Source organism: Lepisosteus oculatus, chromosome 27 (assembly GCF_040954835.1).
Source record: "Lepisosteus oculatus isolate fLepOcu1 chromosome 27, fLepOcu1.hap2, whole genome shotgun sequence".
In the NCBI taxonomy this organism is placed as follows: domain Eukaryota; kingdom Metazoa; phylum Chordata; class Actinopteri; order Semionotiformes; family Lepisosteidae; genus Lepisosteus; species Lepisosteus oculatus.
This window is the reverse complement of record NC_090722.1, coordinates 2734246-2875410: the sequence shown is the minus strand read 5'-3', so window position 1 is coordinate 2875410 and position 141165 is coordinate 2734246. Positions and strand designations below refer to the sequence as shown.

The 141165-nt window shown below is 43.3% G+C and overlaps 8 protein-coding genes, 1 long non-coding RNA gene and 2 pseudogenes across 16 annotated transcripts; 4 read left to right on the top strand and 7 right to left on the bottom strand.

The window, feature by feature from the left end:
• Positions 1–19590: 19590 nt before the first annotated feature.
• LOC107075447 (protein rapunzel-like) lies at positions 19591–25716 on the bottom strand. Its single transcript, XM_015336606.2, has 2 exons — positions 25663–25716; positions 19591–22786 (listed from the first exon to the last, which is right to left on the bottom strand). The coding sequence occupies exon 2, from the start codon at positions 22742–22744 to the stop codon at positions 21998–22000; it is 747 nt and encodes a 248-aa protein (XP_015192092.2). The 5' UTR covers positions 22745–22786; positions 25663–25716; the 3' UTR covers positions 19591–21997.
• Positions 25717–32766: 7050 nt separating this feature from the next.
• Positions 32767–38628, bottom strand: LOC138225333 (uncharacterized). Of its 3 annotated transcripts, none has more exons than XM_069185231.1 (2): positions 34561–38628; positions 32767–33700 (listed from the first exon to the last, which is right to left on the bottom strand). In XM_069185231.1, exon 1 carries the CDS (start codon positions 38438–38440, stop codon positions 36605–36607), a length of 1836 nt encoding a protein of 611 aa, XP_069041332.1. In that variant the 5' UTR covers positions 38441–38628; the 3' UTR covers positions 32767–33700; positions 34561–36604. The 3 variants fall into 3 exon arrangements, with proteins under 3 accessions (XP_069041332.1, XP_069041333.1, XP_069041334.1); XM_069185232.1 differs by having other exon boundaries at positions 34683–38628; XM_069185233.1 differs by having other exon boundaries at positions 34777–38628.
• Positions 38629–42233: 3605 nt separating this feature from the next.
• Positions 42234–60449, bottom strand: LOC102697128 (protein rapunzel-like). 4 transcript variants are annotated; one of them, XM_015336699.2, is made up of 4 exons: positions 60020–60447; positions 55007–55109; positions 51665–51759; positions 49171–50255 (listed from the first exon to the last, which is right to left on the bottom strand). In XM_015336699.2, exon 4 carries the CDS (start codon positions 50211–50213, stop codon positions 49539–49541), a length of 675 nt encoding a protein of 224 aa, XP_015192185.1. In that variant the 5' UTR covers positions 50214–50255; positions 51665–51759; positions 55007–55109; positions 60020–60447; the 3' UTR covers positions 49171–49538. The 4 variants fall into 4 exon arrangements, with proteins under 4 accessions (XP_015192184.1, XP_015192185.1, XP_015192186.1 ...); XM_015336700.2 differs by having other exon boundaries at positions 51665–51735; XM_015336698.2 differs by lacking the exons at positions 49171–50255; positions 51665–51759 and adding an exon at positions 42234–46772 and having other exon boundaries at positions 60020–60433.
• On the top strand, positions 55037–62317 carry LOC138225335 (uncharacterized). The gene is made up of 2 exons (XR_011183852.1): positions 55037–55128; positions 59616–62317. It is a non-coding gene; the product is annotated as an uncharacterized lncRNA (long non-coding RNA).
• A 5138-nt stretch (positions 62318–67455) lies between these two features.
• Positions 67456–69519, top strand: LOC102697331 (1-phosphatidylinositol phosphodiesterase-like; annotated as a pseudogene).
• Positions 69520–69591: 72 nt separating this feature from the next.
• LOC102697523 (protein rapunzel-like) lies at positions 69592–72298 on the bottom strand. The gene has a single exon (XM_006641847.3). The coding sequence runs from the start codon at positions 72296–72298 to the stop codon at positions 71123–71125; it is 1176 nt and encodes a 391-aa protein (XP_006641910.2). The 3' UTR covers positions 69592–71122.
• A 2821-nt stretch (positions 72299–75119) lies between these two features.
• On the bottom strand, positions 75120–81921 carry LOC107075473 (uncharacterized). Its single transcript, XM_069185234.1, has 5 exons — positions 81616–81921; positions 80542–81015; positions 78984–79433; positions 77827–77932; positions 75120–76745 (listed from the first exon to the last, which is right to left on the bottom strand). Exons 2-5 carry the CDS (start codon positions 80981–80983, stop codon positions 76526–76528), a joined length of 1218 nt encoding a protein of 405 aa, XP_069041335.1. The 5' UTR covers positions 80984–81015; positions 81616–81921; the 3' UTR covers positions 75120–76525.
• A 4879-nt stretch (positions 81922–86800) lies between these two features.
• LOC102697717 (tubulin alpha-3 chain-like) lies at positions 86801–90551 on the top strand (annotated as a pseudogene).
• Positions 90552–94283: 3732 nt separating this feature from the next.
• LOC107075485 (membrane-spanning 4-domains subfamily A member 4A-like) lies at positions 94284–105071 on the top strand. Of its 2 annotated transcripts, none has more exons than XM_015336746.2 (7): positions 94284–94555; positions 97661–97863; positions 98664–98774; positions 99478–99534; positions 100812–100970; positions 102258–102371; positions 103758–105071. In XM_015336746.2, the coding sequence occupies exons 2-7, from the start codon at positions 97684–97686 to the stop codon at positions 103866–103868; spliced, it is 732 nt and encodes a 243-aa protein (XP_015192232.1). In that variant the 5' UTR covers positions 94284–94555; positions 97661–97683; the 3' UTR covers positions 103869–105071. The 2 variants fall into 2 exon arrangements, with proteins under 2 accessions (XP_015192232.1, XP_069040967.1); XM_069184866.1 differs by lacking the exon at positions 94284–94555 and adding an exon at positions 94609–94725.
• Positions 105072–114378: 9307 nt separating this feature from the next.
• LOC107075480 (membrane-spanning 4-domains subfamily A member 4A-like) lies at positions 114379–123795 on the bottom strand. 2 transcript variants are annotated; one of them, XM_015336732.2, is made up of 7 exons: positions 123385–123785; positions 120172–120375; positions 119820–119927; positions 117487–117543; positions 117145–117249; positions 116200–116316; positions 114379–115036 (listed from the first exon to the last, which is right to left on the bottom strand). In XM_015336732.2, exons 2-7 carry the CDS (start codon positions 120349–120351, stop codon positions 114902–114904), a joined length of 702 nt encoding a protein of 233 aa, XP_015192218.1. In that variant the 5' UTR covers positions 120352–120375; positions 123385–123785; the 3' UTR covers positions 114379–114901. The 2 variants fall into 2 exon arrangements, with proteins under 2 accessions (XP_015192218.1, XP_015192219.1); XM_015336733.2 differs by lacking the exon at positions 116200–116316 and having other exon boundaries at positions 123385–123795.
• Positions 123796–128691: 4896 nt separating this feature from the next.
• LOC107075481 (membrane-spanning 4-domains subfamily A member 4D-like) lies at positions 128692–139623 on the bottom strand. The gene is made up of 6 exons (XM_069184828.1): positions 139289–139623; positions 138153–138260; positions 137498–137551; positions 137049–137150; positions 134644–134760; positions 128692–129014 (listed from the first exon to the last, which is right to left on the bottom strand). Exons 1-6 carry the CDS (start codon positions 139466–139468, stop codon positions 128955–128957), a joined length of 621 nt encoding a protein of 206 aa, XP_069040929.1. The 5' UTR covers positions 139469–139623; the 3' UTR covers positions 128692–128954.
• Positions 139624–141165: the final 1542 nt, after the last annotated feature.

Genomic DNA, 141165 nt, shown 5'->3' with positions numbered 1-141165 from the left:
ACTTTATTAGCCCTATACAATTTCTTGCATTAGGAAGTTGTCTTTTCACATACCCCAGCTTGCTCTCCATGAGACACACAGACAGGGAGAGAGCCTGGGGTCAGAGCGCAGGGTCTGCCATTGTACAGAACCCCTGGAGCAGTTGGGGTTCAGGGCCTTGCTCAGGGGCCCAATAGAGTAGAATTCCTCTGCCGGCCACGGGATTTGAACTGGTAACCTTCCAGCCACAGGTGCAGATCCTGAGCCACAGAGCCACCACTACACCCCATAGCTTTTAGCTGTTTTAAAGCTATGATCAGCATACTGGTGTGTGGGATTGCGCTGCATGTTCCTGTTCTATTGGTTTTGATTCAGATTGCGATCTGGGAATTGCTCTGGTCAGAGAAGCCGAGCAGGGAGTGTCACATGCTCCTCAAAACCATTTACTGGGGTAGCCTAAAATTGTGGCCAGGGCCATGCTGTACAGAATAGCGAGACAGTCCATAACTGAGATCGGCATTGTGATGCACGACGCGGTTTTCCTTTGCATGAGGTCTGTTTTTGCAGTATGCGTTTATTTCCCAAGTAGAACAATTCATTTTTCTTTACATGAACACTTCTCGTGTGTGCTCATTAACCTGCAGCCTGCTGGTTTCGCTTGAGCCCTAGTATGTTTTGCAAGTTTGTTTTCTACTCGGAAGTTGATCTTACATTAATGCACAAGACAGTAGGGAAACGCAAATACTGGAGTATTTCCCAGTTCCTCCGCAAAATTCCAACATGTTTAAGGACTGTAAGCAATTAAAGACTCCAGCTTAGTTTGTTCATTTTAAAGGTTCAATATCTCAACCCTCGAGGCCAATAGTGTCACAGTATCGGGAGTTCAGCTGAAAGGAAAACCAGTAAATTTGCGCGTCCTCAAGAGCCGAGTCCGGAATCCTTGGTTAACATAGAAGAGCCGGCGCGCCAGGTCTTTAGTGGAGTGCAGTCACATGCTGCCCTCTAGCGGGGACTACCGCGTACGTCAGCGTTACACATCACAAGCTCCGTTAAACCTGGAGAGCAAGGTCACACTATATCCTGGTCTGAACCCCAGTCCGTCATGGGGTTCACAGACAGAGGGGCAGTTTAAAGGTCTAGTCAACCTAGTCACTGTGTCTTTTGAAACTGGGAGAACTTCCGAGTACCCAGAAAAGCACCGAGATTTGTCAGTACATTGAGTGGAAATTTCAGGTTACATCGATATAGATTTAGCGCTGTGTGATGTGTGAACTATAGACATTTGTCATTTTTATTTTTTCAGTTTTGATGGTGTTTTACTATGATTGAATTGAATTGATTTCTGCCTACTTTTGTCCTAAAAAAAAAGTACAGCAGATGGATATTCCGCTGTTTTGACACAGCGGCGGGTTGACCCATTGAACTGCTTCCTGTGAGGATTTGCAGTCGAACACGGAAAGCGGTCCTCGCTCTTTAACACCGCACCCCTGGGGCTGCAAAGAGATCAGACATAAATGGTGCTGACAGGGTTGATCCGTTAAGGACGCCAAGCTCAGATCAATGAACTATGAAAATGCAGCGCTAATGGCTTTTAGTTTGGGTCCGCTGAAATCTGGAATGGTGTTGAATTTCTAGCGTTTCATCGATTTGTCTAGAAATCGAGCTGTCCTGGAGCAGGATCAGTTAATCAGCTGGCTGTAGTGTTTGCCGATCCGTTTGAAACTCACGTTTTCATTCCTCAAAATACTTCATAGCAGACCAGAGTGATCTACTGTACTGTAGCGCCGCCTGCAGGTGAGAAGAGGAAGAGCACCTTTATTGTCGCGTTTTATTTCATATTTTGTTTATGCTATCATATCACATCGCGTATTAACAAACGTACGTGTACAGTATATGTTACCTACTCTCTGAGAACTAAGCTCTATGTCTGGTGTTAATTCTGTAAAATTTATTTTTTTGGATAAGTTGACCTAGCACATATCCCTGAAAGTAGCATGGATTCTGGTGCCACACTGATCAGCATTGCAGCCGCACAGTGCTGGAACCCTGGGTTTAATTCCAGACCTGGGGTGCTGTCTGTGTGGAGTTTGCATGTTCTCCCTATGTTCACGTGGGGTTTCTTGCAGGTGCTCCAGTCTCCAAAGATGTACTGGTGGGTTAATTGGCTACTGGCAAAATTGGCCCTGGTGAGACTGTGTGTGTCTGTGTGTGCCATGTGATGGACTGGTGTCCCATCCAGGGTGTGTCCCACATTGCACATGTTGCATGCTGGGATAGACTCTGGATCGCCCATGACCCAGAATTGGGAGAATTGTTTTCATATAGTAATGGGGGGAAAAAAAGGTATTTTGTGTTTATATTTGCCCCTTTAGCAATCTTTCCACAGTCCTCCATGTCTTCTTTCTCTGTGCCTGCAGATTAGTGAGCTCGTCACGTCTGATTTGGTTGTCTGTGTAGTCTATGAATCCCCACTTCCTCCTACTGAAATGTAATGTAACCGGTTCTGTGTAGGCAAGGCTTTTTGAAGGACAAGGACAGTCTTGTCACATCCTCCAGGGGTGCCTGTATTTAGAGCCCACTTTGGGAATATGATGCTCATTCTGGCAGGATGCAGAAGCCTGTTCCATAGGGTCCAAGTCCTGATGTCCTTAAAAAGCCTGCTTTGCCAGACACCCCTGTCTCTGCTGCTCGCTGACCCTTCCTACATCCCCAGGGCTCAGAGATCCTAACCCTGTTTTTTGCTACTGCCTTCCCAATGACAAACACGAGCTCTAGATGTCAAACAGGAATCATAATATCAAGCTGACATCAATCTGAACTCGAATTCGGAGCCATCAGTGACAGGACACACAGACGGGCCTCGGTCACGCTAAGGAACATTTCCCTCTGTGCTGGATGATGTTTCTGAGCGCCGGGCTGGCATTGAAACTGTGTGTACCAGGCTGAGAACTGACCCATCGCACTAAGGAGGGGGCATTTCTGTGGCTAATGCCTTCCTGCCATCCCTGCCATTAACTGTCTCTTCATTTGGAAGAGGTGTTAGTGGGGCCAGCAGGGGGCGCTCACCCTGCGGTCCATGTGGGTCCTAATGCCCCAGTATAGTGATGGGGACACTATACTGTAAACAGGCGCCGTCCTTCGGATGAGACGTAAAACTGAGATCCTGACTCTCTGTGGTCATTAAAAATCCCAGGGTGTTTCTCGAAAAGAGTAGGGGTGTAACCCCGGCGTCCTGGCCAAATTTCCCATTGGCCCTTATCAATCATGGTCTCCTAACAATCCCCCTCTATGAATTGGCTTCATCACTCTGCTCTCCTCCCCACTGAGAGCTGGTGTGTGGGGAGCGTTCTGGCGCACTATGGCTGCTGTCGCATCATCCAGGTGGGGCTGCACACTGCTGGTGGTGGAGGGGATCCCCATTACCTGTAAAGCGCTTTGAGTGGAGTGTCCAGAAAAGCACTATATAAGTGTAAGCAATTATTATTATTTTATTATTATTATTTGTTGAGCTGCTGCACAGATTAGTTTAACATTTAGAGAGATCAAAAAGACTGTAGGGGCAGTGAATAGGAAATGCATGAATGGTAATTACAGTTATTCAATATATTTTATTCTCATCACAACTCAGGAGATGAAAGGAATCATTACTGTGCCATATTGGTACAAGCATATACATCTCTGTTGTGTCTAAAGGCAAAAGAGTATCCCTAGAAGTTTGCTTCAGAGCAGCTGTGTTCCTGCGGAGGTCAGGGTGAGACTCATTGCCTGATATTTGCCAGTTTGAATCCAGCTACATCACTGACCGACTGTGACACACTGGTCAGGCTGGAAAGCATGAGCAGGTAGGATTCAACCCAGTCATTCCAAGTGAGCATACTCATACAAAGTCAGTTTTAGAGTGTAAAATGTACTGTTTCATATCAGAGCCCTTTGAGGCAAGAAGGGGGTTTGGTGTTTGGTGACTTCATTGGACCACAGACTGCAGTTATTGCCTCGATGGGATATTGATTGAAACAGAGGCAGACTTTACTCCAGCTAGGCGCCTGCTAAGCTGCCTTCAGCCTGTAACACATGTGGTGGCTAATGAAGTCCAGGGCTCTATTATCAGGACTGTAATTACAAAAATGACTGACACAACATATAACTACAGATGTTCAAGTAGGGGGCTGCGTCAGCATGCGTAGGCTGCAAAGGAACAAGTAAAGGTTTATTCTCTGCTGAAAGGAAGAGAAAAGAGACAACATTATGGCCGTGGAGTTTTCTTCAGGGGTGAAGTGGACTCCACGATTTATAACAGAAAATCTCTGTTGAAAATACACGTTTAATTATTCATTTAACTCTGGTTACCAAATAATATGCACAAAATGAACCAACTTTCCATCTTGTATCTCTGAACTTGTTTGCTCACTTTAATCAGGACTATACCTCAGACGTTTGCCGGTTGTACTTCTTCTGTTGCTGCTCCAGTGTTATGGAATGCCCTTCCTCCAACTCTTTGAGAGCAAATTCTTTGACGGTTTTTGAAATCGAAACTTAAAACTCCCATTTTTACTGGGGCTCATGTCTGATTTCCTTACAGTTTATCCTGTATGTTCTCCCCACCCCCTCACTTTATTTACTTTTTATTGTATTCTTGTTCCATTTGTCTTATCACTATGTGCAGTACAGTGTCCTCATGTTTGGAAAGGTGCTCTGTTCAGCTGAGGCTGGTCGTTTGCTCACTATACCCAGGACTAAATTGTGGATTTTTGGTGACTTGACTTTTTTGTTGCTGCTCCAGTGTTATGGAATGCCCTTCCTCTGACTCTTAGAGAGAGATTTTTTGACTCTTCAAATCTAAACTCAAATCTCACCCTTTTACTAGCGTCTGCTGTATGTCTGGTTGCCCTACATTCGATCTCGTATGTTCTTGTTGGATTTTTGTGTGAACTTTTTATTGAACATTTTTGTTATTTTTCTCTAGCGTTATGTACAGCATCCTTGGGTTTGGAAAGGCACTTTATAAATAAATAAGTTACTTTAATTATGTTGCTGCATTTTGAAGAAAGCTAACGTTTAAGACATCGTTCAGAAAGGGCAATAACTTTCCACATAAAAAAAATCAAAATACATTTTTCAACTTTTTTTATTCTGTTTCTACTGGCAACACATTATAAAGAGAATCTAAAGGAAGCTTGATATTTACTGTGAACGGCAGAAATACAAAAACTCAGATGTACAATAATCAGATCATGTACAGATTCTCAACCATTTTGGGAAATGTTTCTAAGTAGTTCTCAGTAAAGACCCCTCCAAAGCTAGACAAAAAAGCTTATATCAAGGCATTCTAAAATTAGCTAAATTTCTGATACTTATCTAATGCTAGATGTGCTAATACATGCAACATAAAATATTTGATTTATTTGTTGAAAGGTAAGCCTTGCTTCAAATACTTACTGGCTTAAATGTCATGGAAGATCTAGTCTGAAGATACGCGATGTGGACAGTGACTATTCTGAATGAATGCAGATATAAGCCACGTTGTGCTTTTTGAAATAGTAACAGTCATCCTTAAAGTTGTTTGCTTCCTTAACATTCTTTACGGTGCTGACCACATGAGCAAGGTACCGTGGGAAACGGCAGTGGAGGGTCTTGACCACGCCAGCCGTGTTCCGTCTCCATCCCATTGTCTCAACTAGTTTTTCAATGTCATCCTTCGGGATGGGCTTGGGGTGCTGGCAGTAGGACACGACCAGTTGTATGTTTTGAAGCTCCACAGAAAAATGGTTGCAGCCGCTGATGCTGGTGTACTGGTTGCCTGCCAGCAGCTTCCAGATCCCACTTTCTGAAGGGTTAAACATTCGCACTGACCACGAGACCCAGTCATACTTCTTCTCCAGGAAGGACAGGAGCTGCTTGGGAAGCTCCTCATCGTCCTTGTCGGCCCCCCCCCCTTGCAGCAGCCCCTCCATGTCACTCCTGGCCTGCACGGCGAAGTTGTCAGTGCAGTCATCTATGACTTCCTTTATCTTTCTGTTCACGTCCTTGAGCTTCTCTCCCCACTCTTCCATCAGCTCCTCCTCTTTCCCGTTCCCCTTCAGCTTGGAATGGGTGCACAAGACGACCAGCTCCATGACAAACAGTTTCTTCAGATGAATGCAGAACTGCTCCACACTCTGGAGGCTTCTCTTCCTGTTATCTCTAATTATGTCCAGAATAGGCCTCTGGTTGTTGCTGCCCATCACGCCTTCGTACAGCTCCATGATCGTCACATCCGTGCCATCCACGTGGTCGAAGAAGCGGATCTTGTCAGATTCGTCTTTTTTATCAGCGGTGTAGGTCTTCATTAATTTCAAAAATAGATCGTAGTGGTGTAAAATTGTAATTTCGTCGTTGTAATATTGCCGATTCATAAAACTTTTTTCTATTTCACTCTGAAGGTCTTTGAAATCAGTTTGAATGCTTCCTATTTTTTCATTCAGCTTGCTCAGCTGCCCTATGAAGTACTGGGCTTCGGTGCTTTCCGGGCAGTCAAGGATTTGTCTTGAAATGAATGTTAAAAGCTTCAGTGCAGGATGCAGCTCAGCAGCTTTACGAGCCAGAATATCAAGCACATCTGTTCCAACATCAACACATTTCCTGTTTTGTAGGAGAAATTCCATCTTTATTAGACTGAAAGAAGTGATATTTTCTTGTGTTTTGCAGAGCAGGTTGGTTTTTTTAGGTCCTAAAAAAAAGCAAACAAGAGACCCACAGCTTGATAACTGGACTCATCTAGTGCCTTGTGACATACAGTACCCTTTCAGACACAGTGTCAGCAGAAGGATGCTTGCTTTTTACAAGTATCGTGGATTTCTAATGTCAAACCAGAGCTTCGACAGACTTCTATTTTTTTTTTGCTCAGTCCTCTATACTTTTTAATATTTGTTTTTGTATTTCTAATATTATCCAGGAAATCTGAGCAGGAATAAAGAAGTGAAAATTATAGGAGATGTAATGGTGTAGCATTGAAAAGTTGGTAATGCTAGTATCAAATGAAGAGGCTAACATGGTCTTAAGTTATGTGGCACAATTTAGGTTAAATAAAAACAATAATAAAAGTTATTATTATCATAATCATCCCCTGGGGGATATTTGTTATATGAATAATGTCCAACACAACAATACAACAAAAAGACAGTTCTCAAGACAAACATCACCAAAGATCGCAGAGGTCATATCGGGGCAAATAGAGGCATTTCCCAGATTAGGAGTTTATTAGGTTTTAGAAAACACCAGCAGCGACTAGAGGGGAAAAAAACTGAAATGTGTTGAATGAATAAGAATTCAGACCCATGAACCCAACAGTTGGCAGATTGACAGCTGCAGGATTTAAGAGGGTCAGTTAGTGCTGCTGTTGCACATGGATGTGGTTCATTCTTCTTCAGTCAAACTCTCGCAGTGTACTTAGGGATTGAGCAGCGACTGCAGTTTTTCAAATCTTTCCTAGAGAGAGAACTACTTCTCTCTCTTCTCAGATCTCAGTGAGAGTCACCCATGTACAATTGGGATTCCCTAATGAGGTGTAGCCTTTTTTAAATTCTCACTTTTGATTCCTGGAAAGTATATAAACTTGAGTTTTGAACGCCATCTCCTGGCTGTGTGTGGAACTACTTGTCACTTTTGCTGCATATCTGCTGTGTGAAGTTCCTGCCTGCGATTCAGGGGTATCGGATGTACTCCAGGTTTTAAGGCGATCAGAAAATAATAATACTTCCCTCCACACCTTTTTATCTGATGTGACAGCAATGCTCCTGTTATTGCAAACTCATTTACAGTAACTCCTCTCTTCAGCTACGGCTGCCTGTTCTTTAAATGGAAACACAAAACAAAAGAGAAATGGATAAAATAGTCTGCATAAACACCTGCACAGAATTTCAGTTCATGGGGAATCTTCAGTATCTAAGTTCTTGAACACAAAAAACAGCCACAAAAATAATCAAAACTGGAGGCGTTGCAAGATCCTGAAACTTGAGTTGAAAGTGACCGCAAACTGTATCGGGAATATTGTGAATATGATAAAAAAAGACAAGTTTACAAATCCAGAATAAGACTGGAAAGTTGATTGTAATGAAAAACAAGAGTGAAAAAGCTTAAAATAAAAAAAACAGTTTTTTATCTGAACCAGTAATTACAGACCAGTAAAAGCACTGAAATGATTGTTTTAGATTTACTCCATAAATTAAAACTAATAGTAGGAATGTTAAAGATGAACATGTATTAAATGATGTGCACCAGATATATAGTAAATCTACGTTATTAAAAACTGCTGTCATGTTAAATAATTTCTGAATAATTCCTTGCTTACCAACAATACAGAAAAAAAATGCAACTGCATATGAACACACGATAATACTGAATGTCGTGAACATACTATAGGCATATTAGTATAAGACATATTTTTGGTTTGTGTGCTAACATTAGCACTTTGTAAATTTGTATTCAAGTCACAAATTCCTATGATAATGAAGCATTTCAATACTTCTAGTTCTCCCTAGACCTGCCTGCTAAAGCAGTCTTAAGTGAATATTTCTTTCACATTAATTTGTTTAATATGAGACACTTACAATGGTTAATGCCATAACCATTTCTTTGCAGTTTATTAAACAATTTCCCACTATTTAAATCAATGTAGCATAGAACAGAACCATAAAGATCAGCATTTGAAAGCAATATTGATCTGCATTGCAATGAGTTAAAGTGAAATGACACAAGTCTTACCTATATTCCTAAGATATGTGCTGAAGTGTTCTTTGGTTTGTAGCAGAGATCATCTGTGTCTCTGGAGCTGATGACCACCCTTATATATACACAGAGGTTTCTGAAAGGGCAGGCTTCTTGGCTTTATATCAATTTTTCCGAATTCCAAAGTAACATCCAATAACTGTTCTGACAAGCATATTCTGACAATAGAAATTGCTAGGTACATTGTGGTGGTGCAGGGGAGTCCCCATTACCTGTAAAGCGCTTTGAGTGGAGTGTCCAGAAAAGCGCTATATAAGTGTAAGCAATTATTATTATTATTATTATTATTATTATTATTGTACGGTAAGTTATGGAACTAACTTGAACTATTACATTAGAACATGGCAAATGCTTTGTAAGTGACAAGTGAAACAAAATTTCATTCAAGGAACAGAAGAAATTAATGCAACCCTCACACCAAACCAACACAACCTCATCTGATACTGTAATTAGACAATATAGAAAACAATTCTAAATGTTTTGTGTTGAATTCATACTTTGTCTGTTTCATATTTACAGTATATATAAATGAACGTCTATGACAGTTAAATTTAAGATCTGTATTTATGCTAAAATATTCCAGATATTGGATGTGCGACGTGTAACCACTAATGCAATACTCAACTGTAGTTAGTTATGGAACACATGAGTACACCAGCTGCAGTTTAGGTTTATGGCGCCTTTTATTTCCACTGATAAATGATATAGATTCATATGGAGATCCTTCAGATGACTAAGCAAACCTATTGCTCTTTTGCTCTTAAAGTTTGTATAGGCTATATTTGTGTCTGCAGTACTATAAATGTATGTCTTGTGCATTTTCTGGGACTACATTTGTTGTGCTTCATCTAAGAGTTTGTGGATCTTTTCCATTTGAGGTAGTATGTTAGATAAGTTACTGTAAGTTTACAGGTTTGTTGAACAATGACTGATGAAGGCAAGTATTGCATATTAAAGCAGCGTTAGTAAATTGTTACAGAAAGCACCGGTTAAATAGCATAGCAATTTTGTTTTTATACAGAAATAGCATTAATACAAGGTGCTGGCATATGGGAGTGGATTTCATCTGCAAGAAAAAAAAAGTAAGCTTAGCAGACTTCTGTAACAGATCATGGAGATTTCAGTTTATCACTGCGCCTGACTGTGTGAGCCTTTCTTAAAGCATTTTGCTTGCCTCTCACTTGGTGTGCATAAGAGCCAGTACTGTCACAGTGCCACATGCAGTCCTACACAACCTTATCGACTGGGTGAGCCTGCTGTTCCGTCTCCAAAACATTTGGCACACTCCTCCTGTTTCAACACTGTTGATATTGGACCACAGCCAATCTACCTGAGAACCACAAGTGTACAGTCCCATCACAATAAAAAACAACATATCCACTCAATCGACACCCAGATGTACAGTAACTGGACACATATGAGACGTACACTTCATTTAAATACTATACTATAAACACTCCCTTAATTTCACTAAAAATTCACTGTCATATTAAAGGTGCAGATACAGCTACTAATAAAGTTAAACTTCATTATTAATAGATTATACTTCTATTAATTAACATATGTATTAATATATTTCATTATAATAATCGCATAATAAATGTGGTCAAAAATAGATATTACAATAATTTTCAAGTGTCAGATGCTTAAATTCATTTCGTAGTGATGATATTATTTCCACTACATTCCGGAATGTTCTAATGATTGAATATTCTAACAGGGCGAGAAAGTTATGTGTTGTTGATTTCCTTTCAGGACTGACTTCTTCCTTATTTGAGAAGATATTGATATCATGGATAAGGCAGCGCTTGAACAGGTGATAGAAAAAAAGATTCTGACAGCTCTGAAATACGCAGGTGTGATTTTGGAAGCTGCAGCATCCGCCATCCCTGGTCTCCAGCAAGCCATTCCCCTGTTCGAAGCTATCCAAAATGTCAAAGATAGGGAAGCTGTGGAGAAAGAAGTCCAAGGCACAATGAGAAGACTGGAAGAGCTTTCAAAAGCCATTCGGAGCTGCAGACAACAGCTTGAAATGGGTGAAGTCAACATTAAGTTAAGCGATTTACAGAAGAAACTACAATATCATCTAAATGCCTTGGAAACCCTGATTAAGGCTGATCCAAAGGATGAGGAAGCCGTGCAGAAATTTAAGACTACATTTATGCAATATGATGGTGAAAGAAACCTGTTTGCACTGCAACAGATAATGAAAGGTAATAACATCTTTGGCAATTCTGTGCTGAAGGTGTACAAAACACATTGCAATCCTGAAGAAAAGAAGCAGGGGTGCCTCCGCTTGATATGCATGTTCTATAATTTAATGATAATTGACCTAGTGTATCAAAGAATCTTCAGTAAGAAGAGTTGGGAGGCCATACAGGATGCATGTAATAAGCAAGCAGCTGAGTTTAATGAGAAAATCAAGAAGGAAATGGCTGAGGATACATCCCCTCAGAGTTCAGAATAGGTTAAAAAGGATGATGTGACAAATGGAAAACTGCTTTTTGAAAGAAATGATTGATGTAAACAATGGTAAAACCTGAAGAGATAAGGGAGACACCTGGGAAGTGATTTAATAATATCATTTTTGTAAACTATGCAGTCCAGTGTCTTAAAGCTTTGCGCTCAAATGTATATAAAGATGCTGCCTGTCCTTGGTCAGTAAGATAAAGGGCATGTTCCGCCCTGCCGCTATACCGGGGCTATTAGCACCCCACACAGACTGCAGGGTGGGCGCCCCCCACTGGCCCACTAACTCCACTTCCAGCAGCAGCCTTAGCTTTCCCAGGAGTCTCCCCTCCAGGGACTGGCCAGGCTCACACCTGCTGAGCTCCAGTGGGCTGCCAGCTGGGAGCTGCAGGGTGAGATGGCTGTTGCCCAGACTCCTCTGCTCTATAGAAGGACAACAGTGTGCAGAGGCTCCGCCTCCTCACAGGTCAGGGGTTCTGGAACCGTGGGCTCTGTCTGTGTGGAGTCTGCATGGTTCCCCCCAGGTGACACCCATTTTCAACACTGGTTTCGTTTTGGACCATATCAGTTTTTTGGGGTTGTTTCAGAGAATCTGGTGCAACTATGTTGTGTTGCCCTCTGATGGACTGACGGCCTGTCCAGGGTGTACCCTGGGATAGGCTCTGGCTCCACTGTGCCCCTGTAGTGGATAAGCTGATTAGACAACGGATGCATGGAAGTACAAGTTAATTAATGAAAATAAACTTGCAAAAAAGCTTAAAGCTTTCATCTCTGTCTACAAGCAGTTATTATATTAGAGTTGTAGTGTGCTCTCACGAGGCACCAGTTCTGCACGGTTTGGGCATTTACTGGAACAATTATTAATTGTAGCAGTAAATCACTAAATTGATTCTTTTGATGGCTTTAGAATCCAACCATGCGATATAACTCAAACAACGCACACACACAGGTAATAATACACAAGAATACATTTATTAATACATAAAATATGCATATAAACCTAACAGATCTTATCGAGAGGGTTATCAGAATACAAAAGGTATACAGTGCCTTGCGAAAGTATTCGGCCCCCTTGAACTTTTCAACCTTTTGCCACATTTCAGGCTTCAAACATAAAGATATAAATTTTTTATTTTATGTGAAGAATCACCAACAAGTGGGACACAATTGTGAAGTGGAACGAAATCTATTGGATTTTTGAAACTTTTTTAACTAATAAAAAAATGAAAAGTGGGGCGTGCAAAATTATTCGGCCCCCTTGCGTTAATACTTTGTAGAGCCACCTTTTGCTGCGATTACAGCTGCAAGTCGCTTGGGGTATGTCTCTATCAGTTTTGCACATCGAGAGACTGAAATTCTTGCCCATTCTTCCTTGCAAAACAGCTCGAGCTCAGTGAGGTTGGATGGAGAGCGTTTGTGAACAGCAGTTTTCAGCTCTTTCCACAGATTCTCGATTGGATTCAGGTCTGGACTTTGACTTGGCCATTCAAACACCTGGATACGTTTATTTGTGAACCATTCCTTTGTAGATTTTGCTGTACGTTTGGGATCATTGTCTTGTTGGAAGATAAATCTCCGTCCCAGTTTCAGGTCTTTTGCAGACTCCAACAGGTTTTCATCCAGAATGGTCCTGTATTTGGCTGCATCCATCTTCCCCTCAATTTTAACCATCTTCCCTGTCCCTGCTGAAGAAAAGCAGGCCCAAACCATGATGCTGCCACCACCATGTTTGACAGTGGGGATGGTGTGTTGAGGGTGATGAGCTGTGTTGCTTTTACGCCAAACATATCGTTTTGCATTGTGGCCAAAAAGTTCGATTTTGGTTTCATCTGACCAGAGCACCTTCTTCCACATGTTTGGGGTGTCTCCCAGGTGGCTTGTGGCAAACCTTAGACGAGACTTTTTATGGATATCTTTGAGAAATGGCTTTCTTCTTGCCACTCTTCCATAAAGGCCAGATTTGTGCAGTGTAAGACTGATTGTTGTCCTATGGACAGACTCTCCCACCTCAGCTGTAGTTCTCTGCAGTTCATCCAGAGTGATCATGGGCCTCTTGGCTGCATCTCTGATCAGTCTTCTCCTTGTCTGAGCTGAAAGTTTAGAGGGACGGCCAGGTCTTGGTAGATTTGCAGTGGTCTGATACTCCTTCCATTTCAAGATGATCGCTTGCACAGTGCTCCTTGGGATGTTTGAAGCTTGGGAAATCTTTTTGTATCCAAATCCGGCTTTAAACTTCTCCACAACAGTATTACGGACCTGCCTGGTGTGTTCCTTGGTCTTCATGATGCTCTCTGCGCTTTCAACAGAACCTTGAGACTATCACAGAGCAGGTGCATTTATACAGAGACTTGATTACACACAGGTGGATTCTATTTATCACCATCAGTCATTTAGGACAACATTGGATCATTCAGAGATCCTCGCTGAACTTCTGGAGTGAGTTTGCTGCACTGAAAGTAAAGGGGCCGAATAATTTTGCACGCCCCACTTTTCATTTTTTTATTAGTTAAAAAAGTTTCAAAAATCCAATAGATTTCGTTCCACTTCACAATTGTGTCCCACTTGTTGGTGATTCTTCACATAAAATAAAAAATTTATATCTTTATGTTTGAAGCCTGAAATGTGGCAAAAGGTTGAAAAGTTCAAGGGGGCCGAATACTTTCGCAAGGCACTGTATATTCAGTCAGTTACAAAGTGTTACATATATCAAGAGGACATACGTTCGGTATATCATTCATTTAGACCGTTCCGTAAATGAACTTGGTTATAACTTCTACATTAGATACTCAAAACAAGTACATAACTCTTAGGAATTAAATTGATATCAACTGGTTGGGTTAACAATTGAATTCTCGAGCAGCAATGCAGTGAAGTTGAATACTCATCCAATCTTTGGGGATTCAGATCTCCTGCGGGCACAAAGAAACAGTTGCAAGCTTGTTGCTGTCCAATCCGCGCTCTCTGGCTCGGTGCCAAGCTGTGCTGTTGCGGCTTGTGACAGTTTGCTGCTGATGCTCTCTGAAGACCGGCTAGTTAGTTTTGGCTGAAACTAGCAAGAGTTTGTGCACAGGAGAAAAGATGACTGTGGGTCCCAGCAGGTCAGGAAGAAGATCAGTTTGTTCCTGATGAAGTGCTAGTTCAGAATAGTGATTCAGCTGTCCACAGTTCGGACCTGTTCACGAGGCTTGCTGCTGGTGCTAACCTCGGGTGGATCCTCTGGTTACTCTCTGGCAACCTCCGCTCTAGACTCTTAGAACAAAGGAAAGTTCTGGCACTCGGACACACTGGCCATTCCGTGGTTTTCCGGGCGGAGTCTCAGGATAGTCAGGAGGCGCGCTGCGAGAATGTCCTGCCCTTGGGAGCCTTTCTGCTCCTGGGCCGTCCTGCCCTGGAATTGTCTCGCACCCCTGGAATCCTCCTTAGAATTTTCCTTAGAATTTCTCCTTAGAAAAGTCCACCGAATAGTTCTCCTGTGTTGCCTGTTTTTACCTGGAGGAACTTCAGCTCGTTCATTGGCTGAAAGTTCCATGGGCATCAGAGTCCCACGTGGGTTACTCGGCCCTACCAGTCCCAGATTGGTTGATCAAGGTGAGATATGAGTCACTTACTCCTGACACCTAGGAATGCAGTCCAGATGTCCATCTGGCACTCCCTAGACAGATAGGTGCCAATGGATGACCATTGATCATGATAGCCAGGCTTAGCTAAGTGCATCCCCATTTGGGAGCTGTCCCTTATCAAAGGAAACCTTAAATCAGCCTGCATGAATAGTTTCTCTGTGGCTGCATCACAGAGATGAAGAGAGAGATGGGGCCTCATTTGGGAAAGCACAGCAACACTTAATTCTGTCTTATTAACAAGCATTGCCACTACAAAGTGCAGGAAAAAAGTTGCTTATAGTATTCTGGCAATTACTGTTAACGTCAATATGACCTCTGAATTATGATTATTTGCTCATAAATATGAATGGAACTAAATAAATTGCATATTTTGCACACTAAGCTGATCACAACACAGTGGAAGTATTCTTAACAGTAATCAAAGGGCATTTATGGTAATAATTATGAACTGTATGCTAAGTTGTGAATGAATCAAACTGTATATTACCATACAAGGATTCTGGATGGGGTGAATTGTCCGAGTACTGAAGATCTCCGTATACAGTAACTCATGGAGTAGACTGTCAAATACTCAAGTGAGTCAATTTTTCAGGACTTTGTATAGTTGTCAGGTCTTCTCATGATCTCCTCAATCTGATTAGAAAATCTTCTAAGCTATACAAATCACATTCCCCGGAGTCTATATTATTATTATTATTATTATTAATAATAATAGTATTACTAAAGATGGATGTAGGTTCCTGAATCAGGCTTTAACAGTCATTTATCAACCAGTTCAATTAATTCATTTGTTTATTTAGTGACATAGTTTAGAGCTATGCCTTATTCATTCCAAGAGGTCGGATCATAATCAGGTACTGTATACTACTGTATGAGCGCTGGGTTTTCTCTTGATAATTCAATATTGAGTTAACCCGTTAGTGGCAGCATACTACTGTATATTTCAGGCACTGCTTTAAATAAGTCCCTGGCAAATTTTTATATCACTCGCTCCTTATCCAGAAAGAGATTTCCATAGGTTAATGAATACATTTGCATTGCCGTTTTTATAGCTCAGGTGACTGTCATGCATATTCAAGATCTTTTAAGAGCATATTTTGATAAGATTTTAGCTTTTAAAATTACATTTGCTTGAATGTGATATACACACATATATTTGAACTCAATAGCTATAAATCTAAGATTAACAAGTTAGTAAATGCACAGTTGTGCTTTAGTGATGCATCGTGTTAGACTGCTGACACCTAGTGGCTGGTGTACAAATGAAGCTCTAAGAGGTTTTGTATGCCCTTTTCCATAAATCTTTACCAATAAGATACCTTTATTAGCCCTATATTGCATTAGGAATTGTCTTTTCGCATACCCCAGCTTGCTCTCCATGAGACACACAGACAGGGAGAGAAACTTGGGGTCAGAGCACATGGTCAGCCATTTATACAGCACCCCTGGAGCAGCTGGGGTGAAGGGCCTTGCTCAGGGGCCCAATGGAGTAGGATTCCTCTGCCGTCTGCGGGATACGAACTGGCAACCTTCCAGTCACAGGCACAGATCCTGAGCCACAGAGCCACCGCTCCACCCAAGGACTTCTGATTAACTGGAGCAATATTAAGCAAACACTTTTTTAGTCAGGCCCCCGATCTAGTTTAATTTAGTTAATTAACACATTAATTAGACGCCTTATTTAGTCACCTTGAACTGCTGTATCATTGCCCTGTCATTTGAGCCTCTATTTACGTGCGAGAGTAAACTCGTCTCACCAGTGAAAGCTACTATGTTCAATTCCTTGCTTCACCATGCAACAATACAGCGGATTCCCCTCTGTATTATGAGTCTTATTTTTTCTTAGGCATTTTTTGTTTCCCTTTCTGTACTTTTTTGTACTTTTTATTCTTTTTTTTCAGCGCCGACTCTCCACCTTTTTATTTTTCAGCTGGGGGCCTCATTTAGAGTCTGTAAGACCCGTCTACAAAAAAAAATATTTGTGCCTGCGTCAGATCTCCGTGATACTTTCTGATACTGCCATACGACGCTTATACTGTATTTGAACATCTTACTGAGACCTGCTGCAGCTCCTGCACAGCTGGGTCTCCTCCACAGTGGGATCCTGCCCCTCCAGTGACTCCCCAAGTGGCCACAGCCTTGGGGACACTGGAGATCCTGTCCCAGTGTCTGGGGTTTCTTTTCTCACTCACAGCCCAATCTGATCATTGAACTAGAGAGTTAATTCACTCTTATTCTGATGATTAATGGAGTTCAACTTAATCTCTTTCTGCTTTCAGTTTATGTTTAGAATCTAAATTTGGAAAGAAAAAACTTCTAATATTCAGAAATGTATCTTTGGAAGGCTCCTGTACATATGTGTTATACATACTGTACATTAATTTTCTAACTGCTTTGTGTAATTCAGAGGGACCTATCCCAGCAAGCAATGGGCACAAGGCAGGGTACACCCTGGACAGGACACCATTGCAGGGCAGACAAACAGACATGTGCATACTATGTACTGTATTGTACATTTTATTACAATTATAATTCTTAAACCATTATTAAATAAGCAATGCCCTTTTTACGGTCATGTATACAACTTTGATTGGGTGCCCTTAATAAAACATTAGACTAGTTCAAAGGGATTTTATGCTACAGTGCTTTTTTGGAGCTACTGTAATTTACTCTTTATTATTGTATTGTAACATAGACACACCCATTTCTACAATTACTGACTTAAGATGCCTTGATGCAAACAAGCTAAAGACCTCTATATGTCTGAAAAAATATTTGTGTATGTTCTTTAATACCAATTCCAGTGTAATGTAAATGTGGTGCCTATTTCTCTACAAATGGCCAATGATGCCAGTGGACCATTTTATTAGACAGAGGCTCTTCCTGGCTTCTGATTAAGACTGGTACTTTAATCCAGGCAGTCGAGCAGGGTAAGTTAAGCTCCCTTAGTTCTTGAGTGCTGGGTTCTTTCAGGTCTTTAAGGGACCTTTTAATTAACTCCTGATTAAGACAATGGACTCCTTATCCACTTACTTGGTTCATGTAAGTCATTGAGTCATAAACCGGACAAAAACATTAAGAATCAAAGACCAGGTTTGCCTGCCTCTACAGTACCTTACACATACAGTGTATAACAGCCAAAGAAAGGAACTGAATGAGCTCATCTCAGATTGGTCATGCTGATCTCTGAGTTAACCATTGAACCAGTCACCCATTACGCTCACAAGTTCAAGCAGCAATTCTGAAACATCCTTCTGGAGAAGGACTGCTCTTGAGTCAGATCAATCAGTTACTGTATGTGTGAATGTTTTTTTCTTCTGGAAAGGGTGCTGGTACATTACTACTGCGTCTTCATCACCGTGAGTGGATTCATGATAGACTCCAGATCCTCACAGCGTTCAGATCCTGTTTCCCCAACAGCTTTTGTAATGGTAATGGTTAGAGAATGAATCACGATCAGAATTTGTTTTCCCTCTAGATCCATGTCAATTGGCAAAGTGTGGTCCACAATAAACACAGCAGAATGAGAAGCTAAAGCATAAACTAACTGACACAGAACTGTCCACACTGATGTTGGAGCAGGAGGGTGTTTATAGTCTCTCATTTACAAGGAAAGGGGAGCTGTTTGTGGTGCTGAATGACAGCTCACTTAGATTGTAAGATTAGGGCTGCTAGGGCAATAGGATCCTATGCAGGACTCAAGACTAAGAGAAAGACACCAAGCAGATACGCTAGGCAAAAACGAAAACCAGGAGGCAGGTGAGTAGGTCGGAACACGGAGAGACAAGGAGGAAGCAACAATCCAAAAACACAAGGCGAAATCGAATCCAGGAAGCAGGCGAGTAGGTCAGAACACGGAAGTACAAACGAGGAAGCAGCAATCCAAATCACAAGGCGAAATCGAAAACGAGAAGCAGGCAAGGAGATCAAAAACCGGAGAGAAGCAAGAGATAGCCGCGCACTAGGGAGCTCGAAGAGAATCCGCAATAGTGAGCGGGGAAGTGAGGAAAAAGGGGAACTAAAATAGAGACGGGAGAGAAAGGTGATTGGCGTTTACTTGCGGCGTGAGCTTGTTCTACAGGGTGTGCGCGTGGGAATGCGTAACATAGATACAGTACTCACATTTTCCTTGACATTCATCAGCTAAGGAGTACTTTAATTCCTGTTTACCTGCTGAAAGTTCCTGACTTTTAGACAGTTTTCTTTTTCAGTTGAGATAACATTACAGTATATGGAGTAGGTGTGCTTTCGTACTATTTCATACATTTTTTATGTGACTCACACTCACCTCTTTGTACTTTTTCCTTTCTAGAGTACGTAGAGAATTATTACCATAGACTATCGGTCATGGGCTCTCGTAATCAAGGACAAGCCTCTATCAATTACAGAAGGCATAGACATCATACCTGATGATTCAGTCAGCCTTCTTAATCGCTGCCACGGCTCACAGCTGTAGACTACTTAAGAACCAGTTTTGGGTTTTCCCTCTTGAGTCTCTCGGGTGAAAATAGCCCTGAGTCAATATTTCTGGTTATTTAAGATTTTAAAGAAGATGCATTTCCATAAAATATTTACTGTTCAAAAAAGTAGTTGGGGGTAGTCCACAGCTATCATGAGATACTGTCTTTTTGCATATATTTTTATATATAATTTTAGGAGGGCTTTGTAAATGACGGTGTGTGTACTTTTTGAAGATGCCAGTCAAAGAATCATATAATTACATGAAAACGTATAATGAGACACACAAAATAATGATCTCTGTTTTCTCCCTATTTTTTATTGATAATATTGTCTCATGGTTGCAGTCAGACATAATGAATTAAAAAAAAGGAAAAGCAAATTGAAACAGTATTGGAAGAAAATAACTTAATCATACATCAGTGGTTCTGTGAATTCTGTGAATAAGTGCTTTCAAGGCAGCTGCTATTTTTGAAAGTTCATTCTAGTTGGAACCAAAAGACAAGCACAATATCTGGTTACAACATATACCTGCATGACACGCATATCACTGAGTATGATAACTGATTATAGAGGGATACAGAGCCCAGTGACCAACATGATTTAAAAAAATAACATGCAAGTTCTTCAATACATTTCTTATGTAGTGTTCCAGAGCTGGTATAGGACAGAGACTATTCTGAAGCTTAAAGCAGAATGTTACATGAGTAATTTTACATAAAGAAGAAGCACTATTGGCAGGTTCCAGTCATCCAGGCTGAGCTTGGGTGGACACAGGAGAGCACAGGGCTTCAGGGATACAAACAACACTAACAGCTCATTTAGTGTACGTACTGTATGGTTCTTTTCAAATTAAAAACCATCAAGAGTAAAAACAACAGCAGGCTGATACAGAAAATAATCAGAATTACATGTGAGACGTTAACCTGTTTCTTAGAAGACAGAACAATAAAAATCAGAATTCAGTCTTTCCTTGTCATTACAAAATTTTACATTGTGCAAATCAGAAAAAACAAACATGATTACAGCCTGCATGGAACCCAGTTTTGGATATTGAATTAATTACTGTATTTTTTGGATTTTAGGTGGGATGCTCAAGATTTGTAAAGCTTGCTGGGCACTAAAGCTTTTTAAGACCTTTTTCACTTTGGATTGGAATTAATTGAAGAACCTTAAGATTTGCAAAAGTGGCAACACTTTCATTCGCCTAGAAAGTTAGGCTTTACAATTCTTTATGCTCAGCATACATTTTTAATTTGAAGCTTTTTGTTTTGGTTTTGTCTGTTTCAGTTTTGAAACTGTACTAACCACAGCTATCACTGGCGATTGTTTTGGGTTATACAGTAAGTCGGAATTTGACCAAACGGACAAACAGAACGAATAAGCGCCTATTTTTCAAATCTGCTGTTGAAATGATTACGAGCTGACGGCTCTTCTTGATATTGCAGTAGTTATGGGAGATAAGGACACCATGGCGAGCAGGGCTAGCTGTGTTTTTGAGGGGGTGCAGTCAATACACAATTGATCTGTACATCTTATATCTCGTCTGTTCTTCCCCTTTGTCCACCTCCAACTGCACTTGCAGAAGCCTCTCTCTCCCTGCCTTGGCTTTGCACACTGGCTTCACAGAGTCCTGCAGGGTTTCCACATTATCATCTACCAATACCCCTCCCATGCCGAATGTCCACAAGACATATTGTGTCTACAAATAACGGCTGCATTCTTTTTTTTCCTTAGGGTTGAGTTTCTGCCTCCATTCTGCCTGAGACCTGACTGTTCCATTAGGATCCCCACGCCTTTTTCCCTTTCTACACTTAAGATCTTATTGACCTAAACAACTCCAGTGCTTTACATGAAATCCGTTGGACATCCCAGTTTTGACCTGCGGTTTACATCATCAAGACGTTCCAAGATGTAAAAATGTAAGGTAAACAGGCTTTGTCCATATGTGAAGTCAGAAACATGGCTTGAGAGGCTGACTCACAACTACGGATTGTCATAAAACTCATCAGGATACAGTGTCACCAAGACTCCCATTTAAGGTTGACCCTGTACATATGCAAAATACTTTATGTACTCTTGCATTGATTTTGCTAAAAATACCTTTGTTACCCTTGACTGAACTTGAAATTTATTTATGACCTGATATGTATATATACACTGAGGGTATGACCAAAGTTTAAGCAAAGTGTGACTCCTGATTGTGTCTGGCATGTTTGCACAGCAGTGTATGGTGATAGACAAGTCGGTTAAAACACAAAACAACTGCCCAATTAAAAGGTGTTGAAGGTATATTAAATAAGTAAAGGTAGAAAGCAGAAGCTTAACTTAGGAACACAAGAACTGGAACTTACATGCACAGTTACACCCTAGAATAACCTACAGTATCTCCAGCCTAAGTCTGCTTCAGTTTTCATTGACGAATATTGTCAGACGCTAGACTACCATTCAAGCTCTACAGAAGCCTTATTAGTACAGACCCCAGGGGACAGGACTATTCAGAATGTGCGACACCACGAGGCTGATGTTGTTTGTAGTTGAGACGTCAAAAATGTTTTGCCCTGCTTTTCCCTCATAATTTTTGCCTGCTAACCAGTTCCAGAACCACATTCCAGAGATCCTGTATGCTCTGACCGACCAGGACACCCAGTTGCACTTCTTCCCCAAGAAGTCCAGGAGTGGTTGATAAACTCCTGGATGAGTTTAGTCTATTTCTCCTGCAGCTGGTTCTCCATGTCCGTTCTGGCCTGGGCAGCGAAGTTGTTGGTGCAGTCGTCCACGGCCGCCTTCATGCGCCTCTCCACCTCCTCCATCTTCTCACCCCACTCCTTCAGGAGCAGTTTGCCTGCTGCCTGGTCCTCCAGGGAGGCATGACCAATCACAGCGATGAGGCCCATGAAGAAGAGCTTCTTCAGGTGGGCGCAGAACTCCTCCACCGCTCTGCGGCTCCTCTCCTCTGTGACCAGCACGGTCTCCAGCACCGACTCCCCAGATGGGTTGTCCCCGATCACCATGTTGTACAGAGTGAGGAGGCTCAGGTCCCCTTTCGTGGCCTGAAAGTGTCTTATGAATGTCCTTTTGCTGCTCTCCTTGAACTTGGTGCTAGCGTTCACAAATTCCAGGTATATCTTGTACTGGCTGAGAATACGCGCCTCCGCCTCAAAATATTTTTTGTTAATTGAGGATTTTTCCATCTCTCGGTAGATGCTGTCAATCTCATTCTTAACAGCTTCTAATTTCTGGTTGACCTTCTCAAACAGCTCGGTCAAATACTTCACATCTTTGCTCTCTGGGTTGCTGAGAATCTCTTTGGAAAAAATTAAAACAGCCTCCAGGACGGGGTTCAGTTTTCCAGCTGTAGTGGCAAAAAAGTCATATCCTTTCCCCATGATTTCCAATTCCAACTCGATCTTCTCCTTGTTTTCCATCACCCATTCTTCCACGCACTCCATCATTGGTCCTTTTATCTTCTGGCCTTCAGGTGATCTTCACAAGTGCTGAAAGAGAAGCAGGAAATTAGTTTTTCCTCTTATAGATGTGTGAGGAAATGAAAATGTGTCATTTGTGCCCTTCTCAAGTTCAAGTTTGTCATTCCAGCCATATACAAGTATACAGTGGAACGAAATATTGTTCCTCCTAGTCCATGGTGCAAATATAGACAAGACTCTGACATAGACAATGTAGACCAGACTAATAATACTAATATTAATTCACTAGGAATGACAACACCCAAGATTAAAGCGTCATGAAAGGATTATGGAGCGAAACTTTGGCTTAAGCAGCTTGGCTAAGGGAGTATTTGTTTAGCTGGAGGAGCACTTTCATCATGACTAGCCTCTCGAAGCACTTCATGATAATTGGTGTGAGTGCCAGGCGCCGATAGTCATTGAGGCAGGACACAACTATCTTCTTTGGCACTGGTGTAATAGTGGTTTTGTAGCATACAAGGGCGTCCGCTAGCTGATCTGCACATTCCTTGAGCATGCAGCATGGTGCCTGCATCTTTAACTAGAATAAATATATACTAGAAATAACTTCTTATATATATACTCTTCTGAAAGTACTCCCACATGTTTCCATATTCTCCATATTTAAAATTCAGAGATGAAACAAACATTCACTGAATTCTTAATCTCTTCATTTGCCTTGACTTAAATGGTCTTTAATAGACAGAAACTAAGCTAAGCAAGGCTGGGGCTGGTGCCGAAAGGCTGATACTGTAGGTGGCGCTCTTGCCTCAAACCCCAGATTCCAGCTAAACAAGTTGACAGGAGAAAGTGGTTGAATGTCCACAAAGGAAAATAAAACTAGGCTGATTTGCTAGGGCAAATTTGAATTGGTTCAGTTGCACAACATTACTTGAGCAAGTCACAGAATTGGCTGCTTGACCTCTGTTTGCTGTAATACAGGTTCACAACTTTCCTTCCGTCAGGTAGACGAGAGAATTTCAAGCAAATAGTCAACCATGATAACCAAAGAGCTTTCAAAGGAATTCGGGATAAATGTGTATTAAGGTGCATGCATTAGGAGAAGAGTATAAAAATTCCAAAGACACTAAATATCCCTAAATAGTCTAAATTGTCACATTTACCATTAAGAGGTGGAAGAGCAGATAGACTAGGAGGAAACTGGTTAGGTACTGTGTGCCCATGAGACCAACCGAGACTATGAAAGAAATTTAGACAAAATTGGACTCTTTTGGTCTAAATACAAAGAGTTATGTCAACACAGCACATCCCCCAGTCAAGACCATCCTTAATGTCAAGCAAGTCACTGGTGGTGGAGGCAGCATTATGTGAGGGGTCAATAGGGACGCTTGTTAAAATAAAGACATACAGACGCAGCCGTTCAAAATGAGCAGGGTACACTACGGTAAAATGCGATGGGCGTGTCGCATCACAGCGCGTCATATCACATCATACCTTGTAATACCGCAGTTATGATAATAGTATCCGGAATCACCACCAGGTGGAGCTAATAACTTAACTTCTCATGTACAGCGTTTGAGCTGTTGCCAGAAAACGCCTGGTTTCAAATCCCGGTCACTACTGAAGGACAATCTTTTTCCAATTAAGAATTTAAGTTGTATACTCTTTAGACTTTTAATAATTTTAAACTGTGTATTACAGCATGTTAATCATTAAACTTTAAAAAGTCGGTATGTTTTATAAAAGCAAGATTGCTGAGTTGGACAAAAGTACACAGTACAGTCTTTATGGAAGATATTACTAATAGTATGAATAATGAATGACCTTGGACAGGCTGTAAGCTCAAAGTATTACCGTGGTTCACTTTCTTTGTAACCCTCTTTGTAAATGTTTCATTGACAAAAATGAACACCATGATACATCACCGTAAACAATATTAATTTAGGAACATAAACATATTATGTAAACTGTATATTGCTGGTATTGGTAGCTTAAAGAAAAAATACACACCAGTATTCCACTTTCTTCCTAAACATTTTAAGCATCAAAGTCTTACATGTGGTTATTTTGGAAACATTTTTACTTGCTCCTTCTGACCATATTAAGTTTATATACTTTGTGAAAAGTTATAATGTTTTAACCATTTCTGCAAATACGCCTGTTATCGTATCATTTTTGTAAAGATTTGTGCCTGCCACATGTATCTCAAGGGTTATCACTAGTTTTACAATATTTTGCATTTAAGCAGCTGATTATGTGTTATTTTAGATGTAGAGCATTTTGGTATGTAGGTGTTGCACATTTTTTAGTAAAACCTGGTGTTACACTGAGGCAAGACCCATGAGATTCACAAGCTCCTGCTTAACTTTATCACACAACTTATCACACAACTTTGTCTTTATTTTCTGGTACATGGCAAATTTCTGGTACACGCTGACTGTTTTGAATGAAATGTGATTTGTCCTCTTGTTTTTACAAGTTGCAAGAAGGCTGAATGGAGTCGTCTCCTAAATATTCTAGAATCAAGTTGGGATTTTATATTAAAATGACATGGGTTTATTTATTTTTTTAGACCCATGAATGTATTTATGTTGGCATCATCTTAATATGAATAAAAATGTAAAAAAATCATATAACTATAGTTATATTATAGCATAGTGATTATTATATATAATAGTCATTCTTATTTACAGTAAAATAAGTTATATATAATAATAATTTATATAATATTATTCTCTCTAATGTAATGCAGATTAAGAGTTTACAGCTTTATTCTGCCATCAGTACCAAATACCTGATCTATCTATATTCTTCTACTAATCCCAAGGACGTTTTACCTCCTAGTATTTGTTTGATGAAACACGTTTGTTGTAGCAAGATACTTTCTTCAGCAAGAACATTTCATTTCAGAAAGTCTGTGTAGAAATTTGGGAGATATATCTTACCTACAGCCCAACAAAGTGCTTCACACTCACTCAGGTCTCCAGCCAAGATCAGCTGTCTCTCTGTAGCAGGGGTCTGCTCTTCGGTGTATATAGAGTTTTCTGTCCATGGACACACCTCCTGGCTCCACCCAAGTCCTCCTTGACTTCCAAAGAACTCACAGTGGAGAATGTGAAGGATACTGTCCAGCAAATATTTGTATAGACTTTTTATCTATGTTTTATGGTATGGAGTAATGTTTAAAGTCAAGAACTCATTTTGGCTGCTATTTTACAAAAACCAAGACCCTTAACGTTCTACCTCTGACACTTTAAATGTGGGAAAGATTTAAAAACCAAGAAAGACGCAAATGTTTGCAGGAGCCAGTGATTCACTGAGAGATTAGGTTTGAGGACAGATTTTTTATGCTTCTTCCTAACTCTAAGCCTTTTATTATTCACTGGCTTATTCTGTGCCTGAACAGATATCCATCTGAGCAACACACACTGCAGGAACCGATAAAGAAACTCTCTCACAACTGTCACACCAACCCAATGTGTCCTACTGTCACAAAGAAAGCTGTTTAACAAAGGTACAGTATGTACGTTGATAAGTCCTGTGCTCTGATTCTCCATATAAATAACCTTGAGTATCACCTGTTTCCTGGGCAGTAGTTTTATTCCTGAGCACAAGTGCAGCCCTCTTCATTGCTGGTCAGGTTTTGATTCATCCAGTTAGCATGTTTTGAGTGAATTTATTTTTCTAAAGTTGGAAAATGACTGCTTGCATGCTCTATAGAGTAGAGACAGATTTTTTCTAAGAAGGCAAATCTAGCATTCTGCATTGTGCTCGACGTGTGAAAGTTTTATTACACAGTTGTGAACCCTCTCCAACTTCGGCTACATTTACTTGTTTTTTGCATTTTCCCATTTTGTCATGTTACTGTGCAATGCTTTTCAGCTTTAATTTAAACTCTATTGCCCACATGGCTGTATCTGTGAAGTCAGTAATGACCCGCTCCAAATCTCTGAAGGAGATGTCTGGAATCCCCATCCATTCCACTTCTTCAGTGTCGTCATGCTAGTTGCAATGCATGAATGTTTTCAACAGACTAGTGCTACCAGAAACATCCTCTGTGGATTGTTTTGACTTTGTATCTGAAGCACCTGACAATGAGTGAGTCTGACAATCCAGTTTTGATTGTAATGTACTGTAAATACTGTCTGCTGAAGACAGTGAGTCAGGATTTGCACATTATACTTACAGTACGTTGTCAGAGCAAATATTAAGAAGGAAGTCACAGACTGAAGGTCCTGGAAATGTTGTTCCAAGAAAAATATTTATTCAGTCAAACTCAGCTGCAGGGTAACCAGGTGTACTGCTGTGCAGTACAGTACATCATAATCCCTGAATACTGTGATCCCAACAGGGAGGTGGACTGAGTGGGCAAAAATGGGATGTCATTGTAAGTCTGATTCTCTTCGTGTCCAGTCAGCTCTGTTCATTGCAAATGAAGCACAAAATAAATCTGCAATGATCTAAAACACAGGGCAGAAGGTGTAAATCTAGGCAGAGATGAAAGCATAAAACGATGGCTTGTCCAGTCAACCATCAGCCTGTAGCTAACTGGGCCCTGCTTGGCCCTCACCCAGTAATGATGCATAATGACCATTTGACCACATTGGGGCTTATTTTCATTTTATAAATGGAAATCATTTCCAGTCAAATACTGACATCACTATCATGTGAGTGAAAATGGATCTAATGTACATCTGTTGCATCAAGTTGCAGAAGAGGTTGACGCAGACAAAACATTTGATTGCCGACAACACCGCTGTATGCTGTACTGTTCGTGCATTGATAAATAAACCTTGATTGATTGATTGATGTGATTTCTGCTGATTACAACAATGGGAGTGTGTGCTAGGCATGGTGCTTGTGGATTAATGTGCTGGGTGCTGATTAATAACCACTCAGCATTATTTTCTCATATTCATTGTGTTGTACTGTATATAGAACCTTGCAAAATTATTCACCCCCTTCCAGGGATGTCCCATTACGGATTGATAGTTACACCTTTGAAAGGAGTTCAATCAAAAGAAGCCAAATGTCAGCACAAACTCCAAGGGAAAATAAAAAAAATAAAATATGTAGCTTCATGCATAAGTACTCATCCCCTTGAGGCAATAAGAGAATTAGAGAATGGATAAAGTATTTCACCTGCACCTGATACTCCTTGGAAAACACACAAAATGTGCAAAACCTGGTGATCTCCTACTCCTGCTAGTCTGGATTCAGTAAGAGATACAACGGTGAAAGATACAGTCACCAATGTTGTTCAATGGTCTTTTTTTTGTGTTGTTTTGCCATTTTAAATTAAACCTCTCCCCACCCAAACTTTCCTAATATCATAAAGAAAGAATAGGACAGTGATTAAGAAGGCTATAGCAGTTTTAAAGAAAGAAGGTTACTTACCTGATGGGGAACAGACACTGGCATCCCTGACTGGCAGCAGCTGCCCTCACTACATTAGTTGTTGGTACCCACAGTATAAAGATACTGAGCTCTAAGGAATGACTGGCACAGTAATGTTTATGAAGACACCTGATATGATTTTCCTTGAGGCAGATCTTGCCTCACCCAACCTTTTAAACTCCAAATTTGCCTCCGGAAAATAGTGTTTTGTTTTCTTCAAATGCGATTTGTAACCCAGCATGCCCATACAGACAACCTGGCACTTCCAGGGAAGTGAGAGAGAGTTCCCATTGCTGTGTGAGCACACCCCACACCGACGGATTGTACATTTCATTTGCTCCTTGTGTTCTTATATTGTATAAAAGCAGCTCTCATCAGTTTGTGTACTCGAAATAGCTGTATTTATGATAATCATGGTGCTTGTAACTGTTGTATAGGATCATAGTGAGATACTTTCCTGGTCATCCTTCCAGTTCTCAATTAGGACACCCTGCTGGGCTCGTCTCTTACATGTCCAGAACACAATGTTGGATATCAAACCTTTATTAATTTCAAAATGTATTGGAAAGCAGAAACTTCCTGAAAGGGTTGGAGAATTACACAAAACAAGGAGTTAACAGGAAGAAAGGAGTCTTAGATTGGTTATTTAGGACAAGGACAGATCATCACTTACATCTCAAAACATGGGAATTCAGATGATTCTATCGAAAACTTCTTAAACATTACAGAAGATGCATAATGACAGGAACAAGGCTATCAAATAAAAGACAAGTTAAGACCTCTAGAATTATGCCAAGAGTTTTGTAGATCTAGAATAAGCTATATATCTAGACCCAAAGGGCACTCCAATACTCTAAAAAGGTAATAACATTCTCTCTGCAAACAAGAATCTTTCTGAATATAAATGCAATAAAATATCAGTTCGTATTTAACTTTCCTAGTATTATAAACGTTATGTGGGTGGCATGGTGGGGAAGGGTTATCATTGCTGCCTTGCAGTTCTGGGGCCCTGGTTTAAATCTCAGCCCTGTGGTGCTCTCTGTGTGGAGTTTGCGTGTTCCTCTTGTGTTCTTGTGGGTTTGGGTTTGTGTCTGTTTGCCCTGCGATAGTCTGGTGTCCCATCCAGGGTGCACCCAGCGCTGCGCCTGGGCACCAGACACCAGACACCAGCATCACTGCAGACCTGAATTGGAGGAAGTGATTAGAAAATGGATGGATATATGTTTTGAATTATATTGATAAAATACAGCAAAACCACCTTTCAGAATGTGACTAACTCTCCTCTCAAAAGTATTCCAGCAGAACTAGAATGTTTTTTGTACAAACACACTGAGTACACAATCCAAACTGTAAAAAACTCCCCGCAGAGCTGCACTCCACCCATTAACATTATCACATTGATGCCAACCTGCGATGCATGAGCCTGAGAATTCAGACAGGGAACAAACAAGATCATAGCGTGACAAGAAATGTGCCGTAGTTACTTTATTGATACACGAACTTGATGGAATACATTTTTTTATTTGACTGGCCATACCTGAGCGCCTGATTGACAATGGCACCTCCCCAGGGTGGTGCGATGCACAGTTCGGAATCACTGTGGTAAAGCGCTCGTGCGCCTTCTAACTGCATGAATAATGAAATGTAAGAAAAAACAGCAGCAAACAAAGTGGAATATGGGGAATATTGAGTTATTTATTTTTTTATCTCAAGGGCCGGTTCAAACTGGCTGGCGGGCTACGGAATTACTGAGAGCCACAGCATCACTCCACGAACTCCTTCCCGCCCAGAACCAGCCCTGGAACACTCTCCCTCTGGATCTGCAAATCAGAGGAAACTTCAGGGCTCTCTCACGAGCCTCTAAACCAGGGGAGTCGCTGCTGGAATCAGAGACCCACACTGCAGCAGCACTTAATATCAGAATAACAGGAATAAGAAGATCAATCGATTTCCCCATTTATGGTCAACGGTTTCTAAAGACATGGATCTATATCATATCTGACACTTGAGCAGGTTATTTGCTCACTGGAGGAATTCTGCTTTGGGATGAAACATGATGGGCACCACAGTGGCACAGTGATCAGTACTGCTGCTTCAGCGCTGGGGCCCTGGGTTCGATTCCAGCGGAGCTGTCTGTGTGGAGTTTGCATGTTCTCCCCATGCTCACTGAGGTTTCCTCTGGGTGCACCCGTTTCCTTCCGCAGTTCAAAAACATACTGGTGGGTTGATTAGCATCCGGGAGAACTGGCGCTGGTGCGAGTGTGTCTGTGTTTGTGTCAGTTTGCCCTGTGATGAACTGGTGTCCTGTCCATGGTGTACCCTGCCTTGTGCCCGTTGCTTGCCGGGGTCGAGGCCTGCTTAGCGCGACCTGAATTGGACGAAGGGGGACGGTGTTACGTTCCGTTTTATTTTACTCCCCTCCCAAGCTGGAATCCAGTTTGGGAAGTGGGCGTATCCCTTAATTAAGTCTCTCTCTGGATTGGTTGAAGAGAGCGGTCCGGTTTTAAATGGCGGTTCGGGACTTCCTGAGGGGTGAGTCCGAAGAGAGATGGAAGAAGAAGAAACGGCGAAAACGTGAAAGGTGTCGGATTTGTTAGCTTAGCTGTGGTGTAGAGTTGGAATTGTTGTGGCGCCCATGTTTTTTTTTAGCTTTCCGTTATACTGTAGCTTAGTTAAGTACAGAGTAGGAAGATAGCTTGTGAAGATTTTTCTTTAGCTTTTTTACCCTTGTCGTGGAAGTTTATCGAAGAAGAGCCAGGAGAGGTGTCCTCATTCACTCAGTAAGGTCTTTATTCATATTGCAATCTGGGAAAAAGCCAGCACCCGTCTGTGCAGAAAAGTAAAGGCTGATTCAAAAGCAAGCAGGGAGAGCCCTTGTTTTATATCTTTTTTTTAAGCTGATGCAACACTTCGAGGACAGGCAAAGCAGTAATTTTCCATTACTTATAGGTTTTTTCTTTTAGCAAAGAAGAGCAGTTATTCAAATAGTTTCTCATACTCCGCAGCAGAGATAAACATTATTAAAACATCCCGTGCCCTTGGCGAGCTGGGTGCTATCACACTTTGTTCTAAGTGTCCAGCTGCTTCTGCAGAACAGCTCTGTCCGTAAACAACATTTTTAGGATAAAACACTTTTTCTCATTAGCTTTCCATTACATTCCCTCCTTTTTATCCTTAAATATGTTCACACCACAGAGTCCTCATAGGGGTCACCTGGTGGGTCCCAGGGCTCCTCGGAGTCTGTTCTGAGCAGTGCATATTGATACGTAAACATTTTCATTACCATAGATGGAAGCATAGGAATAATACAAGTCATACAACAGCACAACAGCAAAAACATTATAACAACAGGCATGAATAGCTTTAAGAAAAACAGTCCCCATGACCCAAATAATGATTTTAACCATGAAAAGAAGGGGAACTCACTGCCAATGCCCCGTTCTTGATTTACCCTGTCTTTAAGTTCTTTCAGCTGGTGTATTGCGAGGGTGAGGTTACCATGGTCATTGTCATTAGCAGGGATATAGGCACAGCACGAATCGCCTATCAGAGCACACACCCCTCCAGAGGCTGCATTCTGGAGGTCTAACACAAACCTATTTTGCAACGCCATTAACCTGACTCCTTAATTCTTGTTTAATTGTGTTAAGGCCATCCAGCATTATATTAATAAAGGAGTACATTTCATAGCGGGTTATTTGCAGCCAGCGAGCATTAGCTACGGATTGGATACTCAGACCCGATGAGGAAACCATTTCTGCTGCTGAGAATAGTCTATAATCATCTGGGATCCCTACCATACTTGGGGAATACCTTTCTGCCCAGGTTAAGGCCCTCTTGGCTAGGGTTCCCTTCTGGGTGATTAAAGGTTGGGTGGAGTCTAGCAAGTGGGAGTCTACCGGAACTACTAGGATTGGGTGATGCAGGGTTACGAATGCACAAACACCCTTCCACTGAGGAGGAAGGCTATCGTACACCTTTGCACCACATTGCCAATACCAGTCCATTAACACCATGGTTCCATCAGACATGGTATGATCAGTAGTAGTAAGATTACAACCTAGGGTTCGTCCTGACCCTGACGAACCCTGACCCTTGTTTTCATAGCAATGTGAGTGGTAGATCATGGATGGGAGGTGAACTACTATTTTGACTGGGGAGTCAGCCCAAGGAATGTGTTTCATCATGTGATTCCAAATCGGGGGGCACTCAGGTTTTTTGTCGCCGGTGTAAGGCATGTGAAGACTGAAGCTCAACCCTCGTGTAGTAGTGTCAGATGTGTTGAAGCTTAGTTCAATGGAGCCTGGGACATGTCCCCTGTACCCATTTATTGTACTGTAGTTGTACCCCTCGGAGTAGGCCAATGAGGTTAGGACAAATCCTCCGGGGTCAGGCCTCTGAAATCCCGCAACTAAACTTATACACTCAGAGAAAATACTTGCAACCGGCTGAGGGATGAGGCTCCCTGGTGAGGCTGTGGAATGAGGCATTAGAGAACACGCATAATAATAATAATAATAATAATAATAATAATAATAATAATAATAATAATAATAATAATAATTGCTTACACTTATATAGCGCTTTGAGTGGAGTGTCCAGAAAAGCGCTATATAAGTGTAAGCAATTATTATTATTATTATTATGCGTGTTCTCTAATTTACAGGTAATGGGGTCTCCCCTCCACCACCACCAATGTGCAGCCCCACCTGGATGATGCGACGGCAGCCATAGTGCACCAGAACGCTCACCACACATCAGCTATTAGTGGGGAGGAGAGCAGAGAGTAATGAAGCCAATTCATAGAGGGGGATTATTAGCAGGCCATGATTGGTAAGGGCCAATGGGAAATTTGGCCAGGACGCTGGGGTTACACCCCTACTCTTTTTGAGAAACGCCCTGGGATTTTTAATGACCACAGAGTCAGGACCTCAGTTTTACGTCTCATCCGAAGGACGGCACCTGTTTACAGTATGGTGTCCCCCTCACTATAGTGGGGCATTAGGACCCACATGGACCACAGGGTGAGCACCCCCTGCTGGCCCCACTAACATAACAGGACATATTTGGTCGAGTACTTTTTGCAGTATAGTTCATGTAACGGCACCACAAATTGTCCTGGAAATCAGTATGATCGGTCTCATTCAGTCAATCCAGTGGGGAAACAACCTCTCTCTTCTGTCTGCTTTTTGGAACTGGAGTAGTGCCGTTTTGGCCTCCAGTAGTCACAGAGTCAGTTGTCAACAGAATGGGGACGATGATGAACAGACTGAGGGAGACGAGTCCAGGCAGGCTTCTACCGAGTGAGCACCCCAAGCGTCGGAATGGGTGCCAAAGGCACTGAGACGTCATCATTGCTCTGATAGATCGTCTACTTGTAGATCGCCGGTCACCTTCTTGCAGTGGGACGTATGGATCCAGGGCACTCTTTCTGCAACCTTCACAGCGGTGGTTGTGGTCAGTAGCACCTGGTGTGGGCCTGGGCGAACACCACTTTTTCCTCCTGAAGTCTTTCACCGGGATCCAGTCTCCTGGCTGGAGGGCGTGGCAGTAGTCTCGGTCTGGAGCCGGTAGGGCAGCTTTTACCTGTTTGTGAATATCACTGACAAGTTTAGACATTTTTCAGCAGTATGCCACCAGACACTCATCCAGTTGCGTGAGGTCTGTGGGCGTTCCCTGGGGATTTGGAAGACCCATTGGCATATGTCTGCCCGTGAGGACCTCGTGGGGGACAGGCCAGTAGTTGCATGGGGCCGTGCCCTGATATACATCAACACTAAGGGAAGGCAGGTCACCCAATCCATTCCTGTGTCAGCCATCATTTTTGTTAATTTGTTTTTAATGGTCCCATTCGCTCGTTCTACTGCCACACCACTTTGTGGGTGGTAGGAGCAGTGCTGCTTTAAGTCGATGCCTAGGTGATCAGTTAAGTAGGTACTGTAATAACATTGTTCACAAAATGGGTACCATTGTCTGAGCTGAGTTTTCCCGGGATTCCCCACCTTGGGAGGACATCCTGCAGTGAGTGTTTGGCCACACTTTTAGCGTCTGCATGTTTGCAGGGAAAAACTACCCACCTCGAGAACATGTCCGCTATAACTAGACAGTATTTGTATCCTCTGCAGGGTGTCAATTCTATGAAGTCCATCATGAGGTGATCAAAGGGCCCCTGAGGAGTGGGATGGGCCGAGGACTGTGCCTTAGTGAACCCTGCCGACATTGTTTTGGGCACAGAAGACATTTTTCACAAAATTTTTCAGCAAAGGTGGTGAACCCCCTTGTATCCCACTGTGTACTTACCATACTCACCATCCCTCCTTTTGACACATGGTCCTTTCCATGTGTCAATTTTGCTATGTAGGGAAAACAATGGTGGGGTAAGCAAGGTTTACCTGTGGGCCCCAGCCACACCCCGTTGGAGAACGATCCAGATTTTTTCCACTTACCTCTTTCCGACGCGGGAGCAAGGGCTTGCATGTCAGGTAGAGAAGCTACCTGGGGCTCCGGCTGGGCGGGGATGGAGGGGAGGGTAAGAGGAGAAGAAGGAGAAGCTCAGCCCGAGCATTACCTTTCGAGACGTCGTCGGTGGCACTGGTGTGGGCTGCACACTTACACACTGCAATGGCCTGAGGTAAGAGGATAGCCTCGAGCAGATTACTGACCAGAAGAGAGTGCTGAATGGGCGTCCCTTGGGAGGTGAGAAAACCTCTGTTCTTCCATAGAGTGCCAAAGTCCTGGACGACTATCCAGTCAGTGCCAATCGAACGAGAATCAGCGGAGATGTCATGGCCTAAGTAACGTACACATTCTTTAACAAGCTGTACTTTAGAAAGTGAGGCCTTGTTACCGGTTTCAGCTAAAAAAAATTAAGAGATCTCTGGTGTCTAGATTGCAGGCTTCCTCGGTAGAGGAGCAAACGAACAGGTCGTCCACATATTGGATGAGGGTGCTACCCTGCTTAAAAGAGAATCCTGAGAGACACTCTTGCAGTGCCGAGGAAAAAACAGTAGGTGCCTCGGTATACCCCTGGGGCATCCGAGTCCATGTGTACTTTTTCCCTTTAAAAGTAAAAGCAAACCAAAACTGAGACTCAGGATGAACCGGAACACTAAAAAAAGCATTTGCCAACTCAATGACAGATAAAAACTTTGAGTCCCCGGGGATAGAAGACAAAATGGTGGACGGGGTGGGGACCACTGGAGCTCGAGCATGGATGGCGGCATTTACTGCCCGCAGGTCCTGGACCGGACGCCAAGATTCCCCATCGGCCTTTTTCACGGGGAAAATTGGAGTGTTACATGGAGACGTTGGGCAGGGGATGAGAATCTTTTCAGCCACCAGCTTGTCCACAACAGGTTCCAATCCAGCCTCAGCGTCAGGTCTCAATGGATACTGCGGCCTGCAGGGGGCCTGCTACCACCTCTAGAGGGACAGCACCCTTTATCAGGCCCACGTCGTAGTTGTGGGCAGCCCAGAGGGAATCCGGGACTCCCTCCAGTGCAGGGCGTAAAGTGTCAACTGGGACTGAGGCAAACAATCGGCCCATCCCGTCGTCAGGTGCACTGTCCTCCAGGTGTTAAAAACAGGTGAGCAGGGATGCCAGCTGGCCTGGAGAGCAGAGTTATGCCTAATGCCTTCAGCACCTGGGGCTGTCCATGCCTGGCTAGTAACGCACTGTTGGACAAAGACACCCACATCTTGCCAGCGGAAGCCTGCAGCTTTCGCCAGAGACACGTGTGGGTGCGTCCCTGCCCGATACAGAGACTGCTGCTCGGTAGTCAGGGTCACTGCAAGGGTAGCAAAATCCCTTGAGACCAGATAACCATTCCCTTTTAGTCCATCGCTGCACTGTCCATCTCTAAACCAGACTTCCTCAAACCCTTCATCTGGGCCCCCGAAACTAACCGAGGCCGTGCAATGCAACTTATCAATATCTTGAAAATCACCCTGGCCGGGCCACAGTCTGGCTGCGTCATTCAGAATCGTTTGGGAAACCTGACCCACATCTTTTCCTAATAGGTCCCAGCTGTAGTAATAATCCGGGACCATGGGGGAGTGTTGGACAAGCATGGTTCGGGGCAAGCAGTCTTCATTGCAGGTTAGTTCGAGACCCCGTTCTGGACAGACGATGGCGAGGCCCATTTTACAGAGCAAATCTCTGCAACACAAATTAACAGGGCATTCTTTTGAAAGTAAGAATGAGTGGTTGGTGGGCCCAAACCCATGCTTCTGGCATTCCACAGTGAGCGGTGTGGTGAAATGAGCCTCTGTCGGAGTGCCTGTTACTCCTATTGTCAGGATAGATTTCGATGAGAGCTTGAAACGGTGTGCGTCGTCTCTAAGCAGGGAATGGGTCGCCCCTGTGACAACTAAAAAGTCATAAGGATCGCCATTAATATGCAAAGTGACTGTGGGCAGCTGGGAAGGGGAGGAGACAGCAGGTAATATGGAAGTGGTGCCCTCAGGCCCTACCTCTCCTGGGGGGGATAGTCAGTCTTTCTTTTCCCGTTGCCATGGTGTGCTGACTGTTACTCCAGCCGGGGGCGCCGAGTCCCAGTTCCCATCGTCTTCCTCTCCCCCCTCATTTTTGGGGCATTCTCTTGCCCAATGTCCTGTTTTTCCGCAGCGAAAACACGCGTCGCGGTCTCCTTTTCCTCGGTGGCCTCCTCGGCGGCCACGGCCTCCTGGTCCCCTTCCTCTTCCTCCTTGATAGAACTGGAGCTGGGCCCTCTGGAGCTGGTGTAGCCGATTCCTGTCTTTTTGTGCCTTTTTCTCATTCTTTGATGCTAATTGTCTCTCAGCATGGTAAGCATGGCTGCACACCTCGGTCAACCGGGCGGTGTCCCAGCCGATGCATGAGATTTTCACCATGCTCCCTATTTCGGGGAGCAGGCCGTCCACGAAAAGATGCGTAAGTTGAGTTTCATATACTGAGCCGTCGTGGTTAGGGGCAGGTGGGGGCAGGCCACTGAGGTTACTGAAGCGGGGGGTCAGTCTCTCCAAGAAATCAGTACACGTTTCTCCGGGCTTTTGCTTGGTTTGTCTCAAGGTGAACCAGTCCATTTTGGGGGGATACTTTGCTTCTATTCTCTGGCAAATGGCGTCTAGCTGGTTCTGATAGCCACTGCCGATGACAGCGTCATACACCACGTCTGGGTTGAACGTGTCGCGCACATCGCCGTAGTCAAGCTTCAGGGTCTTTTGAAAAACGGTCTCTAGTTCGCTGCTCGTGGGCTCGTATTGAGCGACTAGACGCCGCAAGGCGGTGGTGTATTTTTGCCCGTTTGTCTTGGAGTTTGGTGGTTCGCCGATTACGGCTATCAGCTCTGCTAATTTCCATGGGCGGAAAACTAAAACAGGGTTACCGCCCTGGGGGTTTGGACATTCAATCATAGGGAACTGAAGACCCAGATTTGGGTCATCCTCCTCTTCTCCATCAGAAAAAGGCAAAGGGACCAGTGACGGGTCCAGGTGGGAACCATATTGGGCTCCCAGCCTCGTAGAGGGCGGGGAGAGGCCATCCCACACTGGTTGGGGTCCCTTTTTTGGCATAAACTCAGAAGCTGTCGGGCGGAGCTTAACACTCTTTTCCCCTGGCGCTGGTATAAATTCCAGGGCCTGTTGTTTAGGGTTCTCCCCCACAGGGGTCCCATGGCCTCCTGTGCCCCAGTTATATGGGGGTGGTGCCGCTGGTAAAAGTGGAGCTGGGGCTGAAGCAAGACAGTCGAGGTCTGGATACAATTTAGATGTGCTCAGCATCATCTGTTCAGGGTTAGTAAGCAAGGGGGGGAATCTTCTTCCAGACGCATCCCAGACTGACACACATTTTCTCATATACTCATAATCCCAATTAGGATCCCCTCCTGGATTTGGAGGGTCAGTCATTTCATGCAGCAGCCTAATGGCCCATGGCTGAAAACTCCCGTCTCGAGGCCACTGCTCATTCGTCCATCCTGACATGCAATCAGTGAAAGGTTGGCAATAAACCAATCCATATTCTCTCCCTACTATACTCATGGGAGTTCCCTCAGATTTCCCATTTCTCTCTTTCTTATGTGCTTCTTTACTTTTCCTTTCTCTAGCCTGCACCTCATTTTTCCACAGCTCAAAACATTTCCAGTCTACTTTCTTGTTTCCTTTTTTCTCCCTTTCCTGCAACTTCTCCTGAAGCTGCTCAACCTGTCGTGGACTAAAGCTGCCATTCTCTGGGAAACCCAACTTGCTCCAAAGGGGAAGACACTTTATTCCCACATCGCCAAACTTATCGTACATGTACCTGGCTGGGCCACTCGGCCCAGCTTTGCCTTTAGAGCTCTCGTTACCCATTGTCGACAATGCCTTACTGTTTCTAGAACACTATCACAATAACTACTCCGCAGAGCAAAAACCCCACGTCTGTGTTAAGATATGTTCGTTTCACGAGTCCCTGACTCGCCGGGTCCCAAACCCGTTATAAGTGCCTGACTTATCGAAGAGAACACCCTTGTGGCTCACTATTCAAACTATTAGTTCTCTTAAGGATCACTTACTGATGTCAGACGGCCGTGGATTTCTCCAGACGCTTCTCCGAAAGGATAAGTATTTATCCCCCGAGGTTCGTCCAATTCACAAAAATTGTCCGGGTCCGGATGGAGTTCCAATAGCCGTCCGCAATCAGGTTTGTGATCCCATCCTCGTCGCCGAAGATTGTCGTGGAATTTTATCGAAGAAGAGCCAGGAGAGGTGTCCTCATTCACTCAGTAAGGTCTTTATTCATATTGCAATCTGGGAAAAAGCCATCACCCGTCTGTGCAGAAACGTGAAAGCTGATTCAAAAGCAAGCAGGGAGAGCCCTTGTTTTATATCTTTTTTTAAGCTGAGGCAACACCTCAAGGACAGGCAAAGCAGTAATTTTCCATTCCTTATAGGTTTTTGCTTTTAGCAAAGAAGAGCAGTTATTCAAATAGTTTCTCATACTCCCTTCTTCAAGCAGCAGAGATAAACATTATTAAAACATCCCGTGCCCTTGACGAGCTGGGTGCTATCACACTTTTCTCTAAGTATCCAGCTGCTTCTGCAGCACAGCTCTGTCCATAAACAACATTTTTAGGATAAAACACTTTTTCTCATTAACTTTCCATTACACCCTTTCCTCTGGAGACAGGTTTAGCGTGTAATTGTGTTGTAGAATAGTGTAGTTAGCTGTTTTTTTTGTTCACTTACCCGTGTGTTTTTTTTTACTTCCTAGGGTACATCCTACACGTAGTTGTGTGTTTTTCTGTCTGTTAAACCCTGGCTCGTATCTTAGTCCCCATTCGCCCCTGGACTGAGCCATATTGGGGACGTAACAGTAGAAAATGGTTGGATGGTGAAAACATGAATAGTCCTTCCAAATAAAAGTGCTGGTCTCTGCAACCCTGCAGGTGCTTCCTAAACCAGCAGATTAACCAGGCCAAACAGAAAGATACATTTGTAATAATGGAAACACTGATGGTTGAGTATGATGTTTAAAAACCTGCTGAATACAGTATAGTTTTTATTTGAAATGTGGGCCGTCTCTAACCAATCTTTATTGCATGAGTTACAATTGATAGAATAGGGGTTGGGGCTGAGAGAGCTTAGTTCTTATCTGTCTAAGCTCAACAGCCCTGAAGGAACTCCAGCTCCTCTTACTAGATTCCAGGATGATCTGATGACATTCATGGCCACATTAGTTTATCTCTTGGCTCCAAGACTCCTATCCTGGGAGGCATGAAGTGTTCTTTCTTTCTCGCTTAACTACCTAATTGAACGTATCGTGTGTTTAAGCAAGAAGCTGAAGTCTTTCCTTGCTCTTTGGAAGATGGAGGTTTATAGAGACCTGTATACCCTGCTGGACAGCGCCCCCTTGGGGACAGGAGCTGAGCTCTGCTGGTGTAGCTTCTGCAATATTCAGCTCAGAAATTGGCCCTGGTGTGAGTGTGTGTGTCTGGGTCGGTGTGTGTCCTGTGATGGACTGGCCTTGATCCCATTGCTTGCCAGGTTAGGCTCTGGCTTCTCTGCAACCTTGTACTGGTTAAGGTGCTTAGGAAATGGATCCTTAGAAGTACAAATTAAATAATGAAAATAAACATTAAGGTTTGTTGATGTAATGCTGACTACAAAAACGCTTGAAGTTTTCACCTTTGTTATTGTTTTAGATAGTTACAAAATATAAAAGTGTTGGAAAATGCTTACAGTATTCTGGCAATTACTGTAAATACGTCAACATGACCTCTGCATTATGGTTATTGTCTCCAAAAATGGAGAACTTGGCGGAACTAAGTTGATATTTATCTAAGATGATGCCAGTTCAGAGGAAATATTCTTAACAACAGTCGTGGGACATATATGGTCAAACTTAATTGTCATGCTAAGTTTCGTAATATAACTCAAACACTATATTACCATAAAAAGGTACTGGATGGGGGTGAATTGACCGAGTGGCAAAGAACTCTATGTTGTATGACTCGTGGTGTTCAGTTTTTACAGCCGTCATTATAATTTAGGTTTTGAAGTATAGCACATGATTAAATGCACAAATGAAATAGTCAACCGAGTTGAGTATTGACTTTTCAGGACTTTGAATACCTGCCATGATCACCTCAATCTCAGATTCAAGAATGCTCTAAGCTATACAAATCACATTCCTCAGATTATGATTAGTGTTCTTGCTGTTAAGGATGGATTTAGTTTTGTACTTTATATCTGACTTTAAGAGTAATTTAACCAGCATTTTTACATTGCATTTTCCAGTTTACATTATTCATTATTTTATTCAGTAACATATTGTACGATCATTCTAAGAGGCTGGATCATGATCAGGTATTGTAGGAGCGCTGGGTTTTCTCTTGGTAGAGTAATTTGAGATGGAGATAGCGAGTCCATTATACAGAAGGATATTTATGAAAGTAATATATTTGCATATTGCTTATACATAGCTTAAGTTACAGTCATAATTATTCATGAACTTTTAAGTGCATATTTGAATAGATTCATCTTGTAAAATTACATTCAAAATCTCAATTCCAAGGTGCAGTCGTGCTTTAGTGATGCACTGTGTTAGACTGCTGACACCTTGTGGCTGGACTAAAAATGAAGCAACTCAGATTAATTGTAGCACTACACTTCAAATCCTAGGATATGACGCATAAAAACATTGACAAAAATCAACCCATTTAAAATTTTAAAATAGTATTGTCTTTGCGTGCCCTTTCTGGTCAGATAATTCTTTTCCCAGGGAGACAAGCTATTCCAGTACAAATAATTTCCAACCAGGCTCGTTAAAGCACTCTCCTTGATGCAGCCCTCCAGGCTGGGTTAGTCACAAGCCTGGGCCTGCTGTCAGAGCTTCCTGCAGTGAGCACAGATTCCGGTCACACAGAACAATGTCAGTTCTCCTTGATCTCCTCCCTCCTGCACTGCTTGTTCTCTGGCTTGACGTCCACCAGCTGCAGGAACCCGCAGAGCTGGGTCTCCTCCACAGTGGGATCCGGCCCCTCCAGTGACTCCCCAAGCGCTCGCAGCCTTGGGGACACTGGAGATCCTGTCCCAGTGTCTGGGGTTTCTTTTCTCACTCACAGCTCAAGCTGATTATTGAACTAGAGAGTTAATTCACTCTTATTCTTCCAGTTACTGATTAACGGAGTTCAACTTTATTTTAGTCTGTTTCCAATTTAGGTTTCGAATCTAAATTCTGAATAAAAGAAAACTTTTTTTTACATTCAGCCATTAACCTTGAAAGACAAATGTAAATACGTATTACGGTATCCATCTGTTTTTTAATACAGTAGAAATCAAACTGACAATTGTAGACCCAGAACTGTGCACACTGGTGTTGGAGCAGGAGGGTGTTTAGCACCCTGGGGAGAGGATGCTTAACCCTAACACCTGATGCAGAATAATGAATCATTACTTTCAGTGACTGGAACGCAGACGGGGAAAAAAACATCTAAAGTTTCTGCATTTCTCTTCTTAGAAATATATGGCCATTCTTATGAATTGGTATCTAAGAGTTTAGAAAGATATTTTTAGGGAGGACTTCAAATTTACTGTACAAAAAAGGTGCCAGTGATGGAATCAAATAATTATGTGAAAACATAAAATTAGACATAAAATAATGTTTTGTTTTCCCCATATATTTTTATTGATATTATTGTCTCATGGTTGCAGTCAGACATAATGAATTAAAAAAAGAAGAACAAATTGAAACAGTATTGGAAGAAAAGAACTTAATCATACATCAGGTTCTGTGAATTCTGTGAATAAGTGCTTTCAAGGCAGCTGCTATTTTTGAAAGTTCATTCTAGTTGAAACCAAAAGACAAGCACAATATCTGGTTACAACATATACCTGCATGACACGCATATCACTGAGTATGATAACTGATTATAGAGGAATACAACATATAGACCAACATGATTTTAAAAAATAACATACATTTCTTATGTACTGTAGTGTTCCAGACCTGGTATAGGAGAGAGACTATTCTGAAGCTTAAAGCAGAATTTCACATGAGTAATTTTACATAAAGAAGAGGCACTATTGGCAGGTTCCAGTCATCCAGGCTGAGCTTGGGTGGACACAGGAGAGCACAGGGCTTCAAGGATACAAACAACACTAACAGCTCATTTAGTGTACGAATGGCTCTTTCGAAATTAAAAACCATCAAGAGTAAAAACAACAGCAGGCTGATACAGAAAATAATCGGAATTACATGTGACATGTTAACCTGTTTCTTAGCGGACATAGAACAATAAAAACAGAATTCAGTCTTTCCTTGTCATTATACAATTTTACATTCGGCAAGAAAGACAAACCACAAACATGGTTACAGCCTGCATAGAAACTAGATTTGGATATTGAATTAATTATGTATGGATTTTGTTTGGGGTATTAGACCACATGTGCAGGATTTTAAAATCTTGCTGGACACTAATGAACTTGCTCACCTTAGACTGAAATTAATTGAACCAGAACCTTAAGACTGAAAAAATTAGCAATACTTTATTTCACAAACAAAGTTGAGCTTTGTTATTCTTTAATTTTAGTATCGTCATTCAATTTGAAACATTTCTGTACTGCTATCCTAACCAAGGCCATCATTTTGGGTTAAAAGTCCGAAATTGATTAATTGAACAAACAAGACGAGACCAATACCTAATTTTCAGATTTGTCCTTCTGCTTCCTGTGAATAAGATAAGGAGCTGACACCTCTTCTTGATATTGAATTAGTTATGGTAGGCAGGGACACAATGGAAAGTCAGGCCAGCTTTTGGGGGTGGAGTCAATACATCATTTCAAACTTTATTCGGCGATCTCTTGAGGGGTCTGCCTGAAAGACTTTATTCTTCCCCCTCATTGATTTTTCGTCCTGGCAGTTTGGGGGTGGTAGTTCAGGCATAAGAGCTGGTGCCATTATTTATAAAGTCAAAAATGAGTTCCATTTGTGTTCCATTTCAGAGGAACCTGACTGCACCCTCAGGGCTAATAAAGACTCTCTCTTTCTAAGGAATTTTGACGCTGTTGGCTGTAAACAACAAAATATCTCATCTCAAAATGGAGTTGTAATCCAAGGTGGCTCTTCTTTATTTGACAGGGCATGTAGTTACATTTCACTCAGCTGAATCCACTCCGCTTGATAGTACATTCTAGGTCATCACACCTGCATCAGTGGAGATGCATGTTGTACATGGTTACAGCACATGGTAGGTACATGGTACCTTGATTAGGATAGGATGAGTGGAGACACTGGTTGTACATTTTCACTCCTCCATATTGTGAACATAGAAGATGCTATTTGGACTCTCAGGCTGTGGATGTCAGCAGAAGGGAAACAAGACTGACATTCACCAGTCATCTTGCATCGAGTGGTATAAGCTAAGACAGTATGTATACTGTAAAAACGAACCCCACTGCATATCTGTGCTTACATTCAAATGCATCATGAATGCAACAGCAAGGATGCATGACTTGAGCTATATATAATGACATTCATACAATCAGAAGTGAGATTTTATTCTGTATGACAGCATGACATTTTCAGTCCTGCAGATATACTGTAGAGCGCAGTAACAAAAGACAGAAATAAATTGAGATGGTGCAAAAATATACATCCAGTCAACCTAACCTACCAGGTATTAATTTATAAACATTTAATTTCAGTATTGAACACAATTCCGGTATGGCCTCCTGCAGAGCAGACATGAGAAACCTCTTACAAACCATGTCGCGTTTAGAAGATCACAATAGTCTAGTAAATCATAAAAATAGATTTCTAACATGTTTTTAAAAGAATATTGACATTCAGAATGAAATTTTAAAAAATAAATGAATTTTGTCATCTACATTGTGAAGAACAAAATATTTTGATGTAATTAGTGAATTAGTAAATAGTAAAACTATTAGTGTTTCACCTACTGTACTGCTAGTTGTAAAGGAATTATCACAATTACACTGTACTGCATTAGTCCGTCCAACTGCTAGCTCAAAGGTTTGGATGTTTCCATTTGATTGTGAAAAACTGGAAAAATGTTTGCTTTAGCTTAAAATGCTTTAAAATGTTTAAAGAATAAGGTGCTTGATTTATTTAAATTTTGCAAGACACAAATAAGCAGACATTTGGAACAAAATAATTTGTTAATTTTCTCTCATATATATTAAATGTAGTGTTTCTCAATTCTCCCTAGACAGACACAAGGAACTTTAATTCAGGGTTTATGCTGTGAAGAGATTTGCCTGTATTAGGTGAGGATGAAACAAGAGATTAAAAAGTGTCAGTTGTTATTTCAACTTATAACAGTATTTGGAGATGAGTCTAAACTGGAGTTGTCTTCTGTATTTCACAGCTGGAAAGAACATTTGCTTTTTATAATTCTCAAGAAGTTCTTTATAAATCAGATACTAGGTGTTATAATATTTAAGGACCTGTTTTGTGTGGCAGTTAAATGGAATTAGTGTTTGTGCAGCAGCAGTGAAGAGCCTGGTTTACTGTAGAGTAGATGCTAGTGGACAAAGCCAACCAAACCTAGATGAGGATGTGATGTTCCCCTGGTCTAGAGTGTCTGCGCTGTGTTTTGTGGTTTCACAAGGAGATAAAAGCTCTTTCATAACATATATAGTGCAGTGTGATGTGTTCATATTGGCTGGTAGTAATATGGTCTGTTAAATGTAGAGTATTTATGCATTATTTCTGTATCAGATTAAAGCACATAAACATATAAAAATAATGATGTAGTGCAGGAATAGTGTACGAATAGCTCGTGTCACTGGCTGCTTCTTTTATTTTGGTTCCTCACTGTGAGGATGCTATATACTGTATGTGTCCAGCTTGACTCTGCTGTTCTTTCTGATTAGATGACTGTGGACCAGGGTATTTAACTATTCCAGCAGCAATGGCTTCTGAAATACTAATCAAAAGCTTAACTACAGGCAGTATAGTGCTATAGAGAAGATTTGCAAAATGAAGGCCCAACACCTGATTTTTTTCACTAGGGTATTTCGGCATGTAATTAAGCCTGATTAATTCGGTTCATGGTAACATTGAAGAAAATAATTCAAAGGCAGCCACAGTCCACAGCTGGACATGCTGGATCATAGACAACTATAATCCGCCTGCCAGGCAAGAAAACATCTCAAGACAGTCCTCCAACTTGCCATGCTGAAATAGGTAGCATGCAAAATAATCTAAGCAGAAAAAATGCTATGTCAATCTAGATGCACATAGAAAGCAGCCATTTAGAAAGATGTTGATAGTACTAATCGGTATATAAATTGGCCATCATCTATTACCCGTTTCAAAGGAAAGATGAAAGTATGTCATCATTTTTCTGTCAGCCCCAACTCTAGCTGCTACCTTCTTTTGCAGTGCTTTCATGCCGCTTTCCTTTGGAACAGGGAGGGTGGGGTGTCGATCATCAGTTCGGGGAAGGGGCGCGTGTTCTGGGGCAGAGGATTCACTTGCACCTCCTCAGCACCTCCTGCATTCGCTCCTGCACGTTCTCCATCTTCTCGGCCCACTCCTCGCTCAGCTCCTCCTCGTCATCGCCGATGACGGCCGCGTAGCCCATGAGCGCGATCAGCCCGATGCAGAAGAGGTAGGTCAGGCGGGTGCAGAGGCGCTCCATCACCTTGCGGTCCCCATGGGAGTGCTTCATGTACACCTCCAGGATGGGCTTGCTGAAGAGCTTGGGTTTACCCATCACGCCATCGTACAGGGTGTGCAGATTCTGGTCGCCCAGGTCGTTGGCGAAATGCTCCTCGAAATCCTCTCTCTTCCTGCTCTGGTGCTCCGGCTTGGCTTCCACCAGCTCCATGAACTTGCGGAACTGGTTCTTGATGTTCTCCTCCACCTTGGAGTACTGGCCGTCCAGCGTCTCCTTCTTGATCTGCAGCAGGGCGTTGCGGTTCTGCTGGGAGATGTCGTCCAGGGCCTTGTGGACGCTGTTGAACTCCTTCTTCAGGGTCTTGATGTCCTCGTCGTCGATCTGGTGCAGCACCACCCTGATCAGGGACCCCGCGATGCCGAAGATGGGGTTCACCACGGCGGCGGCCGAGGAGATGGTGGCCACGCACTGCAGCACCTTCACCAGCCCCTTCTTCAGCTTCTCTCGGTCCTCCAGGATTTCAGACATGGCTTCTTCTGGAAGGCAGGCAGTAGTGCCTGTGAGGAGAGCAGGAAACAGCTGTAGTTGAAGTATTCTAACAATGCAGAAGTGCAGAGTGCTTATTTTGAATAATCAATGTAATTTTTTCCACAATTTTAGAAGTGCCTCTGTGTTACATATATTTTTCCTTTACTTCTGATACTGAATACTTCCTCTCCCCCCGCTGGCCTGCCACTAGAGGGAGTTAAGGCCTTAATGCTCTGTATATACAGTACAGTAGGTTCACATGAGGCACACTGTTTCTTAATTAATTTGCGGATAGCTATGATTCACATTTTCAGGTGGGGATAATTTAGATTGTTTGGGATATATGGTGGGAGTTAGGTTGCTTTAGAACACGTGGCAGAAAATGTGGCGGATTAATTACTCTTTTTCACCATTACTATAGGATTCAGCAGGTGGCCTTGTCGTGTAGCTGATCTGGAGCGGTGCAAATGGCAGCATCTTATTTTGAAGGCTTATAAATAAATGATTTTACCATAAATGATTTTAATACAACGGGCATCTGAGACTAATAATGTTGTAAACAATTATTATAATTCTGTCCTATTCAATTCAATTCAACTTTATTTGTCATTATACCGTACTTACACAGGTGCATAGTAATAATGAAAAGTGTTTCTCATTAGTCTCTCAGGTGCAGTATATACACAACAGCAGACAATAGACAGTAAACACAATAACAATGTAAACAATGAGTATGGTACCGGTATGACAGTACCCATATCTGTCAAAAACTGTGCAAAAGTACACAACCAGAGCAAACAGTGCAAAATAATACAGCGACTTATCAAATAGTACAACTCAATCAAGTACAGTTTTATGTTCAAGTTCGGCTTACATTCGATTGTTGGAGGTATGTTGCATGTAGTGGTGTAGGTGTACAGTCGTTGTGTGGTACAGGAAGAAGTGAGGAGAGATCACAGTTTGGTGAGTGGTTGTGGGGGGGTCACCAGATTGACGGCTCTGGGGAAGAAGCTATTTCAGAGTCTTGTTGTGTGTGACTGGATCGTCCGGAACCCAGAACCACAACGAACAAGTTGTGACTGGGGTGAGTGGAGTCAGTCATGATTTCAGGGGCTTTTTTCAGGCACATGGTGTTGTAGATTTCCTGGATGGATGGTAAGGAACTGCCGATGATGTGATGGGCAGTTTTGGCCACCCGCTGCAGGGCCTTGCGGTCGGATGCGGTGCAGTTGCCGTACCAGACTGTGATGCAGCTGGTCAGTATGCTCTCCACCGTCCATCTGTAGAAGTTGGTGAGGATCCGTGGATGCAGGCATATTTCCTTCAGCCTTCTCAGGAAGTCCAGCCGCTGTTGTGCCTTCTTGATGAGACTGGAGGTGTTGAGTGCCCATGTGAGGTCCTCAGTGATGTGAACACCTAGAAATTTGAAGTTATTCACCATCTCCACCACAGATCCTTCGATGTAAATGGGGGAGTGGACTTTTCCCTGTCTCCTGAAGTTTTGCTGATGTTGAGACATTGGTTGTTGGTTCGGCACCAGTCTGCAAGTTGTTTTATCTCCTCCCTGTAGGCAGTTGTCGTTGTTGTCAGGCCCAGGACTGTGGTATCGTCAGCACACTTAATGATGGTGTTTGTGCTGAACTTGGCAGTACAGTCATGGGTGAATAGGGAGTAAAGCAGTGGGCTGAGCACACAGCCTTGAGGGGCACTGGTGTTAAGGGTGAGCATGTTGGAGGTGAGGTTGCCAATCCTGACAGTCTGGGGTCTGCTGGTGAGGAAGTCCATGATCCAGCTACAGAGGGTGGTATCTAGACCCAGAGCCCAGAGCTTGGTAACAAGTTTTATGGGTATGATGTTGTTAAATGCTGAACTAAAGATAATAAACAGAATTCCTGCATAGGTATTCTTTTTATCCAGGTGGGTCAGTGTGGTGTGTAAAGCTGTAGAGATTGCATCCTCCTATATAAAATGTATAACAATCTGTGGTCTCCATGGTGGTGCAGCTGTACTTGGAAGGAAACCAGAGTATCCGCTTCAGTCACGTGACTGGGTTGTATAGTAAACAGTAATTTTGGGGTCATAAAGAATAAACGAATCCAACATTATATCTGTCCTTCAAACCATTTTTTGCAAGGGTCTCCCAAAACGTGATTCCCCATATGCTTAGAGATGCTAATTCTCACAAGATGAAGTGGTGAAAGATTTAACTTGGAAAATGGATGAGCACTGAACCAGCAAATCTTCTGGTTTCACTTTTCTTCAATACAGTTTAACAGAAAAAAAAGTTGCGGAATTACTTTATGCGTGCCCCTCAACCCACTTGAGTATTACAATTTTAGTCTATTTTTGTTTGAAGTACAGTATATTGCTGTGCTCATTTTATGACATTATATAATTCCGTCTCATGAAATCACAAAGAAGGCTAGAGAGATTTAGAATTATTTCTGTTTATTTAAGGCATTCATTAATGACACATTCCACATGAGACAAGATTTAAAAATAAAGAAAATAGTACAAAGTGGCTGTGGTGCAAAGTTTTCAGTGAGCTGCTTTGGGTTTCCTGTTGAATTCTTCTTTAGTTTTTTTTTATAATAGATAATGAAGACAGTTGCCACAAGAGATCAGACTGTCACCCGCTGAGGGTTACAAACGGTATCGGAAGATGAATCAATGAATTTCCTGGAGTTTATCCAAGTCCCATCTGGATATTGCCTCCCAAGATCATTTTGAATCAAGGAATGATTAGTTTTTGGGTTTTGGTCTTCCTTGGGTGCCCTTGGGCACGTGCCCTGAGGCTATTTGCACTGGCTCAGCACTTCCTGCATCTTCGCTTGAATTTCGGTCACTCGCTTGGCCCACTTGTCTCTGACCTCCTCCTCGTCGTCCTCGATGACGGCGGTGTACCCCATGAGGGCCACCAGCCCCACGTGGAAGAGGTTGGTCAGATGGGAGCACCGGTGCTCCATGATCTTAAGGTCCCCATCGCAATGTTCCATGTAGACAGGGAGCAGCGGGCGGCCAAAAGTTCTCCGTGTGCCCATCACCCCATGGTAGAACACGTCCAGGCTCAGATCCCCCTTGTCCCTCTCATAGGTCTCCTGGAAGTCTGCCATGTGGCTCTCTTTGTGCTCGGGGTCTCTCTTGACCAGCTCCACCATGGTGTTGAAGGCCTTGTACTGGTGTTTGATGTACTCCTCGTACTTAGTGAAGGTCTCATGGATCTCGTCGATGCGCATCTGCTTCAGGGTCTGCTTGTTCTTCTGCGAGATGCTCTCCAGCGTGCTGTAGATGGCCTGGAAGTCCTTCTCCAGCTCGTTCGTCTCCTCGTCGTAGATGCCCTTCCGCACGATGGAGACCAAGGAGGTGACGATCCCAAACAGGGGGTCGATGGAAGAGGCAAAGGAGGAGACCTTCTCCACATAGGAAAGCACCTTGGCTGTGCTCTTCCGGATGTTCTCCGTGTCGCCCATGGCTGGGGGAAGCAGAGGGGGGCGGCCGTTCCGAAGTCACACCTGGAAGGAGTGGAAAAGGAGAAACCAGCTGGTCAGGATGTCTTCTCTATATCATCCTGTAACAATGCTCACTGCATGTTCACCTGCCTACAGAAGATCTACAGGGCTAACTGAAATTATAAATATTATTTCCTATTATACCAATACAGCTATTTAAAAACAACAAAAACATACACTTTATATTTAGGAGCCATCTAGAAACAGCTGCTGAATAGTTTGTATTATTTTATGGGAAGGATAAAATAGGTCACAGTCCCATCCTGTACCAGAGCAAATATTAATTGATTGTATATTAAAAGACCAGGATCAGCCATTAACAGTGAAATAGGAACAAGTAGACAGTGGCCTACTTGCGTATGTGACTTCAACATTCCTCTGGTAATTGCACAGTAAAGTCAAGTAAATGCTTCTTTACAAAGCTGTCACTGTTGAAGAATTATCTAGGATTTGCTGTGACAGGCAGGGAAAAAAGCATGAGGGTTTCAGGTACTGAAAATAAGCACTTTGCTGTGTTTTAAATTCTTTTCTTTACAAAGCTCCTCACAAAAGGGAAACATGACCAGGGGTGTAACTGGGTGTTCTTTAAAGAACTTCTGAAGAAGCAAACGAAAAAATGCTCCAAAGCTTCAGAAATTTGTTTTTTTTTCTTTAATTTTTGCCATGAAAATATAATAATTCAATTCTGGCTGCAGTATTGTGTCAGTGTGCTGTGTTTACAGTTTATGTGCCAAGTATAAGATGCACTGAACAGTGATTAGGTTGTAAAAAAGCAGAAAAAAAAGATTTTATGGGCCTTTTTAAAGAGGAATATATTGCTGGGCAGAAATTAAGAACAAGACTTCCTTGTCATATGTAGCTTTTTTAGCTTCTTTAAGAAAAACCCTCAATCTGCCTCCTGTTACACACTAACACTGCCACACCCCTTTCTCCTCTTCCCTGGCTTCTCTGCAGTCTTTTGCTCGCTCTCTCCTGTGAATCTTTCTTATATTAGCATAGTCCGTCAGTCTCTGTTACAGGGACAAAGCAGCTCAGTTTTTTCACAGCGTTTCAGTTTCCAGACACTCAGAACACCGCAGGAAGCCAGGTTTTGTGCAGCAGTGAAAAGAGGTTTGATGTGATGACGTTTCAAGCGTTTCTTCGGGGAAAAGGCGGAAAAGATGAGCTGACTCACTGTTACAAAGGGGTACGGTTTTTCACTGCCTGTCACAGCGGTAATTTTCAACAGCCAGGGCACTCACTTCCCCTCAGCCTGGCTATTACAAGGTTGAATTCACTGTTTACTGCAGCTCCGTTCTGCTGAGATGCTGTTAAATATCTAAAGGCACTGCTATTGATTCCTCATTTCCAACAAAACACACAATTAAACAGTCACAATGCAAAAGCTCTATTGCTCGGTTCTGGGAACTTACCTCTATATGTACTGTTGTTCTTCACTTCCTACAAGCTCCTGCTGTTCGTGTTATCAGCCACCATTTCAGTCCTGAATGGGTAAGACAGGCCTCGCCTATATGATACCATATTTAGCTTCAGGAAGAGGAAGTGACTCACGCACACGAGCAGTTTCGATTGGGTGGGAAGAATGCTGCCTCTCAGCAGTTCCTAGTTCCAGGGACTGCCGTTGAACTGAACCATGGGAGAAAGGCAGTGGAGCAGGGGTGGTGCTTACAGTATATAGTCTGATAAGGCCTGTGTATTTGTTTTTAAAAAGACAACAGAATAGCTGCCTATTAGCTGTCTGAAAAAACGAAACCCATTTTGTTCTGGAATAGTTTAAAATGGATTTAAGCAATTAAAAGACACAGAAATTCACAGGAGTCAGTGTATTCACAAGCAGCATGACAGGACACCTGCTGGAAGACATTTATCACACGGGGGGGGTTGGGGGGACAGGTGAAGGAACAGCCAAGCTGAATATACTGAATACTCAAATAAAGAAAAGAGGATGATGAGCACAGCAGATGGAGGGGGTGTCTGAGAAACAAGGTTTTTAATGTACAAACACACTCAAAGTTGTTTAAAATGCCGAATCCACAGCGGTAGATATCATGTGCAACCACATAGAAACAAATCTGAGAAAGGGAACCTTTAGAAATTTGCTCTCATGCAAATGCAGTTTGGGAGCAGTTCCCTGCTGTGGACCTCCTTCCTGTTCATAACTCTGTGGCCTCGTTAGCTAGTGCCTGCCCTGCACTTGTAGTTCAGACACGTCCATGAAAACTGTGAAATATGCATCTTTATTGACTGAGCGCCTCAAGAGCTCAAATTTATGCGCTGTTGCTATCACTGGAGAGGTGTTGCATCCGAGTTACTTCAGTTTACCTCAAGGAAAACTCATTCAGCTGGTACATAAAAGAAAGGTTTCTGCTTCTGTAACTGAAAAAATAATATTTGCCATTGTGTTGTCATCTGTCATTCGTGTTGACATGAATGCAGGTTCTCCTAGCAGCTGAGGAAGCAGATTTCTCCAAACCCGGACGTGATGGAAGCACAGAGCCAGGTGGCAGTGACCTCACACAGACAGCAGCCCCTTCACCAACACAGGCTGACGTCCTGAAGCCCCGTGCAATCAGCTTTCTCCATCTGGCATGTTTAACAAAGGTTTTACAAACGGATGAACACCTGTCTTCTTGCAAAGTAATTCTGTCATCTGTAAGCGAAGTGATGGACTCTTTCAACCAATCCCAATTCCCCCAGAAAGTGGCAGATTTCAGTTTGTCTCAGAAAGCAGAAGTGCTTTCTCCAGGCACGCAGAGATGACATCGTCCCCTGGAGCCTGGTATCTCTGTTATCAGTCCAATCTGATTCCCCAAACAGCAGGTGTCCTTGTCTGGCAATGCGAGAGTTATCTCGCGGTCTTGCCAGGGCATCTGGGAGCTCACACTGCTATAGTAAGAGACGCTTCTTTCCTCCAGCTGGTGCTGGCTCTCCGGTAACTACTGCAATTGTCTTTGATCCTACAGTATAATCTTACTGACTCGAGACGTCAGCTTGTATCTGTCCAAGAGCTGGGTCTACCAATCTGCTGTGTATCTGATGTTTTTTAAACAGCTGGCGGAAGCAGACTTTTCCAGGTAATGACTTCAGCTCCCTTAGCATGGTGGTCAGCAAGTCAGACAGACAGCGGTCTTGAGGAAGCACTCCCCTACACAAACCCAGGCTGGCATGTAGTTTTCAAGTTTAGGTGTCCCGATTCCATTATAGAGAAGCTTCTAGTTCATTAATTCTTTAATGGAAATAATTGATTAGCCACTTTGGTCACACCTTTAGAATACAAGGCTACAAATGCCATTTCTAAATGTCTTATAAATGGTAAAAACACACATTAACAAAACAAAATGCATTTATAAAGTATCATAAATGAAAAACAAACAACCACTACTGTATACTAGTTGCATGTTAGTAAGAAAACCCTAATCCTGAGAATGATCTAAACAATACCCTAACCTTTGTAGAACATAGCTTTTAATACTTTAAATGGTGTAACAGTGCCTATCATCCATTTACAGTGTAGTTAAGCAAACCCAAAACCTAAATACTTTTTAAATTGATGTGAGCTTTTAAAGACTTATAGTTCCATCTATCTATTCAAGTATTGGTTACTGTTCTAAGTACACTCAGAATTGACATGGAAAATAAAAAAGAGTCATTCCAAATGAGAAAAGTAAGCTCCTGATTGGTTAGAACAGGACATTGGTGTTCTTAGGACCAGGAATTCATTCACACAAATCAGAGGAATCCGAATGTCGGCTGCCTGCCACTTGTTTAGCAGAGCACATGACAATCAAATATTACGGAAGATAAATATTTTAGTTCTGAAGCAAGTCTACTCAGGCCTGTTCTATTTATAAGTAGCATTTGAAATTAGTTTTCTACTTCTTTAAGCAATTAATACCTTAAAACATAGAAAATTCCATATCCCTTCTGCAGCTGCTCTGCAGCTCTTTTCTACCAAAAACAGGTCTTGTATCAATCTGTTTCACCCCACGTTGTAGACCATACGTTATGGATTAATTAAGGCCATCAAACACATTTTTGCCAAATTCAGATATTGGATAAATTGACAGACCTGTGAAAGCAGTGGAAGAAAAATGAAATGCAAGCCCAGCAAATCGCTACATGCTCATCCCACACTCACTTTGTCTGTCCTGATAGGCCAAAGGACTGAGCCCTTTTTTTACCCCGAACACAGAAAAACACAAGGTGACCTGGAGGTGTAGGCCAACGTCAGTGGACTTCTGCAGAATCCCAGAAGAAAAGCAGGGGTACTTCTTTACACAAAAGGTTGTCGGAGTATGGAACAGGTCACCCAGTTATACTGTTGAAGCTGATACCCTGGCTTCTTTAATGAAATGGCTGGATGAGATCCCTGCATCAGTTAGCTATTATTAAACGGGCCAAAAGGTATCCTGTTTGTAACCTAATGTTCTTATGAGTTTCAGCTACAATCCACCAGATCTTCAACATTTTCGTCACACCAAATTGAATAAAGCACATTTATGTTGGCATGCAGAACTGTAAATGTTCGACTTCGCCTTTTGAACTCAAGAACAAAATTCATTTGATGGGTGTTTTTGTTCACTGTAAGAACAATGTTGAGAGTGCTTGTCAATCCAGATGTACATGCAGTCCCCTCTCAGACAATGAGGGTCAGACAATGAGGGTGGGAGTTTCGGACACAGTAAATTTACATTAGTAAGTACATTCCTAAGAGTTTATTCCAAATGAAGGGAAATGGAAATATAATTCCTTACGTTAAAGATGTCCTTGTTGTTGTCAGTTTCCCTCTTGAACGGAAAGACAGCAGTGATGAAGGAGATGTGACCAGGAATGTCTCTTGTCTGGGAGAAATTTCACCTGGCAAAGAAACAAGCAGGTAAGCAATAGGCTGTTGTACTTGAACTGTGACAAGAACCTAACTAGGACACCAATGGAAATGTGTTTGTACACAGTCAATCATGTTTGTGAAAAAACAGCTTTACCTGGCTGTGGAGGAAATTAGACACTTTTATTTTAGCAGGTTTTTGACAGATTTGGCAAAGTAACTCACACTCTATACTAACACACAAAGGCTTTTAAAAAGAAATAGCTCCTTTTATTAAGATAATGCCAGCAGCCATATCACCCTGCAGCTCTCAGCAGCTGTGAGCCTGGTCAGTACCTGGATGGGAGACTCCTGGGAAAGCTGAGGCTGGTGCTGGGAGAGGTGTTAGTGGGGTCAGCAGGGGGCGCTCACCCTGCGGTCTATGTGGCTCCTAATATAGTGTCCCCGTCACTATACTGTAAAAAGTCTCTTCGGATGAGACGTAAAACCAAGGTCCTGACTCTCTGTGGTCATTAAAAATCCCAGGGCGTTTCTTGAAAAAGAGTAGGGGTGTTACCCCGGCGTCCTGCCCAAGTTTCCCTCTGGCCTTTACCAATCATGGCCTCCTAATAACCCCCGTCTCTGAACTGGCTTCATCACTCTGCTCTCCTCCCCACTGAGAGCTGGTGTGTGGGGAGCGGACTGGTGCATCATCCAGGTGGGGGATACACACTGGTGGGGGTGGAGGGGATCCCCATTACCTGTAAAGTGCGTTGAGTGAAGTGTCCAGAAAAGCGCTATAGAAGTGTTAGCAATTATTATTATAAGAGCACATCAGTTGCCAAAATTTAAAACTACAGTTCTGATGGGCTGGCATGTTGACAAGGGTGCAGAATGCTTTTGTATAAGTAGCTGAGAAATATGGATTACAAACTCCTCTGTTTTCAATGTCTGTCATATCTGCTGTTTGTTGATTGAATCTCATATTTCACTTTAACAGTTTATTCCGTCTGTGTGTGCATACAGTAGTCTATATGACCACTAGTCAATATCACCAGTAGACCCATCTAGCTCGTAGTTTGGATCATGCTCCCTTCACAGTAACAGTGAACAAATATAAACCCACAAACATCAGGAGTGATATTGAATTATACTCGTATTATACATAGTAGATAATGTCTGCTTTTGGGCTTTCTTTATTCTTGGCTTATTTTAAAGAGAAATACAGTACACGCCACACAGAGATTCTGTATAACAAGATTCTGTAAAACAAAACACAATGGCTTTTTAGACTTAGAAGAAGTAATATTTAATGCATGACCTTGATTTAAATATATACAGTATGTAAATCTAGTTATTTCAAAAGGATCGGTAAATTGGGTGCATTACTGAGAAAACCCTTAGCGCATTTCAAAATGTACCAAATTATTACACTTTTCACCACAAGACAAGCAAAAGAAAATATTTCTATAGGAGCTTATGATTTAACCACTGAGGAATGAGGAAGCTCTGAAGGCTTTTATTTTAATCTTTCTGTTACTGGCCATAGCACAAACAGAAAAAAGAACAAACATTTAGCATTTTGTGTTTTGTGTTTCTGCTAAGCTATGTTACAATTATTATTTGCAACAATTATTAGAAATTGCAACAGAATAGAGTTTCCTATCAAACCAAGGCAGTCTGGTTACTTTGCAATAGTAAATTGGACAAACGCATGGCAGTTTCCAAAATGCATCCAAAGTTTGAACATGTGCTGAAGAACATGTTTGCTTTCTCCTGTTTGTTCAGCACAGTCACTGTATTTGCACAAGGAGCATCAGGAGTCATTTTCACCTGGGCTTTACAGGTAGAAACCAGCAAGCTGAGCTAAGAAACATAACCAGTGTCTGCTGGGCCCATCCTGCCCCACAGCAGACTGAGAAAGGAAGAGGAGGGGCAAGTGCTAAAAAGAAAAAAAAATAACTCAGTCCTTCCTGGATCTTCGCTTCTTCAGGCATCTATGGTGAATTCCAGTGCCCAAACGCAGAGGCTCATGGGAGTTCAGCCAAAGGATTGCCGCGCTGAGGTCTGTCCCAGCCGTTTGAAGCAGGACCGCGGGATTCTACCTTAAACCCTCGACACAAGGGTTTTAAAAAAGCTGCAGTTATGGGTCTAAAAGAGCCTGTGCTCCACACTCCCTTTTCTTTAGGAAAGAAACGTGACTGCAGGGAACGAAAAACAAAGCTGTTTTTTTTTTTACATGAGGCTGAGTTGACTCAAGTTTTCCCCAACTAGAGAACGCAATGATTAAGCGCGGGCTCTTTGTAGCGATTCTAGCCCAGGGACGTCTCGGTTGCTTGTCAGCCTGGGCGCGCAGACATGCTCAGGGAGGACACTCAGGCGAGGCAAACCAGAAAGGTACGTGTCCTGTGATGGCTTAATCTGTACAACCACCATTACAGCTGGGCTGTGCTCAAGCCGAGAGCTTGTACCAGTCCTGTCTTACATTAATAGGCATCAGAATATGGGGAAACCAGTACCATGTGCAGTACTTATCTTATTTTCTGTTCTTTAAATCTGTGTATGCAACAAATCCTATAGCGGTTTTGTGCATGATTCTGTGTTTTAAATTCTTCTCAGATTATGCCCATTGAGAACAAGCTGCAAGTTACTCATCGGCATTAAAAGCGAATGGCGAATTAATAAGACAGTAGTAAATCCTTCGGAGGCAGTTAAAACAAGGTTTAAAACTTACTTTCGTTGGTATAGCTCCCGTGCCAGGTTAAACAGACCACTGGCAGGATAAACTGACAGCACACGTAGGACAAGGCTTTCAAGGCGAGAGAAGCTGAGCGGACATGAAGTCTTTTAATCTGCAGGACTCGTGTGTGAGCTACAGAGCCTAAACCCTGAAGGCAGGCACGTTTAACCCCAGAGAATGCTTTTTGCCCAGCCTCACTCGAGAATGCAGGAGTTCACTGACTGCCCAGAGGCCTTGGTGACTTTCTAGCTGCGACATGTGGCCCTGCGCACAGACCAACCACAAGCTGCAGAAAGGCAACAGAAAAATAAAGGAGAACAACTCATCTCAGCACCAGTGAAACTCACTGTTCTCCCTGTCCCAAACTCTTCCATGTTCATGGGGAGACAGGGCCTCTCCACATTTAGGCTTTTGCTTTCATTTATACCCCCGTTCAGCACCAGCAATGAGACACATCTTGCAACACACTACAGCTAAATACAACAAAACACATATGTTGTGTTTCTTTTATTAACCCTTTACATTTCCAATGTCTGATAATTGTAAATACCAGCCTGGACCTCATTCTGTCAGTGTCTTTTCGGACAACACAGTTCAGAATCTAAACATGTGAGGAGGAAAGTCTCAATGGGTGTGTCTTAATTGTTTAAAACGCCTCCTTTTGTGAATTTTGGAAGGTTTCTTGATTTCAAATAAATACCTTAATTATGGAGGGAGGAGAAAAGACTATCTGGGATCTAAGCCAAGATTGGAACCAGCCTGTTCATTAAGTTTATGGGAGTTTGGATCTTTAAACTGGTTCTTTACTGTATCTCTAAACGTGAGAAAGGCAGTTCCTTTTATACTGTATATGTTTTTCTGCTTCATACTGTATGTGATGTGATAGCAAATCCATCGCTTCCTTGTCTTACATGCCAGTGGGCAGCGTGGAAAGGGTTAATTTCCCACAGAGTGACACTCAGATTTGTTTTACATCAGGGTACATATTGGCGCCTCAAAATCGGAGGCCTGTAATTCAGAATATTGACACTTCCACACCCACAAGGGGAAGAAGCAGTCAGTGCAGCAGCCATCTTAGTGAGGTCAAACTAAAACTGCCTCTTAAAAACGAAACCTTACACCTTTTCCAGAGTTTTTAACTGAAGCCCTTCGCCATTAGGGACATTACTCAAATTCTTCTCGAGATAAGATCGGCAGTTAAGGTCTAGCTGAGGGCTAACTGACAGACAGGAATGCACTTGAAAGTAACTGTCAGCACAGAAAACGGTACACTAGCAGTTGTTTACTGTTTCCTGGGGGTGTGTCTGTATCTGTCTACCAGGCACACACACTTGTACCGTTTCTAGCAACACTTTGCACCATCTGAAAGCTTGCAAACATAGTTTTAAAACTGTTGGAAGGTATTGTTCCAGGGCCCTGACTGTTACTAAGGCAACAGTGCTTGCCGGTATGTGTCAGTTAGTACAGGCCCACTTCCTGAAATCCCTTTAATTAAACAAGTATACATCCTGCTAGAACTATATTCTCCGGCTTTTTTGTAGCTTCTGTGGATTTCTGACCCAGATAAATGCCCAGATTAGTCAGTGGTGTGGTACAAACCTCCACACACAGCCACAGCAGTAACAGGAAATGAGTTTCTGTTTCTCCTCCATGTTAAACAGCCATTTTGTTTAAAGGGCTGGCAATGCCCTTTAAAGACTTTGCAAGTAAACAAATATACTGTTCGAGCAACTACACTGTGAGCAGTGTAGCACCTGCCATGTGGGGGTTTGCCTCGACAATGGCTGGAAAGTGACAGTTTGCTTTCTCTCCCTTTCAGACATCCGCCTGTTTGACAGCCAGAGCACTTGGAAACAAGCCTGGGAGGCCAGAAAAGAACAAACAGAAACCAACTAAAGAAGCCAAATGAAGACAATGCAAGCTCCTTCCTGAGTCTCCCTGGGCATGTGAGAATGGAGTCCCCCAGAAATGCTTTCTGTATCCACACACTTTCAAGCCCCCTCTCCCACTATGGCTTCCCTCCTGTCTTCATTATCCGTTTGCTCTCCCATTTCCTTGTTTATGCACGGCAGAATGCCCTCTCCCCCCCCCTCTGTATCACAGACCTCAGACCTCACTGCACCTGACAAGCAGGGATCTTGGACTTGGCCTTGAATCCTGTACCCTGCAAATGTCCCCAGACCCACAGGGGCTCTCTGTCTCTGAGCTGCTTTGCCCACTCACCTCTTCAGGGTCCTTCTCCTTCTTCCTCACTCTCCAAATTCCCAGTCTCTCTTCTTCTTCCCAGCAATCCCTGCTTGGGGCACTCCCATGTAGGTTCAGTGAGCAGGGGTGCTCATATGGACTGTACCATTATTTGTACTGTAGCCCTAGCTGTTCAGTGAAAGAAGGACCTGCATACACATGCAGGCTCTTAAACTGTCAGCTGGTGTGCCACAAGTCCAGAGCCTGTTCTCCCCCCCCTCCTCTCCTCCTCCCTCAAGGGCTTTCCAATAATTGAGCCCTTTCATTAGCCAGAAAGAGCCAACTGAGCACCAACTGTCTCTTACAGAACAGCTGGGCCCAGGGGAATTCAGATGGGGTCTGGACAGCTGTCCACACCTTCACTTGACTCAGTAGCACCCAGAACAGGCTCCCAGTCTCTGTGCTGACTCAGAAACACAAACAAATTGAAATGTGCCTGCGAATACATACTCTATCCGTTATTTAAATGAACCGCTGCCACAGAAAAGCCAGTTTGTATTTGCATACAACCTTTCAGCAGTTCCCAAACATCACGCCAGGTGACTCCACCAAAGCCATGTGCTTACCCTTGGCCTGTGGGACGCACTGTAGGCAGCTGAGACACAGAAACTGTTGTATATTGAGTCTGTAGCTGTAATGAAGGTTTCGATTGGGTTTTATGGTGGGAGAATGTGAGAACCTGGTCAAGTAGGGACATACAGATAAGTCACTGTAGCTTTGGAGGTAGAAGACGAGCCCAGATTGACAAAACTAAGGAAGAAAGAGGCACCAAGTCAATACGTTGAGCCAACTACAGCTTTACTAATCTGTACTCAAATTATGATCCAGGCAGACTTCAGTTTACCCTCACCATGCTGCACAAACACCTTCAGATAAACAGGTATTGCCACCATAAGGCTCCCAAGAATGTGCTCTTGGTCCATGAGTTCCAAGGCAAAGCCTGGTAAGAAAAGAGTTTTCAGTATAACCGCTGCAGGGTACTGTATTTCCAAGTGTTCATCTGCTTTAGAGGGGAGGAGAAAACATTACCCAACTGGCCTGGGTTCAAGAAGAAGGAAAGGCTGAGCAGTGTGTTCGGTCAAGTACAGTAAATGTATATTTGGAGCTTGTGCACATTATTCTGGTGCTTATAGACAGCTCCCTTCTGATACAGGACACCTCCATGCTGCAGTTCTGTTCTCAGATTTGTGGAGTAAATCAGATTATACCTTCCTACTCTCAGGGGATGAAGACAGTGGAACACGTGTTTGTGGACATCTGGTGGGTTGAATGAATGCCCACCACAATGTACAGTACCTCTGTCCCCTGCTTTAGGTGCAACTTTATTTAGGCACTTGGAGCAGAGTGCTGGTAAGACTATTAGGGAAACACTATTGCCTGAGACTAGTGTACCATCTCGGTGTGATCTGAAACGAAAACTGCAGGACATTCACATCTGTAACATTTGCAGAAGCTAAGGAAGACCCCCCTGTTAAAAAAATAAATCTGATGAAGGAATCGACAGGGATAGCTGTCGGGATATTGCTGGGAACAACTGGTGGGTACAGAAATACTGTTGAAAACACGTTGTTAATGCCAGTCACCGCATATGAAACTGCTAGAAATCTGTCAGAGAAAAACTACGCACAGTAGCACCTGTTATAGATAAAAACAGACCCTGAGGCCGTGGGCACTTGTGGACACTTAAAAAAGAGGCGGTTAGGCGGGTATGAGACCCGCACTCACTGAGGGCACACGTCTTTGGTTTATAGATCCGTATTTACTTTCTGGAACAAGACGACACAGTGACGCTCTCCGGGACAGAGCCGCTCAGCTGCTGCGCGTCTGCGGCGCCGCTCGAGCCGGACAACAGCAGCTGCGGCTCCGCAGCTCAAACCTCAAACACCGCCGCGGCATATCGGCGCACTGGCACAGCACCAGGGAGAGAGAGAACAAAAAACAACTGAAACATCTCCTCTCTCGAGGTTGAACAACTTGACCCCGAACTTTTACAAGTTAATTCCTGCAAACCCCTTTAGTAAAGAGCGTTTTTAACGCATTACCGTTTATTTCTATACGCGGACACCGCCAGAAAAGAGATTTGCTGTACCACAAAACCAATTATCTACATACCAGTATGTATTTAATTCAACCACATGGAATACAAGTGTCTTATACAATATTTTTACAAAGGTGTTTAAAACTCACCGGTCTGTTCAAATAGTGACAGTTATTTTCCGAGCACTTCAATAGAGAGAGAATGCTTCCGTGCCAGAGAGGTGCTGCCTAAAATCAAAATCTGAAAGAGCTCTTTCTGCCGCACGTGATTCTCCTCTTCTGTCTGCTTTGATGAGTTAATCGGCTGCCGGGCGCGAGCAGACACTGCCCAGCCGTTTAGTCGCCACGACACGACACGACAGGTGTCAAACAGGGCCGCTTCTATCGGCTGAAATCCCCAGGGAGCAATTCGGGCACCAGTTGCTCACAGATGGTGGACGTCGATACAGAGATCCCCAGAATCTAACAGAACAAGAGGCATAATAATAATAATAATAATAATAATAATAACAACTTAAACGTTATTATTGGGCTACGTGTGTTGTCTGATAAATTAAAAAAGGTGCTTTCAAAATATTTTGCGCAAATCGAGAAATGTGCGAGGACCAGGTCAATGGAAATATTTTTGATGAGTTATATTTCTGCAGTTTCACAACTTAAGCCTTTTTCCAGCCCGGATAAGTGTTTTTAAAGTTAAATCCCGTTTAGTGCTGTAAAACGGTCTCTAAAGACCACCTTGCTGGATTTTGAGGTGGGGGGGTGTCTTCAAATAAAAGTCCCCGCAGGTAAACTGTGCCATTCCTTATTTCTGTTTAGTCTTTTACCTGTTCTCTACCTGGCCTGTTGGAAAATCAATCAAGATTTGCGGAGTCAGGTTTTTGACACTAAAAATTTAACTTGGTGTTTGTAAATGTATCTGCGTCTAGTTGTGCCATCCAGCCATTAATCAACAGCTGCTTCCATTCCGGGACCACAGGACACACGGTTCTGAGTTTTTAAGTCGCAATTCTGAGATATGAAGTCGCAATTGCGAGAAACGTTGCGCGTTTTTTTTACTCCCTGGCGGAAACGGGCTTCCATACAGGACACACGGTGGGACAGACAGAGCACTCCCCATGAACTGTTCCCCATGATCCGGGACAGGAGGCCAGTCTGTCCCAGGACCACAGCCAAAGGGACACTTCAGAGCTACGCAAACCTAGACCACAGGAGAAAATTCACTTTTGAAATCCGTGCTGGCTTTAAGTAAGACCTCACTTATAATAATGTGCCCAGTGAATGTTATGATTGTTGTCAATGGTGCTGTTGTATGTTATTATAAGAATGTGTTCATTGCAGGGCAGACAGACAGGCGCACAGACACACCAGACATACACATTTTTCCAGCGGCCAAATAACCCGTCAGGTTGTCTTTGGCCTGTGGGAGGAAATCGAGCACCCAGAGAAAACCACACAAAAACATGAGGAGAACATGCAAACTCCACACAGGCTGCATCACAGGTCCCAAAGAAGATAATTATGGGAACACACTGAACTACAAAATGAGCGAGTTGGACCTCTTTCCTCTTTTTGCTGTCCATGAAGCCAGTTTAGGACAGGCTGGCCAGAGAGGTGCTGGTGAAAGGGTGCTGAGCCCTGTGCTTGGCTGTTCAGTCAGTGTCTGTCTGTGAGCCTGGGTGAATGCGAGAGATGGGCAGGGGGGCTGCGAGGGGTGGTGTGATCTGCCAATCCCACCCACTCGTACAGATATGTAAAGTGACCCTGGACATGGACTGCAGCTGATAATGCTACTGTGGACTTTTTCAGTCACCTAAAGGCTTGCCAGCGAGAGACACCAGCCATCCTGTGCAGCCAGGTAACAGCAGTGTGCTATTTTTGTGTGATAATAATAATAATAACAACAAATTGTAATATACAGTCGATTATAAACTTGAAAAGAATATTTATGTATGTGTATTGTACTAAAAGTTTTTCTTGTTTTTGTGTGTCCAACACAAGACAGCCCAACACAAGTGTGTCTTTCTGTCTGTATATTACTGTTACTGCCTTTTTGCTCCAATTTCCTATTTTTTCCATATCCACTAGAGGAGTTCTGAAAAATCTCTGAGACACCCACAGAAGGAAAAGCTGGGAACTCGTCTTATCGCCCATACTAAGCTCTTGTGGATAGCCACAGCATGGTATTCTAGACTGTTTTGCTCCTTCACCATGCTTTGTCTTTTACAGGACGCCCACCATGGGTGCTGAATCCTAAAGGAGGGAAACACTCTGCTGCCATTGAATTTTTAGAACTCAGGTGTTTGCAGATTGCCACTGGTTCGCTATTCCAGAGTGTTTCGGATTTCTGTCATTCCCATCATCAGCAACTTGCAACACATAATACATAACTATTCAATCAATGCAGAATGCAAAAGCTTTATTATCTAAAGAGAGACCTAACATGTCATACTTACTACACTCACAGCAAATATTGATACAATCATCTATTTTCTGAACTAAATTGACCATGTTTGAGAATCTCTTCAAAAATGGTTTAAAACAGGGAGTAGATAAATTCAGAATGTCCACTCTGAGGGCCTCTCTGAGCCTGCTGAGACTCTTTCGTGGACATCTCTGACAAGCCCATTCAAATTAGGAAATGCAAAATTGGAGGTACAGTAGGCAGACCCAGGGTAAGCTCTGATATCTGCATGACCCAGCATCAGGTCCAGCCTGCTGCGACAGAGACGTCAAGCCTTCTGGAGACCGAGACCTGCATTCCAGCTGCGACCTGTGGTGAGGTTTTCAAATTTCAAAATGTCCCTGTAAAAATAACAGTGCTGAGTTTTCAAAAATTGCTCTTCTGGACCCTAATTCAGCAAGCAGTGACCGGAATGGGGCCAGGATCAATCGAGCAGTGTTCTTTTGGTTACCTGCGAAACGCTGAGCCCAGAACTGCAGATTTGTAGTGACAATCAAGGACACATCAGCAGCCCTCATGTACCTTATTGTGGGACCTGCTGCCTGTCTAAAGATGAATCGCTGCGACTTATGAGCTGATCACAGGAGCACATCTGTCCTTCATTCTCCAGCACAGGAGCCATTGTTGTGAGATTAGTAAAGAGGTAGTGAAGTAAAGAAACAATTAGCAATTCTGAATTGAGTGGACATAAAATGAAAATGCAAAAGTATAATTTTGGATGCATACTAGCCCTAAGAGCTGGTACTTGAATTAGAAGTGCAGTTTCAATATTGACAGTTGAGTTTATGAATAGTTTTTTTTCCGGGGAGTGGATCTGAGGCATACGCTGTGCAGGGAGTGTCCTAAATCATGCTCAGCTGCTATTTGCACATTTATTGCATATAAAAACTTACCAGTTGGATGACAACAGGGTCCCCTCCACCACCACCACCAGCGTGCAGCCCCACCTGGATGATGCGCCAGTCCGCTCCTCACACACCAGCTCTCAGTGGGGAGGAGAGCAGAGTGATGAAGCCATTTCAGAGATGGGGGTTATTAGGAGGTCATGATTGGTTAGTGAGAAATCTTCAGTCTATGTTTTGGTTGTGTGGTTTAGAGAAAATAATTATTGAGAAATCAAGCTTTGTTGGGTGAAATTCCTCAGGTTTCTTACAGGCTTAAGAGATGTGAACTTCCCGATCAGATCAGTGGCATCGTGTTTCAGGCTTTGCTCCCCTGTGCTATATCTTCATTAGGTTCATTAAGTTAAAACTGCCAATGCCTGCTGCAGCAGATCCCCACTCACATGGCTTTCAAAATGATACCTTTTAAATAACGAGGAGGCAGATGGAGAGCTCTCTTGGCCTTGAAGCAAGAATATAAAACTCAAAAATGGCAACATTTAAGGAAGCACTGAAAACAATGTTTGAGAAAATGATGTGATCCAAGTTAAGATTGGACACCAATGGAAGAGCTGTCAGGATTCTTTGGAAACGTCTGCTCAAGCTTGGATTCTTCGTAGTGCATGTATCCCAAATTCCCAATAAATGACAATCAGTACAGTACCTCAGTACCTTGCATGCTTAGAATAAGATAGAGATTTCAGCCTTTGCAACTCACTACAGTAGAAACAGAGCAGATTGCGCCAGTGGAATTGCAGATTTCTCCGGGATTTTAAAGCGCATCTGTTGTCCTGAGTTTCTTTTCTTTTGGGTGTCTGTGACGATGCAGTAGTGTCGGTGAAGGCTGACGGCGATACTGCTCCTCCTGCAGGTGTTAACTCTCCTGTAGGAACCTGTGGAAGTCACAGTGTGTGAGGAGCTGATTGACCCCCTGTCAGCAGAGGAATGTACTCACACTGATGGGCCCTGCACCCTGCTGCAACTGGTGTTTTCGAAATTGGGTGTGCACGAAAGCAGACAATAATTACAATTAAGCATGATCTTATAATTAAAAAAGCATTCATTGCAATACGTGTGGAATTTGAATATTTCTCCATTTCTAAGTGGCGTTTCTGCAGGAACTCCAGTTTTGTCCCCCAGTCCCAAAACGTACAGGAACTGGCAGCACTAAACTGTTCCCCCACCTTCTCTGCAAGGAATGTCCTGTCTGGGGTCTGTGTCTGGGGAGCTAGGCTCCAGCTCACCCCATCTCACTGATTATAAAGAGATAAGTGAACCAGATGGATAGATGAATCTTTTTTTTTAAGTATCTCCTTCTATGCATTTCTTGTACAGACTTATACAAATGATGCTTTGTTGCAGGTTTCTGGTTCCAGTCTATGTATTTAAAGAAGTTGTTACAGGCATACAGTATCTCTTAAAAATGTACTTCCTAAAATGCTTTCTGGGCACTATGCTCTTGAGTAGAAGAAAAAAAGGAACATGGTTAAAATTTTTTGGCCAAAACCACATCATAGCTATCATTTCCCTTTTAAACACCTATCTAAAGAGGGCACGTGGAGTGCAGAATGACTACATTTGTTTTATTTGCTTTCGCTTCATTTTCTTAACTCTTCGACCGACAATGTCTGTTCATGTGCGGTGCGGTGCGGTGCGGTGCGGTGCGTGTGTGTGTGTGTGGCTTCCCCATGACCCAGTACTGGATACAGCAGTTAGTCAATGGATGGATGGGTGGAAGACGAGCTGGGCCAGTGAGTGTCCAGTCAATATTGCTTCCACTTTATTTTTATTTTTTTTCCTTTCTTTATAAATGTTTTCAAACAAGTGTTTTGCAGACTATCAATTTGCAAGCTGTCACAAATAACCCATATAATCAACCAGAGGTAAAGAATGTCACTGTTGGCAACCTCATTCTGTTAGGACCCTGTTACTATGTCTTCTTTGAGTGCTGTATCTCAGAGAGCTCCACTTATCCTGCACGAAAGCGCTGCTTTACAAAAGGCACTGTAATTGGTGATTCTCCTAAATAAGCTCAGATGGGGGAAAAATCGGATGAATCTGGTCTCCCAGGGAACAGATCTAGGAAGCTCCAGGCTGGACAGAAAGATGAGGTGAGCTGTGTTATGTGACTTCAAGCACAATTCAGGCGAATGAGTAATAAAACCAACATCGTGTAACAGGAGCCGGTCCAGACTCCCACGAAGCGTAGTTCAGGACCCTATGCAGACGGTATAATCCGGAAGTAAGCGGAGAGGGACATCAGGGGAGGAGACGAAGAGGATCAGGACGGGTTGACAGACAGGAGGGCGTGACTACGGTGATCCGGTGCTCGGGGGGCGTGGTGATGGCAAACAAGTTCAGGCAGTCCAAAAGGGGGAATCTGGGCCGCAGTCCAAAGTCCAAAACCAGGGAATCCAACCAAGACGAAAATAAACACAGTTAAAATCTGGAATGGGATCTGGAATGAGGCCAGGTGCTCCGAGCCCCGGACCCAGATGCCGTCGGCTCTCTCCTGGACCCGCTGGTAGGCGGGCTTCCGGGCGTCCATCTCCCAGTGGTGAGCCTGGAATAGTGAGAGCGCCTGGCTTAAATAAGGAGACAGAACAGGGGGCAGGTGCACATAATCAACTAAAATCCGAAAGGGCCGGAGCGCCCTTAAGAGGAGGGCTTACGATCGTGACACCTCACCTGTCTTCAGGGTTTTCACCAGTGGATGTCAGGAGTCGATTCAGAGACCAGACTACGATGACGCCAGCACGCCCCAGTTCCTCAACCCTTCCTGGATGGCACAGCTCCCAGACCGGCACCTCCTGTCAGGGGTCACCCTTCCTGGCACCCACAATACCATGACCTTTTGTCGTGGCCACTCAAGCTCCAGCTGGAAGCGGGCATCCGGTTCCTGGGCATAAGAGTGCGCCACGTCCGGGGCAACCTCACCATCCACCACGGCATCATTTACCAGCGGGCGCCCTTTGGAGAGGTGCTGGCGGAGGTCACCCGCTTCCTCGGGGCGCGGCCCACGGCGACGGTGCTGATGAGGGTGAAGGAGGAAGCTCAGCGAGACCGACGCCATCCGCGCCGCCCTGGTGAGCTACGGGCGCGGGTTTTCGGAGACTGGCGGCTGCTGTGGCGCGGCAGGGACACGCCCGCCCTGGGGCAGGCCCGCGGGAAGCTGCTGGTTCCGCAGGACTTCCGGGGCCTGGCCCTGGGGCTGCACTACGGCTCCCAGCGCATCGCCGAGGACTGGCAGGTGCCCACGCTGCTGCACGCGCCTGGAAAGTGAAAGCACATGTGGCGCCACCTGCAGGCCGCACTTTCCTCACGTACGCCAGCTCTTCACGCCCCCCCCTTTTGAGTGTTTTTGATGGTTACATTTGTAGAAGGAGGATTTGCCATTTTAAGAACCAGGAAAAAGATGATGTATCTGTTATCATGACTACATGTTCTACACCTTATTTCTAAATGTAAATTAAGGTTCATAATAATTAATAGCTAAATAATTAGGGGTGGAGCGGTGGCTTTGCGCCTAAGGATCTGCTCCTGTGGCTGGTAGAGGAATCCTACTCCCCTGGGTCTTCCAGCAAGGCCCTTCACCCCACCTGCTCCGGGGGCGCCTTATAAATGGCAGACCCTGTGCTCTGACCCCCAGCTTCTCTCCCTGTCCGTGTCTCATGGAGAGCGAGCTGGGGTATGCTAAAAAGACAAATTCCTAATGCAAGAAATTGTATATGGCCAATAAAGTGATCTGATCTTAAACCACATTTTTTATTAACTAAAATAGTGAAACTTAAGATGAAAAACATACCAATACCAAAATAACCAAACACATCAAATCCTCCGCACTTGTTACCTTATCTCCTATCCAGACTGTATTTCAAAATGACTCTGCAGCCACAGGTGTAAAAGTATCCTCTCATCCACATAAGCCACTTGAGATAAAAAGCCACAGTTACAATTACTAATCCTCATTTCCTATATTCACAGTCTTTGAAGAACAGTTTTAATTATAAATGTGACACTTTGTGTTGCTGCTGTTGTTTTCCTGAGAGAATTATAACTTGTGCAGCTGCAAGCTCAGCAGTTTGCATGTCTGCTGCAAAAGGGAGGTTTTATTGCTGCCCGTGTGTGACTTCCTTTCTGGATTATTTCACTGAATGTTCCTCCATTTGGAATTCTGGAAGAGGCTCTGTCATGGATAAAATATGGGTATAACCTGACACAAGCCCAGGCTCAAAACCGAGCAGACTCAAACACACTAGAGTCTGATGAATATTGTACAGTACATACTCTGAAGCAGATTGGCACATTACAGCCTACAATTTATATCAATGCTTATTTACACGTTAAAGGAAAGCTACACACATCCAGTATTTTTTTTAATATTTAAGTTGGCATCATTTTCTGTGAGAGACACTTATCAATGAAAGGTACTAATTCACAGGAACTCAAAGCTTTTAACCATCCATATTTCCTCTTTGCTATCATGTATTCAAATTCCAGACGTTCCTCAAAAAGTCTTAGAATGAATTGATTAAATAGTTGAGTAACAATAAACTAGGACTGGGTTTGAGCAGCTCTGTCATATACAGTATACTGTACAAATCAGAAACATAGTGAGTTTGGTTTTTACCCAACAGGTTAGTGGACGTTTATCATGCCTCAATCCAAAGAGTTTTCAGATGACTTTTTTCATCAGGGTTATTAATTTCGAAACCTCTGGGGCTCCATCCAACTACTTTCAGTTTGCCAACAAACAGAAAAAGACCACTGTGACTCAGAACTCAGAACCACCTCAGTATTCTGTCCAGTTTTGCTCATCGCACAATATGTTGCTGCTTTGCAATCAGTCTGCAGAAAAGCAACCAGCTGGACTCTTAGTTTTCAAGCAATGTCTTACACTGGCAGGCGAAAAAAAAACAAACTAATAATAATTGTTTACACTTATATAGCGCTTTTCTGGACACTCCACTCAAAGTGCTTTACAGGTAATGGGGATCCCCTCCACCACCACCAGTGTGCAGCCCCACCTGGATGATGCGACGGCAGCCATAGTGCGCCAGAACGCTCCCCACACATCAGCTCTCAGTGGGGAGGAGAGCAGAGTAATGAAGCCAATTCATATATGGGGATTATTAGGAGGCCATGATTGGTAAGGGCCAATGGGGAAATTTGACCAGGATACCGGTCATCCCACCGAACGTGTTCAAAACAAACAGTGGAACTCTAACCAGAGGACACACGTGGAAACTGCATAGCAGTGCGTTTAAATTGGAGAACAGGAGGCTCTTTCTTACACAAGGTGTGGTGTAGCCATGTTACTGAAGCCTCTGGCTACCTTCAAGAAACAGCGGGATGAGATCCTTGGGTCACTAAGCTACTAGCAATCAAACAGGCTAGACTGCCCGAACGGATCTTCTTATGTGTAACCTGTCTTACAGTCTGAAGCATTGAAGTTTGCAAATGAGCAGAGGTCATTCAGCTACTCTTCCATACAGGTAGGTGTGGACAGGGCTGACTTATCACAAACATGTACTAGGGAAGGCAGATCTTAGAATCTTTTAGAATCTGGTCGTCGTGAGTTGCTTATGCATGCTAGCAGGGCAGATATCTGATATGATTTCCATTTAATCCAATTTTGTCCAAAAAGGATTAGAAGAGCAGCTATGCTCAAGCAAGAAGTCTTAAGTGATGTAAGTCGTAAAACTAATCTGAATACACAAATACGCAGGCTTTTTTATACTTTCCAGAATAGCAACATTCCTTTGGAAAGTTGTTGGACTCTGCAACGGCTTTGTACTTGCTGACCGCGTGCGCTAAGCATTGTGGGCAACGGCTGTGGAGGAACGTCGCCAGCTTCTGCATGTTCTTTGTCTGTCCTCGGCTTTCTACCAGCTCCTGAATTTTTGTCTTATCGATGGGCTCAGGCTTTGTGCTGTAAGACACCACGACATTAGTGTTGTCTTTATGGATGGTGAAGTGTTTTCCGCCACTGATCCCTTGGTACTTCTTTCCAGCCCAAAAATTTGAAATGCAAGAGCCCGAGTCGTTATACACCCTTACCGACCAGGAAATCCAGTCGTACTTTTCTTCCAGGAATCTGAGGATGTGGTCGGACAGCTCCTGCTGGGCTCCGGCGGTCCACTCCAGGAGCCATTTGGCCACATCCGTTTCGGCCTGGCTGGCGAAATTCTCCGTGCAGTCTGCGATCGCCTCCTTCACACGTTTCTCCACGTCCTGCATCTTCTCCCTCCAGGCCTCGAGCGGCGCTTCCTCGTCCTGCCGGCTCAGAGCGGCGTGCCCCATCAGGACGATCAGGCCCACCCAGAACAGCCTCATCAGCCGGGCGCAGAACTCCTCCATGGGACGCCGGCTCTTCTCCTCGTAGTTGAGCGTGATCTCCAGGATTGACTCCCCGGAGAAGTTGTCCCCCGTCACGGCGCTGTACAGAGTGTGGAGGTTCTTGTCGCCCCCCGTCTTGCTGAAGTGCTCCAGGAAGAGCTTCTTCTTGACCTCCTTGAACTTGGGCTTGGCGTTCAGGATGTCCATGTACTTGCGGAACTGGTTGGTCAGGTTCTCCTCCACAGAGAAGTACTCCGCGTCCACCTGGCTCTTCTTGATCTCCTCGTTGATGCGGGTGATCTCCTCCGAGATGACCTCCATCTTGTCCCTCACCTTCTGGAACTGCTCCTTCATGTATTTTGCCTCAGTGGACTCGATGTTATCCAAAGCAAGCTTCAGGATTGGAGCTGCAACCTCAAAGACAGGGAAGAGCTCACCCACAGTGCTGGCTAGCAGCTCGGTCCCTTTCCCCAGGAGCTCCATACACTCCTCCACCATGTCTTTCCGGTCTGCCAGCATCTGCCCCAGCTGTGTGCTCATTTTGACCCCGGGTAAAGTTCTCAGGCTCTGCTAGAAGAAGAACCGGGGACAGCGTGGAGTCAATTTAGGTTTGTGCAATAAAATGCAGAGCTCTCTGACAAAGCTTTGTTTTTGTATTATTTGAAGAAAATCCAAAAATAAAGATTGATGCAGTATTTTCACCCCAATATGAACTAACCCCCTCCAACACCAAGCTCCCAGCTCTGAGTGTCCTGTCAGAGGTCTTCAGAACCAATCGACAATGATAGACATATCCTTTCAGTTATCAGTCATTTTAGTATGAATACATACGCAAAAGCTCTTCCACAAAGAGTAATATGCCCATATACAGGATACAGTACACCACTTTTAAATTCAGGTTACTTCATATACCAACATAATAATCTGATGCCTCTCAGTAATAAAACAAAAAGACCTCGATTGATGCAAATATGTATTTATTAAACACTGAACATTAAAATTAATGTCCTGTGATTTGGTGGCATTGGGAACATGTAGGAGTTCGGACCAATATACATTTCTACTAAAGACGGGATGATACAGGCATGGAATTTGTGCTCGTCCAGTTGTTCGATAAACCAAACCACGGATACAGACAAAAGTCTCATTTCCTCCCAAAATACTAGGAAGGAAGTACATGAAGTATACCAGGGTTCAGGAGGTTTGATATGGAAAAGGATTGTCCCTTACCTCTGTTGTGACGTTTGAATTTTTTATTTAGGTTATATTTTTGCTGCAGTTCCAGACTCTTTTGACTTATTTTATTTAGAATTTAGGCCACACCTTTCATCTACTTCCTCTGTGGTTGAGCAACGTTCCTTCACTTCCTGCTGCTGGGGTGAGATTCTGAGTTTCGATGTGTTACAGAGTGACGGAGCTGTGTGTACTCATGCAAAAGTACGGTAAAATACTTTAAAATACTGTAGTTTTATAGTGATACAATTTCCAAACATTAAATTCACATCTTCCCCAAAAAAGCAAAAAAACAACATTATAGTGCTTTAAATAAGTTTCCTAAATTAACTAATAAAATCATGTCTTGTTCATGCCACAACCCTTAGGAGTAAAAGCAGACTGAAGATAGATATCTTGTTTACTTACTTAATAATAATAATTCTTTACACCTATATAGCGCTTCTCTGGACACTCCACTTAAAGCACTTTACAGGTCATGGGGATCCCCTCCACCACCACCAGTGTACAGCCCCACCTGGATGATGCGCCAGTCCGCTCCCCACACACCAGCTCTCAGTGGGGAGGAGAGCAGAGTGATGAAGCCAGTTCAGAGATGGGGATTATTAGGAGGCCATGATGCCAGGGGAAAATTTGGCCAGGACACCGGGGTTACACCCATACTCTTTTCGAGAAACGCTCTGGGATTTTTAATTACCAGAGAGAGTAAGGACCTCAGTTTAACATCTCATCCGAAGGACGGTGCCTTTTTTTCACTATACTGGGGCATTAGGATCCACACAGATCGCAGGGTGATTCAGAATCTAATTCAATGGCGTTACAGGCTCATTCATCCATCTCCTCCAGCTGTCTGTTGAAGGAAGCCAACGTCAACAACATGGCTGGGGATTTTGTTGCAGATCCCCACAACCCTTTGCATGAAGAAGCAGTTCCTTCCATTTCATTCTAAACGTACTTCGAAGTAGTTTCCTCTCGTGTCCTCAGGTTTGAGTCCTACTTTTTATTCTGAAGAAGTCTTCTGCGTTCACTTTATTAACTCTGAGACCTGTGGATCTTCTCACCAGGTCCCCTTGAAGACTGCCTGCCAGTGTCGGACATGCAGTTCAGCTACGGAACAAATCTGGTGGCTCTGCTCTCGACAGATTCCAGAGCACCAGTCTTGATAAAATATCAGAATTCGTCCGTCTTCCTCTGGCTTTCCTTCAACTGGAGCTCTGTGAGGACTCACCACGCTGAGGTGAAAATCATAGCACGTTTCTGGACATAATCAGAATCTTTCTAGCTTGAAAGAGCTCCCTGCTGGAAAAACAACAGAATTATTACATGGAGAATAATGCTAAATGTTTACTATATTCTTCCCACTTCCTTACAGAACAGAAAAAAATATGTTCCTCCTTCCCATTACATAATTCAAGGAATGAACTAGAGAAAACTGGAGACAACAAACTGTCAGGAAGCCCCCAGTGATGGTGCTGAGAACAACATCTCACGATCCTCAAGAAGCTGGAGGAGATCCTCAGGTCCTCAGGTCACATGGCTGAACAGACTGGATGGACTGGACTCTCTTGACTGCAGCAGCTCCTCCCCAAAGTGAAGCACACCCCTTAAAGATGGTTTTGGAAACCTTGGACAGTCTTTCCCCCATGTCATGTTCAAACGCCCTGCTCATGAAATATAATCCTTGTCACCCTCACACAAAAACAAGCCAAAAGTGATGAATAGCCATGCTCTAGCAGCATGCACAGGACTGCTTTCCCTCGCAATATAAACATATAAGCAGGTACCTGTAAGAAGTTTTACAGTACGGCCCTCAAGGACTGAACTTGAGGAACCCTAATGACAGCACAGCCATATACAGTGACCTGAATAGGCCAAGAGATGCCCCAATGTAATGAATACTACACCTATAAATGAAACATTTCTGGCTTTGCCACCTTTCAAAATGAGATATTCTGTATTTTGTTTGCTCCATGGGGCAAACTCAAATCCCCAGCATTTAAGAAGAAATGTTCGTAAATTCGATTCTTCTGACAAATCAAGTCTTATAAACAACCACTTTGCCTTTACTTATAAGAAATTGTGTAGAAATGCAACATTTAGCTAAACATCAATTAATGGTAGGCGTAACCTCTGTTAAAACTTTATTTAAAATAATTCCATTGTAGTAAATAGAAAAATACTAAATGAAAAACAAAGAAGAAACACCTACATTCAGATCGGTAACAGTTTAACACATCATTCCCAAAGTGTTGTAATAATATACAGTATCTTTATGTAAGAGCTGCAATCACACATGTAGGCTTCCCAAGCCACACACATGGGTCTGTGTGTGGCAGACAACTCAGAACTGGGCTGTCCTTCACACAGAATTCTGGGGGATCTGGAACAGTTTTAATTTATTGTACAGGACTGTGAATAAGCAAATCGATTAACAGTGTTGCTCACCGACAGAGGAGTTACGCAAGTAAGAGGACACTATTGAAGTTAAAAGTAAAAAATGTCTCTACTATGCCAACACCATTATTGCAGCAGTTCCTCTGCCAGATTTAAACCAGCAACAATGTTCAACTTCACTATATTTTTGTTGCTTCCATTGTACACCACAAGTGCTGTGTAGTCCAGGAAAGGGGAGATGTGGATCTTCAGACTGCTTTAACAGGAGGCCCTACTTTATGCCGGGAAGTGAAAGTGATCCAAACATGTACCTCATCCGTGTTTTTTTAAAAATTTTATTTAAACCTGACAAACAGGCCCAGAGGCTCACACCTCTATAAAACTTTGTTGCGAAATCTCCCAAACTCCTTCAAAAACCCAGGCGATGATGATTTACCAACAACCATGCAAGGAACATAAGCATTTTCAAATACTTATGCCGTGTTAAGCTACCAATAAATAAAGCCAGTAGAAACAGGGTACAGCTGTCTCGCTGTTCTGATCCAAAACGTAAAACCAAGGCAATTGTACTAAATGGAATCGCGGAGATCAATCCACCTACACCTGACGCCATCACTACAACTAGACTCAGGAGGGGCTGTGTGGCACAGGGTGGATCCTGCCACCAGGCACAGCGGTTAGTGGTTTCAGAAATCGATTCGCCCTGCTTCATCCTTGTTTTCTCTTTGCTTCAGCCTGTGTCCCATAGTTCCAGCACTGTCCTGCCACCCAACACAAAGACACCAGGAAGCATCCCTTGTACCTTGGACCACAGTGCATCTAAATCACCTAAATACTTTTACTCTGTTATATTTTGTGACCACTCCTCTTGCCAAAAAAAAAAAATCTGCCATTTACGTAGAGTCTTAAAAGACTTTCTTTTCTGTTTTGAGAAGCTCGAGGTTACATGCCTTGACTGGCAGTTGCTACACTGTACCGTAAAACGACATCGGCGGCGTGTCTTTCTTAAACAAGAGTGTGGCCTGAAAAGGACATCCTGACACCCGAGACTAATCAAAACCTGTGGAATGACGGGCATCTGCAGAGATTTCACAGCTTCTGAGACGCGGCCTCTGCCCAGCTTTGGCGCTGATGAGTGTCTCAGGTTATCTGGCTGATCTCTGGACAGAAGGCACCTCTTCTCTGCCCGGCAGCGGGCTCCACAGTGTGGCTCGACCGATGCTGCAGGCAGGAGGGCCCCGGGACGGAGCAGGATTTCTTCCGCTGCCGGTACCGCCTGGCCGCCTCTCGCCACGCCTCCCGCTTCAGTCTCTGGCAGTGCTCCGAGAGATCGCTGATCAGCTTCTTCCTCTCGTGGTACCTGAAAACAGGAGTCCGGAGTCAGCACGGGCTGCCCTGCCCTGCACGATGAAATGGGCAAGACAGGGGCTTTCTTCTGATCTCTCCCTGGATTTTATCCAGAACTGCTCCCGTGCACAACATTCAAGTGCCTCTTTTTGACCTAAAACTATTTAATCGATTGCGTGCTGGTTTCATAATCTCAAACCGAGCCACTTACAGTAAGCTGATGTCCAAGATTTTCATTCACTCACCTGACAAAGCTTTTAGATAATAATGCTGGAAAGTCAGACAAGTTATTCAGTCTTAATACTGTAACGCATACGGCCACCATCGCAGGTTGTGAGAGCCGGCTCACCAGCGTGATGACGTCACCGCCCTTCCCTGTGGATAGCAGGGACCGCAGCCGCCGAGCTGATGGGAGATCTCCCTTTAGCTCAAGTGGCTGGGTCCCTGTTGAGTGACCCCGGAGGCCCGGGTTCGAGTCCCCAGCGGTGGGGGGGCTGACCTGAGGCGGCAGCGGCGAGAGCGCTACAATATGTCTTCAGCAATGCTTTATATCTTCAGTTCCAAGAGCTTCGCAATTTGGAATCACCAATTGTTTATGTTCACGTGATGGAAATTTCTGAGTTGTGTAGGAGAGAAAGAAGGAGTATTGAAAGAAGATGGGGGGGGCACTGTGATTAGCACTGCTGCCTCGAAGCACTGGGGCCCTGGTTCAATTCCCAGGGGTGCAGTCTGTGTGGAGTTTGTATGTTCTCTTCATGTCCACATTGGTTTCCTCTAGGTGGCCCTGGTGTGAGTGTGCGTGGTTATAACCATGTGATGGACTGGTGTCCCATCCAGGGTGGATCTCTGTATTCCTGTGGTTTTTTTTTATTTTCATCAATACATTGATGAACATTTGTGCTTGCTCATTATGTACAGTTATACACTGACAAGGGAAAATGCTGGTCCCTGATCGGTAACTACAGAAGTGATTATGTTTCTTGCTTCGGCTGGAATGAGCCGTAGTACAGCGCGTGCAATGTGTTGTGACAGCATGGCTTCCTGCAGACAGGAGAGCTGTCCGCTGCTGAAAGCTGCTGTGAGCAGACAGATACCTCTGGCGATCCTTTTCCCGATGAGCTCGGCCCCTCTCAGGATCAGCTCTGATCTTCTCCCGGTAGCGCCGCTGCCTCTCGGCTGACGACAGCTTGCCGTTTCTCCCTGAAAATAAACCGCAGTTCACATACCCTGGAAAGTGAATACTCGCCCTGACTTTAAAGACCCTGGCAGCCAGCGGAAAAAGTTCACTTTTACAAGTGGTCCAGGTAAAAGGATGTCTCTGCCTTACATTCTCTCCCCTTCATGACAAAATAAAGTGACACTGTTTTTTCTTGTTAACTTGCTCAGATGGGTTTTAGAAATACCAAAAAACTAATGTTACCTACACTTGGACTTAGCTGTTTTACTTTAAAAAGAAATAAACTATAAGTTTATATAGCGCCTTCAAAGGTGGATTTTCAAAGCGCTTTACAGAATGACAAAAAAGAAAAAAAAACACAATGAGAGAAGATAGTAAATGGGGATAAGGAATACTATAGGAGCAAATGGGTAAGTCTAGATTTGAAAGAGCTTAGGGAAGGTGACTCTCTGGTATGCTTAGGGATAGCGTTCCAGAGCTTTGGGGCGCAGGAGGAGAAGGCCCTGTCACCCACAGAGTGTAGACGGGCCTGGGAGACAAACAGCAGACCAGAATCAGAAGAGCGAAGGTAGCGAGGTGGGGAGTAGGACATTAGTACTCAGACAGGCACTTAGGTGCCAAGCAGAGCCTTATAGTTAGTCAAGCGAGATACAAGACTCACCAATTTAAATAAACAAAAGAAATAAATAAAACACATTCATTCTGCGGCGCAACTCGAGAATGAGACAATGAATTGGGTTTTACAGCACAAGTGACCTTGCAGCCAGCAGGATGCAAGTCTCTACTGCACACAGATGAGTGCGAATTGAATCTGGTTCAACTCATGCTGACTTACACTGGTGCACTGGTACAGCACAAACACAATCACACTTAAAAGCCACAGTGCCAATGGGCTCCACATCTAGCATCTCAATATTCACCTGCAGGATTTACATATATAGAGGTCAACTGGCTGGACAATGTGTAAAGCCTCAAACTGCTCAGAATAACAGTAATTTATATCCCTGCACTGCAAACAGTTTATTGAGCTGTGGCTTTCTGCCACTGAAGCACGTGTAATATACACACACTTACTATGTGCACTGGGAAAAGACTGCACTGGCGTTTCTCCATTATAAGCGAAGAGTCTGATGCCCAGATTCCGTGTCCCCCCGGGGAGCATCGGAGCAGCGAAAGGAGATCCGAGATCGGACAGGTGCTCTCCGGAGCCGAACATGGAGTTGGACTCTGCCTCGCTAGAGCCATCACTCCTTTCGGACCCCTCCCTTTTGACGCAGGCGGCGTCATCATCGAGGGGCTCCTCTTTAATAAGAGCCTCCTGCAGCCTGTAACAGCGCCCCCAGTCCGCAGGGAAAGGCTTCAGGTGTCTCGCGGATTCGGGACAGGATGCCTGAGAGGCCGAAGTGCTTGCACTCTCGCCGGGGCCACTGGAGCAGGATTCCTTGCTGATCCGGATAGGAATCTCAGAAACGTTGGTTGACTCTTCCTTAATCCATTCCCTCACAGTCCCCTTCTCAAACAGACCTGCAAACAAGACAAAACCTCTTACTTTTACCACTCTTCCGTTGCTGAAGAGCTGAGGAGATTTATTACGGATCTTCTGGTTTTCAGCCCAGCTTGAGTTTTCTTGATAAGCATTTTAAGTGTGCTATAAATAGCACATCGGTCAACCTTCTATGCACCATGGCCAACGACAAACATCCATACCCTTAAAAAAAAAGTCACCTTCACCAACTCTGTGTGCCTACAGTGCCTCAAGTGTTTCTTATTACAAACAACAGCTTACCAGCATAACAACCACCTCTGGAGGCTTAATTTCCTATCTCTGCTATCCCTTTCTTCACATGACTATGCACAGGTCAATGAACTTACAAATATTCCAGTCCTGATTTTTCCATGTTCTATGAATTCAGCCTACCGCCTGATACACGTTAGATTAATCCCCACTGCAGATGCAACCCTTTACCATTGTTTTAAAATGGGGATTTCTTGTCCAGTCTTGTCTCAGCACAGTACGATCTTTTGGGAAAACCAGATTTCCTAGCCCTTCTGATGACATGATGCTACTGTTTTGTATGGGCCTACTGGTACTGATGTTCTTCCATGTCTTTTGCTGTTATATGGTACATATCTGTGCTACAGAACTGAGCACAGACTGTCAAGGTTATGTGTGTTTGTAGGCAGTATACATACGTGCTAACAGCTGTTACATCTGTGGTACTCAGGTTAATGTGACTTGTTAATTTAAGATTTTCTTTTATGCAAGTCATGATCCCTCTTTCCCCAATTCTTGTTGTGGTGTTTTTCAAAGTTTAGACCTATCAAAGATAAATACAAAGAAAATTATACAAATGGCAAGATTTTTGTCAAAGAGCTCCGAAAAGGTACACAACAAAACGAAGGGGGAAATACATTTGCTCAAATCTTCAACTAACTAGATGAAAGGTAACTCAAGAGTTAGAAACGTGAACTGTTGGATAGCACAAAAGCATACCGTTGCGTGCACAAGGGATTCATGATAGTACTGATCAATTTATCTTAACCAGAGCAGAACTGCAGCAGGAAATACGAATTCATGAGGACAACACACCAACATAGCATTAAAAACGATAGTGATAGTGAAGTTAGCTACCTGAAACTGTGCCTCCCTCCTCCTCCTCACTGGGACACAAGTCTGCTGTTTCACGGTCTGCACGCAAATCCTCTTCTCTCGGGTCCTCCGGGGACGCAACGGAAACCTCCTCGGACTCCCCGCCGCCAGTAGCGTGGCCCGGGTGCGACAGAGGAGGCGGCTCAGGCGCCCGCAAGCGGACGCGCAGGTCCGTCAGCTCCCGGACCGCAGCCTCCCCCTGGGCCCGCAGCCGCTCGTTCTCTTTCTCGGCCTCTGCCACCCGGATCTGGTACTCCCGCATTTTACTGTCGCTTATCCTCGACACCACGTACAGCACCGTCTCTATGGCTGCCTTGACAGCGCGCTCTACCGCACGAAGGCTCTCCTCGTCCGTGAGCAAGAAATCAGCGCTTCTGTCGAAACTGGACATGTTGCGTTTTTCGAACAGGGACGTTTCTGCCATTTTTGATCGGCCAGGTATCACTTTCTCCTGATCTGTGAATGCAGGGTGAATGCACGCTGTTAATTCATACCAAAAAAAGCCGCTTTTGTGAAGATCCCAGTTTGATCACGTTATGTTTTAGCTACCTATCACAAAAGTTCAATTCCCTGTAAATCTTTGGTATTTTTATAACATCTCTCGCTATCGAAGGAACGATTTACCTGACACAAAATCAGGTATTACTGAGAATAATCGTACAAACATGAAAAATCAAGTCGCCAAGCAAGGATTTTCCGCCATGACAGCACAGAAGGTCAACACAACAACATCAACATCCGCTGCCCCACCACGATTACTTCCGGTGTCAGCGCCGTGCTGCGGCTTCGTATCGCAGCTCCACTCGCACAGCGCCCTCTTCCGAGCTGGCGACGACAAGAGGCCGCTGATGTCGCCATTCAGTTTAAAGGTTAATATTTATTAGTAAGGCTTGTAAATATTAACACTAAAACATCTAATACTACTACATCTAACAGTATTTATTCATTAAAATGATGTTTTCAAATTCCCTTTTTATGCCATGAAGCATCAGTACACCTGGCCAGTGTAAGGATAGGTACAGTACATTTTTGCGTCTCTCGTTCGCTGAAACCTACTGTGCGATGCCCCGGCGCCCAATCCAAGTGAACGCTGCCCAGCTCCTGTTGCCTGCCAGGATGGGCTCCAACCCCGTGACCCTGTTTTGGAGGAAGCGTTTCGAATGTGGCTGGATGGACATTCGCTAAAGTCCACATTGCCAGTGGAGGCTGGCGAAGGAGCCAGTGGGACAGAAGTGCAAAAATACGATCGTCGTGTTGTTTAATCGATGCAGGCGTATATTCTGCAGGCAGATTTAAAAAAAAAAAAATACACCGTCGGGAGAAATCTTGCACACAACGGAGTAGTGCAACACAGGAATGTGGAATAACAAGTTTATCTCCTTTCCAGATTGGCCATCGGAGGTGTGGTTTACAACAGTAAAGAACACTAAAAAAATCCGAAGAGCTGAAGACTGCTGAACACAGCTAGGAGTCTGTTTGGAAAAAGCTGTGATTTACGGGAAAATAATTCCCCGAAGTATATCAGGACTAGGGTGACCATATTTTGGGTTTCAAAAAAGAGGCCGGGGGGGTATAATCGACACTTGAAACATGCCTCCAAAGTAATGAATCTTTATTACTTTTTCTAATAAAAAAAATCAATTTGAACTCTCTAGTTTTTATTAAATGTCATAGTAAACTTTTAAACAGTTGCAGAGAAACAAGCTATTTCTCTTCCAAAATGGCAAACAAGGAAGAAACAAAATATAGCCCTCTTTTTAAAAAAAGTTTTTTTTTTTCATTTTAACACAACAAAAGTCTTAACATCTGAGGACAAAATGAAGACATCACAACTTAGGAGAAGTCCCCCTTGGTTGCAAACATGATCAATGTTAACGAAACATTTTCAAATATAATGAAACAAGTTAAACATTGTTATTTCTCATGGCCATCAAAACAGCCCCACCCACATACAAAAAAAAAAACCCTTTTCAAGCTCAGTTCAAAACATCTACCGGTAATGCGTGGAATGAAGGAAAACATGTAGGCCTGTGTTTGTTTACACAGTCTGAGTAACGAGCAGAACGAAATCCCTGACAATTTCTGGTATTTTCAGAAATTCCCAGTCAGACCGATATTTTCAGTCTCAAAAAGAGGACATGTTCAGGAAAAAGAGGACATCCGGTCACCCTAAGCAGGACTCAAACACAAAATAGGCACTGTCACCATGCAGCAGTACAAATAAGACCATAAGGTTACAGATAAGAGGCTGTTAGCAGGAGTAATTGATCCAAGGATGTAAATTTCATCTAGCTGTTTCTTGAAAGGAGCCAGGGGATCAGCTTCAACAATACAGTATGACTCCCAGAACCCTTTGGGCAAACTCTAGGTTGTAGCCTCGTTAAAGTAGAGTGAAGACTCCATAAAAAAACATTGTTTTCCCACTTTTTTTCCTTCTCTGAATTGCAATTGCTTTGTTTATTTACAACACACAGGCTTGTGTAGCTTAGATAAAAGCTTTCTAATCTACACATAAAATGTACTGTAAAATACCAGTAGAATCCCTAATCTAACCATTATCTAACACAGGCTTGTGGAGGAGCCCGAACCTTTATCTACATAATATACAGTATATGGATTGATTAGGCACAGGTTGTTTAGAAGTGGGAATGGTTAATCTTGTGCAGGGATGTATAAAATGAAAAAACTTGCCCGGACAAGTGATTCTGGGAAATCGGTTGAATGCTTGTAGCTTTCATGGCTGTACTGGAGTGCAGTTCTACAACAGCTGACGTGAAAAAAGGAAAGCTTCAGGCTGAACAAAAGCCTAATGTTTCTCCACATTCCACACAGCATGTCAGACAATTATCTGAACTCCATGACAAGGCATGTTTTGCAGAGCCGGAACATGACCTGTACAGCTGTCTGGCGCTGGGCCCAGTCCGCTCTCCAAGTCTTGCTGCAGCTGCAGTTCACGATCAGTTTACTGGAAAACAAACGTTCGGAATTTGGAAGGAGACCAAACGGGCCATCTGCCTTGTTACAAAGTTTACTGTTCGGACCTCTGAAATATTTTGTAGGCTTTGGATGGGAAAAAAAAGGAGCTTTGTAGTGTTCACAGCTCAAGCTGCTTAACCCCAGAGGAAACTGGGGCTGCTGGATGACGTTTTAGCTCCCAGTCTTTAACCTCTGTAGTTGTCAAAGAATTTTAGTTTAGTAGGTGAGCTTAGCCAACAGGCTTTACGTACACTCAAAGTGTTCAAGTTTTTTCAAGTAGCTCCCCAGGAATATGCAGTATAGTGCCTGTATACTGTATACTGTAGTCTACACAAACCTTCCACACTACCATATTTAATGGCCTAAAAGGAAGACATAAAATCAGAATGTATTTGATCTTTATCGACACATTGCATCACACAGCCTCCTGGGGGAAAACACAGCCTCAAACACTCTGAACTGTAACCGAAAAAGTGAAAAACTAGAACAATGGACAAATCCCAGATGAAATACTGTGCCTCTTGGGGTTCCGAGAAAAGCTTTAGTTAGATTGTTCGAGGACTTTCTCTGCTGTCCATTATGCCACTAGCAACAAAATGTGTTTTGAATATATTTGCTTGGTTACAAAGTGTTCAGAAACAAACAAAGCTATAAACCTTCTGAACTGTGACCTTCCAGGACTGATATAACAAATAAATCCAGGATGCAATTACATCCCAAATATCAAGGCCTGTTTAAGCATTTAAATAAACAAAGGCACTCAGTTATATCCATCATGGCACAATAAATACCTCATTTAAATCGGTCTGAAACTCACTTCCCAGAAGGCCTTCTTTCTTCTTGTTTCTTTTTCCTACTTGAGGACTCAAACATAGGCCTAATTATTTTCTCAGTTAGAGAGGAGCAAGTGCAACAAATTGGCACATGTAGTGTAGAGCTCTACACTAACCACAGGATGGTCTCCAGTTAGTACTCTGCATTTAGGTATTAACATGCAAATGACCCTGTTACGACCCCAGGTGTCGAGGGGGAAAGGGGTGTAACGTTAAGGATGGGTTTGGATGCAGGAGGGTTTCTGGTGAGGGAAGCGTGACCACAAAATGTCAGTGCAAAAGTGATTACCAAGTGAAAGTGAATAAGGAACTGGTACTGTACGTATTTACAGGACACATGTCACAATCGCTACTCCTCATCTTAAGGGCCCTCCAGCCCTTCCTAGTTCTGACCCATTACCTGCACCTGTTTCTGATTTCCGTTCCCCCTTAAAAGCCAGACGCATACGTCACCCGAGGTTCCTCATTGAATCCCGTTTCGTGAGAGCCCCGGTCCTGCTGCGTCTGGCTCCGTTATGATTTTAACCTTCTGTTCCTGATTCCCTGCCCCGCCGGTCCCGACCCGGTTCCCGTGTTTTAACCCCCGGATGGATCGCCTGGCTATGGACTCTCGCTTCTGTCCTGGATTACCCGTTTGGACTTCTTCATGGATTGTTCGCCCCGGAATCACCACCCCTGGACACCTGCACCCCTAGGACACGCCCCCTGTCTCCATACCCGTCTCCTGCATGACTGTCTCCCCCGTTTTCCTCACTAATCCAGATCGTGTCGTCTGCGTAGGGCCCGGAAAGAACTGTTTGGGACAACATAAAGAACACACAGGGAAAAGGAACTTGAGCGGTGCCAAAGAAAATAAGCCGGCGGTAGCTAATACAGTGACAGTGGGATCTGACCTAACTAACCAGAACAAAACAGGAAACAAAAAGGTCTTCAGCGTCTTCAAACGCCCTGACTCCCCTACACTGACTACCCCTAACCAGAAAATACAAAATAATAATAAGAAACTTTATTTTATATAGCGCCTTTAAAGGTGGCTTCTCAAAGCACTTTACAGGATGACAACAACAATAAATAAGAAGACTACAACAATAAATAAGAAGAATACACAAGATAAGACACAATTACAATATATAGAGGAGACCGTGGATGGTGGTACTAAGAAAAGCAGAGGGGTGAAGAATGGAACCAGTTCAGTAAAGGCTTTTCTGAAGAACAGGGTTTTGAGTCTGGATGTGAAGGAGTTTAGAGAAGGTGACTCTCTGGGCAGAGAGTTCCAGAGCTTGGGGACATAAGAGGAGAAGGCCCTGTCACCCATACAATGTAGACGGGCTGGGGGGGCAATAAGGAGAGCAGAATTAGAAGAGCGAAGGTTGTGAGGTGGGGAGTAGGGCGATAATAGTTCAGACAGGTACTGAGGTGCCAAGCCATGCAGAGCCTTATAGGTGAGCATGAGGATTTTAAAGTCTACACGGAATTTGACCGGAAGCCAGTGCAAGGACTCCAGGACAGGAGTAATGTGAACACTTGCACTAGACCTGTTCAGGATTCTGGCTGCTGAATTTTGGACATACTGCAGTTTGTTCAGAGTAGATTTAGATACCCCAGCGAGTAGAGCATTAAAGTAGTCAATTCGAGGGAACACAAATGTGTTGAAATTAGGAAACAAAGTAACCCCACGACCTTACCTTTACCTTTTCCCCTGGCATACAAGAAGTTCAGTTCACACTACAATATGGGAAACAGGTAATACACAAAGAAATACGCGAGCAGGGAATGGGGTAACAAATGAGCACCGGCAGGTGAAAGGGAAAGTAACAAGCGCTGGCAAGGTCATAACAAAACACAGATAATCAAGATTAATGAAACAAGCCAGCCAGCAAACAAACGAAGCCGAAACTAAGAACAAACACGAGCCGAACTGAACCAAAGTTGACCCTTCTTCTGGCACATAAACTGTTGATCTTGGGTTCTGATTGGCCGGGAGTAGATTGGTGATGACGTCAGCAGCGATGGTGTAATGATGGACCAATGTGGGGGAGGATACCCGAATACAGGAAAAATAAAACACACGCACAGGGACATAATAGACCCATATATAGATTCACAATTATTGGAATCATTTATTTAATTAGTAGAAAAGGTACCTATGAAACTCATCTGGAAGTTAAAAGAATGCTTACAAAGTGACATTGCTTGTGTTTTGTTGCTGCTGAAAATGTATCAGGTGGTATCCTTGACTATAACTTAAACTGTTTCATTTTAATCTGGATGTAATTCTGAGCTGCAAAAGAGCTTAGCAAAGCCCGAGTCTGGTATGTGCCTGTATTACCCAATTTGTATTTGGATGGCTGTGATCTTTTTTTTTTCAGTGCGTGGTGACAAACTGGAGGCAATCAATAAATCATTGTCTGCAGCAATAATAATGTCATGTCATGTACCAGACCGCTGTGTACCGTTCGGTGTCGCGGGAAGCCAGAGCCTACCTGCCAAGCAACGAGCGCAAGGCAGGGTGCACCCTGGAGGGGGCGCCAGTCCATCGCAGGGCAAGTGCAAGCCAGTCACACATGGGGACAATCTGGAGGCCACGGTAAAGGCCGAGCTGGGAAATTTGGCTCGGACACCGGGATAACTCCTGGGGATCTTTAAAGACTACCGAGAGTCAGGACCTTGGTTTCACGTCTCATCTGAAAGACGGCGCCCACTACAGTATAGTGTCCCTTCCACTTTACTGGGGCATTAGGACCCACACAGATCGCAGGTTGAGTGCCCCCCACTGGTCCCACTAACACCTCTTCCAACAGCAACCTCAGCTTCCCAGGAGGTCTCTCATCCAGGTGCCGACCAGGCTCAACCCTGCTGAGCTCCAGTGGGTAGGCAGTTGAGAGATGCAGGGTGATATGTCTGCTGGCATAGCAATAATAATAATAATAATAATAATAATAATAATAATAATAATAATAATAATAATTTCTTGCACATTTATAGTGGTTATCTGGATAGTCCACCTGGATGATATGATGGCAGCCAGAGTGCACCACTACACTCCCCACACACCAGCTCTCAGTGGGGGGGGAGCAGAGTGATGAAGCCAGTTCAGAGATTGTTAGGAGGCCATGACTAGTAAAGGCCAGGGGAAATTAGGACACCAGGGTAGCAATGTTAAGTGCTCCGACTTTTCATCTTGTTTGGAACAGATTGTGGCAGATTTCCTTATCTGATGCTTGTGTGCTTACGTCAGTCATTATCTGGAAAAGCTTTTTCTTCCTCCTCTGTTCCTTATAACAGAGGATTTTCTTCCATTGCTTGGTCTAGAAGTTAGTCTTTTGACAGGGATTTAAAGTTGTGCCTGATGCACCCCTGGAGAGTAGAAATGTTTTAATTCAGGTCTTTGAACTCTTCATGGTATTTTCATGGTGTGGCCTTTGAGTTTGTATATATTAAATGCTGCACCCTCCAAACAAGTAATTATTTTCTTGCTCCAGATAGTTGAGTGCTTATTAACTCCCAAACAAGTAAAAACTTGTATTGTCCTTGAGGTTTAGGATCACAAAACTAAAGCATTAAACAGCTGGACACTCCTGTCTTCCCCATTCTATTGAAAATTATCTGCATATTTAATTTAACTGTACAAAAACCCTGCAACCATAATAAATATAGTAGATACAGACCGCATTGTGAAATAGCAACACTAATATGCAAGCAGTCTAGTGATCTCCATATCACCCTGCAACTCACAACTGGCAACCCACTGACGCTCAGCAGGTGTGAGCCTGGTCAGTACCTGGATGGAGACCTCCTGGGAAAAACTAAGGTTGCTGCTGGAAGAGGTGTTAGTGGGGCCAGCAGGGGGCGCTCACCCTGCGGTCCATGTGGGTCCTAATGCCCCAGTATAGTGATGGGGACACTATACTGTAAACAGGCGCCGTCCTTCGGATGAGATGTAAAACCGAGGTCCTGACTCTCTGTGGTCATTAAAAATCCCAGGGTGCTTCTCGAAAAGAACCTGGCCACATTTCCCATTGGCCCTTACCAATCATGGCCTCCTAATACTCCCCCTCTATGAATTGGCTACATTACTCTGCTCTCCTCCCCACTGATAGCTGATGTGTGGTGAGCGTTCTGGCGCACTATGGCTGTTGTCGCATCATCCAGGTGGGGCTGCACACTGGTGGTGGTGGACGGGAGTCCCCATTACCTGTAAAGCGCTTTGAGTGGAGTGTCCAGAAAAGCGCTATATAAGTGTAAGCAATTATTATTATTATTATTATTATTATTATTATCTCTGGGATGCCTGTGACCTGTTTGAACTGAGGCTGCTTGAGATAAATATTCAGTTGCAATACTGGTTTTAAACTGAAGCAGAATAGGCTTTTGGTAAGTTTTTAAAGACTTTAAAGAGTTTGTAAAGATGGTGGGGGATTTTTAAAAAGACAAAGAACCCAAACATGAGATTCCAAAGCTGTATGTTCCATCCATCCCATTGGGTAGTTCTAGTAAATGCTCGGGCTACTGTAAGAACACACAAGTGTTTCAAGACTTTATTTGTGACCAAGGGCATTCCTCTTGCTTTCTGCCTCTACAGAGGGAGTGTATTTCTGTCCACATTGGCCAAGCTGCTGTCCAGTTTGGAAATGCATGCTGGGAGCTCTACTGTCTGGAACATGGAATACGACCAGATGAGACTGTGTTTGCTGTGACTACAGCTGATCCATTGGATTCCTCCTTCAGTACTTTCTCCAGCAAGACTGGGTAAGGCAGGCATGTCCCTAGAGTTCTACACATACTGTAGAACTGGAGCCAACTGTCATAGGTAACGTGGGTTATTTGCTTCAAAGAATCTCAAGCCTACCAATAACAAGAGATCCTTTAATGATCACTTGAAGATTGCCAACATTTTAATTTCAATTTACATTTAGTATTCAAAGGAGAATGGTAGCTTCAATGTTCTTCTGAAGAACTAGTTCAGAAAAATTTGCTATAATTTGAACTTGATCAGTCTGGTTTTCTCCTGGTAGATAAGATCAGAATTGGCAAATATTGCCAGCTACAGTACAGCACCTCAGCTCATCAGTGGGGAAAGGAGGGACACACTACGCCAGTCGCAAGGAAATGATTGATCCACTGCAGGAATACCAGTACGTCATCTGGCCTATCAGATTGATACCAAATTTAAATTGAAACATCTGCCCAAGTGCCCGTTGAGGTGTGTTAAGAATATAGTTGATGGCAACTCTCAAGAAGCTTTCCATGTCTACTTTAGAACAGGTCAGGATTCTGTGACTAGTGTTATTACTTCCTGTACTGGAATGCTACTTTTTCCATTTGAGTTTCTTCCACTGGCTTTCTTGTCTTTCCTAGTGTACAGGTTTTTGGGGTTTCCTGGTGTTCCACAGCTTTGGAGGTGGACCTGGAGCTGTGGAGCTGGTTAGGGATTCATTTCCCTGTTGATAGGTGGCAAGACATCCAAGCTGGAGTTCTCAGTCTACCCTGATCCATGGGTCTCCACTGAACACCCACATCACCCTGGAGCACTCGGACAGCTCCTTCATGGTGGGCAGCGAGGCCGCCTTTGACATCTGCATCAATGTGGCGCGTCCATCATACCACAATTTGAACCGACTGCAATTCTGCAAGATTTATGTCCAGTGCCCCATCAAAGCGCAAGGAGGCAGGAATAGATTAAACTATCTGAGAAATCAAACACTTTTGGTGCCATATCCCAGAATTCACTTTCCTTTGGTCACTAATGCTCACATCATATCTGCTGAGAAAGCTTACGATGAGCAGCTGTCAGTGCCAGAGATCGTAAATGTTTGTGTTGATCATGCAGACCAGTTTATAAAATGTGATGGCGGGCGTGGAAAGCACAGTACATGGCCTGCTGTCTGCTGTATTATGGGGATGTGGTGCCCAAGGATGTCAATGCAGCTATTGCAGCTATCCAAAGCAGGAACTCCATCCAGTTGGTGGACTGGTGTCCCACTGGCTTCCAGGTGGGTTTCTTACTGCGGTGTCTGGAGGAGATCTGGCCAAGCTTGTGCAAGCTGTGTGCATGCTGAGTGACCGCAGAGGCTGCCTGGACCACACATTCGACCTCAAGGGCTTCTGTCCCCTGGGAGATAAATAGAGGAGGGAGAATTCTCTGCAGCCAGGGAAGATATGGCTGCCTTGGTAAAGGACTAGTAGGGTGTAGGAGCAGACTCATTCCAATTCCAGGACTTAGTGTGACACCACCTGATTTCAAATGTGATTCATGTACTTCTGAATCTGCTGCTGAAAATGTAAACAGAGAGGAAGGTGAAAATGCACGTTTGCACGGCGTCGGTTTTAAGAGTAGTTCTGCTTCAGGGTTGTGGAGGAAAATTGTGCACAGAAGGAAACAGAAGCCACAGGGCACCACTGTGAATCCAGCTAAAAGCTGCATTTACTCTGGTATGGCGTCCATCTTATCGTTCCTGTACTCCCTTGTTTTCATCCTTTGAACAAGGGTATAACAACCCCTGTATGACAGCACGACCATTAGTACTTCATCAATGGAAAATTAAAATTTCAGATTCTTTTTCTTGTTTGAAATGTGTAATTCATAAATCTGGCTTTATGCTTTTGGTGCTAGACTACTGCTGAAAACTGCTCAGAAATGTTGGAGCACCGGTGAATGTTTCAGCACTCTGAGCTGTGCTACTGTCGTTTCCTCTTGCTCAGAGACAGTTTTTTCACACACAAGTGAAATACTGCAATACTTAATCACGTATCCCTTCGCCAATAAGTGAATTTACAGTAACAGAAGTCAGTTTAACCCAAACAGTACTCCCCTTTATCATACTGCAGGGTGGCAAGTCTGAATGTGATTGCTGCCTCTTCAATCTGGATTCAATTTCAAACTGTGATACCTTGTAGGTGGAGTTTGCATGGTCTTCCCATGTTCCTTTGGGTATCCTCTGGATTCTTCTGGACTCTCCAGTTTCTTCTGTCCTGCTATAGCTTTTGAACCAATAAATACCAATACACATCTGTGATCATTAACTTAAAGTACTTACCACCATTAATTTGTGATACCTAATTTTTTGTATTTTCTTCATTGCTAGCAGTATAACAGTATAGCGTATACTGTGACATACTGTACAGTACTGTAGCTTTCTTAATCCACTGGACAAGCACAGTACATTATACTGTCCTTTCTCTGGTCTTACACCTGTTCTGTTCTTGGGCCAGCAGACCTGTCTTTCCAGTGCAGGTTACACAAGTCATTTCCAATGACTGATGCTGTTTATGCATGTGCAGATTCCTCGTTGGTTCTCGTGCTCATTTTTGGAGGATGACTTTCTTTATGTTTTTGTCCTGTTTTAATCAGTTATTTTTCTAATTATCTGGAGAATAACTACAATAAGGCAGCACTGTGGTCAGCATTGCTGCCTCGCTGCTGTAGGGCCCTGGGGCCAATTCCTGGGGTGCTGTCTATGTGGAGTCTGTATGTTCTCCCTGTGCTCACACATGTTTTCTCCAGGTGCTCCGGTTTCCTCCCAAAGATATACTGTAGGTTAACAGGCTTCTGGAAAAACCGGTTCTGGTGTGAGTGTGTGTCTGTGATGGACTGGTGTCCCTGCCTTGTGCCCGTTGCTTGCTGGGATAGGCTCCAGCGTCCCCTGTGACTCCCTCCTGAATAAAGTCGTTAGAAAATGGATGGTTAGATGGATGAAGCTCCTTGAATTGAGTCTTTGCATGAAAGTAATCTCACAGATGTTGACCCCTTAATGCAGAATTATTGGATCTTTTTTACTGGTTATGTTACTAAACGTAACTAAACGTTACTACGTTACCGGCCAGCAGCCATCTCACTCTGCAACTCCCAGCTGGCAGCCCACTGGAGCTCAGCAGGTGTGAGCCTGGTCAGTACCTGGATGGGAGACTCCTGGGAAAAACTAAGGTTGCTGCTGGGAGAGGTGTTAGTGGGGCCAGCAGGGGGCACCCACCCTACGGTCCGTGTGGGTCCTAATGCCCCAGTATAGTGACGGGGACACTATACTGTAAACAGGCACCGTCCTTCGGATGAGACATAAAACCGAGGTCCTGACTCTCTGTGGTCATTAAAAATCCCAGGGTGTTTCTCGAAAAGAGTAGGGGTGTTACCCCGGCGTCCTGGCAAAATTTCCCATTGGCCCTTACCAATCATGGCCTCCTAATAATCCTAATATTGGAGCACTCTGCTCTCCTCCCCACTGAGAGCTGGTGTGTGGGGAGCGTTCTGGCGCACTATGGCTGCCGTTGCATCATCCAGGTGGGGCTGCCCACTGGTGGTGGTGGAGGGGATCCCCATTACCTGTAAAGCACTTTGAGTGAAGTGTCCAGAAAAGAGCTATATAAGTGCAAGCTATTATTATTATTATTATTATTAAACAATCTAAAGGGTTTAAGATCTCTATTCCCCTGTGATGGGTTCTTTATATCTCCTAGAACCACCAGTGCACCCATAGACCAGACAAGATGATATCCTACGTACAGTAATTACACTTTGTATTACGGAACACCAGTCTCCCCATCCCACAGGACCCACAACAGTTTCTATAGCTGCCTTCCCAACACACAGAACACATAGCACAACTCATCTACAAGAGGCACTGCACGCGCAGCAAGTAACTGTACAAGAACAACAGGAACCCCAGTTTCACAAACCCAGTGTCCCAGAGCAGAAGTCCGGCAGCATCCTGGTGTGTCTGGTGTGTCTCCTCCTGCTGCCACAGCAAAGAAACTCTGTCTCCTCCTCCCTCCTCTTCAGTCCTGGCCGACCCAAACACTGTAGTCCCTGATGTCCCGGTCCTCCCCACCTCCAGCCTCAGGGCCTTTGCCCTGCTGCTCTCTGTCAAGTCCCTGGTGTTGGAAACTCCCCCTGCAAAACTCAGCCCTGCAATCTCTGTCCCCCACGATATTTCCCTCTCAGAACCTCTTCTCGCTCAGAACCAGGGAGGAGGTGTCTTGGTCTGGTCTGATGTCTTGGGTGTGGGCACAGCAAGCTGCTCAGGGGTCTTTGGTGAACAGGCTGTATGCCCAGATGCCCTGGTGCATTCCTGCCCTGTTCTACCCCTGCCACCTGTGGTCTCACGCCCTGATTTTGTCACTCTGTGACAGATTAGAAAATAGGACAAAAGATATGCAATGCGTGCTGGGGGATTTTGTAGAGTACCACACGAATCCTGTAACGTGTGGAATCAAATCCAGAATATTGATTTGCAATATTTGAGCCGTATTAAACATTGTAGCGTTTACAGGTTCTTCTCAGAAGAGAGGACCAGTGGAGACGCGATTAACAAACCAAGCGATAGCTTTATTCTTTTACAACCAAAAAACCAAACACAGGATATACACACACATGAGGAGACTGACGGAACACATGTTTAGGGTGGTAATTACTTAACAACACGCTATACACTTACTGTATAAGACTACACAGGACACTAGAACTACTATGACATTATTTACACAGGTAGGGTCAGCCGCTGGTCATCGTGCTGACCCTCAGACTCTCCCCGGCTACAACTAACAACCTGCCCAGCGGTAGTATGAGCGCTTAGGGTCGCTTCCTCCTCACCACCAGGCGAGGGCGTTACAATATTTTAAAGCGCTACATCACAGCAATCAACGCTCTGTTTGCATTCTGTGCAAACGAATTATCCCAAATAACCGGAGAATACAGTGATATACAACTAACTGGTCATTACACCTAACTAAGTACAATTTTTTTTTCCGATCTGAAAACGTTGCTGGCCCGAAATTTGATTCACTTTGTCGTTAAAAAGCCAAAACGCAACGAAACGTCGCAGCTCATCCAGATTTCCAAGCGTCCGTCTCTGATCATTAAATGACCCGGTTTGCTCGCAGATCTGTGCTTTAAAGTGACTTGGTCGCCGCCAGATCGACCTGTACTTCTTGCGCAAATCGGAATCGCTCCGGGAACTGGCAGCCTAACGAAACCGTAACTGCGAACTGCGAGGAGGCACAGTTGGTCAATTTGGTGTAAGCGGCGTGACTGTGATGTGTGTCTTCGGTGAAGGGTGTTAAAACCTTCAGTTGGAGGACTAGACACGCCTCCGTCGTGCCTTCGGAATAGAAGGGGAAATCAGACGGGCTGGGATTGAAATTCACGAAACACAACACTGAGAGGAAGAGAGAAAGCGGTAGGACACAGGAGCGAAGTGAGTGAAAATAAAGACACAGCTGTTATTGATTCTCGTTTAGAGAAGGGTCTCGATAAAAATATTTAACTGTTTAGTTCTGCGTTATGGGTCCAGGTTTTAACACGGGCGAGGTTTTTCCCACTAACTCTGGAAAAGTGTCGGTTACAATGATCGGAGCGAGACTGTAGGTTTGTACTGTGCCATTCTACAAATTTTACAATGTTAGTACAGTAGTATGGGGTTTTGTTAATGCAGGAATAATAATGAGAGCAACAACGTAACGGTAGAACAGAGTTTTCTTCTTCTGCTAACAAGTATGAAAACTGCATGTCTCGACGCAGACGAATACCAAACACCCACCATCGTATAAATAATCGCTACGGTTTTAAATGGTTTGATGTGGTAAGTGGACCAGCACAACAGATAGATACAGTGCGTGGCAGACATTCGGTTAAAAGCTCATGTAACCGAAATTAAATTAAGAAATACGTTATAGTCAGGGCTAACACACTGTTGGCAGGAGACTAATACAGTGGGGAGTATGGTAATCAAAAAAACTTCAGAACAGGAAACATTTGCGAGTAGTTATTTTGTCAGCAGTAGTGTAGAAGCAGTAAATACTTTAAGCTTCTCTGTTTAGGGACAGCACTTTGCATATTTTATTCTAATTTCATTGCTTGTTTTTAGCAATAGCAGTACCACGTTGAACCCTCATCACATCTCTAAGCCAGATCCCATGACCAGCGTCCCGGTGTCCGATGATGGTTTTTGTTCCCATTGAACTTTAATTTGTTTTCAAGTGTTAGATTCAGAAGCAGTTTGAAAAGGGTCTCTTTGGGAACAGAGAATAGTCGTGATCAAATTATTACTTCGTTAAAACAACTGAAAGTCCATCTGGATTGAAAGGTTGAAAGGCAGGGGACGGGGGTTATCGTGTGTATGATTGGGATACTCTGCTCTAAGTATGCACCAACATGCTGCGACAGGTTGTTGTAGCATGTGGTGCTGGTGGCAGTACATGAACAGTAGGTGTTACATCGGCCACATTTACAGAGCAATGTTGCAGTGTTTTGCCTGGGGATTGTGTGGTGTATGCTGCATAAGACTTTAAATTGAGGGCCTGAATACCTGGTCATTAAAGATCTCATGCCTTTGTAACAGTAGTAGTGTGAACCCGTGTCCTCGCTAAATTTCGCTTTGTCTTTGCTTGATCTGACCTTTCTAAACTGATGGGAAACAATATTATATCTCACTTCTGCTGCCGCAGATTAACTGACGCATGTCATCTCACTGTATATGATAATAATAATAATAATAATAATAATAATAATAATAATTGCTTACACTTATATAGCGCTTTTCTGGACACTCCACTCAAAGTGCTTTACAGGTAATGGGGATCCCCTCCACCACCACCAGTGTGCAGCCCCACCTGGATGATGTGACGGCAGCCTTAGTGCGCCAGAACGCTCCCCACACATCAGCTCTCAGTGGGGAGGAGAGCAGAGTAATGAAGCCAGTTCAGAGATGGGGATTATTAGGAGGCCATGACTGGTAAGGGCCAATAGGAAATTTGGCCAGGACACTGGGGTTACACCCCTACTCTTTTCAAGAAACGCCCTGGGATTTTTAATGACCACAGAGAGTCAGGACCTCGGTTTGACGTCTCATCCGAAGGACGGCGCCTGTTTACAGTATAGTGTCCCCATCACTATACTGGGGCATAAGGACCCACACGGACTGCAGGATGAGCGCCCCCTGCTGGCCCCACTAACACCTCTTCCAGCAGCTGGTACTCCCATCCAGGTACTGACCAGGCTCACACCTGCTGAGTGTCAGTGGGGCTGCCAGCTGGGAGTTGCAGGGTGAGATGGCTGCTGGCTACGTGACCAGCAGCCAGCACTTCAGCAGATGGCTGAGGTGGCACCCTTCTATACTGTATGTAAAGCGTTTTTGGAAGAAAACCACCATATACAGTACATGCAAGCCATCTTTACAATTTTATGCAACTTCGATGTATTTGATTTGCACTGTGTAGCACTGTTTTGTGTCACGATCGTAGACCCCTCCCCTTAAGGGCGCTCCAGCCCTTCCTTGTTTTTTACTTGACTCCCGCACCTGCTCCCTGTTCCAGCCCCCTTTTCAGTTCCCCTTAAAAGCCAGACTCTGACGCTATTCCGGGCTCTGCTCTGGTTTCCATACCAGGCGAGTCTGGGACCAGGCACTGCCTAAGGTTTTAGTTCCTGTTCCTGTTCCTGTTCCTGTTCCTGTTCCTGTGCCCGTCCGGACCCGGTTCTTGTTTTTATCTTGTCTGTCTTGGATGGATCGCCTGGCTTTGGACTTTTGCCCCGTTTTTGGACTCAGTTTTGGACTGTTTGCCTCGGCCACACCTCCCCCGAACACCAGCGCACCATGGACACGCCCCCCGTCTTCATTCCCGACTCCCGCATGCTGTTTTGATTCGTGTCTTTGTTTTCATTTTGCTTCCTGATCGTCATCTCCAAAGTTACCGTATAGAAGCAGGACAAGACTCTGTACACAAGAAGCCGAGTTCATGTCACGATTGTAGTCCCTCCCCCTTAAGAGCGCTCTGGTTCTTTCACTTTGTTCCAGCCTTCTATTCAACCCACCTTAAAAGCCAGACGCTCACTCTGTTCCAGGCTCTGCATTGGTTCCTGTACCAGGCGAGTGCAGGACCTGGAGCGCCTGGTCCCGTCAAGTTTTTAGTTGCTGTTCCTGTTCCTAATTCCCTTTGTCTTCGTCTCAGATGGACCGCCCGGCTCTGGGCTTTCGCCTTGTCTCGGATTTCCCTTTGGCCTCAGTTTTGGACTGTTTGCCTAGGCCACACCTCCCCCGAACACCAGCGCACCATGGACACGCCCCCTGTTTTCATTCCTGACCCCTGCATGCTTTTTTCCCTGTGTTTCCTCACTCTACCCCGGATTGTGTCGTCTGCATAGGGTCCGGAAAGAACACCTCCCTGACAATTTGCTTTGCAGTTTTTGTGTTTCTACCTGTGTTCTGTTTGCCCCTGGGAGTGCATCTGCAAAGCACACGAACAGTGAAATCCTTGTGGGCCGGCTGGCTGCTTTCCCTGCCCCCTCACTCTCTGTCTCTGTGCAGGAAGTCCACACCACCTGCCGGACATGGCCAGCTCTGTCAGTACCGCCGGTGGGCTGGTGATCTCCACCCAGGTGTATCCAGCCGGTCAGGCCCCTGTGCCCTCTCCTGGCCTGCAGGCTCAGTGGTTGCCAGCCCCCACTTCCCTCTCCCAGGATTCTGCAGAGCTGAAGAAGCACCTGCGAGGAGAGCCCAAGGCTCTGGGGGTGAGCCCTTTCAGCCATTTTCAGATTGGGTTTTACAGGCCTGTTCCTGTTCCTCATGCTAGGTGTCGCCTCTCATAACTGATTAAAGCCTCCCGTGTGGGAGCAGAAGTGCTTGTGAATGTGTTTACAATGTGATTGAAACCGCACTCATACTAGGCTCAGAGTGGCAGAAAGGCAGTCATCTGATTGAAGCCCCAAGGAATTGGCCAAGACAACCTACCACCCACCTGGGCAGTTAGGATTGCCATAACCCTCCCACGGGCTAAGCTCCGATGGTCTGACATAGTCAATAGCAATGGGACCACATTTGTTTTAGACTTCACATGAAAGTGAATGTGTTGAATTGATTTATTCATTTGGAATGCAATCCAGGAAGTACCTGGACCTGAGTGTCGTTTTCATGTGCAAGCAAGCAGAGAGAGGAATGTCAACACCCTTTACCATCTAATGGTGTTACTGCTTGCATTATGGCACTCAGACAAAAATGATGTCACATCCAGCATTCTGTCTAATCAGAATTTGTTACGTTGGTCCTAGCACAAGCACAAGAGCTGTATCTTTTATTTTATGCTGCCGGTATCGTATCAGGACAGCACGGTGACACTGGGGCACGGGGTTTAATGTCTGGGGCGCTGTTTGTGTGGAGTTTGTATGTTCTCCCTGTGCTCACATGGACATTCTCTGAGTGCTCAGCTATCCTCCCACAGTCCAAAGACCTGTTATTTCCATTTATATTGGAAAAGAGTTCATTTTGAGCTGAGCTGTGCCATTTTTATGATATCGTCTTTCCTTTTCCACAGACGGCCCAGATTATGATTGGCATTTTCAGTGTGCTCCTTGGCATCATACTGTCACACAATGACCCCGTTCTCGCAAGTGAGACTGGAATCGCTTACTGGGGAGGTTTGCTGGTGAGTTGAATTTCTAGTAGTCCATTAAAAGTCTGCTGTTGAAAGCAGAAACATCACCAGATCACTGATAGTGGCTGGGGCAGGTTTCTCTGGAAGTGGTATCATAGCTTTAAAGTAGGCCTGTGACGTGGGGGCAGCTCTCAGGTGAGATCATATTGCTGGAGAGAGCACAGTGCAAAGCACAATTCCGCTGCACTGACAAACTTACAGTGTACTTTGCTGTACCTACTATTTCAGACTCTGTTCCCCACGTTTCATAACAGCTACTAAGAAGACCCCCCGAAACCTGACTGAGGCTACTAGTACATCATTTAAGTTTCACAGTCAGCAATGACTTGATAAAAATATATTGAGAGCACCTGACTGAACCACAGGAGCAGTGACAATCATGGGAAATGTGTTCATGATCAGCACTACAAGCTGCATACAAGGGACATACTATGTAGGACCCATTGTTATCCTATCCTATGGTCGGAACAAAATTCACACGTTTCTGCATTCCTGACTGTAGCAGTGAGCACTGACACTGCTCTCATTGCAACGTGGGATTAGCGAGATGCGAATACCCACTGTTTATCCTTTTCTTGTGAGCAAAACATTCTCCAAATATCAAAGCAGGACATGCATGCTACAGTACATTAAACCACACATGTTTTTTTAATAAAAAATAATAACGATCTACAAAATTGACTTTTCTCAACAGTACATTATTTCTGGGGCTCTCTGTGTCGCTGGAGAAAACACTCTCAGAATGTCTGTGGTGAGTGCTCATTTGTTATTCCTATTGAAAACCCAGTTGCTATACACTAGGACTGTCCAGTGGGTTAAGATTGTCCTGATATTCTGCTGAAATCTGGCCTGGATGGTTATCTGATTAGTCACCAATACACTTTCTGCACAGTGGCTGTTACTGCATTCAGTCCAACACATGGGGAAGCAGGAGAATTTAAGACAGACAGTGGCTCAACAAAGCAAAGGGAGGGTCTGATAACAGTGGGAGCACAATTGTCTCTCAGTGAACTGGCTTCACCAGCAAGAACTGTTAGTGACATTCTAGGAACTGAAGCATCAAAGACATTAAAAGCAAACTGTAAAGTCATATGCACATATTTGTACGAATGTGGCAAATCGCAATGAAGGGCTAATGACAGGTAGTATTTGGCTCTTGTGTTTTTCACTTTATATCACTTGAGTTCGAATGTCTATTACATCTCAGTTGACGTTCGCCAGTTCCTGTACTGCATATTTAGAATAAGGGATGGACCAACCCAGAAGCCATTCAGCTTTTAACCCACCGCAAGCTCAGCAGCGCCTTACAGGGGGGTTAATAATGGTAGGAAGAGAGGCAGTCTCTCAGTGATGTCACCACAAACCTACAGGCAGCTACTGTAGCAAGTTGCAGGAGTCGCTGTTTCACTGGAAGCTGAGACAAGCCTGGCCAATGAACACCAGCAAGCAATCGCTGTCAATGGCAATAGACCTGCAGTATCTGCATTGTGCTTTCCTGTACTTTACTGAGTGAACATTGGAGGGTTTTTTGTCTGCCAATGTATTTCCCCACTGACAAACGGCTCATACTGCTGTGTTAATAGTAAATTCCAGCAGCCAGAGTTGGAGGGTTTTGGCAGTAACACAGTTGACTTTCCTGTGTTATACAGGAAACAGTGGTCGACGATAGGGGTTCTGGGCTCTTGCCCAGAGATTAGTCTGTACACATCCTAGATCGTTACGCAGTTGTCATATTTTAAGGACAGGCCTTCTTCTCAGTTTGCTGCTGTAAGAGCCCTGCGTGTAAATGAACAAGCGCCCCCTTGCAAGAACAAGTGTGCTGAATTATATTTTCAAGACGCATGGGAATATTTGAATTAGATTTGACTTTGTATAACAAATACAGAACATATCCAATAATATTAATCCGGACAGTGTTTTAGTTGGCAATTTCCTCTTTGTCTATAAACAGATGGTGTGTGTATGGAAATTCTGGAATGTTCCATTGTTCTCCTGATTATTTTTTTTTTCAAATGTTCTCTTTTTCAGATCAAGGCAGCAGTAGGAATGCATGTCATAAGCTTGGTTATTGCCATCGTTGCAACAGCAATTTATTCGTTGAGTTTTAAAGAGACAGAACCTTGTGTCCAAGAGGAATATCATCATTATTATTATTATCCTGAGTGCTATGATCACAGGAATGCTGTGGTACAGATTTCCATTTCTTTTTTATGAATACTATATTATAATAATATAAATATTGTATGAGTGTTCACAAATGCTCCTCAGGTAAAAATGTTGTCCTTTGTGTTCTTTCTGAAAATGTCCCTTTTCCTCAATTAATTATAGTTTTACAATTTGCATTTTTACCTATATGGAATTCATTTAGTTTTTACTCATTTGAATACATTGTACTCGATGTAAGTATGCTTACATTATACAAAAATGACTTGATGTGCATGTAAAAAGTAATAACAGGTATTAACTAGCTCCCTTCACGTTTTGTTCCATAACTAAGGATTGACCTCTTCTTATATTAGTGTAGTAGCACAGTATAGCTGCCAGTAATTTCAAAACACACTCACCCCTTGCTATGCAAACGCAATTGGTTCCAAAATTTCTGATTGTAGGCCAACATTTGTACAAGCAACACAGAATTCCCCATTAAAAAAACATGTAAAAGTCTCTGATTCCTTTCAAGTATTCATAACTGGACATCAACCAATTGAGTTTAGGTGCTTTTCTGATGCATTTAAATAGTTTGGCACCAGAAATTGCAAAGTACACATGCAATAAATAGAATTTACTAACACTGCAAACTGTTACGTTTAAATGTGATGCGAAGCAGTTATGTGTAGGAATAGAATTTGCCTGATCTCTGTAATACATGTGCACAATACCTCTTAAGGCTTTCATTGGAACACAGGTCAACCAAGTTACTGTCTTGCACGTGCAAGTGTGATTGATTTCAGACTTCAGGCGCTGACTGTGTAGTCGTGTACACCTCTTTGAAAAGATGCTCCTGACTCATCTGAGTGAGGTGACATAGCATCTACATAAAGAGTGTTCTCTTCTCAGATGGGGCAGCTTCACCATGTAATTGTGTCAATTTGGATCACTGTGAAGAGGATTGGGCATTCAGAAGGACCATTTCTTTGCACATTTCATGGGAAAAATATGTTTTGTGAGTGCAGTTAGTGTACAGGGAAACTAGAGAGAGGACTGTAGCAGATGGAAGCTTTCAGCATCTTGCAATAACCACATCATGACACTAATAATGCTTTTCACCTTTGGAAAAAATAATATGACCGACATAGCATACATGCAGCTCACTGTGAAAGAGAATTCCACTATACTGCTACCTGCATGGAGGATTTGGGATTTATCATCTTTCTTGTGCGATACAGTTCCTGTTGAAAATGTAGTGTAACTGAAAAAGTGGCTACAGTGCACACCAGTGTTAAAGTTCAATATGTACTGTTTTCCTTCCTGTAGCTCTTGCAAAATGGCACAAGTGGGGCCCTGATTTTTTTTACTGTCCTGGAGATTTGCATTGCTGCTTCCATGCTGGCCTTTGGGCTGAAAGATGCGTGCTTCAGAAGTTCAATGGTGAGGAACAGTTATTTATTATTGATACTGCCAGTTGATGGAGCCCCTGCGGTCAGACAAGGTTTGAAGTTGGGCATGCATCTGGACCTCCGGTGTCGGTCCAGAAGAGTGCTACGCTCACTACTTAAAAAATTTACCCCTCACTGCTTGGAGTACAGTATAAATACTCTTGAAAGCACTGGCAAGTGATGTAACCATGCTTATCAATATTTAATATACGTTATAATGGCTTTTCCTTGATCTCTTATGTCTTGTATTATTTATGCCTTACTATGATAGACCATCATACAGTATGCCTTAATTTATTGGTTTTATAGGAAACCAAAGATAATATAAGGTCAAAACCACTGTAAAACTTCAAAACTATTTGATAAATTCAGCATGGGGAGCTCTTCTATAGGACATGACTGTCTCATATTACCCAGTGAGACCCTGTTAGACTTCTAAACATGAATACCCACCTTGTGCCTTTAAATCCTGCAGTCTGCTTCCCAGAAAGTGTATGGTCAGGGCTGTTTCTGACAGAGCCCTCCCCCCGCAGTCTGTGTATGGTCAGGGCTGTTTCTCTGACAGAGCCCTCCTCTGCAGTCTGTGTATGGTCAGGGCTGTTTCTCTGACAGAGCCCTCCCTCCGCAGTCTGTTCTCTGCATAAAGATACTTTTTTCTGCTGTGTGGAAGGGGAGTTTGTTTTCTTGTTGTAAACTTGGGCAATAAGCACTTACAGTATGTCAATAACTTGTCAGGTGCTTCCAGGCCTCTGCTCAGAATATAGGTTGAGTCGCTACCTGACCGTGAGAGAGACGCCCCCAAGGGGGGAGACAGTGCCTTTGCACTGCTGGTGTCTCGTGGTTATTAGACATCCAGTGCTGTCTTGCCTTTCTTTACAACAGTGACCCCTACAATCTGCCATGAGCTTAGCAAGGGAAGAACTGCTCCTCCGGTTGGCACATTGTCCTGTTCGCCAAACACTGTCCGCTTCCCAGCATGGCCGCTGGGCAGGCATGCTGGAGGAGCATTCCCATCGCCCCTCGGTTCCTCTGTGCTGCACAGTGGTGATTCCGGGCTGGGCGAGGAGAATGTCAAACAGGAACGGGCAATTCTTCCAAATTGAAAGAGGAGTTTGGTAACTGCTGGGAAAAATCATGATCTCCCACTGTTGGCCACTCCAGTGGTGCAACCAGTGTTGCTGGCAGAAGCGCTTTGAGCACGTCTGTACGAGGGAAACGGATGCGGTCGAGTTGCAGGGATTCTAGATTCATTGGGAGGAGAGCAGAGGTCCAGGGACAGTGTGGGAAGCGCCTCTCGGACCCGTGATCGCCATCTCTGTGTCCTTCTGCACTGCAATGTCCCTCACGGGATCAATAAAGTATCTATCTTCTTCCACAGCCTTCAGTTGTACTGCAGCAGCCATTGCCATCAGGGACGCCTGCCCGTTCCTCGGACTACTGCCCCCTTGTGGACGATGAAACCGGCATTGCCAGTAGCCACACTATGTAGCTCCTCCAGTGTCCAAACCGCTGAGCAGTAGTAGCACAGGGCCTTGCTGAGCTGCAGGTGTTCAAAGCTCTAATGTGCCAGCCATTACTAACCCTCTTGCTTAGTGCTGATATTGTCAAGGGCTCCCTGTCTCTGTTGGATGATACTGAGATGGAGTGGTCTTGGGAGGGATTGAAAAGTAGATGCACTCTCTGTTTCAGAAATGTTATCTGCTTCTTAGACTTTTCCTCCTGGGGGCCCCATTTGGGACATACAGTAAACTGTGAAGAATTTAGCAATTTACCCTGTTTTTGTGCCTCAGGTCTTTCAATTTCCCTCCTGCTATTCTCCTAAGAAGCTCTGTGTTCAATCCCTCTGCCACTGAATGCAACAGTTCCTGTCTGACTGCTTCCCATTGTTAGCCATTAATACTACACAGTCATTTGTTTTGCACTATGTATCATACTTTGACTAGCTACTGTATATACATCCTGTGTTTATCAACATGCTCCCATTATTAAGGCCTGCCATGGGATTCCTGACATTTTAGTAAAAGGGTCTGTTTTTCCAGTTTTTCTGAAAACAAAACAGTTCCCAAGCTCCCTGGAATGTCCATCTGTAAAAATGCAGAGACGTGAAGAAACAGCAGGAACATCACAAACGCTGATGTCTGTGTTTCAGCTTAGGGAAGTATTTTATCCTGAATCTTCTGCTCTGCTGTCTTTCACATGCAGACTGCTGTTCCTGTACTATCTTTCTGTGGTTCTGTAATTAACTATGTGCTTTGTGGATTTATAATATATTGTATTCTTATAATTGAAAAATTTACAAGTTGCCAAGGATGAAGGTATCAGCTAAGTTACAGTTGTTCTTAGACGTTCTGGTTCAGATAAATATCAGGTAGCTTCTGCCCACAGCATGACAATGACCCCGAGCAAGCCAGTGCAGCTGATGAGCTCATGAAGTCCAACTCAGTCCGTAGTTTACGTGCTGAAGAAAGATCTGGGGCAGAACCCCAAGAACTGCCAACAGCTCAAGTGGCAGCAACAGAAAATCTCAAACGATCCCACCGATAGATTCAAACCTCATGAGCACAAATACAGATTGCTCGACAATAAAAGAAAAGTTATTCTGACTTTGCGCTCTCACTAAATTTGGAGGGCACTGTATACGAAAGGTGTATTAACGTATAACTCAGAAAATAATAAACACACATTCAAATTCCACTGTCTCTTTGGAATTGTTTTATAAACTTGATTAAAAAAAACAGATTTTTGTTTGTGCATCTGTTTTGACAGGATCAGATGTAAAATAATTTTTGGTTATCAAATGTGTTTGAAAGTGCATAGAGAAGTTACATCTCTGCAATGTTACTGAGTAAGTGAGGACTGTTGTACCTAAAGTCTCTGAATGGCCAGAATGATCGGAGTGATTATTTTTTTATTACGATTATTACTTTTATTTCTTAACAGGCAGTTCAGGGATGCATGCCTCCACTGGCCTGGATCTTTCCTTTGGGATTTCTCATCCAGCTTGGGAAAACTCCCAAATGATTTTTCCTAATTAGTTTGTTACTATTTATACTCTTTTTTTTGTCTGGTTAGTAACAAATCTGTCTGTCCTAGCTGGGTTTTAAATTCCCTGGTCTCTTGGTTCCCTAGTTTTCCTGTAGAGGCAAACAGAAGCTTTGATGATCAGAAAGCTGTGCCACTCCCTTCTATATCGTGAGAGGCAAGGCAGTCACCGTCACCTGCCTCATCACATAGCAGTTCAGCTAGCAACGCAACAGCTAGCAAAGCAACGCAACATCTCCTGCTCCACACTCTGGCCCTCCTGTCTGCGTGGAACAGGCGGAAGAGTGACTCGTCTGTGAAGAGGACCTGATGCCACTGCTGACGAGTCCATCGCAGCCTCTGTCTGGCCCAAGCCAGTCGGGTGTGACGTCTAGGAGGTGTGAGCAGAGGGCCTCTGAAAGAGCAGAGGGCCAGCAGCATGGAGCCTCACTGTCCTGTCACTGGTGCGGGCATTGTGTCTGCTGTCAGCTTCAGCAGCAGTACGGGGGGCAGATCTGAAACGATCTCTCAGATGGACCAGTCTGATGTGTCTGTCCTGCTCTGGTGTGGTCACTCGAGGGTGACCGGATCTTGGACGGTCATCTGTCCCACCGGTCTGCCGAAACCTTCTCTGCTGTTGGGACACAGTGGAACAGCTTACTCCATAGTGTCTGGCAACACTGGCACATGACATGCCTGCCTGCAGCATGCCGATGGCCCTCTCCTTTGCCTCTGGTGACATTCGAGGCATTATGGACTGCACAGCAAACTGACTAAGTGTGGCCTTTTTCTTGCATTGACCTAAGCTTTGAATTAAGGCCTTTTTAAAGGTGACCTGATCAGGCATTGTTCCACCTGGACCTCGTTGGGTAAAAGTGCACCTAACGAGCTTTCGTGTGATTGGCAAGTTGCAGTGCCTCACTGCACAAGCTGTATTGCTGGTCAGGGGGCTTAAAACACATTGACAACTTTTTGTGAAAGTACATAAGCTAAAACTATAGTATTCTCATTCCAGAAAATGTTGCATTTCTTTTTTCCATCAGTAAATATTCTCTCTATTACTCTGCCTCACATTCTGTCACAGGTAACTCAAACATGAGCTGTAGCACACCATCGCAGTATTTCAAAAGCTTCAAAGTAAAGCTGTTTAGAGATCACTGTTGTACTTGGTGTCTGATTTTTTCCCAAGGTGGCGAGCAGTTTCCATGATAACTCCTAAATAAAAATATCCAACGGTTGTGGTAACAAGAGTACAGAAAGTTTTAAATTGAAAAACAAAATGAAAAATTAACTTAATCTGATGCTGCAATTAGTCTCAAATTTTAATTTCACTGTTTCTCTAGTTCATTCCCAGCATTTCCCCTCCATCTCTCCTGTCCATGCTGGAGGAAGGGGCAGCAGCTGAAACTTTGTGTCTTTTGCTAATTTATTTCAACTTTCCGCGTGTGCATAGCCTTTACTGTCACGGAAGCCGGGGGCCAGCCATGGAGAGAGACCGGTGAGGCAGTAGGACCCCATGCGTAGCAATGGAGCGAACGAGAGGGTTCATCCGGGCTCAAGGTATCGGGTGGAGTCGGGGTGAGACATAATGTAACAAAACGTTCTTTCGGGACCCTATGCAGACGACACAATCCGGGGATGAGTGAGGACAACACAGGGGGAAAAGCATGCGGGAGTCGGGAATGAAAACGGGGCGTGTCCATAGTGCTTCCAGGGACCAGGACCACAAAAAAAACAGACAGAACATGTAACAAAGCACACACAGCTTCTACAACTCCTGTGTTGGCTTGTGTTTATGTTTCCTGACACCTCTTTAGCTTGTTAAAATATGGATTTTCCTCTACTGTATGCAAGCCTGGGAAAAACAGGAAGCATGCAGATTGTTCTTAACCGGATTTGTCCGAGATGGTGGCTATTTTGTTGGAATGCCACCGCTGGAGAATAACAGGAATATACCAAGGGCCACAGACACTTCAGCTCTCTTGTTTTCTGTTTTCTGTTGATATAACTGCCAAAGAACACACTGTACCCCTATACTTTAACCTAGTCCTACTGAATTTGCAGTGTCCTGATTAACTAATCACTCTCTATGGTTAACCCTCCCCAAATTATAAGTCAGAAATAGAGATTTTATTAATAAAAGGAATGAGCAGCTATGAAATACTGTGCTGCGTCAGAGCATCCTGAAGATCAGTGGCTGGATGGTCACAGGTGTCATTTCAAGAATGAAATATAAAATATATGGTTTTGGCTTAATTTTATTCTCTGCTGCTGCTGTCAGTAATCTTATCGGCTGTCTAATGAATAAATAGCTATCAAGGCCTTTCGGTAATTGTTAGGAGCTTGCAAATGGGTGTTCATTGTAACCCTAACAATCTGATATGTGCTTTACAACCTGCAACGTTTAAGGATCATAAACCAATTTTAAATAATTGCAGATTCCATTAGTTGAACAGATGCCTGTTATAAGCAGAGTGAAATCACAGTAATCTAGCCCCCAACTCTTTGGTTAATGAGAAGAGTCTAGAGCAGGTTTCTCCAGTCCATTGAGGTAGTAAGTGGGAGCTAATGGAAGTGTGATTTGGTGTAATTAAAGTTGTAATCAAAGGGCTGCCCACAGCCTTTGGTCTCCAGGGAAAATGAGAACATTCCCATGAGAAGACACATTCCACTGGGCCAGATTCACCGACTCCCTTCAACCAATTAACCCCTCTAATTCAACATTGATATGTGACTGGTGTGGTGCTCTGTCATTGAGTCACTTCAGCAGTACTGACCTCTCTCTCTCCCGGATTCCACCTGAATTCCAGGTCTGTCCTCAAACCTGGTGTGCCTACCAGTATGTCTCCCACCCTGAACCGGACCAGTGGTTCTGAGATTTCCAGCAGTTGGCCAGGCAGCAGTGCAGTCTGCCTGTCTGTTCCTGCCCTGAAGACTGTGCTCTATCGGACCAGTCCTGTTCACAACCGCCATGTCCCTTCACCCTCTCCGTCACCCTCTGTCCTGCCTTGGACACCTCCAGTAGCCTCTGAGCTCCTGACCTTCGGCTCTCTCCACCAGAAACTCTGGAGAGCTGGAGCACTTTTCAGCTAGGTATGGCTGTGAGTTCCAGCAACAGTTTCAGAACAATGTTTAACATGCAGTATCAATGTATGTTAATAAATAACTAACACATGACTTCTTAAATAGAGCAGTGCTCATTCTTAATAAGAACCGACCTGTACACTGTAGAATCTTATAATATCTACGTTTTTCACTATATAATAATAAACTTAATAATGTGGATTTATATTTTTATTGCTTCTGTTTGTTGTCTAGTTGAGAGTATTGGACAATGTGTGTGAATATTTTATGAACATAATATCTATAGAGTGAATGATATTATGAAATAAATAAGGAATATATTACAGGAGGTACTGAAAGACCTGCTATGCAGTGCTAATTTGGTTCAATCAGCCATTTGAGCTACAGTTGATTATGAACAGCATAACCTATCAATAACATTAGGACATGTCCTGTGCTAGCGAAACCTTACTGGAAATACAGACAGATGCTCAAACCAGGAGCCTGAATATAGTTTCATCACCCAGGCCAAAATATTTATATTACAACCTTACGCAATGCCCTGCCAGATGCAAAAGAACTTCCTGAGATCAGAGATTAGTGACAGTGGCCTGGCTGAACCACTGCTGTTGTGCAAGCATACTGGCGTCACTCAGTCTCTCCCAGAGAAGCCTCTGCCTGACTCTCCAGATTCCACAGCAGGAGTGGGTTGCTACAGTCATGCAGCACAGGTATTGTTGACTGTCTGCTGCACGGTGTGGATTCTCACAGCTGTCCTGTCTTGAGCAAGAGCCAGACACACCAAGTACTGAACCCAGTCATCTACACTGGAAGTGCATATGATTCCAGAACAATCAAAGCTTCCTTGATAATCATTAATTAAATATGATAGTATATACAGGAGTTTCTTTGTAGCATTCGAGTCAAAGTAATATTATATGTAACTTATGCACTATATACATACTGTATTGAAGAGCTATTTGTAAGAGATAGATAAACTGCATTCCTTGATTTATGTGCTTATCTGCAGTGAAACTATTTTATATAGAACCTAAGATCACACAAGATACAAACGAGAGGAGGCCATTGGCACACTATGGCTGCATTTGCATCATGCAGGTGGGGCTGCACACTGGTGGGGGTGGAGGGGATCCCCATTACCTGAAAAGCGCTATATAACTGTAAGCAATTATTATTATTATTATTATTATTATTATTATTATTATTATTACACATATCCATCTTGGGCAGGTGAGGTGGTACCTTGTCACCAGATCTCATCAGCTCTCAGAAGCAGGACTGCACCTTGTTCATTCTGGGATGGGAAACTTTTGGACTAAACCTCACTCCTGCTGTAAGGGGCTTTAGAGGACCAGTATGTGGCACTCTCCCTTCAAACCAAGTATAGAGTGGTACAGTGGTTAGCACTGCTGCCTTGGAGCTGGGGTCCTGGGTTCAATTCCAGACCTGGCGTACTGTCTGTGTGGACTTTATATGTGTGGACTTCTCCCCAGGGTTCATGTGGGCTTTGTGTGGGTGCTCTGGTTTCCTCCCACAGTCCAAACACCTACTGATAGCTCTATTGGTTTCTGGGAAAACTGGCCCTGGTGTGAGGGTTCGTATGTCCATGTCAGTCTGCCCTGCGACAGACTGGCATCCTGTCTAAGGTGTATCCTGCCTTCTGCCTGTCGTTTGCCTGGATAGGCTTCAGCTCCCCTTCGATCCTGCATTGGATGAAGCGGTTAGAGATTGGATGGATGGGTGCTCATGTATAGTGACAGTGTGCTGGCTCTCTGAAGAGATGTTACCAAGGCATTGGCTATGGAATATCCATCAACACTGTTTGTGAGAGTAGGACTGCTTTATGTGTCCTGGATTAATTCCTCATAGGGGTAGGCGACTCTATTCTCGTCTGATCATCCAGCTGTGTCCAGACAAGTGGTGATCCATCAGGAGCCAGGGGATTGCACCTGTGGCAGAAAAGTGAGTCTTTTGTTCTCCAGTTGCTTAATAAGACTCCACTGCAGTTCATCCTATTAGGCTGAACTCCCTTAGACTTTGACCACGAGGGTCAAAACACAGTGTAGAGAGCTGTGATTGAACCCATGAGTGTGGTACAGTATATGCGTAGCTGTGCCCATCCTAAAGGATAAAATCTCAGTTCCTAAAACCACAAGGTTCCATCAGTGACTCACGTAGCTATTATTGTTAGTGTTGGACCAAGGCTTCGCAAAATGATGCAAGGACCAATGTAAAGGGTCAAGAAGGTAGAAGGCCTTAATCTCAACTCCCTCTTCCTCAGGAATGCCCAATTTAAAGGATTTTGTTTGGCAGAAATGGGAGTGATATCTATTTTTACAGACAGAGCAACAGATCACGGTACATGTTTAAATTCAAACACTGCAGAATACCCTCTGTAGCTAATTTAAAACTCATCTTCAAACAGCAACTAACGGTATTAAATTTAGGGGTTGGCAATCGGTCAGAGAATTTACCCTACCATCACCGTCATTAGCGCCAGTGGAAAGACAGAGAGGCTCGTCGTCATTCCATTTCTACACAGAAGTTTCACATTTTATTCAGTTAAAGTACAGCTGAATAAACTAGACTTCTAGCCCGAGTTGTGCTAAAGTGAATCATCAACACCCTTAAGAATAACAGTATCATTCGCTAATTCAGCTTAAATCCATTACCCAAAGATCTGTAAGACTAAAAGAAAAAACTAGCAATCAAAATAATGGTTTAGAAAACTAGAACTAGCAAATATAAAAGAAAAACAGTATTTTGATATAATAAAAAATGGGAATACAACACAAAGAGACAGTGGTTCAATAAATTACTAGGGCAGTGTTGTAATGAAAGCTAAGGAGCAACATGTCCTGTATTTCCACTGGGACAGTGATCTTTAAGATTTAAGATGAGGTTATTATGGACTCATCCGTTGTGACTCTTCATTTCTGGGAAGAGTGTAGCAGTAACAGGAGGCCTCATGCTTTATTTGGATGCAGACTGATTCCTTGGCATGTAAGCTCAAGAAGGAAGTTAAACAATGAGTTCAACCACGGGCCTTTATTTAGAAGCATAAGATATATGCAAAAGTCACAACATGGCTTATTTCAAAAAATGCAGCTGTCAGCTGGCCCTAGATCAGCTGGATAATCTGAAACAGAACAGACCTGATATGCTACCTCTAAATGAGAATGTATCTGTACAACAGTGCTTAATCATAGTGATTGGTTTTAGAGATGTCAGCTGAAGCTGCCACTGCTCTAAACAGTTGATCAACATGACTAATTCCTTTGCAGAGCTGTGGGACTTGGAGGGTGTATGAAGTAACTGAGGACAAAAACAAAGTTCAGTTTGAATTCTGACTGAATTCTAGAACAGCCAAATATTGTAACATGGTGGCCAAGGTGGCACATTGCTCAAATGAGGTTTCACTTGTAGATTGTTCAATTTTAGAGGAACATCTTTTTCCTTTACATTCTCTAACCCAGCTCCTGGTGAGGATCTTGTGGAGCAGCTGCTGTACGCCAGGGTCCTCCCAGACTACCCTGCTCCTCACCTCGTCCTGGAGAATAAGTCTCTCTGCACTCTTACCTGACATCCCTTCTTTGGGAGCAGTGAAACAGCATCAGTCATCTCGGAAAGTACTCAAAACATACCTATTCAGTCACACGCACTGCTGTGCGTTGCAAATATAGGAGTTGAGGTAGTGAATAAGGTATTTAAAGGAGTCTGAATATGTTTAAAGAGTGCAGATTATGCGTTATCATTGTGATAGTGTCGGTAGAGATAGGAGGCTGCCTGAGCACTGGCAGAGCGCGTGTTGTTTTCCGTGCGGTTTGCCGGTGTGTATTCATCTGCAGAGGGTTCGGTTCTCTGGTACAGGAGAGAACTCTTCCTCTAAGCGGAGAAATTAGTTTGTGCCGCCGATAAGGGGAATACATCCGGTTCTGCCGTGAACGCCGTCTGCGGCCGCGTGGGGATCTTAAATCGCAGCCCCGATTAGCGTCAGGTGTGGAAGCTGCACATTCCCACACGCCGCTGAGTGCAGTGGGAGGTGTGTTCCACTGTCACATCATGTTGTGATGATTGTTGGCAAGTAGTCAGGACAGTCCCGAAGACGAATCGGACCAGAGACAGTCGTAAGGACAATCGTCTTTCTTTATTCACGCTGTGTATAACGGGAGTTCCATAAAGTACAGAATTCTCAGCAAGCACCTGGGATTGAAAACACTTTCAGGTGGAGATCCCACCTCTACTGTATTAATACACTGCAGAGTGCAGTATTTCATTAGCATTTAGCCATCCCACCTACCTTCCTAGATTATATCAGACAACATCCCATAATATTGCTCGTCGTCTTCCTCATCTTCATCACAGGCACCTATGGCCAACTACGGAATTTACTATGGCAACCCCAGGACAAATGGATGATGCGTTGGTGTCCCTTACTTGATCCTGTCTGGCTGATACAGTATAACCTTAGAGGTTTTAATCAGGCTGGTTTCTACCAGCTCTTATCTATAGGTTTTGATGCAGCTACCGCCAAGTTGCTTTCGCCAAGGTCAACTTAACATCTTCTAAACCTCCTCGCAGGAATGGGTTTAATAGAGAGTACAGTACATCAGCTCTCCTGTGACTTTCGCATATCTTGAAGGTTATGCAGAAGCAATACAAACAAAGGGCCAGCATACTGCTGGATACGAGAGCGATATACAACGCTAGCGAAAATGATGATCATTAATCAATAAACTTCGATATTAGAATCAATCAATTTCACATTGAACAAAGTGACATTTAAACAAGAAACAGAACTAGTGGTGTCCGGTGGTCTGCCAGATGTCTGGAAAGCGCAGTGGGGTCTGTGCACCCGAAAAACGTTGGGAACTGCTGGTCAAGAAGATAATAATGTTGCCAAGATGAACATTATTTTTCATTGGAAGCTTTAGATCAGTATATCTCACTTTCCATTAATAGTTTCAATGTTGGTGACTGATATATGTAATGTTCGGAAATTGCCTAAGGTGGATATTATCCTCTCCAGGTGCTTTCTCAGTCTGTTTTCCTTAAGCATAATGAGAGGAAAACCCACATTTTCCTGAGTGCTTCTAATACTTGTGGCACTGCCTCTTCTCTGTGAAAACTAAACTCTGCTTGGCATGTTCCTACATGCTCCCTGCTGGACACTTCAGTGAAATATTAATTTATCTGCCCTGTCCTTTTCATCTGTTTCTCATTTTTTTTATCACACTTTACTTCATTCTATGCTGTCCCTCTTCTGTTGTAGTATTTGAAAGAAAGAACTTTTTTTGTCTCAGCCCTGCTGGCAATATTCAGCAGTATAGTTGTGTTGGCTATTGTACCACAGTCCGAAAACTAAAAAATATTCAGCAATACTGCCATGTTGGATTCTATCCGAAAACAAATGTCCCCCATTTGTTGATGATACTAAATGATACTAGGGGAAGTGGCACCCACATAAACAGCAGTTGCAAAAATGTTTTGACAAAATCTGGGATTGTTCCCACACTTGGCAAATAAAATTCAACATTAATAAGTGCAAAGTACAGAGCTCAAAGTGTGGAATTTAAATCCTGGGAAGTTATGCTTACAATTTACTAGTAAGACCTCATCTAAAGTACACTTGTTCTCATTCAGTCAGCATGACACAGAAAATATAATACGGCATTAGAAACAAAGTTGTACTATCGTTTCAAAGACGAGCAGGAAAATCCTGCTCCAGGGGACTGTGGTACAGTAAGTGCTGTCTCTGAATACTGTCACTACTCTGAATCCGACAGAGAACTGAACTGCTCTTTCCACTATTGTTGTCTAAGATATTAAAGCTTCATCTACACACAAAAAAACTGTTTTTACCCCTTTTTTAACAAAATAACCAGCAAACTGTATTTTTGTGAGGACATTTCTATTTATAAACATAACATAATACATTTCCCCCAAATACAAAAGAAAGGTACAAGATTGGGAAGAAACAGCAAGAAAAACGAAGGAAAAGGAGTCTGATTACACAGGTTTGGCCAACGAAAGAATTCGTCTATCCAGACTGACACAGAGATAATGCACTTTCTCCACTTTGAATAAACGTTATGGGGGGAGAACTACTTTTAGTTATGAGATTAAAAAAAACAGAGAAGAGACCAGACTTCCTGCAGTTGCCGATGAAACATTGAAAACAACCACTGAAACATATGCAGGCAAATACTATAAAAAATGTCATAAACAGCAGGAACATTGCCTGTATACTAGTAGAAGAAATATTATTATTTTTGCTTGAAAGCTGCTTACTGCTGAAGGCCTATTTTGTTATTTTGGTTGAGAAATATGATGGGAGACTTGAAAAACTTTGGTGTCTTCAGTTAACACTGACACACGGGCTATTGACTGACTGCCAGAGCTACTGCGAATTATCCATCACTCCGCATAAGCTGGGGGAGGGATCTTGGGAATACTGGACACATCCGTGTTTGACACTAATTGGTATTGGGTGTCGCTGGCATTCTGGGTCACAGGCTGAGGTTGGGCCGTGTACTGGATCACAATCACAGGCTGCAAGGAGACAAGATGGAAAGAAATTGGTACCAATGAGGTCAGAGAGCTGAGGTGCTGTGGCATGAGGCAGGGGCGTGTCCAGTGTGGAGGCGGAGCCCTGGTAGAAGGGCGACGCCTTGCCTTTGTAGTCCCAGCTATCCCGGCTTCTAGATGAGCCCCAGCTGGGGCAGGTCCTATAAAGGCACACTGGACACCCCCCAAGGGGACCAGCAGGGACATCCCCAATAGGGGGAGTTTACACCTGCTGTCCCAGAGGGGACTGCACCCACGTAAGGTTAACTTTTTGCTTTTGCCTGTCCCATCACGTATCCTCACAGGGCAGGCACACATACACCCTTTCTCACACACTCAGTTCTTGTTCTCTTTTGGCCTCACGCGCCCTGCTCTTCCAGACTGGACCCCTCTGAACAGGGTCGGTCCAGTCTGGTCCCCGCTGTGCGAGCGGTTCTTTCTTTTCTTGGTAAAAGGAGTTGTTTGCCTCTGTACAGCAGTCTCTGGAATTCTGTTACTCAGTCATCAGTGAATTGTGGCTTTTGGTTCCTTCACTCCTGCACTCTGGAGGATGTTTCACTGACAGTTATGTCAGGGTTTTCCTTGACAGCAGTTTTGCTGTCACCAGCTGCAGATGTCTTTCTTGTCTGATCAGGTCTTGGCTGATTGGTAATATTGCCTATCATTCTGTCTTCTGTATATTTCAAATTGTTGATTTACAGGGAGGTATGGCCAAATGCTGGGTCATGGGTCCAATTGAACCTTTTCTTTAATTGTCAAAATTGACTGTTTTCATTTCAGCTTTTGACATCAGGCTCCAAGGACTACAGCCAAAGTGAAAGTTTCTCATGAGAGAGGATTATTAGAGTTCATAGTGAAAATCCTAGTTCAGACTTGGCCATACCAATAGGACAAGGTAGATTTAACAAACAGGCCTGGCAATCTACTGCACTCCATTCATTCAGAAAATTTAATTTCATTAATTTCTTAATCTGCTTTAATGAGATTCTTTGTATGTGCCTGGGTGAAAGTCTTATGCCTGACTGCAGTCATTGCTTTTGTGGTTCAGTAAAAACCTACTTACAGTACGCCTCTCGTGTATGAATAAGGAAGTTGAATGTATAACCAGCTAATGGTGAAACCACACAATCATTATAAATCTTTCTTACCGCTGGATCACTGTTGCACACAGCCTTGCACCCGTAGACAGAACTAGAGATGGCAACACAGAACTCCAGGACTGAGAGAATTAGGGCACTTCCAGTGATGGCTTTGAAATTAAACTCCTACAAGATACATTTTTAAATTATATATATTAAGACAGGATTCATGAGTGTGTAATTGATGCACTTTAAAATATAAAAAAACATGATCATCCATTAAAAGGATTTTGAACATTAGTTCAAATGTCTGTGTGGAATGGATGGGATGCCAGTCCATCACTGGTCACACACTGACACACAAGCACACACTCACACAACGTCTAACTTTCCCAGAAGCCAATTAACCTACCATTAGATCTTAGTAATATGGGAAGAAATGGTGGCACCCAGGAGAAACCTGGACACACATGGAGTGAACATACAAACTCCACACAGACAGCACCCCAGATCCAGAATTGAACCTGGGGCCGCAGTGCTGCAAGGCAGCAGTGCTGAGCACTCCCTGCCTCCCTATCGTAAAATACTGGATGTGAGTCAAATTGCAAATGAATAAGCTGAACTTAGCATCACCTCTATCCTGAAACTGAAGTATCAGGCAATTTTGTTCAAGATGTGCATCTCATCATTAATCACGATATGCTTTTCTGGTCCAGAATAGATCACTTCCTCACAGCACTATGTGCAACTGAATAGAGAATTACCGCTTTTTAATTAGGGGAATTCACTGTCTCTAATTTTAGAGCCTTCATAAAGGGGATATGAGACTCTAAGATGAGTTCCACATTCCACCTTTCTTCAATATTAGACGAACTGACATTGACCAAACTCCCAATTGATTTGAAATGGTGTACTTCTGAGAAAGCAAAATGTCTTGCAGTTGTGTTAAAAAACAATCTAGTGACATCATATGCCTCAATATACAAATAAAAGAAAAAAAAACAAAAAACTTACCGTTGTATAATAGGAATGATCGAAAAGAATTTGAAGAAAGTTAACGATTATTGATATGCCAGCACCCACTGCACTCACGATATTCATAGATAGTGCAGCCTTGACCTGTAAAAAGACACACCCATGAGGCCATTTCAGGTTTCAAAGGCTTCCATTTTTTCAAATGGACAGGTCAAATACTAGATAATCAAGTGTTATTTAATAATGTTTTATTTTACTGTGATAATCACACAACAAGCCTACAGCTCCTGCAATCCTGACTCCAGCCTTGATTCCAGCTGTGGAGATGGAACAAGAGTCCCAGATCTTGCTTTAATTTACAAAGTGTCCTTTTCTACTTACCAGAGAAGGCTTCAGTTTTTTATCAGCTGCAATACTTAAAGCACCAGAGGTGATGTACTGAAGAGAAAAAAAAGGTTTAGGATCAGTTTCATCATTCTTTTACTATGTGAGCTTGTGATCTTCTCCTAGATCTTCACTGCTCTGTCAAAACCCAGAGACTAGTCCAGTATGTTCCACGTTCCACAGGAGTGACTCATCCTGTCTAAAATAATGGGAATGGCCCAACACAGGCTAAGACCCATGACTTCTGAAGATGATAAAGTAGTAGCAGACCAGGCTTTCTCCTTAGTGCACCTCACTGTGGGAAATAAATCCGCTGTAAGTGACAAAGGAGAGTTTACAGAAAGTGTCTCGCAATTAATATAAAACAAAGGGCTTGTAATCCGACTACAAGAAGGTGCTTCGCCCACAGGATAGCAAGCACATTCCATGTCGTGTGAGAAGACCAGTCACACTTTCCTGGACATCTGTTAGACATCTACTGGACTTCATGCAGCAACATGTAGCAGCTACAATCACCAGTGGAGGTGGACAGACCCTCTAATACAGGAATTGTCTAATAATATGTCTTTGTTATTATATTATTATATTGTTAGTATAAGATAGATAGATACTTTATTGATCCCGTGAGGGAAACTGCAGTGCAACAGCAGCTTAACACAGACAACACAGACACAGTATAACGAATGATACAATAATAATAATACAATACATACAATACAATTAGTACAGTGAGGGGTGCACTAAAAGAGTTACTCACAGTCCAGGACACACAAAGAACAAACTAGAACAGAACAGTACGCAGAACAATCATATTGCACATATGAAATAAATATAGATATATAATATAAATATAAATGTATTGCACGGGTCCCTGGCATATATTGCACAAAAACGGTTGTAAACGGGAAAAGAAAAGAACAGATGTAGCAGTGGATGTGTAGATGTGTTCAGTCCAGAAACAGGTCACTGTCAATGTTGCCTCTGCCCAGACACACAGTGGATGCGTTGTACAGTCTTATGGCAGAAGGCAAGAATGACCTCCTGTAGCGCTCCCTGTCGCACAGTGGATGTATCAGTCTATTCCTGAACGTGCTCTTCATTTCTACAAGCCTGTCATAGAGGGGATGGGAGATGTTGTCCATGATGGCCTCTAGTTTGGACACCATTCTCCTCTCAGCCACTACCTCCAGGGGGTCCAGGTCAGACCCAATGACAGCGCTTGCTCTCCTGATGAGCTTGTTCAGTCTGTTAGAATCCCCTGCTCTAATCCTAGGGCCCCAGCATACCGCTGCGTAGAGAATAGCGCTTGCTACCACCGACAGAAAGAACATATGTAGCATCTTACTACACACACTGAAGGACCTGAGCCTCCTCAAGAAGTAAAGTCGGCTCTGTCCCTTCTTGTAGATGGCCTCGATGTTCTTAGACCATTCCAGTCTATCATCGATGTGCACTCCCAGGTACTTGTACGAGTCCACCATCTCCACGCCACTCCCATGGATGTAGACAGAAGTAGGTTTGACCTTTTTCCTTCTGAAATCTACCACCAGTTCCTTTGTCTTTGTTACATTCAGTTCCAAGTGGTTCTCTCCACACAACTCCACAAAGCTGCTGACCAGTCCTCTGTACTCCTCCTCCTGCCCACCCTTGATGCATCCCACAATTGCAGAGTCATCTGAGAACTTTTGCAGGTGGCATGACTTTGAGTTGTACTTAAAGTCCGAAGTATAGAGGGTGATAATACCATGTCTTTGGTTGGATGACATACTTTGATTTATCTATGAGCATTTGGAGGTGAAGAGAGTTCAGTGGTATATTGTAGTTGTGTTTTATCTTGTGTATTATTTTATTTATTGTTGTCATTCTGTAAAGCGCTTTGAGAACCCACCTTTAAAGGCACTGTATAAAATAAAGTTAATTATTATAACACAGTTGCAATCCAGTAGGTTTGGCCCTGATCATCACAGGGAAATACAGTGATAACACCACTGGATCACAGGCATCACAATTTCAAGTGCTCTGTCCATCTCAATAGCTGCTCTTACATGATCAGGAAAATTTCCTCAGGTTTCATCCCCATCTGGAATCGGAGGTCACTGGACAGTCTGAGATATGTTTATATTTAGGGTTTGGGAGCATATAAAAACCTTCAAAAACAACTTGTGTACAAAACTAGAATTTGAAAACTAACAGATTCTAAAATAGGGCCATTATTTCAACCAGAAAAGATGATCAAGGCATTAGCTTTTAGATATTTAATTCACAACTTCATCTTAGGGACATCTTCATTATAATGACTCTTTTAATGTCAGATATAAAAAGCCACTCACCGCCATGGGTCCCCAGAATGGGACGCCAGTATACACTGACAAAGACCTTTGAAATATCATGAAGACTCCTAAAATGAGAATGAGCTGTCCAACCATGATCTGGACCACCTGTAAAAGCAGTGAAAGGAAGAGAAGGCATAGATAAAATCTTCAGCACAGAGCCTGCACAATGTTTCCATACGGGACATAGAAACATATGTGTTTGTTCCCTTCATAACTAACATGTGGAACAAGAGAGACCTTGATGAGAAGAAGTCAAGGGTGTTTAGAGGGAAACACCTTCAGATGAACACAGGAGAGACATGAAGCACTGGAGAGGGCCAGCAGAGCCCACAGCACTATTCACTCTCACCCCAAGAGCTTTGGGCTCTCCCTTCTGAAACCTCTTCAGGGACGAGGACATCTGGGGGAAGTGACTGGCGGGGAGCACGGATTGTGTCTGTGGGGCAAAAGCAGGCAGCGTATCCTGCCCCTGGGGGTAAACCTGGGAGATGATCACCATCCCTCTGTCAGTACTGACTGAGCTGCTCATCTTCAAGGGCTGATGGAGCTGCGTCTGCGATCAGAGAGGAAGAAGGTGTTCGTGAGCTCTGAGGGTGAGTTTTACCCCGGGCAACTGCTACTTGTGTGGCACGTGTGGTCACAGCCTGGAGTCAGTCTGCCATCCCTCAGTCACACCGATATCTCAGAATGATTTTAATACATCTCCAAAGGATGTAAAGATATCACCAAATGATTTAAAGGTGTCTGTAAAAGATATATCTAAAAGGTATTTCTAAATACCTAAATACCATATGGTTATCTGGAAATGATTTAAAGATACAGTTGCCAGAAAATGTTTGTCAACTCTTTGGAATTACTTGGATTTCTGCATTAATTACTCAAAAAAATGTGGTCTGATCTTCAATTAAGTCACAACAATAGACAAACACAATCTGCCAAATTTATAGCAGACAAACAATTGTACTTCTTGTCAGTACTAAACACATCATTTAAACATTCACAGTCCAGGCTGGAAAAAGTATGAGAACTTCTAGGCTGATGACTTCTCCCAAAGCTAACTGGAGTCAGGTCTTCCAATCAGTGAGATGAGATTGGAGGTGTGGGTTGGAGGTGCCCTTCCCTATAAAAAAGGCACACAAAGATTGGTAGTAGTTCAGGTGGGTAGCTGCGTCAGCATGCGTAGGCTGCAAAGGAACAAGTAATAGGTTTATTCCATGCTGAAAAAAAGAAGAAAGAGAACACAACGTTTCGGCTGTGGAGCCTTCTTCAGGTGTGAGCAAAGATTGGTTACTGACAGCATCTGCTCTTCTCAAGAAAGAGCTGTTCATGTGAACCATACCCTGATCAAAATAAATATCAGAGGACCTTAGAAAAATTGTAGAGATGCATAAAGTTGGAAAAGGCTACAACAGTATTTCTAAAGGACCTGCAGAACTCTCTTGATTTTGCCGCTGAACAAGAATGGTGTTAAGGGGAGAAAACCACTGCTCTCCAAAAAAAAAAACATTGCTCCACATCTCAAGTTTGCACAAGACCACCTGGTCTTCCATGACAATGTTCTGTGGATGGATGAGAGAAAAGTTGAACTCTTTGGCAGAAACGCGCAATGCTATGTTTGGAGGAATAAAAGCACTGCACACCAACACCAAAACCTTATCCCAGCTGTGAAGCATAGTGGAGGGAGCATCATGGTTTAGGGCTGCTTTGCTGCCTCAGGGCCTGGACAGCTTGCCCTCATAGAAGAAACAATGAATTCAAAACTGTATCAAGAAATTTTACAGGAGAATGTCAGGGTAGCAGCCTGTCACCTGAAGCTTAATAGAAGTTGGGTGATGCAACAAGACGATGACCTGAAACACAGGAGTAAATCAACTACAGAATGGCTTAAACAGAAGGAAATTCGTGTTCTGGAATGGCCATGTCAGAGTCCAGACCTCAGCCCAATTGAGATGCTGTGGCATGACCAGAAGAGAGCTGTTCACGCAACGAATCCCAGAAATGTCACTGAACTGAAACAGTTTTGTAAGGAGGAATGGTCTAAAATTCCTCCTTTGAGCAAGTCTCACCAGCAGCTCCAGGAAACATTTGGTAGAGGTTATTGCTGCTAAAGGAGGTTCTACCAGTTACTAAATTACAAGGGCTCACATACTTTTTCCAGTCTGGACTGTAAATTACTTAATAATGTGTTCAATATTGCCAAGAAGAAGTCCAATTGCTTGTGTTATTAGTTTAAGCAGATTGTGTTTGTGTATTATAGTGACTTAGTTGAAGATCAGTAATTAATGCAGAAATCCAGGTAATTCCAAAGGGTTCACAAACTTTTTCTTGCAACTGTATCTCAACATACAGTACAGTAATTTAAAGGGATCTCTAAATGATAATTCAGCTCATCATACTCTTCCACATGTCCGACCCACAAACAGGGCCTTGCAAAAGTATTCACACCGGTCCCCACGATGCCTCATTCTGTACAGAGCCGCTTATACAGTATGTCCCAGTTCACACAAACTCTCACTCTCGCCCCTGGTGAGACCCTGCTTTCTCATCTGCCAGTGAGAAGATGGCAACTTTACAGTACTTTCACAAAGCTCATGATTTTGCCCATTTTTTGAGAAATTTGTAAAACCTTGCAAAATAATCCATTACTTCATTTTGTTATGGAGGTCCAATACCCGGTCTGAGAAATTGGGACTGCCTTTCCCCAGGGCAGTTTCTGTGCAAGTGAGAAGATTTGACGTTTTTTCGTAATGAGTAACTGTTAAATTAACTGCAACGGCACTTTCTAACCTTTTAGCAAGAAAAGGTAAGTTGACAAAAATGGTTTAGGTTGTCCAGAACCATGTTTGTTGTTATTTGTTGGCTTAGAGAACAAGGTCCATTTTTCTGCCCCTGTTGGAGACGCAGGAGCAGAAGGTGGTGAAGATTACTGTCCTTCAGGCTCGAAAGCAGGGCGAGGCGTTTAAGCGACTCAGGAAAGACGTCTCCTGCCAGAACTCGTTTGGTTTCGACCCCTGAAGCTGACGCGCAGTTGAGATTCCGGTATCACAAGCCGGGCAAGTGGGTTAAATACGCCTCGGCTAACGCTAACTTGGCGCTGCGATCGTTTTTGCAGATTTACTGCTCGATAATTTGCATAATTTATTATTTAAATAGTGCGATAGTCCAATGCTGACAGAAAACTTTTGGGAGGGGCACAATACCAAAAAGAAATGCGTCATCGATAATCTAGTAGACCCGCGTGGCTTGCGGGGCTGCAGTGGATACAACAGAAATGTTTTTGGTGACCAAAATCCACACAATATATACTAAAGCCGATGAGTGGCAGTTTGTCTGAAGCTTAATGTTTTTCAACACTCTTGTCCACATGAAAGGCAGTAAAACAGTAAAAAAAAAAGACCGAAACATTTGCCGCACCGTTAAGAAAGCCACACAATATATCTGTATACTAGCCTGTATACTGGATGGCAGTTTGGCTGAAGCTTAATTTGTTTTTCAACACTCTTGCCCACATGAAAAGCAGTAAAAGAGTCAAATTGAAGAAGAACGAAATCACATCACTTACCCCAGTTTTGTCCCCTCCCGGAGGTGCGATCCTGTGTTTATAACCAGCTCCTGTGTGCTACATTAACACTGGAAACTGTGTTTCTTTCTTCAAATCGCGAGAAGCGAGTGGACTGCGGCACTAAAGCCTGTATTAAAGTGTAGTCAGAGACTGTAACAGCGCGCAGCGACAGGTCTGTCTTGGGAAAACAGTGTCTTAACAGTTCAGATGTGCTTTCGCGAATGTAGCAAGAATCCCAAACTTCCTGCAGTCCTCATGATAGACTATATATCCTGCTAAGCCACACAGATTTCTTGGCACAGATCTTTTATGGCGTAACACGCGTGCTTTGACGAGCTAAGAAAAAGTGCATATTTTGTTCTGCGGAGACCTTTTTTTCGATTTACTAGAAAACAGTCCCTTCTGTCGGGAACTGAACTACCAGATTTTTCCCCCCTGCACCGCTTTTGACAACTACACCGAACTTGCTTTCATTTTGACATTTTGAAGACGAAGCCACCAAGAAAGACTGCTGCAGATTTTATATTTTTCTTGCTCCATAAAAACGTGTTTGTATAATTTGCAAAACATATATATTCCCATAGTTCAGGTGGCTATATGAAGAAGGCTGCACGACCTAAACGTGTTTTCTTTTTTTCAGCATGGAATTAACCTATTACTTGTTCATATATACCCATGTACAACCCAATATTCAACAATGAGACAACAAAACGGTCGAGTTTTCGGTTCATAGGCAGATTTCTGAACGTTTCTGAAACTGGGGGTTTAGTTTATCTGCCACTGTGTACTGTCAACTTACTATCTGGTGCTGCTCATTAAAATACACCAAGGCAGCAAGCCGTCGATATTTAAAGATAAAACTTGACAGTGAGAATACAACTTTTATTTTGAAGAAAGCAACATGTTTTTGACGAGTTCGGGCGAGAAGCGATGTCCGCTTGCGACTTGTAAAGACAGAAACAGGTGTCGTCTCGAATTCAGTCAACCGTGGACATCTCCCTCCCCTTTCAGAGTGCGCATGTCCCCTGGAAATCGGAGGTCTGGTTTGTCTGCCTGCTCGTCTTCACATTTCGTATTGTCTGTAGGCATCGCGCAATTCTAAATTTCAGGTTGACATAATTAATAATAATAATAATAATAATAATAATAATAATAATAATAATAATAATTGCTTACAGTTATATAGCGCCTTTCTGGACACTCCAGGACACACCCTGGGATTTTTAATGACCACAGAGAGTCAGGACCTCGGTTTGACGTCTCATCCGAAGGACGGCACCTGTATAGTTACAGTATAGTGTCCCCGTCACTATACTGGGGCATAAGGACCCACATGGACCGCAGGGTGAGCGCCCCCTGCTGGCCCCACTAACACCTTAGTTTTTCCCAGGAGGTACTGTATAAGTACATAAGTATTGCAATTATGAGAAATGAGGTGTTAATCAGCAATTACGTCTTCTTGTTAATTTTGTCTTAATGTGCCTTACACAAACTATGTTATGGAGAGGACCCAAAATAAACATGAAAAGACAGTTTGCTTTCGTGTTTTCTTTGCCTGACATATTTTATCGGTAGGCAGAAAAATTCACCTTAGCCACGTTATCTGCTCAGAAAAGTATCCCCTTATATACAGTGCCTTCAGAAAGTATTCACCTCCCCCACTGATTAATTCTCGTTCTGCTGTTGCAAAGACAAATTAAAGCATATTTAAATGGGATGTTTTTTCACTCCTGTAGAAGTAATTCTCTATAATGTTAAAATGACAAAGTGTTTATATGTCTTCAGAATTATATTCAAAATTAAAATCTGAAAATTACTTAATTGATAAGTATTCACCCTCTTTGTTTTAACAACCTAAATTGGGTGAGGTATTCAATTATCTTGAGATCAAACTAAATATGTTAACAAGGTACACCCTGTGTTCATTTCGAATCCACCTGTGTTCAATTGCACAATAAATATCACTGACTGTGAGGTCTTACCATTAAAACAGAAGATCACATCAGTCCTGCTGTCATGAAGACCAAAGAGCTGCCTGTGGAACTTCGTGATGAAGTTGTTAGGAGGAAAAAAGCTGGAGAAGGTTATAAAAAGATTGGCAAAGCTTTGAACCTTCCTGTGAGCACTGTGAAGTCCATTGTAACAAAATGGAAAAGAACATGGCACAACCCAGACACTACTAAGATCAGGCCATCGTACCAAATTGAGCAACTGGACTAGAAGGGCGATTGTCAGAGAAGTGACCAAGATGTCAGCTACAACACTGACAGAGTTACAGAGCTCTTTGTCTGAAATGGGAGGAACTGTCCAGACATCAACAATCTCTTCAGCACTTCACAGATTCAGCTTCTTTGGGAGAGTGGCTAGAAGGAAGCCGCTTCTGAGAATGGCCAACATTAAGTCACACCTGGAGTTTGCTAGAAGCCATGTGACAAAACCTGAGACCTTCTGGAAGAACATTTTGTGGTCTGATGAGACTAAAGTTGAGCTCCTTGGCCTGAAAGCAAAGTGCTATGTTTGGCGCCAACCAAATACAGCCCACCACCCAGGTAACACCATCCCTACCATCAAGCATGGTGGTGGCAGCATCATGCTCTGGGGTTGCTTTTCAGCAGGAGGATCTGGAAAGCTTGTTGCCAAGGGCAACATGGATTGAGCCAAATACAGGCAAATCCTTGAACCTGTTTGTCAGCCAGAGGTCGGCGTTTAGGGCAAAGATTCATTTTCCACCAGGACAATGACCCAGGGCACACAGCAAAAAACTATAAAAAAGAAGGTTAGTATTCTGGAATGGCCCAGCCAAAGCCCAGACTGGATTCCAACTGAAAATCAGTGGTATGACCTGAAATTGCTGTCCACTGATGCTCTCCACCTAATTTGGTAGAGATGGAGCAACTTTGCATTGAAAAATCGAAATGTGCAAAGCTCATGCAGACATACTCAGGAAGACTCAGGGCTGTGATTGCTGCTAAAGGACTATGTACAAAGTATTGACTCTGGGGGGGGGGGGATACTTTTGTAAATGAGAAATGTAAGTCTTTCATACTGGAGAAATGAATGTTCTTGAATAAATATTTTTTGATTCATAAATGTGTTGAATTTATTGTGCTATTAAAGGGAGAAAAAATTTCAATGTGTTCAAATTTGGAGGTGGAACAGGAACAAAATGTAAAAAAACTCAAGGGAGTGAATACTCTCTGAAGGCACTATATGTCCGTCTCCCACAGAAGCCACACTCACTCGTGCGATACCCCAGGGAAAGGCTGCTCTGCAGTGTAGAATCTGGTATCCCCTGCACATTTCGTGGCCGCCACCTCCCGAAAGAACCTCCACTCACACAACCAGCAGACCTCTGGGCCGGATCGGGCCGGCTGGTCCTGAGACACACAGGGAGACCCTTCTCCGCATACCGAATTCGATACGACACCGCTGCAGCAGACGTTCATTCCACATACTGTACGGAATTAGCCCAAGTGAAGAAGGCTCAACCACTTTCTATACTTCGGCTTTCAATCAAGATCTACTTGTTCTTTACCAAATATTTCTGTTCTGAACTTTTATGGTTTATTTCAGGGTGAACGCTCGGGATATCTAATGGAGCGAGCACAATATACTATACTTACTATAGTGTGAGGGAATGTTATAAATTTGATAAAAACTAAAAACTGCTTATCTTTTTGTTTTCTAACTGCTTATAACATTGGCAAATGGGAACATACGAGGGGGCACCTATAGGTCAGTGGAGAAGTACAGCTCATGTCTTAAATATAGTAAAAAGGGAAGTAGAATGTCTTGTTTTGCAAATGTAAGCAGTAACGAAAGTCTCAATAAGGAGTTGTTTTCCGTTATCCAAGCTTGACTAAGAACTAATGGTTCATTTTAGGGATAAGGTCATCTTTGTTAAACGTAGGAAGTTTGTCTGTTACCGTGTATAAAAAGCACCGAGCAACATCTTTCAGAGAGACTAGCTTTTACAAGCTGATCTCCCATATCCATACGAATAAACAGCTCTTCTTTCACCAACACCCGGATTTTAATGTTTCTACAAGTGTACAGCCTTAAATTTCGAAAACTGGCTTTAAAGAAAATGTATTACTTCTGAAGAAACATTAAAATGACAGAATTGCTGAAGGCAGTACGGCACCGGCTGTTTTTCTGGTTGAGAAATATGATTAGAGACTTGAAAGGCTTTGGCTCTTCAGCTAACACTGATACGGTGTAATGTCACGGCTGCATACGGCCACACAGGTGTGGATTTCTCAGAACCCAAGTGCAAGAGACCGGAGAGTGACAAGTGAAAGGTGAGAATGAGATAATTCATTACTGGCCGGGGGAGCAAATCAGCATAATGATCTTGCATCTTTTCCAACAGGCTGCCTTTTTCTCGAGTCTTTCGGGTACAGAAAGACTCGAATAGCAAGACCCCTGAAAAAAGAACCAAACGGACCAAGAAGGGCCGCCTTCTGAGCGCCAGGGGTGCAGACCGGCAAACTGGAGGGTTGACGTGCTGAGCAGTGAAGTAGAGTGCTGGCTACAATCTGAGATTGCTCCTTCAGCTGATGCAGGGCGCAGGCCAGGAGCTGAAGCTGCTGGGCCGGGCGATGCTAGAGCAGATGCTAGAAGCCAGAACTGTCACGATTGTAAACCCCTCCTTTTAAGGACACTCCAGCCCTTCCTTGTTTAGCGTTTATCTCCTGCACCTCCCTCCGGTTCCAGCCTCCCGTGCTATAAAAGCCAGACGTTCCTGCCAATCTGGGCTCAGCTTTGGAAGATGGACGCCTGGAAGCCCGCCTACCCGCGAGTCCAGGAGCGACTCGACGGCATCGGCTGCACCACAGTGTCCTGACCTTCTGGGTTCGGGATTGGGAACAACTGGTCCCGTGACCCTCCTTTTATTCCCCGGACCCTCCGCCAGATCCGACTCTGGCTTTTAACTCTGTTTGTCTGTGTCTGGATGGATCTCCCGGTTTTGGACATTGGATCATTCTTGGATTCGCTACGGCCTCCATTGGGCTTGTTTGCCTCCCCCCCCCCGAACACCAGCGCCACTTGGACACGCCCGCTGTTTTCCTTCCAGCCCTTTTGCATGCCTTTTCCCCGGTGTGTTCCTCGCTCCTCCCTGGATTGTGCTGTCTGCACAGGGTCCTGAAAGAATGCTTCGTGACAAGAACTCCTGCCCAACCCAGGACATGTGGCTGCAGCTTACTTGCAGAGGAAAGACCGTCTAGCACAGCAAAGAGATGTGAAGAGTGCAAACAGTCGTGCCAGTGAAAATCCGGGGCAAAGTGAAAAAATGATGAAGTCCTGTTAAAGCGGCACCTCGGCTTTATATAGGAAAGCAGGAGTGGAATAATTAGCTAATTAACACGGATCAAGGTGATCTGGTTAGAGCAGCAAAATCCTGGAAATCTGTGATCCCTCCTGAGAATGTGATGGTTTCCTGGGGAAACCGCTGCCGTCCTGACACACGGGCTGTTGACTGACAGTGCCAGAGCTACTGCGAATTATCCATCACTCTGCATGTGCTGGGGGAGGGATCTTGGGAATACTGGACACATCCGTGTTTGACACTAATTGGCATTCTGGGTCACAGGCTGAGGTTGGGCCGTGTACTGGATCACAATCACAGGCTGCAAGGAGACAAGAAGGAAAGAAATTGGTACAGATGCAGCCATTCAAAATGCGCGGTAAAAACCCGCGGTACGGTAACCTACCCACAAGCCACCGCGGGGCACCGGAGGGTACCGCAGGGCAAGTGATTGGCTGGCCAAAATGACCGACAGGGGCACTCGTGGTGCATTGGTTGGTAGTGCAAAGATTTAATCATTTAATGTCTTTACTGTGCACATTTTAATCCGCTTAGTTTTGAATATTTATATGGATTTTACCACTAAAGGGAAATTTTAGTAGCTGAGCATAAAAAGAAGAGGAGCATAACGCATCTGAAGGTCATAAACGATATTAATTTAAAACATTACTGTATGTATGTAAACTGTACTGTGTATGGCTGGTCTTGGTAGTTTAAAGAAAAAATACACACCAGTCTTCCATTTCTCCCTAAACATTTTAAGCATGAAAGTTTTATGAAACGGTACCCAAATATGCGATTGCTGTATAGAATGAATTGTAATTAAAAAAAAATATTTAACACGAACATTAAGCTGTTTACATCTTCCGCCTGAGAACAGTCACCCGTTGCTACCCAACGCAGAATGGTGATTGGCTGACACCATCTGACACCCCTCTGATTGTAGAAAAAAGACGTGCTGGTTTGCTATACCAGGAAGAGGATTTCTTTCTATTCAAAAAGTGTATTTTAAAAGTTTAAGAAGTAAAAACCTTACAGCGTACACAGATTTCTAAACTGATCAGGATCGTTATCTTTGTCTTATGCATAATAATGTTCACCGCTCTGTCCAGCAAATTAATAATAAACTTTATTTTATATAGCTTTTTAAACGAATAAGTAATTAGATTGCTCATAAACCTAATCACTTGCTTTTTCTTTTTATTTAGACTCAGATTTCAACTATAGATCGTATTATTAATAACCATAATAACAACCAACCAACAAAAACAACCATATAAACATAATACCAACCAAAAACATAGATAACAACCACAATACAAAATCAAATAATCAAACCATTTTACACTCGCAAAGTCGTCCAATTATCATAATCCCGCCCCTTATGCAAAACCAAACCTTCCTCCCATCCCAGTTTATCCTGTTTATCATAAACAAAATCCACCTCAATTTTCAACATAAAGCATTACACAAAATCAATACCTCAACACTCCATACTCAACAACGATAATTCACAAACAGCCAGAACATGTAACTACACATTCCCAAACAGACCTCATTTCCATAGCCCCGCCCCTTATGCAAAACCAACATCCCTCCCCTGTTCTCTCTCTCCCCTGGCGGTTGTAATTGTTTTTATTTTCAAATAAATTTTAGCAAAGTCATGTATTTTAAAAATCTTAAGATTTTTCTATATATGTCTTTATTTAGTGGTTTCATTAGTGACAAAGGCTAAACTTTCTTGGAAAAATGTCTTTTATGTAAACCATGTTTGCTATTAATTCATTCAGGGCTAAAATATGTTCATTGTCTTCTAATGAAAGAAGGGTTCCTTTCGCCGTAGTCGGGAGCCTAGCCTTTAACTAGTAAGTACTGTATTTACTGGGTTTTTGAGGGGGGGGTGTCTTTCGCTGGAAATCTCGCCTCCTACTTTGAAAATACCCGTGAAACCGGTTCAATTCGTCACAGCCAGCACTCCTGCAGAGAGTTGGGTTGTACTTGCAGTGTATACAGTACACGCGTTATGCTCTTCGTTAATGTCTGTGAAGTTTTATTTAAGCTCTGAGCCATACTGATTCTTCTGGAAGCCAGTTTCCGCCAGGGAGTAAAAAAAAAAAACACACTATGGTATTCTCTCCAATGCAGTGCAGTTAAAAACATACCTCTGATGCTGCTCCTAAATGAATATCGTTTATGACCATCAGAAGCTTTATGCTCCTTTTCTTTTTTCCAGTGGATTGAACAGGGAGAGGCATTTCATGATGTCCTTTTCACTGATGAAACAACAGTGGCTCTGGAACAGTTTTCAACCAAGTCGTTTTATAAAAAGGGGAGATATGTACAGGTTACTGAAGCTAAAAGTTTAGCCTTTGTCACTAATGTAAAAACGAAATAAAGACATATAGAAATCCCTACGTTACAGACTGTATATGGCTGGTATTGGTAGTTTAAAGAAAAAATACACACCAGTATTCCACTTTCTCCCTAAACATTTTTAGGATCAGAGTCTTACATGTGGTTATTTCGAAAACGTTTGTACGTGCTCCTTCTTACCATGTTACTGTTTACCGTTACTGACCATATTAAGTTTAAGTGCCTGTGGGCACTTTTCCTGTCCGTGGGGGGTGGACCGTCTTTCATTAGAAGGTTAGTCTGTTCTACTCTGAGAATGTAGAGGGGGTGGGAAGTGCCCGCGGTCATTTAATTAGTATTAAAATCTTAGTTATCTTTCTAGTTCACAGGTTTGCATGCATAATTTAATTTTGAAAGCCACTGAGACATCAGGTACTACTGTTGTATTTATGAAAAAGAAACAAAACAAAAAACATACTAACAACTGTGCCATCCTACTCCTTAGTTAATACATTTTATTATTCATAAACAGTTAACATTGTTAGCAAAATATTTTGAATTATATTTAACCCTATTTTTTCTTTAGTTTTGTATTTAACTTATTATATGATAGTCAGACTTAATGTATATTAATGTATATTTGAACAATGAAAATATATTTTAACAAGATTTTACATTAAGCACTTAAAATTAATATGGTTAATAATAGTAAACTGTAACATGCTGTAACAAGATCGGTTAAACTGCGAAGAAAATCCTTTCAGAGAAAATGTTTCAGGTGTGAAGAACAAACCTGTTCCCACACACCCTGCCCCCACTACCATTAGAATATACACAAACATTTTAGCGTTTCATTCTGAGCAGAAGACCCTCACACCTGAAGAGTGCTGGCTGTGACGAATTAAACCGGTTTTACAGGTTTCAATCACAGATTGGGACTCAGAAAAGTAACACACAGCGCCACTGGATTTGATAATACTGTACCTAACCAAAATCCGCAATATGGAAACAGAACCTGTGTGATTGTTGATAGATGATGTACTCGTAACATTTTTTCAAGACGAACTACAACATTTAAAAAATGACTTGTATGTACTTGATATCTCTAATCAATCCACGGGTCCCAGCACAAAACGAAACTAAAACGCATACCGTTTAGCGCTTCTTATTAGTTGCTCAAAAGTAATTTGACCGTATGAAATGCATAATATAAACCTAGAAACATATACGTGAGCAGTACTTAAGCACTGTAGTATCGGTGTTAAGACATACCTCTCAAATACTGTAAATCAAGTTAAAAATATCTCAAGACCGATTCTGGTCGTAATGAAACCATGTTTCGTGTATGTTTTCTTTTTCATCTTGAAATAACTCATTTCTAAATACCTTTTTCACTGTTAACATCAACTTTGCGACAAAATATACACTCTGACAGTAAATAAAACAAATCTTAAGATTTCTATATTTATGTCTTTATTTAGTGGTTTCATTCGAAGTATACAATGTTTAGGGAGAAATGGAATACTGGTGTGTATTTTTTTCTTTAAAGTACCGAGACCAGCCATATACTGTATGTTTATGTTAAGATTTCCCTTCAGTGGTAAAATTAGATATGAATATTCAATACTTAAACGGGCACAGTTAAGACATTAAATATACATATACATATTGTATACAGTACAGTTTGCATACGGTAATATGTTTGTTACGCGATTAAAAAATAAATAAATAAAACTGAAAGGTCCAGCACCAACTGGATTCAAACACACAACCTGCCAGTTGGTAGACACACACCTAGACCAGTAGGCTACAAGACAGCTCGCATAAGCAGGCAGGGGAAACAGCCCTGCCGCAGTACACGGATATAATCATACTGTTATTAAATTCTTGAGATACGCGATTCCATATTATATTCCCTTTTAATCAAATTCTAAAAGTTTGCTTGTTGACTCCGGTATCACGTTAGTTAAAGACTTCGAAGCTTACAGTGTTTAGGGAGAAATGGAATACTGGTGTGTATTTTTTTCTTTTCATGATAGGTGTCGCATTTTAAATCATTTTCGTAGTTAGAAATTATGAAACGCCCTGTTAAAAGCAAGGAAGTTTTTATGCCCATTGAAGTAAAACAAAATGCCTGACAAAGTATGGCTTGGACAGATTCCAAGTGCTTGTACAAATGTGCTAAAGAAATTATACTTTGAGTATACAGCTTGTCCAAAGTCATCCATTATTAATACTATTAGTAATATCTTCAGTAAAGGCTTTGATGCATAAATATTTCTGATAAAGGTAGGTTGTGTACTTTTGTCCAACTGAGCAATCTTGCTTTCATAAAATATACCAACATTTGAATGACTGATGATTAACATGCTGTAATACACAGTTCAAAATTAAAGGCTCGAATACTGTACATGAGAGGTTAAGCTCCCCCTGGCGGTTTTACAAGGTGACGCCGGATAGCTAGTCACGTGACACACGTGATACCGCGTGATACCCCGGTGGGCGTGTCGCGGTATGCCGTGAAATACCTCACCCATTTTGAATGGCTGCATCTGTACCAATTAGGTCAGTGTGCTAAGGTATCCTGAACAGTGCTGACCAGAGATGAGTTACAGATGAGCATCTGTAGTCCCTTTCTATCCCCACACTTCCAATTTTCTTTCACTTTGATGAACATGTTTCTCACCTGTCCATAAAACTTGTTCCAGATCTCTAAATATCTAATCTCATACTTTTGAGCATACTTTTGAGCACATTCTTTTTCTTGGTAAAAGGAATACTTTGCCTCTGTTCAGTGGTCTTTGGAATTCTGTTACTCAGTCGTCAGTGAATTGTGGATTTTGGTTGCTTCACTCCTGCACTCTGGAGGTTGTTTCACTGGCAGTTATGTCAGGGTTTTCCTTGACAGCAGTTTTTCTGTCACCAGCTGGAGATGTTTTTCTTGGTTGAGTGGCAATGTTCAACCAAGCTGATTGGTAATATTACCTCACATTCTGTCTTCTGCATATTTCAGATTACTGATTCGGTACTTTATGCGCAAATGCTGGGTTATGGCTCCAATTGAGCTGTTTCTTTAAGCTTCAAAATTGAATTTAGTTCTTGGACAGGAAACTTCTCTGGTTCTCATTTTGGTTTTTAACTACAGGCTCCAAACACTACAGCCATATACTGTAGTGAAAGAGTGAGAAGCTGTTCACAGCTCTTTAACGAGACTAATGCTCCAACTGAAACACCTGACCAACCAGACCCCTGTCAGCCTGTCGTCCCTGTTTGCTCCTTGAAAATAATGATGTTTAACAATATAATTGGTTAAATTAAATGGATAGACGAACTAAATTTACTTTAATACAAATACATAGACTTAGTATTGATCTCATTTTTTTTATTAGAGAGGATTATTAGAGTTCATAGTGAAAATCCCAGTTCAGACTTGGCCGTACCAACAGGACAAGGTAGATTTAACAAACAGGCCTGGCAATCTACTGCACTCCATTCATTCAGAAAATTTAATTTCATTCATTTCTTAATCTGCTTTAATGAGATTCCTTGAACAGTATGTGTCTGGGAGAAAGTTATAAATCGTTATAAGTCTTTCTTACCGCTAGATCACATTTGCACAGAGCCTTGCACCCGTAGGCTGAAGTAGAGATGGCAACACAGAACTCCAGGACCGAGAGAATCTGGAGTATTCCACTGATGCCTCTGTAATAAAAGTCCTACAAGATACAGTATATTTTTAAATGATATATATAAAGGCAGGATTCATGAGTGTAATTGATGCACTTTAAATGTAAAAAAACATGACTATCCATTCAAAGGATTTTGAATATTAGTTCAAATGCCTGTGTGAAAACATTTATTGACAAGTAAGTGTGGTTTTGGGCAGAAAACGTAAATGAACAACTCCAAAAAAGCAAGTAGCCAAGTTTGTTGTACTTTGTGCTATTTATTCAGTCTGTCTCTAAAGCTTCGACAACCCTGTGAGGAGCAGCAAGCTCAAATCACTGTCTGAACACTGGCTCTTTCTCACTGGGGCGTCAGGAAATCAGAACATGGCGAGAGATGCTCACACTGGGGCTACAGGCGAGAGTCCAGAGTGGAAGGAAGACTGAACTGAATACCAGGGCTGCTGTCAGAAACAGCTGAGGGACTGACAGCAGGAAATGAGGAGGAGCAACCGAGCATGCTGTTGTAACAGAAAGAATAAGGTTCTGGATCCCGAGATGAAGTAAAACAGATGAGTTTATTGCATGCAAGGAACAATAAAGCCGAAGTCTTGTTTCCCGCAAGAAACAACAAAACCGAAGTATTGTTCGATGTGCCGGTACAAACTTTTAGGTTATATAGTCCTTCCTTGCTGCTTCCGACGTCATTCGGTGTTATAGTAAGGGGGGCGGGGTCATGGTATTTGGCCAGTTAAGAGACCCTGGCCAAATGGTCAGTTTAAGATTATGCCCCCAGGGGGTTCCTAGCTCGCATCTGGAATCCTTATCAGTTAACCCCCTTTCCTGCTATAAACCCCTGTTGCTTAGAAGTCTAATTTTCAGGTAGAACTGACTTAAGTTAACCCTTTTTACATCTGGTCTCTTACTTCAATGCTAACTGAAGATCATACAACTTCAACAACACTGTGTTGGTTAGTCAGCTTAAATCACTGCCTGTGAGGAGGCAGCTGTCGGTCCTTACGAGCCAAAATCCTGACAGCTGCCCCCCTCCCTGTGTGAACACTGGCTCCTCCTTAGTGGGTTTGAGAGGTAGTAAGAGTGAGAGCTAACAAGCAAACGAACTGTCACTGCACTGTTGCACTGAGACCTGCAGAGCACCCGAGCAAACCAACTGAAGATCGCAGCTGCTGAAACAAGCCGCCAAAGGGCTCTTCCTCCGAAACAACTCATTTCTCGGTGTTTGTGATGAGACTAAAGAGCGCTGGTGCAACTCCCCTCTCTTGCACTGTTGGTCTTTCACCAGCCTGGGAGGAAGATATCAGATATCCAGTTGAGCACATGAGATGAGCTCTTGTGGCCATGTGATAATGTCTCACAGGTACATGGCGGATGACCTTCTGCAGAGCAAACTAGCCAGAGTGATGGCGCAGGTGCCCACCTACACATAGGAAGTCAAGACTTCAGAGGGATGATATGCTGCCTGAGAAAGGGAATGTGCAAATGAAGAAACAATTCTCTGTTTATTTGGTGGAATTCACTGTATTATTTTCAGAGCCTTTGAAAAGGCTCCATAAAGAGGATCAGGAACTTTATGAGACTCTATTCTAAGACGACCTCCACACTTTGCTTTTCTCCTCCTCTGCTACACTAGCTGACTTTGACCAAGCTTACAATACATTGGTTAGAAGAGCCGTTCCTCTCCTTATTAAGCCAAAGGAAGGATCACTTGAAGCAAGATTTCTTGCAGGAATGTAAAACAAAGTCACTCTCATGACAAGCGGCTGAATCGGGCTCAATAATAATAATAATAATAATAATAATAATAAAAATATTTTATTGTTATTATTATTATTGTTGTTGTTGCTGCTGCTTACACTTATATAGCGCTTTTCTGGACACTCCACTCAAAGCGCTTCACAGATAATGGGGATCCCCTCCGCCACCACCAGTGTGCAGCCCCACCTGGATGATGCACCAGTCCGCTCCCCACACACCAGCTCTCAGTGGGGAGGAGAGCGGAGTGATGAAGCCAGTTCAGAGAGGGGGGTTATTAGGAGGCCATGACTGGTAAGGACCAGGGAGAAATTTAGCTAGGACGCCGGGGTTACACCCCTACTCTTTTCGAGAAACGCCCTGGGATTTTTAATGACCACAGAGAGTCAGGACCTCGGTTTTACGTCTCATCCGAAGGACGGCGCCTGTTTACAGTATAGTTTCCCAGTCACTATACTGGGGCATTAGGACCCACATAGGCCGCAGGGTGAGCGCCCCCTGCTGGTCCCATTAACACCTCTTCCTCTTTTTATCAATCTGAAGATAAAAAGAAAGAAAACACTTACTGAGCTATAATGAGGTTGAAGATGAAGTTCAATACAGTTTGTGATTATTGCAAACCCAGCTGACACTGCGCTGACAACGTTTGTGGAGAGTGAAGCACTGATCTGGAAAAAGACAAATCCACGAGGTATTCTATTATTTGACTAACTGACCTGGGACTAGGGATGGAGTGGGCACTGTTGCTAACAACATCTTGGTTCTTCAACAGCAGCTCTGCAGCTAACGTGCAAAACCAGCACTTTCAGGATTCAAAAGCTTCCATTTTTTTTAAATAGACATATTAGATACTAGATAATCCAGTTATATTTAATAATGTTTTATTTTACTGTGATAATCACACAACAACCCTGCAGCTCCTGCAATCCTGACTCCAGCCTTGATTCCAGCTGTGGAGATGGAACAAGAGTCCCAGATCTTGCTTTGTTTTACAAAGTGTCCTGTTTCTACTTACCAGAGAAGGCTTCAGTTTATCAGCTGCAATAGTGAAAGCACCAGAGATGATGTACTGAAGAGAAATAAAAGGTTTAGGATCAGTTTCATCATTCTTTTACTATGTGAGCTTGTGATCTACTAATAGATCTTCACTGCTCTGTCAAAACCCAGAGACTAGTCCAGTATGTTCCACGTTCCACAGGAGTGACTCATCCTGTCTAAAATAATGGGAATGGCCCAACACCCAAGACTCATGACATCTGAAGATGATAAAGTAGTAGCAGACCAGGCTTTCTCCATAGTGCACCTCACTGTGGGAAATAAATCTGCTCTAAGTGGAAAAGGAGAGTTTACAGAAAGTGTCTCGCAATTTAATAAAACAAAGGGCTTGTAATCCGACTACAAGAAGGTGCTTCGCCCACAGGATAGCAAGCGACACTGGTTACCCGACCTAGTTATTTTGTTTCGACTCCGACTTTTGCCTTTTGCTTTCAGGATTTAGATGCCAGTCGATTGCAATAACCTCTAGTCTGAGCACCGCATAGGGTCCAACCTGCTGCTCCTAACGCCTCCTTTGACACTTAGCTTTATGAATATATTTGTCATTCACATTTTCATATGAAAAGGGGCACCTTCATTGACTCTTTTAATGTCAGATATAAAAAGCCACTCACCACGATGGATCCCCAGAATGAGCTTGCAGTATTCATTGACCCAGACCTCTTAAATGTCATTAAGACTCCTAAAATGAGGATGATCTGTCCAAGCATGATCTGGACCACCTGGAAATGCAGTGATAGGAAGAGAAGGCAGAGAAAAAAAGTTCAGTACTTAGTCTTCAGAAAAACACATTACTTCCATACTGGACATATCCATAACTACCATTTACTGTGTTCTACAGCTACAGCAGGGTGTTAAGGCTCAAAACAATTTCGACCATTTAGCAATGAGTCCAAGTCTAGGAAAATATAGCTTATGGATTGCGTCTACTCCTTTTCTGTCTTAAGCTTCAATATACTGTATCTGCCGACATTGTGCCAATATTTTTACGAAAAATAAAGATGGCACCAAAAGTTTTATGTAACTGTGCAAAATTCATTTTTATTATGCTTCACTTTTCATTCATGATATCTTCAAAAATATGCAAGGACAATTACAAAGCTTATAAACAACAGGAGGACATTGTGACTCTGACCATCTTACCCAGTCGGTAGCTGATCACCTGCTCAGTTCTTAAACATTTACAGGGAATTAGGTTTAATGACTTGACTGGGCAGCATTTTCCACACTTTGTGTTTTAGTGAAGTCTCCAGTCCTAAGTCCCTCACACACACTTCTCCTAAATTTATATCCACTGTTTCCATCACCGATTGATCTCCAAACAGGGGACTGGATTAACTCCGGAAGCACCACTGAGAAATGACTCCAGGAGGACTCATGATTGATCTGTTTGCTGGTCTTAATTCACAACAATGTGTCTTTGTTATCATGTGCGGTCAGTGTTCCGCTGAGATGCCGTTTAGATCAGAACATCATTGACTGAAGACGTGGAGACAAGTGCTGTCTGAACCAGGAAGCGCTAAACCGTAATGGACACACAAGGAAAGCTCCTGGGGTTTTCTAATAGTTTCAGCCTTGTTCAATCTCTTTGAGTCTCTTTTAGTCTTGTGAAGAAACTGTATGTGGAACAAGTGAGACCTTGATGAGAAGAAGTCAAGGGTGTTTAGAGGGAAACACCTTCAGATGAACACAGAAGAGACATGAAGCACTGGAGAGGGCCAGCAGAGCCCACAGCACTATTCACTCTCACCCCAAGAGCTTTGGGCTCTCCCTTCTGAAACCTCTTCAGGGACGAGGACACCTGGGGGAAGTGACTGGCGGGGAGCATGGATTGTGTCTGTGGGGCAAAAGCAGGCAGCGTATCCTGTCCCTGGGGGTAAACCTGGGAGATGATCACCATCCCTCTGTCGGTACTGACTGAGCTGCTCATCTTCAAGGGCTGATGGAGCTGCGTCTGTGATCAGAGAGGAAGAAGGTGTTCGTGAGCTCTGAGGGTGAGTTTTACCCCGGGCAACTGCTACTTGTGTGGCACGTGTGGTCACAGGCTGGAGTCAGTCTGCCATCCCTCAGTCATTTAAAGATATCTCCAAATGATTGCTTAGCTTGTCATACTCTCAGGCAGTTCTATGTGTCCAATACACAAATAGAGCTTTTTAAAAGTATTCACACCATTCCAATGATTTTCTTTTACAGCTATATTTACCAGTATGTTTTGCACCACAAATCATCTTCACTTGAATGCTCGAAAGTGATCGCTTTTATGGTCGAATTAAGTCAAGTGTCAGCAGAAACTGCAATAAAAACCCAAACCAAAATACGATTTCACAAATTTGTATTCACCAACCTGAGTCAACCCTGCAAAACACTTAGGGTAAGTCAGACGTGGTGCAATTTTCAGTTCTTCTTCTTTGCAAACCTGCTCAAGCTCTGTGAAGTTGTTTGAGGATTCCTGATGACCAGCGACTTTCCAGTCTTGTCACAGATTTACAATTGCATTCAGGTCAGGTCAACTTCGACTGGACCACTCAAGGAAAGTCAGTTTTGTCTTGAAGTCCAGTACAAAAATATATCTATCTATTTCAAAGATCAACCTATTCCCAAGTTTAAAATAAAACATGAAAACTGACTTGTCTTAGTTATTAGATCATTACAGCATAGTAATTATAGTGTCACCATTGCCATCCCTCCTCTAGAGGGTACTCCGACCATTTATTATTAGTTTCATCATTACCTGCGCTTGTCTCTTGTTAAACCCATCACTATATAAGTTATATGCCTCCTACGCTCTGGGCTCAGCATTGGAAGATGGACGCCACAAGTCTTGCCTATACCCTGGGCTCGCGGATAGCCTGAGGGCAGGTCTTAGTCCCCATTGTCCTGACCATCTCGGTCCAAGGCTCGGAGCGCCTGGCCTCGTCTTCATGTTTTTAGCTTCCCAGTTCCTGTTCCGGTTCCAGTTCCAACCTGTTTTTAACTGTATGTCTTGGATTGACCTCCCGGCTACCTGGACTTTGGATTGCTCCCTGTTTTCCCCCTTTTGGACTCCCACTGAACTTGTTCACCTGCGCTCCCCCCTGGCACCTGGATCACCGTCAACACTGCCCCCTCAGTCCTCCCATCCATTCCTCTCCGTGTCCTTCTCCACTCTCTTCTGGATTGTACCGTCTGCATAGGGTCTTAATAACTAACGGCTCCCGTGACATATAGCTGTACAGGTGAGAATTAATACGATCCTTTAGTTGTTGGAATTAAAATAAACACAGCACAACATTAATAATATCACATAAGGTTACAAATGAGAGGCCCAGGTGCCCATGTAGCATGTTGGTTGCTAACAGTTAATCCAACAATCTCATACATTTTTGTGAAATAAGCCAGGCTGTCGGCTTCAACTACAGACACCCACAACCTTTAGTTTCTCTTAGTCTCCATTTGTGTACCCTGGGTTGTACGTAGTTCCATTGATGGCTACTGGGTGGCGGTGCCCGCTCTCCTCATTGTCTTCTGTCTTCAACATTCTGCTCTTTTTAATATGTCAGGAATATGTCTTTAAGCCTGGGAACGTACCTGGAGACCCACAGCAGAGATATTTAATATCAAACTGTTTTTAAACATTTCTGTTTTTAA

Bases quoted from the DNA above. Each gene is read 5' to 3' on its own strand.
- LOC107075447 (XM_015336606.2), bottom strand. From the start codon at position 22,744: ATGATGGAGTGCGTGGAAGAATGGGTGATGGAAAACAAGGAGAAGATC.
- LOC138225333 (XM_069185231.1), bottom strand. From the start codon at position 38,440: ATGGGTAACGAGAGCTCTAAAGGCAAAGCTGGGCCGAGTGGCCCAGCC.
- LOC102697128 (XM_015336698.2), bottom strand. From the start codon at position 46,743: ATGTCTGAAATCCTGGAGGACCGAGAGAAGCTGAAGAAGGGGCTGGTG.
- LOC102697523 (XM_006641847.3), bottom strand. From the start codon at position 72,298: ATGAGCACACAGCTGGGGCAGATGCTGGCAGACCGGAAAGACATGGTG.
- LOC107075473 (XM_069185234.1), bottom strand. From the start codon at position 80,983: ATGGCAGAAACGTCCCTGTTCGAAAAACGCAACATGTCCAGTTTCGAC. The intron at 79,434-80,541 runs GTAGCTAACTTC...TCTTGTTTGCAG, and splicing joins GGAGGGAGGCACAGTTTCAG to GTCTGTTTGAGAAGGGGACT. The intron at 77,933-78,983 runs GTAAGTGTGTGT...GTTTATTTTCAG, and splicing joins GTCTTTTCCCAGTGCACATA to GGAGAAACGGCAAGCTGTCG.
- LOC107075485 (XM_015336746.2), top strand. From the start codon at position 97,684: ATGGCCAGCTCTGTCAGTACCGCCGGTGGGCTGGTGATCTCCACCCAG. The intron at 97,864-98,663 runs GTGAGCCCTTTC...CCTTTTCCACAG, and splicing joins GAGAGCCCAAGGCTCTGGGG to ACGGCCCAGATTATGATTGG. The intron at 98,775-99,477 runs GTGAGTTGAATT...TTTTCTCAACAG, and splicing joins CTTACTGGGGAGGTTTGCTG to TACATTATTTCTGGGGCTCT.
- LOC107075480 (XM_015336732.2), bottom strand. From the start codon at position 120,351: ATGAGCAGCTCAGTCAGTACTGACAGAGGGATGGTGATCATCTCCCAG. The intron at 119,928-120,171 runs GTGAGAGTGAAT...CTGCTTTTACAG, and splicing joins GAGAGCCCAAAGCTCTTGGG to GTGGTCCAGATCATGGTTGG. The intron at 116,317-117,144 runs GTAAGTTTTTTG...TGTATCTTGTAG, and splicing joins ATCATTCCTATTATACAACG to GAGTTTAATTTCAAAGCCAT.
- LOC107075481 (XM_069184828.1), bottom strand. From the start codon at position 139,468: ATGAGCAGCTCAGTCAGTACCGACAGAGGGATGGTGATCATCTCCCAG. The intron at 137,552-138,152 runs GTGAGTGGCTTT...ATTTCTCTTCAG, and splicing joins CATTCTGGGGATCCATCGTG to TACATCATCTCTGGTGCTTT. The intron at 137,151-137,497 runs GTAAGTAGAAAC...GTCTTTTTCCAG, and splicing joins ATAAACTGAAGCCTTCTCTG to ATCAGTGCTTCACTCTCCAC.